Source organism: Urocitellus parryii, chromosome 9, assembly GCF_045843805.1.
Source record: "Urocitellus parryii isolate mUroPar1 chromosome 9, mUroPar1.hap1, whole genome shotgun sequence".
NCBI classification, from domain to species: Eukaryota; Metazoa; Chordata; class Mammalia; order Rodentia; family Sciuridae; genus Urocitellus; species Urocitellus parryii.
In genome coordinates, this window is record NC_135539.1 from 17,114,055 (window position 1) to 17,236,344 (window position 122,290).

Sequence of the window (122,290 nt, forward strand, 5' to 3'; positions counted from 1 at the left end):
CTAGAAGGATCTGGAATACCTTTTGCTTTCATATGAAAAGGGCACCCTCAGAACTGGCTCACGCCTTTACCCATTCCCCTTCTTTCTGCCTTGGGTCATGGACTTGATAGCTGGAGCTGAAGCATTCATTTGGGGGCCAAAAGAATCACAGAGATGTACGCCCTGACAGCATCAAAATACAGAAACAACGACAGACACCTACCTACATCTGGTTACCTTTGGACTTCTTTCTAATCTTCTTTGAATTGTTCAAGTACACTTTTGTTTCTCTCTTTGCCTCAGGATACAGATTTGTGGGAAAAGCAAATCCTAATTGTTTAGGTTCTTTGTAAGCGGCGTGTCATCCATGCCATCCGTAGACCTCCAACATTGGCGTCGCTTGGAAGCTTGTTGGAAATGCAGACTCTCAGGGCTTTCCCAGATTTCAAATCAGAATGCACAGGATCCGCAGTGAACTCAAGGCACATTTAAGTATGAGAAGCCACGGTTTTAGACATTGTAAGAGTGTAGTTGAACACGATCTGATAGACAGAGGTTGCGGGGAGCCCATAAGGTTAGAAGAAGTGACATTTGGGGCGTCAATATTATCAGCTGGAGTGAAAGAGAAGGAAATGGTAAAGCAGCCAGGAGTGGTGCATGCAGCATTTGTGAGATATTTGTTAGATTCTTATATGGTATTTACTGTTCCAGGCACTGTGGCCAATACCGTGCAAATAGCTTGTTTAATCTGCACCCTTATGAGTCACCCCATGGGCGAGCAAACCCAAGCATGGATGGGGTTTGTCATGGAGATCGGAACAGATCAGAACCCAGGCAGTCGGTTTCCAGAGTTGGCAGGGTCTTCCCTCAGGTTTCCCCCGAGTCTTTGGGGAGAATTTGAAGGGAGCCCAAGAGTCGGGGGAGAGGATTTAAAGTGGACAAGTATCTTTCATGTTTCTATTTTTATCCCCCAAGCCTGGGTGGTTTGGGAAACACAGGTTCAACGTTCATTATCTCATTTAACCTTTGAAAGGTCACTCCACCAACATACTTGAGCACTTGGCATGACGTGCCAGCAACCAGGGATACAGTAGCAAGCAAGATCCTACTCCTGACCGGGCGTGGTGGCGCAGGAGGATCGTGAGTTCAAAACCAACCTCGGCAACTCAGCAAGACCCTAAGTAATTCAGAGAGACTGGGTCTCTAAATAAAATATAAAAAGGGCTGGGGACAGGGCTGGGGTTGTGGCTCAGTTATGGAGCACTTGCCTAGCATGTGTGGGGCACGGGGTTTGATCCCTGGCACCACATAAATATAAAATAAAGGTATTGTGTCCATCTACAACTAAAGAAATTTTTTAAAAAGGGCTGGGGGTGTGGCTCAGTGGTTAAGCACCCCTGGGTTTAATCTCTGGTACCAAAAAAACAAACAAAAAAAATAGATCCTACTTCTGTCTCCACAGACTTAGTTGGGAGACAGGTGAAGAATTCTAATGTAGTGCATGAGTCTGATGAAGGAGAAGTGGGAAGTATTATGGGAGCACAGAAGAGGGTTACCTAATCCAGGAAGGCTTCTGGGAGGAAGAAAAAAGTCAAATGATATCTAAAGCAAAAAAAAATTATTTTCCAGTCCTGGGTTGGAACCCAGGGCTGTGTGCCTGCTAGGCAAGCACTCTATCACTGAGCAATATGTCCAGCCCTGAGAGATAGCACTACATTAGCTGGCCGTTGATACCATTTCTCCAACAGCCAGCCTTGAAGGGTGGGTTTGATTCATTGCCATTTTGCAGATTTGGAAACTGAGGCTCCAAGAAGCTAAGCCGTGATCCAGATGCGCACGTGGCGACCCGGCCATTCGTGAATAGGTTCAAAATCTAGATCCGAGGCCCAAGGCTGTCTTCCTGCGACTGCCTGTCACCCCTACCTCTTCAGAACCAGGATCCCCAGGCTGCAGGGACTTGGAGTGGCCGCCACCTCAGCGTCTGGAGAGAGCAGGGGTCCAAAGGTGCCTCAGAGATTCCCTCCCACTCTCCTCTTTCTCTTGCCACACTCTGGGATCCTGACGGGCTGCAGATCTTCAGGGCCGAGGTGCTGCCCTGGCCATGCTCAGTAACTAGGGTCCGGGGTGGCCGAGCTGTGCCTGGCTGGCCGGCCTTGGCCAGTGAGCGGTTTTCTCAGGAAATGTCCTACAGATGTTTTTCCACCCCTGATCCCTGACCTCATACCTCTGGACACGCTCCACTAACCAACAGGCTCAACATCTTTTTCGAGTTTCTCCCGTGGCTAACAAGGAGAGGGATGCACGATCAGACAGATTTCTCTCTCTTTTTTTGGACCGGCCACCGACCCAATGCCGTGAAAGCTACCCAACGCGCTGTGGTCATCCGAGGCCCAATTAATGAAAGCCTATGGCGCAGAACCAGGGAGGTGGACTTGGGCCGCCCTGACCATGGAAGAACATTCAGTTCTGGGAAGAATGTTGCCAAAAGGTTCGGGGGAGTTCAGGGGAGGCTGTCCAGAGAGAGAAGGAGGCTCAAAGCCAAAGTACATGAGTAACATTGAGAGAACTGGGGCTGTCTGGCCGGGAGCAGAGATGACTCAGGAGGAGACTGCTCCCAAATGCAGCCACTTGGGACTGCGAGGGGAGACTTGCTCACGGCCACTCCAGGATTAGTCCTCTGCTGGAGGCTGGGGCCTCCAGGGCTCTGAGTCCCTCTGAGTTCCCTTCCTTGGCCTCTTACCAACTCTTCCCACTTGCCCCTCTTCTCAACCCATGGCCCACGATCTCTGCTCTCAGCTGCACACATGATTTTGCTTTCTTTCTAGAGAAAATTGAAGCCGGTAAGAAGAAAAAAAAAAAAAAAAACTTCTTTGTGTCATGAATTAATTAGTATCTGAGACCTATCATCTCCTCTTTCCTTCTGGTCAGATGGAATAGAGACTGGACTCTCTTTGTTTAGTTGTTTGTTTTTGTACTAGGGATTGAAGCCAGGATCAATTGACCACGGAGTTACATCCCCAGCCCTTTTTATTATTTGTTTTGAGACAGGGGGTCTCGCTAAGTTGCTTAGGTTCTTGCTAATTGGCTGAGGCTGGCCTCCAACTTGCAATCCTCCCACCTCAGCCTCGAGAGTCACTGGGATGACACAGTAGGCACCACCGTGCCTGGCTGATACTGGGCTCCTCCCTCCTGTGCTTTGGAACCCATCCATCACCTTTGTTCCTAGTTCTTCCGCATTTCTTCCACACTGCTAATTCTTTCTCCTCATCCTAGAAGGAAGCTCAAATATTTTCCATCCTCATTAACAAGCCTCCCACAGCCCCCACTGATTTCTTCCTTATAGTCTAATGCTAGTGATTGTTATTATGTCTCTCCTCTTCCCAGTTTCCTATGTAAACTCCACCAAATCTATCAAACCCTATCAGACTACTACTTAAACGACTTCAGAAAATTCTATTGAACAATACTAAATATTTAATGATACTAAATCGCCAATTTTAGTAACAGCTTTATTGAGACATGATTTACACATCCTAAAAACTCACACCTAGGAAGTGTGTTACAATTCAGTGGGTTTTAGTATATTCACAGAGTTCTACAACCAGTCACCGCCATTAGTTTTAGAACATTTTTGTCACCCCCCACCCCCCAAGAAGCCCCATATCCTTTAAATATTGCCAATGAATCTTCCAATATGCTACCATAGCCCTAAACAATGATTAATTTGCCAGGTGCCATGGACTAGTCGCTAATCCCAGAGACTTGGGAGGCTGAGGCAGGAGGATCGTAAGTTTAAAGCCAGTCTTAGCGACTTAGCAAGGCCCTAAACAACTCAGTGAGAATCTGTCTCAAAATAAAATACAAAAAAAAAAAAAAAAAAAAAAGACTAGGGATGTGGCTCAGTGGTTAAGCACCTCTAGGTTCAATTCCCAGTACCAAAAAAAAAAGACTTCTTGCCTCAATGAATTTGCTCTTCTGGACATTTCATATCAATGGAATCAACTAAGAATAATATGTGATCTTTTGTGTCTGGATTCTTTCACGTGGCATGATGTGTTCAAGGCACATTTATGTTATAACATGTATTAATCCTTCCTTCCTTTTAATGCCATATAGTAACATCTCATCGAATGAATAGGAGTGGGCATATGTTGTCACATCTCTGAGTGTGGACCTAGAAGCAGAATTGGTAGGCCATGTGGGAAATACATTTTCTGACTTTTGGAGGAACTTCCAGACTGTTTTCCAGAGTGATGACACCCCTCTGCCTTCCCATTGGCAGTGCACGAGGGTCCCAATTTGTCTTGTGTTCTCACCAGCACTTGTTGATAGCTGCTCTGTTTGGTTACAACTATCCTGGTGGCCGTGAAGCAAGATCTCGTATGGCTTTGATTTGCATTCCTGTGATGACCAATGCCTTGAGCGTCTTTTTTTAAGTATTTATTTTTTAGCTATAGGTGGACACAATATGTTTATTGTATTTTTATGTGGTACCGAGGATCGAACCCAGTGTTTCACGCATGCGAGGCGAGCGCTCTCCCTCTGAGCCACAACCTCAGCCCATCTGAGCATCTTTTCATGTGCCTGTTGGGTACTTGTGCATCTTCCTTGGAGACGTGGTCATGTAGATCCTTTGTACTATTTTTTTTTTTTTTTTGGAATCTATGTCTCTTTATTATTGCATTGTAGAGTTTATTTTTATTTTCTAGATACAGATTGGAGATTTGCAAATGTTTTCACCTGTTAAATGGGTTGCTTTTTCACCTTAGTTGGATTTCCTTTGAATGCCCCAAATTGATTTGGATGATACCCAGTTTATCTTCTTGTCATGATTGTTTGAACTTTCGGTGTGCTGTCTGCGAGATGATGGCCAAATCCCAGATGGTGAAGATGTACTCCTGCGTTTTCTTCTAAGAGCTTTGTGGTTTCAGCTCTACCCCTTAGGTCTTGATCCCTCTCGAGGTCAGGCATGTACGATGGCATAAGGTAGGGCCACCCTGCATTCTTTACATCCGGGTACTCTGTCGTCCCAACAGAGTTGGTTAAAAAGCCTTTTCCTTCCCCGTTGAGCTGTCTTCACATCCTTATTGCAAATCAGTTGGTCATGAATGTGAAGATTTATTTCTGGATTACCCAACTCTATTCCTTTGATCTATATGTCTACCCTTCTGCAGTATCAGACTCCTTAATTACTGTGCCTTAGAGTAATTTCTAAAATTGAAGAGTACAAACCCTCCAACTTTTTTTTTTTAACCCTTCAACTTTTCTTGTTGTTGTTGTTTGCTGTGCTGGACTTGGAACCCAAGGCTTTACACCTGCTAGCCAAGTGCCCACCCCTGTCCTCTACTCCCAGGCTCAACTTGGCTCTTTTTCAAGATGATTTTGGCAATTCTGGATTCATGGTGTTTTTATATACATTTCAAGATTACCTTGTCAATTTCTTCTTTTTTCTGTGATTTTAAAAAAATTATTCTTTTGGGGGGGAGGGTTGGGGGGTACCAGGGATTGAACTCAGGGGCACTCGGTCACTGAGCCACACTCCCAGCCTTATTTTGTATTCGACTTAGAGACAGGGTCTCACTGAGTTGCTTAGTGCCTTACCGTTGGCTGAAGCTGGCTTTGAAGTCCAGATCATCCTGCCTCAGCCTCCTGGGCCCCTGGGATTACAGATATACGCCAGCCACTGTGCCCGGCTTAAAAATTTGTTCTTTTTAGCTATACATGACCGAAGAGTGTATTTTGACATATTAGACATACATGGAGTGTAAGGTATTCTCATCTAGCTTTGTCAATTTCGACAAGGAATCCAGTTGGGATTCCAATATAGATTGAGTTGAACCTCTCCATCAACTTGGGGGAACCTGCCGTCTTAACAATATGAAGTTTGGGGATCCCTGGGCACAGATGTCCTTCCATTTATTTATAACTTCTGTAATGAAACTGCCATTTTTTGGTAATGCCTAAACACCAGACTCTTGGCATGATGTGGACTGATTCAACCTGCAAGTCAGCAGAATGTTGACGCACCAACTAGCACCTTCAAACCATGGTCCACACAACCTGTTAAGCAGAAGCTTGGTAGTTTTCCTTGGGGAAGAAGTGCAGGATGTACTCTGGTAGGGGTCTGTGGGGGTGCTTCTGGGGTGGGGTTGCATTTTGTAGCATTCCATTCAGCTATGCACATTTCTGGATGCAAGCTATGTTTCAAAAAATAAACTTATTGAGTTGGGCATGGTGGCGCATGCCTGAAATTGCAGAGTCTTGGGAGGCTGAGGCAGGAGGATCATGAGTTCAAAGCCAACCTCAGCAACTTAACAAGGCCTTAAGTCACTGAGCAAGACCCTGTCTCTAAATAAAATATAGAAAGGGGCTGGGGATGTGGCTCAGTGGTTAAGTGGCCCTGGATTCAATCCCTGGTACCAAAATAAATAAGTAAATAAATACATTTGTCGAAAACATTGAGAACAAAAAAATGCTCAGCACACGTAAGCTTCTTCCAGGAATGCAATACTGATGAATAATACTTAAACAAGATTTGCTATGCACCAGGCATTGTTCAAAGCACCTTGTATCTACTTATTCATTTAAATCCCAGAACATTCTCTGAGGTAGGAACTACTATCAACTCTCGTTTTACAGAAGAGATAACCAAGGATCAGAAAGCCAAAAAATCTTCCCATAGTCACACACATAACAAATGGCACGTCTAGAATTGAAACCAGCCAGTTTGATCTCTAGAATTCTGTTATACAGATTCTGTGTTGATATTAGAGGAACTCTTTATTTTTATTTTTTAATTTTTAGGCAGTTTTTTACTAAATTCCTGAGGTTGGCCTCAAACTTATAACCCTACTGCCTCGGCCTCCACGTGGCGAGGATTATAAGCAGGTACCACTACCTCCAGCTAGGAGGACTCTTAATGCTGGTTAAAGGAGAATAACTATATGGCTTCCCTTGGACACAAAGAGGGTATTTAATAAAATTTAAAATCCATTATTCACACAATAAAAACACATTTAATTTTAAATACAGCATCAAGGTCTGAGGGTATCGTTCTGTGGGAGAGCACTTGCCTAGCATGCATAGGACCCTGGGTTGGATCCCAGCACTGAAAAACAGAAAGATAAATATACCAACATGTTTAATATGGATCACCAGAAGCATTTTCCATTAAAACCTGGAAAGACAAGAGAAATAAGATACCGTCATTATTGAATACTGTTTTATGTGTGCCAAGATAAAAATTCAGAATTTTAAGAATTACAAAGTAGAGACAAGATGTTGATAGTTGTAAGTAATGCGATTGTGTACACAATCCAACCGTGCCTCTGGAAAATCTCTTATAAACAATGAGTTAAGTCGGGAAGGTAGTTGCTTAAAACATCAACAGCCCAAATCTACATTCCACATTTGTAAAAAAAAAAAAAAAAAAATCCTAAAAACCAAAATGGTGCTACTTAAAATAGCACCAATACCCACTATTGCAACATCAGCAACCAGAAGGAAGGAAAATGAAAGAAGAAACAAATGAAAATATATAGCCTATTCACCAGTGAGGAGATTTAACGGCGTCTCATCTTCCTATGTTGACCTTGACCTTAAGTTTTATAGCAATAAAAATTATGAAGTTTTTAGAAGTAGAATCGCTGGGTTTAAAGTTCAGATGGAAAAATAAACAAGTGAGGCTCGCCAGGAAAAATTCTGAAGAAGGAAAGTAATAAAGAAGGATTAACCCTAGCAAGTATTAGAGCATATGATAAAGCCGTGCTTATGAAAAGAGTTCGGTATGGCACATAAGGGGAAGGGCAGATTCATGAAACAGATTAAATCTAGAAATAAACCAGGGGCCTCGAGGAACTAGAATACAGTAAAGTTGTATTCCAAATCAGAGGGAAAAAAATAAAATAAAATTACACAGTGCAGTACTTGGTGTTGGGATGACTGGCCTGGCCATTTGGAAAAATGTAAGCTAAAGATGGATGCCCTGATTCCTTATGTTAAAAAAAAAATATTCCAGAATGATTATGTTAGTACGGTCAGCTTGTCGTTACTGTAACAAAACACCTGAAATAATCAACGTATAAAGAGAAAAGGTATCTTTTGGCTCACAGTTTTAGAGGTTTCAGTCCATGGTGGGTTGGCCTTGTTGTTTTGGGGCCTGCTCATCTCAAGGCTGGAACACACAAAACAGGGAGGAAGAGGAGGGGACTGCAGTACCACTATTCCTTCAAGGGCACAGTCCCTGTGACCAAAAGATTGCCCACAGGTCTCATCTCCTGAAGTTTCTGCCATCTCCTAATAGGGTCTATATGGGGAGAAACCCTTTAAAACACTAGGCCTATGGGGGACACTGAGATCTAAACTCTAGCAATAACAAACCATTTAAATACAAATAAATGAAATAGGAGTAAAAAAAAAAACCCACGTAAACACCAAATCTGTAATTGAAGAATTTTTTTCTTTTTGTTTTTCTTTCCCCCTCCCCCTCCTCCTCCCCTCCTCCTCCTCCTCCTCCTCTTCCTCCCCTCCCCCTCCTCCTCCCCCCATCCCCCTCCTCCTCCTCCCCCCCTCCTCCTTCTTTTCTTTGTTAATCTTTTATTTTGCTGTACTGGGGATTGAACCCAGGGACTCCACCACTGAACTACATTCCCCAGCCTTTTTTTATTCTGAGACAGGTTCTCACTAAGTTCCCAAACCTGGACTCCAACATGTGCTCCTCCTAAAGCATGTGCCACCATGCCCAGCTCAGAAAATCTTTTAAAGCATAACACCCAAAAATTAAACTCTAAAAAGAAAAAAAAAAAAACGTAAAAGAGCTACATACATTTAAAATAGCTACTCAGTATTTTTAAAAATGCCCCCAGAATAAGTTAAAAGATAGGTAACAGAAAAGTAGGAGTTGTTATTATTATTATTATTATTATTATTATTATTATTATTATTATTTCAACTAGATGGTGGACCAAGAACTAACTGCTTTAATATACAAAGAGCATTATAATTAAAAAGAAGAAACATTTAATAGCTTTAACATTGGGCAAACAGTGGGGAATTACAACTCACAGAGAAGTACAAATTGCTTATAAACACAGTCTCTCAACCTCCTGAGTGATTAAAGAAAGACAAATCAAAGTGAGATGAGAGGCGGGCAAAGCTTCAAGTGTTTACTCATGCCCCAAGTGATAAGTCCACCCAAGCGCCTTCAGCCCTGGCGGGGATGGGAACTGGAAGATGAGAACCAGGAGAAGATTGTAATCTTCTCCTTGGAAGACTAATTGAAAGCGCTTACCGCATTTTAAAATGTTTAGATCCTTTAACCACCCCTCTGTGACTCCATTTCTAGGAAGCTCGGCTACCAAGGCTTCAAATGTATGAACAAAAGTGCAAATTGAAGTTTTAGAATAATTACAAACTAACAGGAAAGTTCAAAGTACAGAAAAAAAGAACTTTATATTTTCCTAAACTGGTTGTGACTAAATTGAGGGCAATCTAGAAAGAGATCCAAGTACATGCCACAGCACCCCAGAGTAAATTAATGAGCATTTCCTGTGAGCTGGGAAGTTCTCCTTGGTAATCTCGATAAGACCGCTGAAATCAAGAAATTAAAATTGCTGCCACCTCTTTCTGCCCCATTGTTTTATTAATGTCTTTTTAGCAAAGGGATCCAGTTCAGAATAAAGCCTTGCTTTTACTTGCCCATCTCTTTGGTACCCTTTGTACAGGAAAAGTTTCGTCTTTTTTTTTTGGTACTGGTGACTGAACCCAGGGGGACTTCACCACTGAGTCACCTCCCCAGTCCTTTTTATTTTTTATTTTGAGACAGGGTCTTGATAAGTTGCATAGGGCTTACCAACCTTACTGAGGTTGGCCTTCAATTTGAGATCCTCTTGCCTCAGCCTCCCGTGCTGCCGGAATTACAAACATGCACCACCACGCCTGGCTTGCTTCCTTCATTTTTTTTTTTTTTCTGTACATTTATAACTTTAAGAAATCATAGCAACTTGGGAGGCTGAGGCAGGAGGATCACGAGTTCAAAGCCAGCCTCAGCAACTTAGCGAGGTGCTAAGCAACTCAGTGAGACCCTGTCTCTAAATAAAATTCAAAATAGGGCTGGGGATGGGGCTCAGTGGTCGAGTGCCCCTGAGTTCAATCCTCAGTACCAAAAAAAAAAAAAAAAGAAAGAAAGAAAAAAAAGAAATCCTAGGCTCACTATTTTGAAGAATGTTTCACAATTTAGTTTGAGTTTGTCTGAGGTTTTCTCCTGATCAGGTTCAAGTTGTGTATCTTTGACAGCAATCGTACGTTTTGCTCCCTGCATCCCACCAGGAATACCAGATCTTGGTTCACTCCATTCTAATGATTTTAACTTGAATCATTGGGTTGAAATGGTGTCTCTTTTTCCCTTTCTAATATATAAGCATTGTTGTGGGAGGTGTTTTGAAATTATGTAAATAGCCCATTTCTCATCGAACTCTTTTTGAGACAGCTTTATTGACTCACATATTTAAAGCGCATGATCTGATAAGTTTTGACATGTGTATACAGCTGTGAAACCGTCACCGCAACCGAGATAACAACACATCGATCACCTCCAACAGTTTTCTTCTTCATCTTTTTATAATCTTTCTCTCTCGTCTGTTCCTGCACTTTTTCTATCCCCAGGTAACCACAGACTTTCTTCCTACTGCTATAGAATAATTTGCATTTTTCTAAAGCTTTATATAAATTAAATCATACAATTTGTTTCCATCACCACCAACACCCTTTTTTTAAAGTTTTTTTTTAACATTTATTTTTTTTAGTTATAGGTGGACACTGTATCTTTATTTTATTTTTTTGTGGTGCTGAGGATCGAACCCAGTGCCTCATGCATGGTAGGTGAGCGCGCTACCTCTGAGCCACAACCCCAGCCTCATCCACCACCACCTTTTTTAAATGGTGGGGATCTGGATTCTTTTGAATCTAACATAATTATTTTTGAAATTCAAACATGCTGTGAATGTCAATTGCTTGTTTGTTTTTATTGCTAAATAATATGCTTTGATGTGGAACTCGTTTGTGTCTTGGTTGACATTAAATTTATGTCTTGGAAATTTGTTTTCTATGCATCTCATTTATTCTTCATTTCCATTTTTCCTTTCTTTCTTTCTTTCTTTCTTTTGTTTTTGCATACTTTAAGTTGAATAACTTTTATATTTTATTTTACTCCTTTGAAGAATGCCAAGACCATCCACAGAGGGAAAGAACAGTCTTTTTTGTTAAATGTGGAAAACCAGTTATCCACTTGGGAAACAATGACATTGGACTCTTACTCAACAATGATGTTGGCTTATTAACCATAACTATTTATCATGTTACTTTACTGGGTTGGTTTACATGTATGCTCATGATCTACCACGGTCTGCTTTTAGACAATATTACGTGTCTATTTTATTTTATTCATTCATTTATATGCGGTGCTAAGGATCGAACCCAGTGCCTCAACATATGCTACGCAAGTGCTCTACCACTGAACCGCAACCCCAGCCCATGGGATGTGTCTTGATGAATTAAACAGCACGACAATACTTCGGTTTGCCTTTTCCCAATTTTTGTGCTATTATTGGTTTTCAATTTATTTCTATAAATGTTGTAAACCCCTTAGGAATATTCATCATTTTAAACAGGCAATTTCATTTGTTTATTTTGGTACTGAGGATTAAATCCAAGGGCATTCTACCACTGAGTTACATCCCCAGCCATTTATTTATTTATTTATGTTGGTGCTGGGAATTGAACCCAAGGATGCTCTACCATCATTAAGCTACATCCCCAGTACACTTTTAGTTTTCGTTTTTGAGAGAGGATCTTGCCTAAATTGCTCAGACTAACTTCAAATTTATGATCCTCCTGTCTCAGCCTCTCAAGTAGTTAGGATTACAGGTACGCTCCACTGTGCCTGGCAAGAAAATTACTATTATTATTTTATATTTTTTGGTACCAGGGATTGAACTTAGGGGCACTTAACCACTGAGCCACATCCCCAGCCCTTTTTTTCCAAGTTTTTAAATTTTTCAGCAGGGTCTCACTAAGTTGCTTAGGGCCTTGCTCAGTTACTGAGGCTGACTTTGAACTTGAGATCCTCCTACCTCAGGCTCCTGAGCCACTGGGATTATAGGTGTGCGCCATCATGCCCAGCTGATAGTTACCTTTTTTTTTTTTAATTATTTTTTAGTTTTAGGTGGACACAATATCGTTATTTTACATTTATGTGGTATTGAAGATCAAACCCAGTGTCCAATGCATGCTATATGAGCACTCCATCACTGAGCCAAAACCCCAGCCTACCAATTATCTTTTAATGACACCTAAATAATAAAAATATTTTTCATATTTTTCTAGTTGGTACCATTTATAGTGTTCATTTTTTCGTATATCTAGATTTTAATTTTTTGTCATTTTCTTTCCATCTAAAGCACTTTTTATAATAAAGGTCTGCTGGTGGTAATTCCTTCATATTTTCTCTGCCTAAAATGTCTTTATTTAATCTTTAATTTTAAGAGTATTTTTTTGAGTAATAGAAGTCTATGTCAATCACCTTTTTCCTTTTAACGCTCAAAGTATGTTTCTTCATTGTCTTCTCTCTTGCACTGTCTCTGATGAAAAGTCTGCTGTCATTCTTACCTATACTGCTTGGTCTATAACATGTCTTTTTCTCTGGCTGCTTTTAAAATTTTCTCTTAAATCATAGTTTTAAAATTATAAGATTATAGCCAGGCACGATGGTGCATGCCTGTAATCCCAGGGTCTGGGGAGGCTGGGGCAGGAGGATCACAAATTCAAAGCCAGCCTCAGCAAAAGTGAGGTACTAAGCAACTCGGTGAGACCCTGTCTCTAAATAAAATATAAAATAGGGCTGGGGATGGAGCTCAGGGGTCAGGTGCCCCTGAGTTCAATCCCTGGTACCTGCCCCCCACCAAAAAATTATAAGATTATGATATGCCTTGGGGTATGTGTGTGTATGTGTGTTTGAGACTTTTTGACATTGCAGGATGTGTGGTGATATTTTCCATCATATTTGGAAAAAAATACTATTATTTCTACAAATATTTAATCTATTTCTTTGTCCCTTCAGGAACTCCAAAACAAAATATGTTAGGGTTTTTAAGTTGTTCTATAGAGCACTGATGATTCTTTTCATTTTTTTTAAGTTTTTCCTTATCAGTTTTAAATAGTTTCTCTTACTCTCTTCAAGTCCACTAATCTTTTCTTCTTCAATGTCTAATATTCTGTTAATTCAATCCAGTATGTTTTTTTTTCTCAAACATTATAGTTCTCATCTCCAGAAGTTTGATTCAGTCTTCAAACAAAACAAAACAAAACAAATCTTCCAGGTTGCTATTTAATTTTTGCAACATATGGAATACAATTATTGCTATTTTAATATCAGTTTCTCTTAATATGAGCACCAGGGTCAATTCCAACTGATAAATTTTTCTCCTTGTCTTAATCATATTTTTCTACTTTTTTTTCCTTATCTGGTAATTATTGTTTGTTCATTTACTTATTTTTGCCATGCTGTGGATCAAACCCAGAGTTTTGTACGTGCTAGTTAAGCATTCAACTATACTCCCAAACAACTATCTGATTTTTTGTTTGTTTGCTTTCTGGTTTTTGTTTGTTTGTTTGTTTGTTTTTTGCTGTGCTGGTGAAACTCAGTCCTTGCATATGCTAGGCAAATACTCAACCCCAGAGCTATACACCCCACCATGGTAAGTTTTTATTAACTGCCAGACATTGCTAATTTTACCTTATTGAATACTGAATATTTTTGCATTCAAATAAATGCTCCTGAGATTTGTCCTGGGATATTGTTAAGTCACATGAAAACAGTTTGAACCTTTGAGGGATTTCTTTTAAAGTCTGCTAGTATATTCCTGCTTTCCATCACTGTGACAACATACTTGAGATAAACAACTTAAAAAGAAAAAAAGTTTATTTTGGCTTTGGGCCTTTGAGATTTTAGTCCATGGTTGCTTGGTCCTGATGCCTTTGGATCTGTGTTGAGGCAGAAAATTACGGCAGGAGCACATGGTGTAGGAGGCTGCTCCCCTGATGGCAGCTACGAATCAGAAAGAGAAGCAGACCAGAACCCCAATATGCCCTTCAAGGGCATGTCCCAAAGGACCCAATGAGCCCCCCACCCAAGCTTCCAGCACTCCCCCAATTGCAACGTGGGACCAGACTTTTAACATTTGAGCTTTTAGGGAACATTTAAGAGTCAAACTAACTTTGTCCCATTATGGATGCAAAAATCCTCCCAAGTACTCCACTTAATACCCTGCAGATAATAAAGCTATTTTCCTCTGGCAAATGGGGACAGAAACTATGACAAGTTCTCTGTGAGCCCCCAGATAGCATTCCTTCTACTCCTTCTGGGCGGTTCTTTCCAGTGCTGAGTGGTTTTTATGACATGCATAAACAGCTCAGTCCTTAGCGAAAGTGGCCAGTTCTGAGCATCTCAGAACCCACAATCCATGTGCGTCTCTCCTCTCTAGCTCTCTAACCCAGGAACTCCACTCACTCTTGTCTTTAAAGACTTTTGCTACTTGTCCCATCTAAGGAAGACCACTCTTTGGGGGTACCACTTCCTGTACCCCTGAGCCACTGCCTGGGAATTAACTGTCCTCAAGCAGAGATCTGAGGTCATCATAGAATGCATGTCACTTGCTTCCTGTCTCTCAGGGGTCCCCGTCCTCCATTGCTTTAATGTCTCATGTTTTGAAAACTGTCATTTCATGAATTTCAGCTGTATTTTTGAGTTGTTTCAGGAGGAAGGGTAAATGTCATTCTAGTTACTCGTCTTGGTTGGAAGCAGAAGTCCTTGTTCCTCATCACACTTTGAATGAAGGAATGAATGAATTAAATGAATGAATACATTTGTTTGTAGATGTGTAGTTTTCGGTTGTATCGAGTGTTACAATCCTTTACTCTCATTATGTGTTTGAATGCTCAATTCATCCTCAACTTAATCAGTAAGTAGAAGAATCTTAAACATAGCAATGCTTTAAACATCATTTCTCTACCAAAATTTGTAGACTGAAATTGAAGGGAGATAGCCTGTAAGGAAAAGCATGACATCATTTTCAGAAAAGTGGAGGTGGGTGGGAGAAACAACTGATTAATTTTAACAGGGAATATTTGAGAGACCAGTAAAAGTGGAGATACCCACTTTATCCTTAATTAAATAACGAAGGTGCCTGACCGATCTGGTGGCAAGCCAGAGCATCACAGAAAGAATGTTGTTGGCATTGACAACCTAAAGCAAAACCCAGCAGCACCAAAAAGAGCAGGCAGGAGTCTCAGAGAATCCAGTTCTTGCTGTCAGTTATGAGGGTGATAAACCTGATCCTGGGAGAACAAGGATGTGCCTTGACAGACGTTATGAAACGGCTTGGGAGAAAGGCAACATTCAATTTTCATCATTGAGTAGATATCAATGCCATGCTTAGTAGCTCCCAGGCACTGTTCTTGGTATCATGAATACAACACTGAACACAATAGACAAGTTCCTACTCTCAGGGGCCTTACGTGTTGGCAGTGCCTGGATAAAATGAGTTCCCTCATAAAAAGATGTGAGATTTTAGCCCCAAGATATTCCAATGGCTGTTTTTCAGAGAGTTGGGTCTCTACTTGGATAATTGGGGTGAGGGGGGGAAGAGGGATGCTGCATTTAGTATCCTATGAGATATGCACATCCTTATTCCTATGAGGTCCAAAGAGTCTCAGGCAAGTGTTACCAAAAGAGGCGACACAGCTGGGCATGGTGGTGCACACCTATAATCCCAGCAGCTTGGGAGGCTGAGGTAGGAGGATGGCAAGTTCAAAGCCAGCCTCAGAAACTTAGTGAGGCCCTAAGCAACTTAGCAAGACTCTGTCTAAAAACTAAAAATAAAAAGGGCTGAGGATGTGGCTCTGTGGTTAAGCACCCCTGGCTTCTATCCCTGGTACCAAAAACAAGCAAAACCACGAGGGGTGACAATAATCACATAAATGGAGGCAGAATTGTTTTCTATTTGCTCAGAACTTGACTGAGAGTTGCTCTCCATTCCAGAAAAAATGATTCATCTGACAGAGCTACAGTTCGTAGAGTGCGAGTAATCCATCAGACCCAGCCGTGTCACTCTCAGTGTGGGGCTGATATGAAACATAGGTGCCAGTACTCCGGCTACCCTGAGTCTTCTCAAGCATTTACATAGCCAAAGACGTTTATTAGATGTACTTTTATTTCTCCCTTATTTCAGAGATATGCCATTTTATACACATTTTGAAATTATGTCTTAGGTAGATTATATTATCTATGATTATCATTTTTGGAAAGTAAGGAGTGATATTAAAAAACACTTGTTATCAAAAGCCACTGTAGGGTCTAATACAGTTTGGAAAAATAGATGTACAATGTACTGTAGTTTCTAGAAAGATCAACTTTGGAGCCAAAACACTGGGTTTTGTTTTGTTTTGGTAATGGGGATTGAATCCAGGGGCACTTTACCACTGAGCTACATCCCCAGTGTTTATTTATTTATTTATTTTAATTTTGAGACAAGGTATTGGTATGTTGCTGAGGCTGACCTCAAACTTGTGATCCTCCTGACTCAGCCTCCTGAATCACTGGGATTACAGGCCTGCACCACCATGCCCAACTCTGGAGCCAAAACACTTTTTAAGAAAGTTTAACCATTTACTATTTATGTGACTTTGGGAAGGTTAATCATCCTCATTTGCAAAATGGTTCTTACCTCATAGGGCTGTGTGAGGACAATTAATGATTTGTTAATCAATGTGTGCCTGAGTGGTACCAAAGAAAGTGTAACCAAAAGGTCACAAATACACTTTCTCCAGGAAGTCTTATCTATGTTTATGTTTTCAATGGCCATTTATTCAGGACTGTGGAAAATTTCTAGATTAAAAAATATTGGGCTGGGGCTATAGCTCAGTGGTAGAGCACTCATCGAATACTGTAAGTCCTTGGATTCAATCCCCAGCACTGCAAAATATAAAAATAAAAATATTGAGTGAGGCTTGCCTAAAAAAATACATATATATCTCATGATGGTATTTGGCAATGCCTTAGAAGAAAAAAGAAATCCCTCTTGTTCAAGTGCATAATTTCTGAAATATCAGGACGGTCGTTAATCCTCAGTAAGAGAAGGAAGAGAAGCAGGAGAACATTTATGTTCTGGCAACTGCAAGAACTGAGGAAGAGGCTCCAAGGAATGAAGACAAATGGGGAAAAGGTCCTATTTAGATCTGAATTTGTAGCTCCTGTTTTCCTGCACAGCGCCGTGTTTCTGGTTTGGTTCTGAGTGGGTTATGCAAGAGAAGTAAAAAGCAGTGGCTCAGTGAGAATCTAGCTGCAAGGCAAAGCCTGTTTTGTCCAGAATGACAACGTACACACGTAAGCTCCAGCCCCAGACCCTTCCTCCACCATTCCCTTCATCCTTCAGTCCTCGGGTGCAGTTTTATGTTGCCAAGGAAACTTTACAGCACACCATCTCTTACTATGTTCCTTTATTTTATGTCTTTTCTTCTGTGCACTTGTTGCGTTTTGTAATTAAACACTTTATTAGTTTGCTTTAAAATAAAATAAATAAATAAATTAACCTTGTCTTCCCTGCTAGACTCAATCTGCCAGAGTAGTTCTGCATGAATCACAGGGAACCTGCTATGCACCAGGTACTGTAGTAGGATCTACACATGGCACATACCTGGCACATAGCAGGTGCTTGATAAATAGTCGTTAGGTGGTTGGACTCTCATGTTGCCATTCTGGGGTGCCCGGATGAGATGTGGGCTAAGACTATGAATTTGAGTGTCATCCGCATTTAGATACTACTTAAATATAAAAGAGTGGATGATACTGCTCATGCCCAAGAGAAAGGGCAGGGAGTTTCTGGAATAGAGTCTTGGACATCTCCAACATTTGTCTGGTATAAAGCAGGAGATGCTGGCAAAGAATGCAAAAAAGGAATGCACAGAGACACACAACAACAAAAAATGATGATGATCATGGTGATGATGATGATGATGATTAAAAGGACTCCAGAAGCATCTGTTGTCAGGATAGCCAAGGAACAAGGCTCTCTTAAGAAGGAGAGAGTGGTCAGTTGTGGCAAACACAGGTAAAAAGTCAATCAAGATGAAGACAGAGATACTGTCATTGAGTTTGGCTTCAGAGTCATTTGTGACCTTGATATGAATGGTTTGCAGGAAAGAGTGAGCTTTTGGGGTAAAGTGGGCTGGGGAAAGCAGTTGACCATCTGAAAGCAGCTTGTGCAGGACGTTTCCAAAAAACTTTGCTAGGGAGAGCTGAAAAATGGAGATGGTAGGGGCTGGGGATGTGGCTCAAGCTGTAGCGCACTCGCCTGCCATGCGTGCTGCCCGGGTTCGATCCTCAGCACCACATACAAACAAAGATGTTGTGTCCGCCGAAAATTAAAAAATAAATTTAAAATTCTCTCTCTCTCTCTCTCTCTCTTAAAAAAAATGGAGATGGTAGGAATGAGGCACAAGGGAATTCTTGCAGTTGCTTTTTATTTGATGATGGAAACTATTCAGCAGAAAGACTAATTATTTTTTTTTAAAGAGAAAGGATGGGAAGAACAGATTCCTTGATGAGTCCCCAGAAAGGAATCAGTGCTGGTCTTATATTATTCTCCCTTGACCTGCTCCTATGTAGCCAGCTTAAGTACAAGATAATTAAAAACTGACTAGCAGCCAGGCATAGTGGCGCAAGCCTGTAATCCCTGGGGCTCAGGAGACTTAGACAGGAGGATTCCAAGTTCAAAGGCAGCCTCAGCAACTTAGCAGAGCCCTAAGCAAGTTAGCAAGACCCTGTCTCCAAATAAAAAATAAAAAGGGCTAGAGATGCGGAGATGTGAGTCAGAGTTTTAAGCACCTCTGGGCTGGATCCCTGGTGCAGCGGCAATAACAACTGACTAGCAGTGCCACACAGTGAACTACACGGCAGCCCAGGAAATATCTTACAAGAAAAAGCACTCCAGACAGAACTTCAAGAAACCCCTTCTAGGCTGGGTGTGGACATCCCTATAAGCCCAGTGAGCCATCCTCAGTAACTTAGGCTGTAAGCAACTTAGCAGGACCCTGACTCAAATAATAATAATAATAATAATAATAATAACAATAATAATAATAATTATTATTATTATTAAAAGGGCAGGGAATGTGGCTCAGTGGTTAAGTCCCCTGGTACCTAAAAAAAAAAAGAAAGAAAGAAACCACATTTTCTTGGCTCCTCTAGGGCTGAAAATTATTGGCATTTTGGTTGAGATACTCTTGCTTGCTTTGTAGGGGGTCTATCCTACACATTGTAGGATTTAGTAGAATCCTTAGGCTCTAACCACTAGATACTTGTAATATCCAGTGTGACAACTAAAAACTAGACATTGATAAATGTTCTCAGGAACAGAGGCAGTAAGCAATATCACCCCAATTGAGAATGGCTATTATTCAAACCTAAGAAAGTTTAATAAGAAAACCAGCTGATTTTAACAGCTGTGCAAATGTTGATAAATATTGCTATTTTCATTGCCTTATGCTATTGTGGAAAATTATTCATAAACCCGGCATGAAAACATATTGTGCCATACATATATATTCAACCTTTCAACTTCTCAAGAAATTCTGTAATATAACTTTTAACATTTTAAGTAGAAAAGATCATGAAAGAAAAAATAAATGTGTGTGTGAGCAAGTAAACTTCACGGATGAAGGCAGGAAAAGAAAAGTCACTCGTATTTATTTGATATGCCCTACATTTTACATATTGTAAGCCTCATTTGAACCCTCAAGAGTAAATATAGAAAGAAAACAAATGAGACACTGAAAGAAGAAAGATGCATGGTATCATCAGCTAACATTTTGATGAATATATTTCTGTGCATTCATTCATTTGCCTATATACTAACCTCAGAAGAGATAGGAACTGGACAGTGCAGAGAGGTGTTGCTTGTGTTTAATGAGAGCATATTTTGAAGCCAGTTGAAGGGCTTAGGTTAGGAAAAAAGGAAAATGAGATGATCCACAGATTGGGATTTTGAGAAGGTAAAAAGGAATGGATTTTAAGTACAGAGGAGGTATCCTCTTTAGATGAGAAGCATTGAGAGAAGGGAATGCAGGCACATGAACATATGAATCTTATTATAAAATCTATTGTATCTATATGTATCATATTAACAGTGCTGCATCCACCTGTAGGTAGGCGCGTATCTTTTGTATCCACACGAAGGTGTCCATATATGACTCCATCTACACATAGTATCTTCCTGGGTCTGCAAACATAAGTATCTTAGTGTGTCTACATATTTGCTACGGATCCTGCCTATTGTAACCATTTCCCCTCGACATCATTTTCATGCTATTCTTATACATGCCACAAGTTCAATTTTTAAAGTCACCCTCCCAGGTTGGACACACTGTCCCTTTTACCACTTTTCACCACCACCAAAGCCATGACTTCAAATCTCGATGGTGCAATGTCTATAGACACTTGGGATTATTTCCTGAGCAGAGATGCGTGCAAGTGCAATTGTCCAGCCAAAGGGTTCGTAAAATCGAGTGGTTAAAAAAAAAAAAAAATCGCCTTTGCAAACCTCCCAACCCTCTCAGGTCTGCGCCCTTCACCTGAGGAGGAGTCAGGGAAGCAGAGGTTAAATATTTGGCACAAGGTCAACAATAATTAAAAGTGGCTGGATTCAAAAGCCGCGCGGCCTCATCCGGCTTCGGCAGGGGTGGAATTGGAGGTTTAGAGGAATTTTTTTTTTTTTTTTTTTTTTGCATGTTTCGGTGGGGGCAGGGCCGGCGGCGGGGAAGGAAACTTGTGTCGCAGTAACGAAGGCGGAGGAGGGGAGGGAGCCGAGTCAGACGGGGACCGGCCGCGGCGAGAAGGGCTGGGCGCGGGGCTCGTGAGGCCCCGCAGCCGCTCGCGGGGCGCCTCGGAGGCTGAGTCCTCCGGGGAGGTCCGGCCCGGATCCACGCGAGGCACCCGGACGGTTGCCAAGGGCCTGTCCCGTCAGCGGGTCTAGTTGCTAGGGCCTCCATCTTGGGGCCGGTGGCCGCGGCGCCCCCGGAAGGGGTTGCCGCGTGGGGCATTCACTTCCGGTCTGGGGCCTGCGGCGGCGGCGGCGGCGGCAGCAGCAGCGGCGGCGGCGGCGGCAGCGGGTCGGTGTAGAAAATGGCGCTGGTGCAGCGGCTCGGGCCTCTCCCCGCGGCGCTGCGGAGGGCTTGAGGCTCGCGAGCCTCATCACCGCGCCCCACTTGCTCGTGCACTTTACACACATGAGGTGAGCGGAGCGGGGACCTCCCTCCGGGCGGGAGGAGCCTCGGGTGCTGCTGCGGGGCCCGCAAGTGCGGGCGGCGGCGGCAGCGGCAGCGGCGGCGCCGGGCGTCCCCGAGATCTCGGGCCTCGCTGGGAGGGCGCGGGCTGTGCCGTGGCGGAGCCCCGGCGGGCGTCCGGGAGAGGCCTGGCAGCGCCGCTGGGCCCGGCTCCGGGGCTGCGCCTCGCCCGCGCCGCCTGACCGCAGTCTGGGCTGCAGCCCCGCAGCTTTGTGAGCCCCCTCCCCCCGCTCCCCTCCCCCCATCCGGCCGGCGCGAGCCTCTGCCGCAGCAGCAGCAGCAGCAGCAGCAGCAGCAGCAGCAGCAGCTCGGTTTTCACGCGCATCTCGGTGTTTGTTTGTGCGTGTGTGTGTGTGTTGTTTTATTTTATTTTTTTGTGTGTATGTGTGTTTGTTTTCTGTTTCAGAGAATTGGAAGCTAAAGCTACCAAAGACGTAGAAAGAAATCTTAGCAGGTAAGATGGGCGAGCTCTCCGTCTCCCGCCCCTCTCCACTCGGCTCTGGCCACTCGGGTTCGTCCTTCCTGGGTTTACAAGTTCCCCCCTGGTCATTTTTCCTTCGCACGCCAGGAGCACAGACATTCGGGAGAAAACGGCCCGAGGGAATATTGGATGGAAGGATTGCGGGGAGATGCGTAATTACGTGTGTGTGAGTGTGTGTGTGTGTGTGTGTGTGTGCGCGCGCGCGTGTGCGCGCGCGCCTTTCTTTAAAAAAAAAAAGCAATTCTTGTAAACTTAGTTAAAAGCATTCTCACCCTTTTAGGATTTAATTAGGGGACTTGTGCATTAATTACTATTGTAAATGGTTGCAGGCATTGTGTGACTCATGATTGAGGCGGCCCTTATGGCGGGCTGTCAAACTGTTTTGGCTTCCCCGTTATTACTTTGTAGCTCAAATTGTTGCCTTTATAAAAAGATACTATGTGTTCGCATTTTTTTTTTCCTCTTCCAACACATTGTAGTCAGGCGGATTCTGTTGCATTGGAAACAGTTTTGCCCTTGAACTTTACCAAGCATAAACTGCGTTTGTTTTCCTTTGACACTACGTTTTGTGTCCACGTTCCGTGTGTGTGCGCTTTTTTTTTCTTTTTCCTTTTAATCAGCTGGTAAAATAATTAAAGATCTGTTCTCAGTCAGTGGTAATCGGTCCTATTGGGCCTGAATGCTTTTGCACTGGTAACATAAAGCATCACCGCAGAGGAAGGTTTTTTCTTTCTTTTTTCTTTTTCTTTTTTTTTTAATGATTGCTTTATGGTCATGTTTGGCTTTATTGAACTGTAATTGCTTCAGCTTCAGGGAATTACACTGTGTTTAACTCTTTTTCTCATCCACATTGTCTTAACGATCTTTTCCTTTCTTATTCACCTTTTTCTTTTGCATCATATTGGGACATTGAGAGAAAATGTGAACAGCTTTCACTTGAACATAGTAAAATAAAATCTCTCAGATCTTGGGTCTTAGTGTGTGCTTTATGCTTGATTATTGTAAATTTTAGGCTTATGTTGGGATTATTTACACTCACAATTATCTGGATGTTTCACCTTATAGAATTACCCTAAATTTCCAGATTTTTGAGGTTTATAAGCATTAATCTGATCAGGTGATGGTTAAAGAATGTTCAGTTAGCAGAGGATGGGCATCATTGGTTTATCCATTAAGAGATTTTGTTACTCAAAATAATAATTTAGAGGAAATTAAGCCAGATGTCACTGATTAAATAATAGTTCTCAAACATTTAAACAAGTTTTGTGGTCAAAAAGTCATTAAATAGTAAGATACAGAATTAAAGAAAACAGGTTGAGTTGGTAAGGTATGATTTCAGCAGCAGAAAGGAGCTTGGGATATGGGTCTATTTCCCCTTCTAATTTTTGTTTTGCAAGGTAACCATATATAGGTCTAGTTCCTATAAGAGTGTCCTCGGACTTAAGTTGAACATTGTACCACAGGTATAATTTTCATATGCTGTTACAATTGGGCAGAACTTGGAGTCTTTGTATTGGCTGTCTATCTGAGTTCGAATTTGAGTTCTGCTACTTGAAATATGACCTTGACTCTTGGCAAGTCACTTGTCCTCTCTGTGGCTAATCTATAAAAATGAGAGGCTTGGGCCAGCCAGTTGTTAAGGTCTGTTAGGCCCCTTGAGTTATATAAAAAGGAGTCAAATGTTGTCCATGCCCACAGGGCATGTATAAACTAGTAGGAAAACTATAATAAGTACATAAATAACTAACACAAGACAGAAGATATAGGGATCAGGAGATACCAGTCCATTCACAGGTTTGAGGATCTTCAGTTGGTCAGAAGGTGTGAAAAGAAAAGACAAGTATCGATGAGATGTTTTAAAGGCAGTGCTTCCAATTCTTAAAAGGTTAAAGATGTTCTGAGGGCTAGGAATGCAGCTCAGTGGTGGTGTGTTTGTCTAGTATGTGCAAGGCCCTGGCTTTAATCCCCAGTATTGAAAAAGAAAAGGGGGGAAAAAAAAGATTGAGTTAAATGTGTTCCAAGTGGGGAGAGATGTTATTAGGTGGCAAATGCTTCCTTTTTCCCCAAACAAGAATACATCTGTCAGGGCTGGGGTTGTGGCTCAGCGGTAGAGCGCTTACCTAGCACGTGTGAGGCCCTGGGTTTGATCCTCAGCGTCACATAAAAATAAATAATTAAGATACTGTGCTCAACTATAAAAACATTAAAAAAAAAAAAAAAAAAAAGAATACATCTGTCTTTACCCCTTAGGGCTGTCCCCAGGAAGTCAGGTTTTTGTATTCACTTAGGGAACGATTATTGGCATCTTCTGTATTTAAAACACTGGACTGGGCATTAGATAGGGGAAGAATGTAAGTTCTAGACTTGTTGAATGCTCACCCTCTGCCTGATGTACTTGTCTAAGGACTTGACATGCATGGATTCATCTCCTTGAAAAGCCCCATGAGGTAGGTGGTAATAGTAATAATCATTATTATTATTTTTATTTATTTGTTTGCTCCTAGGGAATGGATGCAGGGGTGCTTTACCACTGAGTTATGTCCACAGTCTTTTCTATTTTGAGAAAGGGTCTTGTTAAGTTGCTGTGATCTTGCTAAGTTGCTGGTGCCAGCTGACCTCAAACTTGTGATCCTCCTGCTTCAGTCTTCTAAGTCACTGGGATCACAGGGTACACCGCTGTGCCTGGCTTTTATCCCTGTTTTACGGATGAAGAAATTGAGGTTTAAAGAGATTAAATAACTTGCAGGAGGCCAAACCACTAGTGATTGAAGAAATGGTTCTTCACTATGAAAAATTTGAAAATTTCTTTTGTGAAGCAAAACCCATAGATGCATGCAGTATGTTTAGACCAGAGTTTCTCAACCTGGACACTGTTGACCTTGTGGGTCAGATAATTCTTCGTTGTGAGGACTGTTCTGGGTGTAATAGGATGTTCAGCATTTGCTGGTAGTTCTCCCTGCTCAGTGTGTGTGATGCTCAAAGGTGTTCCAGACTTGTTTTTGGCACTGGGAATTGAACAACCAGGGGTGTTAACCACTGAGCCACATTCCCAGCCCTTTTTAAAATATTTTATTTAGAAACAGAATCTCATTGAGTTGCTTAGGGCCTTGCTGAGATATTGAGGCTGGTTTTGAATTTGTAATTCTCCTGCCTCAGCCTCCCAAGCCACTGGGATCACAAGTGTGTGCCGCTGTGCTCACCTGTTTCTAGACATTTATAAAGGTCCATGGGGTTGGGAGGTGGGCTGAAATCAAGCCTGATTGTGAATCACTGTTGTATAACTTTGTTCGGATTTTTGACATGGCAAGTCCAAACCTTTAATTATTGACTTCATTTAAACGTCTTTAATACCCAGGAACCCAAACCCTGTTATGTGAAGCTCCAGTTTGGAAACTGGTTTCTGAATGTCAAAGATATGTCACTCTTTCCTGTTCCCCTGCTAAGCAGTAAATCTTTCTCAAGACAGTATGCCAGGTATCTGATGTCAGTTAAACAAAATTAGCACAAGGGATTAATTGAATTTACTAGCTAGGTAAATTGTCTTTTAAAATTCACTGTCAGTAATTAAAATTGTCATATGTCAGCATCCTGTGCACTCAGAAGAGGGAGCTGTAATTTCTAGATGAAGATGATCACCCTTAGAGTGGACCTTAAAATAATAGAATCAATTTTGAAAAGAGAACGGGGTATAGTAAGAACAACACAGAAGTAAAAGGCACAAAATCCAGTAAATACAAAGGAATCTGATGAAGCAGAAAATAGTAGTTCAGTTGGATTTTTGGATAAGACATTCATAGCAAACTGGTTGAGATGTGGGGTTCTTGAATTCAGGTTGAGAAATTTGTTATGAATTTTCATGTATAGGGAGGCATTGCATGCTTTTTGGCAAAGTACTAATATGATAGAAAACTCTAGGCTGGGATTGGAGATCCAGGTATTTATGGGAGATAATTAGTGATCTAGGCAAGGAGTGATGAAGACTGGGATTAAGGTGATAGAAAAGAGGTGGATCCACATGAGTGGGATCCTAATTAGAATGAGATATTTCGAGTTTGTATAAGCATATCAAAATGGATTCTACTGTCCTATAACTGAAAAGAACAAGTAAGAATCAAAAAGAAAAGAGGTGAAAGAGTATGAGATTCCGAGGAGGTTGAACCTGGGATTTGGCAGCTGATTAGGTATGCGAAGAGTCAAATAGGGGTCTGCATCTTGGTAAAGGGAGATTGACCCAACCTTTAGAAAGAGTAAAGCCAAAGCAGAAATAGGAGTCTATCTGGGGAGAGAAGATGGGTTAAATTTTGCCCTTGTGAAAACAATCAGCAGCAAAAACATCTCTGCTAGTGCAGCTCAACTAGGCTAAGTTTTAAAAGTATTTTTGGAGGCCAAAGTCATAGAATATTTAGAGCTTGACCATGACCTGTGACAGATCAGCTGGTGTTCTGACTTATTTATTTTTCAGATGAGAAGGCTGCGGTGGAGAAATTTACCTAAGGTTATTGTAGTCTCTTAAAAAGTGACAGGTGGTAGGACTGGAGTTGTGGCTCAGTGGTAGAGCACTTGCCTAGCATGTGTGAGGCCGTGGGTTCGATTCTCAGCACCACATATAAATAAATGAATAAAATAAAGATCCATCAACATCTAAAAAAAAATATTTAAAAAAAAGTGACAGAGGTGGAATTCAAACAGGCCTTTTCACTCTGAACTCTAGTTTTCCCACCATGCAGCATTTTAATTGCATAATAGATAACTTTGTTTTTTTCTTTCTGAAAAGGTAACAATATATTTTATGCCCATTCTAGTGATGTATTTACTATAATATAGAGTATATTGTCTAAAGTAGGTGCTGACGTGCTTCACGTTGTACTGATCCCCCCCCCCCCCCGTAAATCAACTATTAAATGCTGCTGTATAGCAGACATTCTTTATACCCTATAATGTAGCATCTAAACTGGGACACTTGTGTGGGGCACTTATGACTGGGACAAATGCTATATCAGAAGACACTTGAGACAGAAGAGTAAACCAGGGCATTAGCTCTCTCTAGCCAAGGTGGATCCTCTTCTTGGAATCCATCTACCTTTATTTGGGAGACAATTCATCTTCTGATTTTAAGTTTTTCTGGTGCTTTGCTGTGATCTGGTTTGCAGGCTAGCAAATCCTTATTTTTTTAATTTTTTTATTTTTTTTTGTTTTTTTAACAGTATTTTTTTTAAATTTTTTTTTTTATTGCTTGTTCAAAACCTTACAAAGCTCTTGACATATCATATTTCAAACATTAGTTTCAAGTGAGTTATGAACTCCCACTTTTACCCCAAATACAGATTGCAGAATCACATCGGTTACACATTCACATTTTTACATAATGCCATACGAGTGACTGTTGTATTCTGCTACCTTTCCTATCCTCTACTATCCCCCTCCCCCCATCTTCTCTTTCTATCCCATCTACTGTAATTCATTTCTCTCCTTATTTTCTTCCAATTCCCCTCACAACCTCTTTTATATAGTTTTTTATAACAAATCCTTATTTTTTAAGCAAATTCATTTTGATAGGTTTTTCTCTAGTTTAATTTGGCAACTCTGGTAAATCAGTAGATAGAGTAAATGAGTCATAAACTGTATGCTTAATTAAAAAAATGTAACAATCCTCTGGAAAATTTGAACATAAACATAAAAAGTATCATTTTTATGATCTCTTGAATTTGGTGTATGTATTCTGTTAAATCTGGTTTATAATAAATCTCAAGATGAAGAAAAAGTTCCTCTCCTGTTTTAAGGGTTTTTGTTGTTGTTGTTGTTGTTGTTTAATCATTCTAACATTAAGTAGTGCATTGAAAATTGGTCTCTCTTTAGCTAGGTTTCTTGATTACTAATATTTTGCTACATTTGTGTTTTCCATGACATTTCACCCCCAAATATGGCACCATGGCATCTGCATATGACAATCAAAGGATCTCACTTGGCAAGTTCAGCTTTGCATACTGTTTGATCCATATCTAAAGTTTCTCAGTTGTCCTAATAATGTTTTTTCTTTTCCTCAATTCCTGAACCCAGTGTTGCATTAATTGTCTTGTCTCAGAAGTTTTTTTTTTTTTTTTTTTTTTTAAGAGAGAGTGAGAGAGGAGAGAGAGAGAGAGAGAATTTTTTTTAATATTTATTTTTTAGTTCTCGGCGGACACAACATCTTTGTTGATATGTGGTGCTGAGGATTGAACCTGAGCCGCACGCATGCCAGGCGAGCACGCTACCGCTTGAGCCACATCCCCAGCCCATCAGAAGTTTCCTTGTATCAGGAACAGTTCCTGAATCCTTTTCTGCCCCTTTCATGATGGTGCCATTTCTGTGACTAGTTGTTTCTGCAACTTGGATTTATCTGAGTTTCTGTATGATTAGATTCATATTTTTTGAAAGAAATATCCCAGAGGTGATGATGTGTGTGTTCTCAGTATACCACATTAGACACTGTCCTTGACCATTTTTAAGTAAATTAACCAGATGATTATATAGTATTTATGCTTTCACACTGGATGTTTTCTTTCATTTTAGGAAATGCCAAACAACTAAACTGAGATCATTATAAACATTTGAAGTCACAGTAATTATGTCTTCATATTTAAATCAATTACTACTTGTACTAATTGCTGCTTTTTTGAAGGTTTATTTGAATAGCTCCCTTACTGTTGGACATAAAAGTTGCTGGTTTTTAGCATTGTTCAGTGATGAACTGATAATCCTCTAAGATAAAAAATGAAATACAGGAGTTGGGCATATAAAACACACACACACACACACACACACACACACACACACACACACATTTGGGAGGTTGAACCCAGGGGCATTGTGCCACTTATCAACATTCCCATCCCTTTTCATTTTTTATTTTTGAGATGGTACTTACCGCTAAGTTGCCAAGGCTGGCCTTGAACTTGTAATCCTCTTGCTGCAGCCTCCCAAATATCTGAGATTACAGGCCTGTGCCACCATGACAGGTGTAATATGCATTCTTAATTAAAAGAAAGCCCCATTTAGGTTAGAATGGCACTGTGCCCACAGAATGAGGTTCATCCTGGGTTCTGCAGAAAAATTAGTTTGAAAAAGTGTGTGCTTAAAAAAAGCATAATACAAAACAAACCAGATGTGATTCTTAGCATTTGTCAAATTTCAAAGAGTCATCGCTTTTTAAAGATTAAGAAGCATTGCATTGTAGGGAATCTGTCAGAGGACCTGAAATGAGATTCAAAAGAGAAAAAGTAGTATTCAGCTAAGGCATAATTTTAATTTTAAAAAACATAAATATAGTTTAAATTTCTTATTTAAGATGTTGTATTTTAAAAATGATTTTCATTCTCTGTGTGTGTTTGAGTTGGCTGCTAAGCAGAATCTTAGCATTTCCACTCTTGTAACTGAGAAACGTTTTGAATTTTCAGCAGTAGTATGTTATGTGACGATGACTCAGCTGACTTCCCATTTTAAATGGAATGTTCAAAACAGATTGAAACCTGGTTGAGGAATTTTATACTTTGAACCTCACAAGATATTTTCTGCAAACAATGATTGATTGGATTCTGTATAATAACAAACAAGACTGAGCTTACTTTTTCCTGTTCTTCCTAGTGGTTTTTAGTCAGCAAGCATTTTTTGAGCAGTCTGCTGCAATGATATTGAATGTTTTTATAGTTACGACATCTGTGTCTTGTTGACTTGGGTCCAGTCTTTCTCCTGTTCTTTTGAAGTATACTCCCAAAACACGTGTATGAACCAACAGAAGGAAATGGTTCTGTGTCGTGCTTAAATATGCACTGATTTTAAATGTACTTGGCTTCACTTTTTAAAATTGACTGTATAGAGGATGTCAGAAGAATACAGTCTATTTGTAAATCCTTAGGCAATGTGAGGCATATAAATGTACATTTTAAAAGTGTAAAGATGGAAAGGGGCATAAAACGTGCATTCCCTACACTGCTGAAGGTTAGTCATCTTTAAGCCACAATTTTGAGCTTGTCAATCACTATTTCCTAGAAACCTTTGCTGGTTCTCCAGTGACTCAGGAATTTAAGCTCAGACTCCTGCACTTCAGATTTCAGCTTATCTGGTTAGTGCTGTCCTTCCGCTTCTCACCCTGACTCCATACGCCACCACCTCTGAACATTCCATTCACTTTCCAGGTTTTTAATAGCAGCTTTATTGAGGTAAAATTCACATATCATAAAACTCACTCTTTTAAAAAGTATACAAAGTGTGTGACTCGTTGGTTTCTAATATATTCACAGAATTGTGTGTTCATCACTGTCTGATTTCAGAACATTTTCATCCTGCTCCCTACAACCTCATACCTGATAGCAATCACTCGTTTGACCCTCCTTCCAAGCCCCACCACTGATCTACTTTCTGACTGTGGATTTGCCTCTTCCAGGTATTTCATATAAATGGAATCATGCATTATGATTCTTGGTATCTTTTTGTGTCTGGCCTAATATATTTAGCATAGTGTTTTCGAGGTTTTCCATTTTGTAGCATATATCAGTACTTCATTTCTTTTTATAACCCATTGTGTGGTTATACTATATTTCCTTTCTTTTTATTTCTTTGTGGTGCTGGAAATCAAATCCAGGACCTCAGAATGCCAAACTAGTACCCTGCTACTGAGCTGCATCCTCAGCCCCACATACCATATTTTATACCCATTTATCTTTTGGTGGGCATTTGTTTTCAATTTTTTTTTCCACTTTGTTGTTTTCACTTTGGGGATATCAGGAGTAATGCTACCATTAACATTTGTGTACAAGTGTTTGTGTGGACATGTTTCCAGTTCTGTTTGGTGTGTGCCTAGGGTTGCTGGATTACGAGGAAACTCTTTGAGGAACTGCAGGCGTCTTCCAAAGCATCCATGCTACTTCATATTTCTGCCAGCAATATGAGAGGGTTCCTGTTCTCCACATCTTTGCCAACACTTGTTATTGCCCTTTTTGGTTATAGCCATCCTACTGGATATAACTGGTTATTTCAATTGTGGTTTTGATTTGCGTTTCCCTTTGACTAATGATGTTGAGCATCTTTTCATGTTCTTATTTGTCATTTGTGTATCTGATTTGGAGAAATGTGTATGAGTATACTTTGCTCGTTTTAAAATTGGGTTATATTTTTTATTATTGAATTGTAAGAATTCTTAATACAGTTTGAAAACAAGTATCACATGAGATATATGATTTACTTGTATATTTTTCCCCCATTTGTATGTTCTCTTCACTTTCTGGATGAGCTGGTATTATCTCTTTGGTTGCTTGTGCCTCTGGTACTCATTCTGAGATTACTTTTTAAGTCTTCTAATACTTTTTTTAATTTTAGCTCTCACATTTATGCTTGTTATCCAATTTTAGTTAATTTTTGTATATGATGTAAGGACTCCAATCTCATTCTTTTCTTTTGACTGCAGACACTATTTGTTGAAAAGACTTTATTTTGGCACTTGTGCTGAACATGTATTCATCATATGTAATGAAGTGTCTCTGGATTCTCTGATCCATTTGTTCTGTACATCCATTCATCAGTATACCTGCTTCATGTTGTCTTGATTACTCTATCTCCTGTGGTAGTTGGATATAAGGAGTGTATGGTCTGTTTTGTTCCTTTTAGGGTTGCATTGGCTGTTCTTCTTGCATTTCTGTATGAATTTTAGGGTGAGTTAGACCCCCAGCCCATGTCATCTCTGACTGGAGATAGGTTTACATTGTCCTTGATGTTTATGTCCTTTATGTTTGCTTGTGCAGGTACACACATGCTCTGTCTCTGTCTCTCCCCTTAGGTTTCTTTCTTTCTTTTTTTTTTTTTTTTAAGAACTTCTGGCACGGGCTAGGGATGTAGCTCAAGCGGTAGCGCGCTCGCCTGGCATGTGTGCGGCCCGGGTTCGATCCTCAGCACCACATACAAACAAAAATGTCATGTCCGCCAAAAACTGAAAAATAAATATTCTCTCTCTCTATAAAAAAGAACTTCTGGCACAATGTGGAATAGCAGGTGAGAAGATACTACATCGTTATAAAATTGAGTTTCTAACCTAAAAAGCATTCAGTCTTTACCAATAAGTGTGATATAAGCTATAAGTTTTAAAAAAATTTTTTAGTTGTAGATGGACACAATACATTTATTTTTTATTGTTTTATTTTTATGTGGTGCTGCTGATCGAACCCAGTGCCTTCCACATGCGAGGTGATCACTCTACCACTGAGCCACAACCCTAGTTCTGTAGATGGGAGTTTGTCAGGTTAAGGAAGTTTTCTGTTCTAAGTTTGGTGTTTTGTTTTATTTTTTGTGAAAGAGCGCTAGATTTTGTCATGCTTTTTTTTTGTCTATTGAGATATTCTATTAGCATGTATTGTGTTGATTGTCACATGATAAACCAACCTTGCATTCTTGGGATAACCACATTTTGTGTGATCCTATATATTGCTGGATTTGATTTGTTAGGCTTGTGAGGATTTTTGTGTTCATGTTCATAAGGATTATTAATCTATATTTTTCTCTTTCTGCAATATCCTTGCCTGCTTTTATTTAGTACGTGGTGCCTGGCCTGCTCTTGGTTTGGGATCTGGGGGCTTTGAGTATTAGTTGACACCTGCCTCCTCTCATTGTGCTAATACTGTGTTCATGGGCTCAGTCCCACGTGTTCCCTCCTGTTGTTGCAGCACCTAATCTCCCACACCCACCGTTTAGTATGATCTTATCTCCATTGACTAATTTTCACAAACAACCCTTTGAGGGAGGTATAATTTTAAATCTTTCATAAGTTTATCTTTGAGAGAAATTAAACAAGTTGTTCTAAGGTTGCACAAGTAGATGGCAGAGTTGAGATTTAAGTTTACTTTTCTTTGACATTGAACCTGGAAATGCTTTTCTGCACAGAACTGCTTTTCTAGATAGACTGGAATCAAACTGGTCCTTAAAGAAGTAGCGAGTGAGTAGGTGTAAGAGTGAAAAGAGTGCAGTTTTGGTGTTAGTAAAGGCAAGGAAGCCACAATTGTCATCTGATTCAGAGTGCCCAGTGCCAGGGGTACAAATCAGATAGAAGAACTGGTTTTTGTTCCCAGACCAGTAATTAGTCATATTTGGAAGCGTGAGATTAACATCTAAAATAATTAGAAAATTGAGTGTTGTTTAATTAGAGGTCAAGGGTAAGGTTTGTCTGGGTTGGAAAGAAATGTAAAGGAACTAGTAATTAAACCTGAAAAGAGAGGTGGGCAGATTTTACAAACTGGGATTTGAGTCAGCCTTACCTTAGCCTTGTACCATCTGGACAAGTCACTTAGACATTCTGGTTCTTAGTTTTTTTAACTGTCAAATAGGAATATTAATTCTGAGTTTCAGGGTTGAGGGTTCAAAATGAATAATATCTCAGACACTGTACAGTGCTTCTGTCCTAATGTCAGGGTATCGATTATTTTCTCTGTTTCTAATCTCAAAAGTTTTTTTCATTTTGAACTTTTTGTTTTGAAATAATTTCAGATGTAGAAAAGAACTACAGTAGTAGAGCAAAAAATTCCTAAATATCCATCACCCTTATTCCTCAGATGTTAACTTTTAATTGTTTGCTTTATCAGTACCCCCCCACACTTACATGCCCACTCACACCCATATGCATGCATACACACATACTGTTTTTACCATTTGAGATTAGTTTACAGACATGGCACCCTCTTACCCCTAAAAAACATGAGTTGGTATTTCCTAAAGTCAAAGGCATTTTTCTTAATTATAATAGCATTCTTAAAGTTGGGAAAATAACATTGGCACAATTTATAGCTGATCTGTAAACGTTAAATTCTGTTAGTTGTCTCATTAATGATCTTTTAATGATTTATAAATTTTTTTTTTAGTTGTAGATAGACCCAATACCTGTATTTTATTTATTTTTATGTGGTGCTGAGGATTGAACCCAGGGCCTCACGCCTGCTAGGCAAGTGCTCTTTGTAGAATCTTTGTAGAAAAACATTTTGTTAAATTTTATTGTTCAAATTCTAGGGTTAGTGGGAGCCTTTTAAGCTCACCTCCTGCAAGATCCAGACAAGGTGTTCTTTGCATCTTCATTGCTACCTTTTGTCTATTTCCCCACTGTTCATTCTTTTTTTTTTTTTTTAAACTGGGAATTTAACCCAAGGGTGCTTTACCACTGAGCTCATCCCCAGGCCTTTTTATTTTTTATTTTGTGACAAGGTTTCACCACACTGCTAAGGGCCTTGCTAAGTTGCTAAGGCCAGCCTTGAACTTGTGATCCTTCTGCCTCAGCCTCCCGAGTCACTGGTATTATAGGTGTGCGGCACCATACCTGGCCCCTTCCTTCAGAAGAAGATACTCCAACTTGTCACTACCACTTTCACTTGTGCCTCTGAAACTAAGCATTCTGAAAATAGCATTGATGGAGCTGGCGGTGCAGCTTAGTGGTAGAGATCTTGCCTAGCATGTGCAAGGCCTTGGGTTCAATTACACACATGGTATATATAATGTATGTAATTTAATGAAAATAGCATTGCTACTACCCTGTGTGTTATTCCTCTTTCCTCTCCATACTCTTAATATAAATGTTTTTATTAGTTTGTTTGTACACACTTCTAGAATTTAATTTTTATACTACTAGAGAGTCGCATGTGGGTGTATGTTCATATTATCTATCCCCAGCCTAAAAGATAGCACACTGAACTTTAGCTTTCAGTTAACTTCATGCCTTCTCAGTCATTGCATATCAGGATGTAAACAAAGAGCTTTGTTGGTTTTGCAACTGTTAGTATTCCGTTTTATCATTTAGCTACTTCTGAATTTGCAGATATTTAACTACCTGTGGTTACAGATTCTAGCACAACTCCTCCATTGTTTGATTCTTTGATTCCTTTGTTTCTTAACTCCTTTTCTCTCCCAGATATGTACTAATGTTCTTCATTTTGAAAGCAATCTGTATAACTTTGTTTTATTCTGTTCTCTTCATTTTACTGGGAGAGTTTTTGAAAAAACTGACCCAACCCCCTGGGACTTCAAACCCCTACCTGTTTTTGCTGGAGTTGGATTTCCATCTCTATGGTCTGGTGAAGTTTACCATTGGCTTCCTTTTTTTGTATGCTGGACTGACTTTGGTCATTAATTTTCATAGAAGGACCAAAAGGAGAAAAAAATGAAAGGATAGTAATTACTATCCTTTCAGCAGGAGAAAATAGAATAAGGTAGGATCTGTAAGGGAAGAAGTAGAGCAAAGTATTTTTTGGCAGGAGAATGTGAAGTGTGCTGCTGTAACTTGCTTGTAGCATGCAGGTGACTTCTCCGTGAGGATGGACTAGCTTATGGTGAATTTTGACTGATGAACTTGTTGGGCCTCAGGAACCTTGCTTCCAGTTTTCTCTTTCTTAAAGTGAAATAGAGCCATTTAATTCAAAATCTAGAGTTGTCATTAACCTTACTCTCTCTTGTCAATCTTATTAATACTGATAATGATTCCAATTTGTTAGGGTTATCTTGGATTTATTCTTTGCTTTTCCACTGCCATAATTGTGGTTCACTCAGATTTCTACATCTGACTTCTCACCTTTATAGCCAGTTTATTGCCTATTCTTACTCAATACCTTTCCTCCCTTTGCTGTTTCAGTCAGTCTTAGTCCCAGAAATTGTCTGTTGGCTCCTTGCTGTGCTGGGTTTGCCTGAGGAGGCCCACCTGCTCCTGAGTCTTACAAGTTCTGTCTCTTCAGTGTGAAGGAAGACTTCCAGGACTCGCATGCTGTTGTGCTCGTGGCTGCCACTTAGTACCATGAAGGATACTAAGGGCAAAGCCCCAGGTGTAAGCTTCCCAGAGTCCTCTTCCCATAGAGTCTCGGAGGGCATGCTTCATTTTCCCAGCATCAAATTGTAACATTGTGAGTACAGTGTTTTCCTGGGAGCTGTTAGAGATTCAAGTCCAATGTTTCCCTTGCAGGCTGGTCCTGGACCAAAATTCCATGCTAGCAAAGAGAGTTTATGCTTAGCATAAACCATGGTGTTTGTTAATAGCTTACCTTAGGGGATGGTATGAATCCAGAAATTCCACTTCCCTCACACCCACCGAGGGCTAAGCTTGCTGTTTCCAAAGACCACGTTCTCAGATGAGCTGACTCAAGTCTGCCCTCCTGCCTGATTTGTTTAACCTTTTCCTATAGATTGGCTTTTAGACTAATATTTTGCAGTGTCCACCTTTGTATCATTCCCTTTCCAAAAGCTTAGATTGACAGCGGATCATAAAATAGGTGACATTTACAAATTCATTATGAATAGATGCTTTGAAATTGCTTATCAGAGAGTTAGCACTACCATCCCCTCAGAAGGGATTATTTTAATGATATCCACTCTAGAAACATGGAAGAAACTAGCCATCAAGCATTTGGAAGTGCAAGAGTAGAGGACAGTCCTGGCTATGAGGTGTATCATGCTGCCATAGGAAGCCTTTGCCATACCCATCCTCTTCCTGCCTCCCAGGACTCTGGTTCTCACACACGTCTACTTCAAATCTCTCATTCCCCCATTGGCCCATCTTGTTGTCTTTAGTCATTGGTGTGGAGGGGTGTGTGTGTGTGTGTGTGTGTGTTTTCTTTGTTTTGTATGGAAAATGGTCAAGTACACAGAAAAATAGAACAGACTGAGGAATATACATGAACCCATTAACCAGTTTCAGCAATTGCCAACATTCTGACAATCTTTTTTTTTTTTTAAAGAGAGAGTGAGAGAGGAGAGAGAGAGAGAATTTTTAATATTTATTTTTTAGTTCTCGGCGGACACAACATCTTTGTTGGTATGTGGTGCTGAGGATCAAACCCGGGCTGCACGCATGCCAGGCGAGCGCGCTACCGCTTGAGCCACATCCCCAGCCACATTCTGACAATCTTGTTTCATTGTTTTCTTTTCCTGTGAGGTACAGAGGGGCCTAGAGTAGTGAAAGCAAACCCTAAACTTCTGATACTTAAAAAAATTTTTTTTGGTACTAAATTACAAAAGTAATGCATGCTTATCATTAACAGAAATCAGAAATATACTTTGTAAAAAAAGTTTCTGAATTTTCTTCAGATTGAGGTGACCCTGATTTCTAAAATCAGTTAGGTATTTTCTAAATCAGTAGGGTATTTTCCCATGTCTTTGGGTTTGTACAAGTTATATGAACATATGTAGACATACAGTTTTCTTTTTTTTTTGAGAGAGAGACAGAGAGATATTAATATTTATTTTTTAGTTTTTGGCGGACACAACATCTTTGTTTGTATGTGGTGCTGAGGATCGAACCCGGGCTGCACGCATGCCAGGCGAGCGCGCTACCGCTTGAGCCACATCCCTAGCCCCGACATACAGTTTTCTTAAAGCAATATGAAATAGTACCATTCCGATTCCTGTGCCTTTTTTTTTCCTTTAACATGTTAGAGACATTCTTTCAGATCAATAAACAGATCTAGCTCCTTTTTAATATGTTTTGCTGTACCATAGCCATTTCTTTATTGATGAATATTCACATTTTCTGCTTTCAGGCCTTTAGAACCTTATTGTGAACTTTCGTATACATTTGGCCTGTGTACCATACTACAGAAAGACACTGTCAAGGGGGGCTGGATAGAATATAACTTGTTAAGACCACACTGCTGCCATCATGCTTCCCCAAAGATTTTAGTAGTTCTTATTCCCACCAATAATATAAGAATTCTCTTCATTCTTGTCAGAACTTTTACCTTGAACATTTTTTGCCAGTACTTTTTCATTATTGAAAAATAAAATTTAGCAGTTTATTTAAAAATATTGAATTGGGTTTATACTTCCAAATTCAAGCTCTGTTCAACTTTAGAAAATTTATTGACACATTCATTATGTCCACTGATCAAAAGTGAAAGGCCATATAAACATTTCAGTAGATACAGAAAAGATTTAGCAAATATATCATGTACTGGTGACACCTAGAAACAGGAGAATAGCCTTTTAGTGCTTTTGGGTTTTTTTGTTGTTGTTATTTATTGTGTGTGGGGGGATGGGTTTTTTTTTTGTTGTTGTTGTTTTGGTTTTTGTTTTTTTTTTTTGCAGTGCTGGGGATAGAACACAGGGCCTCATGCATGCTACGGAGGCACTCTACCATTAAGCTACATTCCCAGTCTTTTTTATTTTGTGACTGGGCAGGTTGCCCATGGTTGACTTTGAACTTGGGGTCCTTCTGCCTCAGCTTCCCAAGTAGCTGGACTCACAGGTATGCACCACTATGTTCAACCAGTTCTTTTGTTTTTAAAAACTAGCATTCACTCATTTAATACTTTTTGTAAAAAAATTTTTTAGTTGATTTTTTTTTTAGTTGTTATTCTGTTTATTTATATGTGGTGCTGAGAATCGAACCCAGTGCCTCATGCATGGTAGGCAAGCTCTGTACCACTGAGTGACAATCCCAGCCCTCATTTAGTACTTTTTAAAACTAAAAATACTTAACATTTCAAGAACAGAAATTTTTGCTAATTCTCCTGGCCTTCTAGTTACCTTCCTGCCCCACCCCGCTTTTAAACTATGGAAAACCTCAAATGTGGGACTTTACTACATTAGTAGAGGCCTCATTTCTTCAGATCACCCTCCCACAGGCATTCATAGATAAAATACTGTAGTTGCTTTCTTAATGATCACCAATGCCTGGGCCTCTCTTGTTAAAACCAGTGGCAATTAGTCTCTCTTCCTTGGTACATTTGCTGTTCTTGTTCCTAATTATGTACCCATGGTTTGTGGAATGCTAATACTTTGTTTTCTGCAGTGTATTTTGTTGAAAGAGTTCCTGTGAAAGTTGTAGGGAAATTAGAAGGCATTCTGTCTGTGGGAAAATTATGTCATAAATAAGATTTATTACAACCTATCAAAATGACAAAATGATGACCTTTCCCTGTGATGTGTGTGTGCACATGCAGGCACTTCTGGAGATAAAATCAGGGCCTCCTGCATACTGGGCAACCACTCTATCACTGAGCCAAACTCCCACCTCTGTGTTGTAACTCCTGAAAAAGAGATCTAGTAAGGCTGTGCTTTACTTGGGGTTAGGGAGATAGCAGAATAGTAGAAAGACAACCGAGACTTAGAAAACAGAGATGAGTCCTGACTCCACCCTGTATTAGCATATGACTTTGAACAAGTCACTTTTCTGTGCTTTCGTTTCTTCGTCTATAAAAGGGAGATTTTTTTTAACCTATCATAAAAAATGAGTAGCTAAATTAGAAAACATTAAAAAGGTCCTGTATAGTCACTGTAACATTTTAATCACTCAGGTTTGTTTTCATTCCTAGGTTCCTAGGACCAGTGAGTGGGAATTACAGGGAAGTAGATTTTGGATTAATGAAGAGAGAATTTTCTAAAATTGGCCTGCGTAATTGTTGAACAGGGTGCAGTCAATACAGATAAAACTGTCATTGCTTGTTGAGGAAATTCATTCCTAGACCTACAAATAAATGATTTTTATTGATCACTGGAAGATGAATTCAAAAATTGATGCATGCTTTACAACGACAACAGTTGAAGAATTATGTGGAGAATACCACCTTAATCTTAATATGTGTATTTTACCTAATTTAAATATTGTATCCCCCATTCTATGTATTAAAATTAACTTCAAGATATAGTTTATGTACAGCAAAGTTCACACATTTTTATTGTATAGGTGATTGACTTGAAAGATGTATACCCTCATGTAACTGCATTCCTAAAATCCAGTAAAGTTAGCAAACATTTCCTTCTTCCTAGAAAGTTCCCTCAGAGGGGTGGATTCTTATAGCTACCTCAAAGGCTTTGTACATGTGGTACAAGGTGTAAGTAAATAAGAATATCAAGTTCTAATCAAAAGGGAGTCTTAATTTTTATAAAGCAATAAGGCAGGTTTAGGGCACCTAACAGGTTTAAGGTTTCTTGCCCCTGACCTTTAAGGGGTAGACGACTGCTGGCAGGAAAGTTGTCTTTGCAGAGCGTAAGTCAGATAGGACGGATCCCTTTAGGCCTATCCTGCCAGTTCTTACTGCTGGGATTACAGGTGTACATCACCATGCCCAGCCCTTTATTCCTTTTGATCGATAGTGTAAGTGTTATAATTAAATGTCTTAACCTCTACTAGCATTTAAATTCTGGAAGCAGATGTGTTTGAGCACAACTGGTGCATTGATATATGTATTTTTCCACTTGATTTCCTCAGGTAGGAGATGGGGGGAAAGCATGGTTAATTGGCTCTGGGAACAGTGTTGAAGAACTGGATTCTGTTTCCTAGGCTTAAAATATCAGCTGCTATTGTATCTGCCTGAGAGGAAATGTGGCACGCCTTTTAAGTACCAAGAAGAATGTTTGTGGCCAGGAAAACAGTTGCTAATCTCCTCAAAAAGTCTGTAAAATAAGGTTTGAGAAAGGAGAAAACATTCCAGGTAGAGAACATCCCACAGAGTCAAAGTACTGTGGCGTAAAGTTCAGAAAAGGACCTGTCTGTAATTCACAGAACAGGAAGATTAAATGCTGAATGACGTCTTGACACAGAGGGCTAGACAGTCTTTTGGACCCCACTGAGAATCAGTGAGGCCCTTTGCGTGCTTACTAGGAACTTTGTACTAAGTAGTAGTCCTTACCTAATCTTTATTTTTAAAACCATGAAATGGACATTTATGGTTATTTATCCCCAGTTTTGATAGGAGGAAGCTGAGGCTGAAGAAGGTTAAGTACTTAGAGGTAATAGTCAGCTTTGGCTCTTGAGTTCTTCGTTGGACCTAGTTGCCTTCACTGCTTTACTCTGCCCCAGTCACAGGTAGAGGCTGCCCCGGGATTGGGGCATGAATGAGTTTGTGCGCTCTTACTGTCTCCCTCTCCCAGATCCCAGGAGTGAGTCACAGTACATTGGCGTGAGTCTGTGTTACTATCCATTAGCCACTTGACAGATCCACTCATAACAAAATGACAAGGAATTTAGCAAGTTTTCCTGCTCTTCTTTCAACTTTTAGCTGCTGTTAGCAGCCACATGGCCAACTTCACTAAATGTCATCTGTGGTGCATAATGCTACTCATCTCCTCTCTCACTATTTATATTTCCTCTTAGTTTCTTCCTTCAGAGAAGCCAACTTAATTTTGTTTGTGGTCGTTGCATGGCACCTGTGGCACCTCTTGCCTTTCTTGCGTACTTGCCTCTTTCTGATTTTATCTTCTGTTACACCCCCCACTACCTTGTGCGTCCCAGCCTTGATGATGACTTTCATACCTCCAGGTGCCTAGTTCACATCCCGAACCTTTCTCATTGTCTGCCTGATACTTGTAGTGTTCCTTCTGGAAAGCTTCCTTAGAATGGAGTTAAGTGGTATGTATGTATGGGGGCAGAGCGGGGGGATATGGTTTTCTTCAAGTGTCTGGGGATTTTTGATTGTTGGTATTATGAATGGACTTCTTAGGTTCAAGAATTCAGGACAATTAATGTAGGTATCTGAAGTGAATTTCCTCTGCCTTTACATGGATTTCTTTTTTGTTGTTGTTTGTTTAATTTTTGAGACAGGGTCTCACTAAATTGCCGAGGCTGGCCTTGAAATTGGGATCCTCCTGTCTCAGCCTCCCACAGAGATTTCTTTACCCAGTGGATTCCTACCTTGAATGAGAGGGTTCATGCCAAGCGAGCGCTGTGTGTGTGAAGAGTGCCGATTGGCAGGCTTCGGTTTCGGTGTTGTGGAGCAGGTAGCAGTACCCTCCAATAAGAGGGCTTTGTTTTGAGACAACCAAACCCATTGCAGGAGCCCACCAGCCTCCGGTGGAATGTGTTCTTCAGAGGGTTTCGTTGGCTGGATTTAAAAATGTTGCTCCCTGTAGCCGTGGAGGCACGGGGTCAGCAGTGGGGAGCGGGGCATAGCCATGGCCTTTCTATTTCCTATGTGATCTTTTTGCCCCATCCCTCTTCTGATCTTGGAGCCTGTCTAGAGCTCCACCAAAAAGGGGGCAGGTTCATCTAAGACTGCTCGTGGGTTTGTCCTCGGATGTGGTTTTCTTTGCTCTTGTCAGTCACCAGTTCTGAATAGGGTGATGACTTTTCCCCCTGAATCTCAGTGAGGTAAAGGAGGACACTAACACATTTGCCCAGTCTGTCATTTTGAAATCCTGAATGGAAGATTCTGTTCACAACTTTGAAGGTTTGAATTCAGAAATTTAAACAAACATATAAAGAGTCCATATTGATTATTTTCCAAGAATTGATAGAATAGTTTAAAATGTTTGTAGATTACAAAATTATTGTAATGCTGAAATACGTGTCACCTGTTTGTGAATTATATATACTCTAAAGTATTTATAAATATGTTTAGAGCAAGGAAAGCCAAAGCTATTCCCAGATACGTCGGCAGGAGAGGTCCCAGGTATCTCCGCTAACTATTGATTGATGACGGGGGCCAGTAGCAAGGTAACTTACCTGATGTTGTTTACAATCTAGAATTGGAGGAAATTGCTTATTTCCCAATGGAAAATTTGCTAATTTTAGATTGTGTTCCATGATGTAACGTTATGATAAAAACTCTTGATTATGGAAAAAAGGCTCTGTTATTAATTAAAGAAATGTGAATTGTACCTTATAGTTAGATTTAGGTGTTTTATTTCAGTGGGTGATAAAAGAAAAAGAAAAATTTGCCATGCCTTTATTTCTAATAAGTGAAAATGAACCTGTATGCAACGTTATTTTTATTTCTTAATATATTTTGGGAAAGTTAATTGCAACTGTGTGGTTCAGGGATTTAGTGCAAGAAGAAGAACAGTTGATGGAAGAAAAGAAAAAGAAAAAAGACGACAAGAAAAAGAAGGAAGCTGCTCAAAAGAAGGTAGTGTGTACACACTTCATGTTAAGCAGTTTATAGACGAAAAAGAAATCAATCTGATCTTTAAAAAGCATTTGATTTAATGTTTTAACTTCAATGAGATTAATCTTAATATTTAATGTCTTTGAATATGCATAGAAAGTAGCTTGCTGAGTATGCAATTTAACGCATAGTTATTTCATTTTGCCAATAGGTTTTTAAAGGTAAGTATATTACATAGGTCTTTATATTTAGCTGTTTCTAGATATTTTTTAGTACATAGTTTTATAAGTGGGCAGAGCATAGAGTTTTGTACCCATTTAGAGAGAATTCAAAACTTCACTTTCCCACCTAGCACATGGATGGTGTGGCCTTAAATTTTATTTAACCTCTCTGGGCCTTAGTTTCCGTATGTTTTATAAAATGAGGTTTGAATTTAATGAGATCATGGTGTATACACATAGTAAGAAATAAAGTAATACAAGAATACAGTACTTAAGGAAACAGACATAATAGGGAATGAAGTGTTGGTTTTTCTTTTGTATTTGGTACTTCAGCAGATTTCTAAAATTTGCAGTTTATATTAAGATACTTTAAAATTAGCCTAAAACATTATTTACTGCAAAAGAACTGTAGCCAGTAAAATCTAAGAAAATTATAACCAAAACAATAAAAGTTCAGGCAGAAATAAAAGACTATGTCTTTAATTATAAAATTATTTACAAGTTATTAATACTAATGGCTGATGATAGTTGATTAAATTCACGTATCTATCATATCGAGGTTCCAAATACTTTAGAAGATCCAGTGAAATTACTGTTCCATTTCTCTATTTTAATGAAAAATGATTTCTTTAATTTGTAATATAAATCTTTTCCATGCTGGGAACTGAGTAGATACTGTAGCAACATACTCATTTCCACATTATTTAATAAAGGAAAAGCACAGGGTACAAGACTGTGGTAGGCGAGGTGTTTATTTATGGGAAACTGTTGATTCACAGAGAGGTGGGTGTCTGACACCCTGAAACGGGGCAAAGGGGTGGGAAAGTTTCGTAGAATAGAAATTAGTCTAGTGAATAAGGAGTGGAATAGTAAGGGCCCCAAGCAGAGTAGACCAGAAGGGTCTGTAGCTGTGTGTCACAGTGAAACAGACTGGATTTGGGGGTCCTTCTAAAATGGAGAGCAACTTCCTCATGCTGAGCGTAAAGCTCCAGGGCGGCGCCCCAACCCCCCTACTGCCTACCACAGGCCTGTTGAGAGTGGAGACTGCTCCTTCCGCTTGGGTGGCATCTTTCCTTTCAACCCAGGAACCTGGTATAGTTCTTCTGAAATGACTCCCTCCCTTAGTAGATAAATCTGTTGCTGCAGTCATCAGAATTTTTGCCTGATAAGACAATGTCAGTCAGGGTAGCAAACATGTAGAACAGTTGTCTTAAAGTAGCAGGCACTTTTAGATATATAGACTACGTTGTGATCTTTTCCCAAAACAAAACCAATATTAATTGTTGGGGGAGTTTTTCCATTCTCTAAAATGCATGGTACAGACTGGTACACCCAAAGCAAATGGTGGCTTAGTCAAGCCCTAGATGGCTCACTCAGGCCATAGCTGGTGCCTAGACAGAGCTTGTTATCTCACACTGCCCAATACCACAAAACTCAAGTCCAAAACCTCAAACAACAGAGATAAAATCCTCAGTGTGCATCTGCATAGATAACCAACATGGCCCGTCCTGACCAGTGAAGGATTTTATGCAGTCAAGGCTTCAGTAGGAAGGATAGGGATAAGTTCTCTAGGATTTATTTATTTCCTGCAGCTGCTTGGAATTTTTTCCCTGAAATTTCAACTGCATGTTTGACTAGTGACAAGCATTTGAATCCTGAGCCTTATCTTCCTGAGAGATCACCACCAACTTGAGATATGTTGCTTCAGGGCAAGATGTTTGCTCCTGGTTGGAACTTGCCAAAACTGTTGGGGGTGAGACCAGGGAGAGTCACTAATACTGACATAGGAAGAGGGTAGGGTATACTGCTTATTGCGCTAGAAATATTCAGAGTCAAATTGATAGGAAAACAGGCTCTATTCAAAGCCTGCTTTGAAGAAAGATAGAAGGAACTTTTCATTTCAAAAATTCTATCTTTGGAAGCTCTGAGGGGAACAAAGATTTTAAAGAGAAGTGGCAAAGTGAAACAGAAGATAGGAAATAGATCTATGCTGGTTTAGTTAGCCTGTGCTGGACAGGCCTGGGGAGAGTAAGTCTCCATCCTCAGCTTGCTTGATGCCCTGCAGGCCATGGGTTACAGCCCTTCAGCCTTTAGGCCCAGCATGAGAAAGTTGCTCCTAATTTTAGAGGGTCCCCCAAATTCAGTCTGTTTCAAGAGGCTTGTTTATATAGGACAGTCTCTTCACAGTTATATCAGTCTTTGCTTAGAACTTATGAAAAAGTTGTGTCCTCTGTAAGCCTAAGGTTGGGGGAAGGCTAATCAGATTCTTGTTCCATGTTTGAAGGTCATTTACCCGTGGGAACTTCTTAGATAATTAAGGGTTGATGGAGGATGCTTGAGTGTGTTTCATATAAAGTCAGTAGTTTGGCCAGCACATCCAAGCGTCTTAGTAGGCCTGGTTGGTTGTAGCACCTAACAATTTCAAGATTCAGCTAGTAAATCACAATGTATGTGAAAGAGCTAGAGAAGAGGTCTAAGGCATATCCAAGTGTGTTTGTGTGGAATTTACCCAATTCATTGAAATTCCGAGAAAGGGAAAGGACACTGGAATGATTTATTAAAATATTATATTTTTGTGAATATAATGTTAAGTTGTAACATACATAAATAGTGGCTCTAATTGTTAAAATTCATCTTTATATACTTTCATAATCAAATTTATAAATCCTCAACTCAGTAAAAGTAGACCCTATGTGTGCCCAGCATACATTTTTCTGTAGCACATGAATGGTGATTAGTGTGCCATTTGACTTCTCATGAAATCTGAAGTGACAACTTTTCAACCCTTTTTCTAGTTCAACCCTGCCTTACTTTATGCCTCCAGTCTCTGAGCCCTACAGTGTCCTCTAGAACCATCATCAGAGGCTTCAGAAACAGGAAGTCTGTTTCTTTTTGTGTGTCTTCAGTATCAGTAGTATTCCTGTGAATCCTATAGACACATGGTGGTATCTACCCCACAACATAAAGGAAAGTTTAGTACCTAAAATCAATAAATGTTAAGTTCATAGCCTGAGGTGTACTGTAAATATGACTATTCTCCAAATTTTAGAAAACCAGCTTACAACGAATTGGAATACAACTTGTTGATGACGTAAGGACACTGGTATTTCCATAGACTACTACCAAATAGCTCTTTTAAAAAATGAGAAAAGAAACTCCCAAATTGGCACACTTATAGCCCATGTGAACGATTGTGAGTCACAAGAGTTTTAAGACAGCTAGTAGCAGCCAGCAGGTGTATGGAGACAGTTGTCAGACTGAGCCAGGTGGGCAGATCCATTTACATAAGTGTTGGAACACAAACTCATTACAGTATAAACAGTCTGCCTGTTTTGTTTTTTGGTATTATATATATCATATATACACATAGGCATACTTTCCTTTCTGAAAAAGACTTCAGATGTTATCTGTCTAGTCTCACTTTCAATATAAGGAACCTAAAAATTAAGTGGCTGACCTTGATTTCATAATGGTGACAGAACCAGGAATAGAATGGAAGTCCTCTGATCCCTCCAGCTGGGGCTTTTTTTCAAAACCCAGTGCCATGGCTGTATTCTTCTGATGCAGAATATTATCCTGAACTTTAAAATTGGGAAATAATATATTACAATAATTTTTATAACATTATAAAATAGGCCCTTATGCCATGAATAGAGAAAATACGTAGATTTGACTATTCCTAATAGCCACTATTGGTCTTTTAAAGAAGTTTAAATTCATACCGTGGGTTATTTTCTATTTTAAATGAAAACCAGGTAACACAACTTCTTTGATAAACAATTAGACACCTACAAGACTCACTACAGTATTTTTACCATGAGAATTTTTCTTTTTTTGTTTATTCTTTAAGTATAAATTTGATTATTTGTTTTTTCTCTAAAGAGATATTATTAACAATTGGATGATTTTTATTGTATTTCAGTCCTAATCTCTTAATTACTATGAAGATCAATGGTTGTATGACTTTGTTTTGTAATTTTTTTATATTTGAAAAACCTTTTCCTAAAAAAAAGTTATCCCTCACATCTAAGAATTAGGGCTATTTTCTTATTTTCTGATTCTTAGACTTAGACAATAATCGGCTAGAACATGGGAATGCAGTTTTCATACTTTAGGGGCCAGGGGTACAAGAACAGTCGCAGCAGGTTACCGTGCCTCTCCCTCCAAGTTCTGTCTTTAGAGAAAAATTCTTGGAGGGACCTTAAGGGAACTGTAATGTGGAAAAAGGAGGTTGAAAATAAGGTAATTACAAAGGGATAATTTAGTATAACCTTTACTTGAAGCTCGTAATTGTAGTTCCTGGAAAGCACACAATGGTTGAGGGCTGGGGGAAGCAACAGTGCAAATTGGAATCTTTTAGTGTCAGAATGTTTCACCATTCATGGGTTTTTTTGTTGTTACTGTGTTAAGATCTAAAGGGATTTTTATAGGCTTTATTGACTAATGTGGACCTAAAGTCAGGTTTAAATGAGACTTAGGTTTTAGAAAACCTCATTCCCCTTTTGGGAGGGGGGTCAATTAAGCAGTCTAATAAGTACCTTTTCTTGGTAACCTTGGTGATGACATGACCAGGCTAGAGCTGTGCACTCACTTGGGGCAGTTAAATGCTCTCTTACAGTCCTGCCCTGATTCCACATTACTCTTTTTTTCTCCCTCATTTTTAAAAACTCATTTTATTCGTTAGACCTGCGTCCTTGACTGGGTGCTGTCTGCTGAATCCCAGGGAAGCTTGCTCATCAGTCGTCATCCCATGCAGTATATGTGAATTGAACTAGATGAAGTCTTTATTCTCACACTGCTGAGACTTTGTAAAGGGTTAGAAGAATGGGAAGACAAGAGCGGGGGACTGGTAATGACTGTAGGGTCAGTTTATCCCAAATGCAGGAGGAAAGACTGAGCCTAAGAAGGGGCAGGTAGGGCTGATGACAGAAGGAGCAGCTTCTAGCAGATGTTTTCTGTAGGCCAGGCGCTGTCTGAGTCGCATGCCTTCAGCCTCAAGGCAACTCTTGAGGTGGGCCGTTTTGCCCTTGTGTGTATGAGGAAAACAAGTTTTAGAGAAGTTAACTTTAAGTTAAGGTCACATAGTATAAGCAGTAGAGCCAGGTTTCAAAGCCAGGCAATCTGGCTTCAGACATAGGCTCTTAACGACTGAAGTATGTTTAGGATTGGGGAGTTGGGAAAGCAGTGCAGAGCTGTCGGAGCACCCAGCCACTTGTCTGATGCTGCCTTTAATGAATCGGGGCAGTTGTGATAATTGATTATGGAATCAGCTCAGATTTTCTTAAGAAAAAAACATTAAAAATGGAAATCACAGTTGCTTATAGGTTTGCCAGAACCTTTTAACTTTCTTGTGCAGGAAGATCTACAATGATGCCTCCCATTTAAATAATATGTAGTGTTTTGTTTTCCAAAAAAGACCTTTCATACTTTATTGTTTAACCCTCACAGTAGCCCTGAAAGGTATTGTGACAGGACAATTATTTTTTCCATTGGAGGGACTAGGAAACTGAGACCCAGAGGTTTAAATGACAAGGTCATTTTAAAACAAAATGAAGATATTTTAACATTTTCTGGAACCCCAAAGAACCAAAATACTACCAAAGAGATATTTTATATTCTTTTAAAAATATTAAATTTTAGGGGGCTGGGGACATAGCTCAGTTGGTAGAGTGCTTGCCTTACATGCACAAGGCCCTGGGTTCGATCCTAGCACTGCAAAAAAAAAAAAAAAAAAAAAACTAAATATTCGAAATCTGGTAAGCATTTTGCATGTCTCAATTTAGACTAGCCACATTTCAGTGGTCAATAGCCACATGTGACTGGTGGTTAGTTTTGAACAGTGCAGAAAATTTCTATGAAAATCACTGAGCCCATTTGGGAAAATTCTCATTTTAATAGATCATCCCACAAAAATTTACTTCATAGAAGTAGAGCTCTTATTAGTTCTCTTTCCCCTAAACAGGTGCTGTTGGTTTCTATTACTTATATTCCTTGTTTATATTAAGCCACTGTCCGAGGGACATCTCTTCAGTGCCATTCTCCATAGATGAGAGGCTATTACATGAGGCTGACCATTGTTCTGGTGGCAACATTGAAGAGTTTTTCCAAAGGAGTTGCTGGCACATGACCTTTATGTTGTGAGACTTAGAGGAGCATCACTGTATGTCTTGGATTTTAACAATGTGGTCATGGTTTTTATGTCCTGCAATTTAGTTTCCTTTGGAAGAGACCAGTTTAGGTTTTTTTGTTTGTTTTTTAAGTTTTTGACATGCAATACAATTTTTATACTAATTCTTTAGCTTCAGAAAATTATGTATCATATTATTTGACATGATACTTCTAATACTTAAAAGTGTTCTTACTAAATTCTAAGAATATTTGTTTTTTCCTATTGTCAGGTTTTAAAAAATGACTTTTCCCAGAAATAAATCAACTGTTGTCAAGCTAGTTGACTGATCTTTTGAAATTGTCCTCTCATCAGTTTTTTTCCTTTTAATTTTTATTCATAGAGCAAAAGATGGGCCTCCATTATTTTATGAATCTGTGATGTTTTAAAACTTTATGAAGCATTTCAGTGTCTAGGGTCAGCCCCCAGGGAAAGATTAATATTTAGTGTGGCTTCAATATTAGAATAATTATTACAGTTTTTACCATATATATCTATAATTATATTAATTAAAGTGGAATTTTTGGTAATTTAATAATTTAATATGACTAAGCAAAATGAATTGCCATGCCCCATGACTAGCTTGTCTTCATTTAGAAATCATTCCTGGCTATCGAGTTACCAGTTACTCAGTCTTTCCTCATCTGCCTGCCTGTTCTTGTGTCTCCTATACAATTGGTCTTATGAAAAGGTTGATTTTTCGCCTGGGACCCTCTGTCTACAGTTCTGGAGGCCCTTGGAAGTTTGGGCTAGGCACCCCAAGGCAACCTGCTCTCCCTCCTTCGTCCTGGTGTAGGAGCAGGGTTAGAAAGTAGTGAAGCAGAGTTCATGTCAGTTCAGCTTCTGATCACAGTAATTTTAGTGAATTGTCAGATGTATCAGAAGTGACATTAGTTTTTGAAGATTTTCCCACTCACAAATAACTTAAAAGTTGACTGTGTTTAACTGTAATTGTAACTTACCCTGCAGGAATTAAATTTATTACTAGTTTGGCCAAAGTGATTATATGCAGCTTTTCTTAAAACTTAATTTGCCTTTTATCATTTGTAACAAATTTTGAAGCCATTTAAACATGCAGAGGTCTATTAAATCCATTATGTGAGAAGGTGAAAATTACATAAAAAAACATTTTTAAACTAAATGATGAGAAAAGTGCAGCTCCCATTTTAAAAATTAAATATGGTAATACAATGTTGTCTATGCTTTATGTGTAAAGAAATGTTACATTTTTTTTCCTTTTTTTTTAATGAACATAGTATCAGGGACAATGGGGCACATCTATGGGAAAAGCATGCTTGCTTTGCATATCTTTTCCCGTGCAATTCATCTAAGTGACAAATTCCCTTTTTAAATAAAAGTGTATATGTTTTATATAACAGTAATATATGAGCATTTTATCATAACAATCCATTTCTTTCAGTTTCATATTTACATTGTTTTTTGTTTGTTTGTTTTTATTTTAGGCCACTGAACAAAAAATCAAAGGTACGTTTAAAGCTATTTTTTTATTCTCCCCCCCGACCCCCACTAAAGCAAGATTGTTGATATGCATTTTTATTCACCTCCAGGATGGGAGAGAAGAGTGAAAAAAACAGGGGTGGGAACAGACTTCTTCAGTGACTTTACTGTGGAGTCATCCTTTGGATTTTTATGCTTTATCGTGGTGTATATTACCACTTTTAGAATGTACTCCCATTTAAGCTGTCTCTTAGATGAACACTGCTTTCGAACATACCCCCTTGTTCTGGGTCTTTGGCCACATGTAGTTTTCCTTAAGTCTTCCATCTAAAGGTCTTTGGGATGGAGCTACCTCTAGGATCCCTCTCCAGCCCTTGGGGTTCTGCCTGCTTTATTCCTTGTTCTCTGTTATAATGTTGCCCCCTACTCCTTCTAGAAGACACAATAGTGACATTCATCTCTACATTAACACAATAATATTGCTAACCTTATGGTCGTTGAACCAGGTCCAGCAGCACCCAGTACACCCTAAGCAGAAGACATGAGGGTGAGAAGGAAACAGGAGCCTAATTCCTCAGACCCTGAATCAGGAGTCCTCCACCCTCCCAGAAGCTGACTGCTTGGTGATGAAAGGTGTAAGGCTCACAGAGACTGAACTTGTTAGACCTCAGTGTTATCAATTGTCATCTTTAGCTGTACCAGAAATGTGGTCTCTGCATTTCATTAGTATATTCATTCACAGTATTGCCTGTCTTTATTTGAGGTCAACATTAGTTAAGGTAACATTTATTGGGTGCAATTGTATAAGAGTGAATAAAAACAAATGTAGCTTATACTTTACTGGAGAAAGGGTACAGTGTACAGTCATAGTTAAGCGTATAATATGATTTGGCTAATCAAGTTATCCAGAAGCACAGAGTAGTGATAATTAACCTAACACAAGGGTTAAAGCAGATCTCCTTGAGATTAGGAATCTCATAATATGAACTGGCTAGTCACAATAAAATGACAAAGGGATCAGCATCATTCAAACCACTGAGAAAAAAATACTATGATGTTATATGCAGTGGTAGTACTCCTGAGAATTAACTACCTAGCAGGTAGTCAGGAGAGTTGAGGGTGAAGAGGCAGATAGGGGTCAGGTCGAAGAAGGCCTCGGACACCGTTTATATTGTGTTAGCTTTTTGTCAGTGTAATAAAATACCAACTTAACGGAGGAAAGAGTTACCTTGCCTTATGGTTTCAGAGATTTCAGACCATGGTTAGCTGCTCTGATGCACTGTTGGGCAGGACATCATGATGGAAGGGTGTGACAGAGGAAGGATGCTCAACTCTGGCAACCAAGAAACATAGTTGGGTCGGGGAGAGGGAGGAGACGTGCAAGGCTGAGGGGATCAGGGACAAGATAGACTTCAAATTTGTACTTCCAGTGGCCTACTTCCTAATTGGGCCCCATCTCCAAATAGCCTGTTCAGCTGTCAGTAGGTAAGGATTTAAAAGAGAGAGCTAGAGAAGAAATGCATTCTGGGCAGAAGAGGGAGGTGGAAAAGACCATGCAGTTTGAGTCTCTAACATAGAGGTATCCAGGGCAGTGACAGTACGTAGGCCTGGAGGTGGCAGGGATCCATGGGCTTGATGCTACTCAAGGAGCAGAGAACCAGCTGAGGAGTTTCATCGAGAGTGTCGTGATCATAAGCTGTTCTTTAGGAATGTCTTTGTCAGTAGTTCCCAGTGTCACCAATAGAAATAAGAACAGATAGGGAAGACTAGGAATAGAGAGGGCAGTGTGGGCTTGAACTGGGATCTTGGCAGTGGGAGTAAAAGGAGGATGAGAGATGTGTGAAGTGTAACTGACAGAATTGGCAGCTGTTGCAAAAAGGAGAGGTATTACAGCTGAGACTGCGACTTTGAATCCAGATGTTTAAGGGAGGAACGTTGCCAAATTAATTTTCCTAAAATTCCACTTTCCTCAGCCCATCTGCCCATTTTGGAATATTAATTTGTCCTTAGTTTTTCCTGCTTCAAGACCAAACCGCCCTGCTTGGCTTTTAAGGGCTTCTTTTGATCTGAACTCCTGTGGTCTAAACCTGTTTCTCTACCACTCCTTTGTACTTTTCAGAGTATTTTTAATCTCCTTGATGTTTATTCTTGTTTTCTTTTTGATTCAGTTTCTCAAGCAAGGATGTCTTCATCATGCCTTTTAGGTTTTCTGAACCTCTAAGTTCATTTCCTAATGGGTCACTCCACCTACCGTTGATCTTTCCCTCTCCAGTTTCTTAGGGTCTTATGACACATCTTAAATTTGGGCACTTGACTGTATCCTATCTTAGACTGTTGGCTGACCCATGTGTATCTGTTTCTCCAGCATAATTTTTGAGTAGCTACTGTTTATATCTTTCCAAATATAAAGCATCCTTTTACATCCTTACATAAAATCTGAACAATATTCAGGTCTTCTTGTTTTTAGATTTTCCACAACTCTGAGAATGTTGGGCTGAGTATATGAAAGTCACTTGCAAATTCATCATGTTGTTTTGCTCCTTTCATAATTAGTCACTTTTTTTTTTAATTCATAAAAATGTGTTGTTTTATTTTTGTGCTGTGTTTGTGTCTATGTGATGTCTATGGGTTTTGGCCCACACAGTGCTGCTGTTTTTGATATAAATACACATAGAGAAATGAATACTACAGTCAAGCAAGATAACAGATTTATCATCCCACATAGTTGTCTTTATATATTTTGGGTGTTAAGAGAACCTGAAATTATGTTTTAGCAAATTTCCAGCGTATATTGTAAGATTGTTAGCACTGGTCCCTGTTCTGTACGATAGCTGCACACTTGTTTATCCAAGGAACCGCAGCTTCGTGCCCTCGGCTTGCATCTCCCCGTGCCCCCCGTCCTGCCCATGGTCACACCTGTTCTGCCCTCTATTCTAAATGTCCTTCAGGTTCATCCCTGTTGTTGCAAGTAGCAAGATCTTTTTTTTTAATGGTGAAAAAGATTCCACTGTATGAGTACGCCACAGTTTCTCTTAATTGTCAACAGACCCCAGGTTGCTCCCTACTGTGGCTCCTGGGAGAAATGCTGTGATGAGCTGGGAGCACAGGTGCTTCCATAAGGTGCCGGTTCACTTCACTTTCTTTGGTGGATGTCCAGAAGAGGGACTGCTAGGTCAGAGGGTGGTTCTATTTTTTATTTTTATTTATTTATTCAAGGGTGGTACTTGGGATTTAACCCAGGAACACTTTACCACTGAACTGTATCCTAAACTCTTTATTTTTTAAGACAGGGTCACAGTTGCTGTGACTGGCCTTGAACTTGTGATCCTGCCGTCTGTGCCTCCTAAATTGCTGGGATTACTAGTGTGTACCACTGCACCTGGCTGTTTTTTAATTTTTTGAGAGCCAGTTAGATCTTAAGTTTCTTAGTGACAAAGCCTGGTCACCTCAGACTCTGAGATGCTCCTCCCTGCAGAGCACCCATAACTTGATGTTACACAGGTGGGAGGGTCTCCTGTTATAACTGGGGTTTAGTTCAGTGTTTTTGTCTACTGTCTGCATAGTAGAAATCATGTTGTTTGTGTTGTAGGCTGGTATTCAGTGATATTAGTTAGACTAGGGTTTGATCCCTAATATGCCGTGATAGTACTTTGACTTTATGAGATAATTTAAAGACAAACTTGTATTGCTTATTTTTTTTTAAAATGGAAGCAGAGGTTATGACTAGGGCTTTACTAATAACAGATGTTTTTCTTCCTGTAGAAGTTGTCTTTGAAAGTATGAAACAAATAATATTTATAGCCCTATACTAACATGATGGGGGAAATATCCTTCTACTTCCATAGGGAATAGTCAGTGAAATTATTATTTTTAGGTATATCAAAGTCACCATTTTCCTTTCCTCTTAATTAAGAAAAGACAATACATAGATTTATACATGTAAATCTAGGTTTGTGCACTGAATAAGGTTGTGGAAAATGCTGAGGATTCTTTTTAGCTTTAGACAAAAATCTTTGTTTCTAGCAAATGTAGATGGTTTTGGTTATAATACTACTAGATTTAAAATTGGTAGAAATGAAAAATTTCATACTTCAGCTGTCTGTGATAAGACTGAGCAAGACAAAGCAGCAGGAAGTAAAAAGGAGAAAGACAAAGTAGTTAAGTCGTTAACTGTTCATAATTTTCTCCTTAGGGTTAGGGACTAAGGGGAAAGAGCCCATGGTAATTAGAAATTTGTGGGAGTCTGAGGAATTGTGTCCTGGGCTGAGATGCTACATTGGCAATCATTAGGTCTTCCCTTGTTTCAAAGAAAACAATTCGGGAGCCTTCTGGTTCCAATTTTAGTAGAGAATCCAGGATGGATTAGCAAGAGTTAGAAGTAGCCTTTTCAGTTACAATCAATTTTACAAATCCTCTAGGCTAGGACAGAATACTAAGCCATGATTTGTTTATCTGTGTTTGGTTTGTATTTTTGTATTCTTTTAATTCTAATGAAAGTATGGTCTATCTCTCAAAACGAGAAAAAGCATGCCGCGTGAGTCTTTTCCCAGTGTAGTAACCATGAGAGAATGTATTTGATGAAACACAGCCTAGAGACAGCAGATTTGGCTGGAGACATAAGACACTGAATCAACCACTAAAGATAATCCTGGAATTTTAACACAAACAAGTTATAATTGTTAGAAGTCCAGGCTTCTGAGTTAGATAGACTTGAGTTTAATTGTTACCTTTTCAGTGCTTATTTCTGTGTCTTGGGCAAGTTCCTTAACTTTTAAATTCATTTTGTCTCTCTTAAAAGGAGATGATTCAGACCATCTAAATGTTTGGGGAATGAAATGACATCTAGAAAAAATAAATCATAGGCCTGGAGTGTGTAATAGATCTCATTTTTATGTATACTGATAGAAATTCTTGAATTGCTGCTTTCAGGCAGCAGCATTTGGGGTAAAATCTACAGCTATGGCTGGCCCAGTGGAAAATGAACAACACACAGACCTTGGTTGCATTCTGTCCCACTATCTTTTCCTTTAATAACTTATTGAGCATGCATTCATGTTTTAGTCTTAATAAATCAGTTTTAATGGCTGTGAAATAATTTCCCTGTTTTTAGGGAATTTGTTTTTACTCATACAGTTAAGATGAAACTTGATATATTCTAGAAGGAACATTTGTTTGGGGGTCAGATTGGTTTTAGATTTAGTTCTGATTGCCAGATGTTTGTGCCTGGGCAGGCATCTTCTGAGCCTTAGTTGCCTGTCTATAAAAGGTTAATGTTTTAAATGCATAGAATTATGGTGAGGATGAAGAGATAAGGGATCTAACGCCTGGCACTTAGCAGATTTAATCCCCCTGTGGAGCTGCCGGGTCCTTGCTGTCTCACAGCTCTCTGCGCAGCATGCTCTCAGTTTCTCCAGCCACTTCAGGGTTCCCTCCCACCCAAATAGGATTTGCTTTTTCCTCCCATTAAAGTAGAGGGCAGGGTGGGTTGTGGCTCAGTGGTAGAGTGCTTGTCCGGCATGTGTGAGGCACTGGGTTCAACCCTCAGCACCGCATATAAATGAACAAACAAAATAAAGTAGAGTGAACGTGGGAAGAGTGAACCACAGTGCAGCATCTCCGCCTTAGTACAAGGAATACATCTTAGCATGAGAACAGGGTGGAATATCTCTATGAATCTGGTAGAGAAAAACTGGTGTTTTATCTGGTGTTTGTTCACAATTCACATGAGCTCATCGTATAACCTCATTAATGTTTCATGTAGTGTTTTTGATGCAAGGATTTTCAGCATTATAGACTATCATATGTCTGAAATCGTTTCGAGGATGAGGTATCAGGTAGGATATCTGTATTTTGCCCAGTGCCAGGCCCTATATGGAATACATTCGCAGAAGTTGCAAATACATGTTCAAAAGGAAGAAAGGAGAATTGTGTAACTTATCCTAATAGCTTGGTCTCTAGTTCTAAGCTTCAGTGACTGTGTTGAATGCTTTCCTAAGTTAGGGCTGATATTCTTAAACAGTATAGAGCTCTTCCCTTTGGTTTAGGGAAAGTGAGGTGACAAATGTGAGGGAAGAGAATGGATTCCTTTCATTTGTTCCAAAAGACAAATTTTTTCCAAAAGTTTGCATTTTAATTTGGAATACACACACATTTGAAAATATAAAATATATATCTCTTCACAGAATAATTGTATTTTGTCAATCTTGCCAATTTTTTTAGGTGTAGATGGACACAACACAATGCCTTTATTTTTTTATGTGGTGCTGAGGATCGAACCCGGGTCCCGCCCGTGCTAGGCGAGTGCTCTACCACTGAGCCACAATCCCAGCCCAATCTTGCCAATTTTTAAATTTTTATTTTCTAAACTCATTTGATGTGAATAAAATCCCACCATTTATCCAGATGTAGAAAATACTTTTGACTCGGACGTTTATTTTCTGAAAGCGTTTTTAGACAGTGTTTCAAATTTTATTTTTATATAGAATATTTATAATTTTTTGTTTTAGTTATACATGACAGTAGAATGCATTTATGCATTGATATAGAATATTTTTTATAATTAAAAAAATAACCACTTGTTTCCCCTCCCTCCCTCCCTCCCTCCCTCCCTCCCTCCCTTCCTTCCTTCCTTCCTTCCTTCCTTCCTTCCTTCCTTCCTTCCTTCCTATTGAACCCAAAGGCATTTAACCACTGAGCCACATTCCCAGTGCTTTTTATTCTCGCTTAATCGCGTTGGGCCACAATAATTTGCTGAGGTTTTGTAGAACTCAAAACCCTCCTGCTTCACTCTCCTGAGCTGCTGGGATTATAGACATGCTCGCCCAGCATCATCCTGTATTTCTTAAATAATTCAGGTCTTCAGTGATTTAAGATAATTCCTTTATTATCTCTAACTTTGGGACTTTCCTTTGAATTAAAAAAATATTTCTGTTTGAGGCTTTTTTCAGTTGGGGGGGGGGATACCAAGGATTGAACTCAGGGGCACTCGACCACTGAGCCATATCCCCAGCCTAATTTTGCATTTTATTTAGAGACAGAGTCTCACTGAGTTGCTTAGTGTCTCCCTTTTTTGCTGAGGCTGGCTTTGAACTCTTGATCTGCTGTCTCAACCTCCCCAGCTGCTGGGATTACAGGCATATGCCACCTGTCCCAGCTCTGGGTTTTTTATGGTGTTCTGCTACTAACTTCTAGCTGAATTTTTCGGTGCTATCTTTTTTTTATTTACTTGTTCACTTTTTTATTTACTTTCTTTTGAGTCTCAAATGGAAGCCAGAGCTTTCTAGATGTTTCCTTCAAACTTTTCGACAGAAATAAGATTTCCTTGTGCCTGTATTTAAAAGTTCGTTATATTTCATATAAGTTTTTAAATCTTATTTTTCAAAGAGCCATTTAATTCAAACTACTTACTTACTAAGAATTAAGGGGAGTTAGTGGATTGGCAGGCATTTAGTGTTTTTCCAGATTTTCTGTTGGTGACTTAAAATTATAGCCATTTATTCTCAGTAAAAATTTTAGTATTGCATCTTAAGCTGTATCAGCTTAAAAACCAGATTGCCCTCTGTAGCCTTATGCATTCCAGAACTGACTAGAGTTAATATATGCCAAGGAATGTATATAAGTCACTCAGTATACTTACGAATGAGCAAGAAAGTGATTTTTATAGTAGTATGTTGTTTGCGTTTAAATAAATTTTATTTACAAACTGATCTTAATTGAATAAAACTGCTTTTTGCATTGTTCAACAAGCTGGTGCTTTTCCCTTCTGACCCTCCTTAAAATAGAAGGAGATGGAATTCAAGTTATTGGGCCTCAAATACTGGAGAAATAGAGCAGTACAATGACAGTGTGCTTTCCCTGCATTTCCTACTGAAAGCTGCAGAGTGGGAAAGAAACAGAAATTGGAAACACCTTTCTTTGGAATGTCTTACCATAGAGAATTTTCTAATCTACCTTGAAGTTCTCATCAGGTTTGTGTCTTTTGAAAATCTGTGCTCCAGTAAGATAGTGTTGCTGCTGTTCATCAGAAAGCTGCAAGAATCGTTCTCACCCAAACTTGTCTGCTCTTCCTCTGTCATTAGACAGCTTTTTAAATGTGCACATTATTGAAAGCTACCTTATTATGTTAGTGGAGCAGCTAGAATAATTGATTTGCAAGTTTAGGATTAAAGAACGAACAATCAATCACATTTAGAAATGTTAACAGAGAAGACAAAGATGTGATGATGTTGCCTGATACACGGTTAAACTTGAAATATGCTAATTTGTTGCATGTTAACTTTTCTTTCGTTCTACAAGGATTTTATTTTGAGGCTCTTAAAAGCATAAAACAATAAAGATTTTAAAGAATGTTTACAGATGGACATTTATAAAAATATAATTAGAATAATTGTACTTTAAGAATTTTTTAAGCATCAAGCCTGTGGCGTTTAGCCTAGTTATTTAACAAGTAGAAATTTTGTCCTTTAATTTAAAAAAATTTTTTTTTTTTTTTTTTTTTTTTTTTTTAGTTGTAGTTGGACTCAATACCTTTATTTTATTTATTTGTTTTTATGTGGTGCTGAGGAGCAAACCCAGGCTTCGCACATGCTAGGCAAGCGCTCTTCTGCTGAGCCACAACCACAGCCCTATAATTTTTGAACATCTAAATTTCTAATTATTAGTGAATGGTTTTAATATACTTTTTATTTGGTTGATAATGCCTAATTTCATTTGCTGAGAAGACAAAATTTTTTCTGAACATAATAAAAGAGAAATACTTAGGAAAATTCTAAATAGTTGATTTTAGGTGAGAGTAACATTTTCTTAAGAGCTTTCATGCCAGTTTGTCTTCAGAGACTAACCTGATTGATTTTATTTTCCAGACAGTGACCCAAATTGAGATTAGAAATAGTACTTCTATTAAATTTAAAGTTTGCCAAAAGAAGTATTTAAAGGCACTGTATGTTCTGTAGATATATAGATGTAAACATCTTCAGCTGGTAGTCTTTTAACTTTTTCAGTTCTTTCAATAATTGAAATTCAAATCTGCATGTTGTTTTTATTTTCTGAAGTCAACTTAAGGCTTTATTCTGTTAAAGTAATCATGTGTTAAAATGGTATTTTGTATATTACGCCCATTATTTCAGTCTGTAGTTTTGAAGATTTACAGTGTAGCCAATGTGAAAATGAAGGTTTTTTTGTGTGTGTGTGTTGTTGTTTTTTCTTTTAATGTTAGGAATTGAATTCACGTATGCTCTACCACTGAGGTACATCTCTAGCCCTTTTTATTATTAATTTTGAGACAGGGTCTCCCTAAGTTGCTGGTGCTGGCTTCCAACTTACCATCCTCCTACCTCAGGCTCCCTCTTGGGAGGTATGAGCCACTGTACCCAGCTTGAAAGCTATCATATAAACCTTAAATTGTTGAGAGATAGCAGAAATGTATAGCTTAAGGTATCATCAAAGCATGATTTCTTGGAGCTGAGTTGTAATCAAAGATAATTGATGATTCATATTTAAATTTTTTGTTTCTATTAAACTTGTAGATAATCAAGGTGAAGTTCATTTATTATTTTCTGAAATAAATTAGTTAAAATGACATTTTAAAGAGTTATTTCAAAGCTTAAAGAAGTAAATATTGGTTAAAAAGTGTTTTTACAGATTTAACACTTGGTATGTTTAGAATTGGATATTGTCCTATATATGTATTCTTGATTTTTCATTTTAATATAAGACAGTTGCAAAGTATTTTTTCAATTAATGGACTGTGTATATTAGAATAATTTGGGGTTTACAGACATTTTAACAAAATATTGGAAAACCTGTAAAGAAGTAAAATTTAGCAAAAGTTAATAATTTAATTGTAGAATAGAGTTGTTTTGTTGTTTCATACAGGTCCTGAAGTTGAAGAAACGTTGGTTAAATTCTTTGAGTAGTTTTTAAATTTCTGAGCCAACTCAGATTTTGCCCAGCTCCTTTAAACTGTGAAATAAGTGAGTTGTGACATAGCATGACAAAAAAAAAAAAAAAAAAACAGTAAGAATTTAACTTTTTACTGGTATGTGTGTTTTTTACTTGAATGAAATTCCTTTAAAATGTTTTTCTGTTGTGTTTAGACAATGGAATGTTAGGACTACTTCCTTCCATGTTGGCTGAGCTTGTCTGGTACTGCACATGCTGGCGATAGATTTTCTGTGGAGCAGAGATTTATTTACAGCTACTGACTCATTCAGCGGTCTGCTGACCAGTCGCTGTCACCATCCTCTTCCTCTTGGTCATTCTTGTGTCTTCTTTTCCACCTCTTGAAGGTTGGTGCTCCACAGGTTGCCTCCTCAGTACTGCTCTCCACTGCTCTCTGGATGCCTCGTCCTGCACATGCTGACAGTTCTGCATTGCAGAGTCTTGTGCACTTGCTGTGTTTGGTGGTACTAGGGATGCCAGTGGTGAAGTGGAGGAGAAATAAGGAACCAGCACTTTACAGTGCATATCTACTGCGGTGTAAGGGATTCCTAAAGGTGTTCCCCCACACCCTCCTCTTTCTGTGTATGTCTGCCTAACACCTCCCTGCACCCCTTAAAGTCATCCAGCCCAGTGCCTCTTAGAAGGATAAATCTTGGAGGACCTTTTCAGTGTCTTATAGTGTAAAACCTTCTATTCTTCTGTGAGCCTATTTTGGTAAATTACATTTTGTAGAGCAGGGACTAGAAAACTACAGCCACACCTGGTTTTGTATATGGAATTTGATTGGAACAAAGTCGCATTTATTTATTAATCTCTTGTTCACTGCTGCTTTTGTGCTAAGATGGCAGAATGGAGTAGTTGTGACAGAGACTGTGTGGTCCACAAAGCCTAAAATGTTTGTTTACTGTCTTATTTTTTGCATAAAGCTTAGCTGGATTTTCTGCTTTATTTGTATAAATTGTACACAGTATTTCTTGTCTTTCCATGATGTCTAGATTTGAAATTTTGCCTTCCTGTTTGATTCCTAGTACTATTTTATTTCTTAATTTGTTTGTTCCGATTGCTGGGGATTACTAAAATTTCATTTGACTTACTGGTAAAATGTTACCTTGGTATCCATGTGTTTTACTGTGCTCTGTACCAGTTTAAACATGTAAAGAAAGATACATGGGTCTTAAAACTACTCTAGTAAAAAGTAAATTTAGAAGTATATTATATTGACAGAAAAGATTTTCTGGTCCTGATGAGAACTTTCATAAATCTATTTTTCTATGCTAATTAATCAGTTTAGGTTTCCTGCCTCTTCAGGAAAATCATTGTCTGCTGTGTGGCTTTTCAGACTTACAGCAGATAATGAGTTGAACATAAGGAAATTTCTTAATTTCAGATTTTTTTTTTACCATTTTTATTTTAAAATGTTAACTATTTTCCGCATAACCATGCCTCGGGCTTATAGGTTCATCTTTAAAGCAACTGATTTCTGTTTTCATCTTCACTGATTCCTTCTTTCTTCTTCTTTACTTCACTTTCTACCTTCTTGAGTTAGATGCTTTATCTTTTTTTGTCTGTTGCAAATAATTAGGCTATGAATTTTTCTCTGGGCATTGATTTAGCTGTGTCTTAAAATGTATTTAGTGTTTTACCGTTATTTTTTTTAATAACCCCGTGGTTTTCATATTTATTTTATTTTCAACTCAGATTTATTTAAGGCAGTTTTATTTGCAAATTTTGTTATTTCTGATAACATTGTATTGCAATCCAGAAATTTTACCTATATTTTAATTCTCTTGCATTATATTGATGTTTTCTTTAGTACTGTACTGTGTGTGTGTGTGTGAGAGAGAGAGTGATTTTTTTTATGATTTTCATGTGTGCTTGTCAAAAAGATACTAACTGCTGTCTGTACATGGTTTTGCTGTTTTGTCTTTTTTTGTCTCCATTTGATTTACATATTTTGATACTTTGATAAGTTCTTAATTGCTCATTTTTTTACTTATTCCTTTTGTTAATATAAAATATATCTTTTATAATGCTTTTCTCCTTGGAATTTTCTCTTGTCTGATGTTAATTCTGTTTTCATTTAGCTTTTTTTTTTTTTTTTTTTTTTTTTTTTTTTAGCATTTCTTGGTGGTATATATTTCTCTGTGCTTCCCGCCCCACTTCCTGCATTATTTTAAGAGTACTTTTTGCAAAGTATTTGCTTTAAGTATGTTTCTCTTTTCTTAACCCCAGTAAAGAAGTTTTGTCTTTTACCAAATGACTTTAACTCCTTTATGTTTATTGTGACTTAGGTATTTTGAAGCTTATTCTTAACATCTTTTGTATTTTGAATTAACCACAATTTTGAATTTTTTAAATTCCATTTTCTTTGTCTATTGAATGAAAAGTTTCTAATGTTCATTTTTTCTCCTAATGATTTAGTTGCTTATTGTTATAATTAACTTAATTTTTTAACTACACAAAATATAATAGCTAGAATTATTCACTGTTTATATGTTACCCCTATCTTTATCTACTTTTAGCTTCTCCTTTATCCATAACTATTATATCCCATTTTATATCTGGGATTCTACTTCAGAATATGTAGTTAAAATTTAGGATCAGTAGTTACATTGTCTGAATTTCTTTGCTGGTTTTAGTGAGTTTTTCAGGACTCAGAAATGAGTCCCTTTCTCAGCCTGGTTTTTCCATATGGTACTTTACTGCTGAAAAGGGCAGCGTTTATTTGAGTTTGAGGTGGGGATGGGGTGGCTGAGTGACAGATGTAGGTATTGCTCCGAGTTCCTGGTCACTTTGGATTTCGTGTTCGGGTTCTTATACATGCCTTCACAGTGCTAGCAAATAGGCTGTCTTCTCATTCCTGGAATATTTAAAGATCGTTTTCTTGTTGCCTTCTTTCCTGAGTACCACATTTTGGGGGGGTATAAATTTATTGTCACAATGTTTTGTGCTTTTGTTTTAAAGAATGCTTCATTCTCTCAGTAATAAATGTCAAACAAGGCTGTGTTGCAGTAGCAGCTGACTGTACCACCTTCAACTGACATGTAACCGCCTGGAACCAGGCCAGATCCACTGCCAAGCATGTAAAGCCTGAGTCAGCTTTTATGTTTCCCATGATTTCATAATTGCATATACTTTGTCTTCCTTTCCTTTTGAGGCACTTTAGAATATTCTAATGCCTTATTCTTTTTTAAAAAATATTTATTTAGTATCTTCACGGAGTATCTTTTATTTATTTTCATGTGGTGCTGAGGATCTAACCCAGTGCCTCACACATACGAGTCAAGCACTTTACACTGCGCTAAAGCCCCAGCCCCTAGTGCCTTATTCTTATTAAATGTGTTTTTGATAACTAATATTTGCTTATTACCATGTGTGAGATACAAAGGAGAATATGCGTCATTGCATATTGCATATATTGGGAACATTAACTTGTCTGGGTGACAATTTCCATACACAATGTTATTAGAACCAGAAAGTGCTTGGAACATTATAAGAGGCTTGTCAGTGAGCACTGGGAAGAATAGAAAGGATCCCAAGCAATAGGGAGAATGTTAGTGATTTTCTACTGTTAAAAATCTGGACTTCAGTTTGCTTATATTCCTTGAAAAATGAAAGTCACATTGAAGCAAATAAGAGGCTAAGATTATATATTTAAAAATAGTAAACTGGTTGTGGTGGCTCAGACCCATAATCTCACCTACTTGGGAGCCTGAGGCAGGGGGATGATGGTTTAAGTGCTGTCTGGGTAACTTAGCAAGACCCCATCTCAAAAAATATGTTGGTAGACTGAATCCACCAGGTATTTTGAGAAGGAAGAGGATAGAAGGTCAGGTTGTTCACGATGAAGGTGAAGGCGTAGAGCTGAGGGTGGGCAAGAGCAAATTGGTGACCATGGTAAACAACACAGGTGACCAGGGCTGACATCACAGCAACGTGTACATTATGGCATTTGTAAATAACATAGGCCACAGTAGTAGTTGTCATTAACTGAGTGGTTACAGTATACTGGATGCTTGACCAAGATTATCCCTACTTTATAGAGAAGAGACAGAGGTTATCCTGGGAGTGAGAGTAGAGCTAGTTTCCAGGACTAGAACCTTAACCTTGGAACAGAGAGTCTTCTTCAAGTATGCTCACAGTAGCACGGAGTGTTTCACTCCACTTACCTGACTGGAGTCTAGAAGATAGGTGCAGATTTCACAGAAACATTTAACTGCTGCAAATGTATAAGTGTGTATTGTGCCAGTCCTTAAAGAATAACCAGTATTTGTACAGTCTTATGTTCTGTGCTTTGTAAGCATTAACCCTTTAGCCTTTGGAGAGCTGTGTAAGGCATAGCATCCTCCCCATTGCACAGTGGGGATTAGAGACAGTCAGGTTCGTACAACTTGAACTGAAGACCCACAGCTTAGTGAAGCAGAGGTGAGACTGAAACCTGGGTTCATCTGGCACCAAAGCTCATACACGACGCTGTCTCCATAGACAAGTGTTTGTTTCTCAGATTTGCAAAACAGTATCCAAATTATTTCTCCAATTTTGATTAGTCTTACAGATTCATTCTGTTATCTTTGTATTTATGTATGTATCATGAGTTTGTCTTTGATTCAGACTTTATAGTTTATCAATAAGAAATTGTTAAATTTTCCTTTTTTTTTTTTAAGGAAACCAGCAGGTTTTCTCATAACTTTGTTCTTGTCTTCCCCAAACATTAAAAATGAAGGGACAAACATTAAAAATGAAGCAGAATAAGAATAGTTATCAGAAAAATAATGATTCTTTTCAGACACAGACTTGATTTGGCACATTTATTCTGTTTTTGTTTTTTTGTGTATTTTGTTTTTCTAGTACTGGGGATTGAACCAAGGAGTGCTCTACCACTGAGCTGAATCCCCAGCCCTTTTTATTTTGTATTTTGAGACAGGATCTCATTCAGTTTCCAAGGTTGGCCTCAAACTTGTGATCCTCCTACCTCAGTCTCCCAAGTGAGTAGCTAGGCTTATAGGTCTGTGCCTCTGGGCCCAGCAGCACATTGATTATTTTAGTCAAGATTCTACGATCATGTATGAGTACTTGCTTGCTGATCACAGAGTAATATGGGAAGGAGATGGTGAGCATGATTCGTTATCCTGGTCTGGAAGGCCAACAGTCTCCATACCTTTATTGAATAAGTAGTTAGTGGAAATAAAATTTGACTCCTGGCAGTGATGTCTTCTAAGAAAACTCAAGCATGTGAATGAGGCTATTCCTGCACACATAAAGCTTCTGTTCTGTTAGGATTGTTGTTTGTAGTGCCTTTGAATTTAGATGGCTTCATATGAAGGTGTACTTTACTGGCTAATCTTCTCCACCCCTTCTCTTTTGTTGGGATTAGTGCCAGAACAGATAAAGCCCAGTGTAAGCCAGCCTCAGCCTGCCAACTCTAATAACGGCACTTCCACAGCAACCAGCACTAATAATAATGCCAAGCGAGCTACAGCCAACAATCAGCAGCAGCAGCAGCAACAGCAGCAGCCGCAGCAGCAGCCGCAGCAGCAGCAGCCGCAGCAGCAGCAGCCACCACCACCACTGCAGCAGCAGCAGCAGCAGCAGCAGCAGCAGCCGCCGCAGCCACAGGCCTTGCCTCGGTATCCTCGAGAAGTACCTCCACGATTTCGCCACCAGGAACATAAGCAGCTTCTAAAGAGGGGTCAGCATTTTCCTGTCATAGCAGCAAACCTGGGATCTGCTGTTAAGGTGTTAAACAGCCAGTCAGAAAGCAGTGCTGTAATAAATCAGCAGCCACAAAATAACGGAGAGGTGCAGAACAGCAGAACCGAGTCAGGTGAGAGAAGGCCCTTCTTACAAGACTCAAACGTTAGCATCATTAGCAAGTTTACAGATTGACAGCTGTTTTGGTGTTTCTCAGATCTGGGCTTTAATTTTAAAGTCCTGTACAGGGAGTTACAAGTGGAGAATCTTAAAATGTTTCCCGTAAGGTACCTGCCATCCTACTTGAAAATGAATATTTTAATGACTTTCTCGCCCTTTAGGTTCTACCCACTTTAACAAGAAGCTTTTAGCTAAAGTAGACTGTAAGACTCCAGCTAAACTTGCGCTCTCTCCCCCACCCAGTCATGTGCTGTGCAGTTATGCATATTATTGCATCTAATCTTCAACAACCCTGTGAGATGTTGTTTTCTTACTACTCTGTCTCCTGATTGCCCGAGGAGAAGTTATTTACTTCAACCGCCACGCTACTTTATGTATACAATAAGTGTTGCCCTCTACATTATACTATATATTATGGCATTTCACGGATAATAAGTAGCGGTTCTGGACCCATACCGAGATGTGATTCCAGAGCTGTTGCTCATGACCACCATATCATGCTTTGGCAACATACTGGAAGTGTTAGGTAAAGAGGAAGAGGACACAGATGTGAATTTTCTAGCGCAGGTACTTACAGCAGCACATTGTCATTGGGAATGATACAAACTTATCATCCTAAATTCATCTTTAATCCCCACTCCCCTGGTCACGCAGTACCTGTGTGAGACTGGCCAGATAGCTATTGTGACCTTCTTTCTTAATCTCTAGGGTTGACAGTAGTACCCAATCTTGTGATTGCTTTGAGGTCTAAATATTACACCTAATGCCAATAAGTAGGCAGTTAGTAATTTGAATTTCATTGGGGAAATCAGGTTTAACATATTGGTCATCAGCATAAGAAAAAATGTCGTTAAAACCTTGGGAGAGATGATTCATACAATAAATGCTGGAGTGCACTTTACTGAGAGCTGGCAGATATCATAATTAAGAACACACACAGCAAGGTGGCGCAGTACATTTAGAAACTTGTCCAGTGCGCTTCTTCAGTTTGGAAAATGAAAGAGCAAAGCTGTTTTTGAAATGGAAATAACAGAAATATAAGATTATTTCTCAAAAATGAGTATGGATCCAAAAAAACCCAAAAGCATCGTAGGCATATGTTCAGATGAGAAGACCTAAGGTGTGGGTATAGGAGCAAGTCTTCAAAAAAACCCTAGAGGGAAAAACATCCTGCCCGTTTCTAAAAGAACTTTACAAGGTGGACAGCATTCATGTGGAGGTTGAGATGGAAGTCAGGAGGGTGCAGGGATGAGTTTGAAATTAAATGCTAAAGCAGTTAGAGAATGCAGATGATGAAGCCAAGGCATCCCGAAGAACCAGCTTGGCAGTTTTATCTTTAATAAAGGTCGTGGATCTCCTCCTGTCTATCAGCGCATTTCACATATTTACATTAAAATACCCTTACGTGTGCTTCTAGCGATGGTAGTGGAAACTCTGGCTGCAGAGTGGGCCAGTAGGACTCAGTGAATCTCGGAGGGGCCAGTCTGTCCTCATTCCTGAAGAGTCGTCAGTACGAATAATGGTGATCCCCTGACTAATTTTCATAGGGTGCTTACTCTAACCCAAATGCTGTGATAGCTTATTTAGTTCTCATGTCACAGGCCAGGGAGGGCCATCTTACAGACTAAGAGCAGCCAAGTGGTCCGTGGAGAAGAGTGTACAAACAGTGTAAATAGTGTGAGCCCAGAGAGGTGAGAACTCTGTGTTGACTACAGGCAGTTCAGGATTGTGAGAACACCATCTTCACTGTTTTTATCCGTTTGTATTTGGCTCTTTTTGAACAGAGATGGTTAATGGAGTGGATTTAGCATTTAAATTACTGAATGTGGTACATGGAAATTCACTTATTTCAGGTTTTCATGCTAAAAAGGAGCAGTGTTAGTTAGACCTCCTTTTCTTCCCTTAATATGTTTCTCATTTATTCAGTGTGGACAGAGCAAGTTTTGTACCTAGATGAGATTAGATAGTTTGTAAATCAGAAGTCACAAACGGATGCCTTCATGGGCTGGCAGGTAAGTGGAGTAAAAGGTGGAAAGGGTGATGGGGACGGTGGTCAGTGGGTTTTGATTTTGTACCCTTGCTAAATACTTAACACACCTTTTCATTTTTACTGTTGTTAGGACCCTGTGGTGGTCAAACAGACAGCTCTGCAGGTTGAATCCTGACCTGCCATTTTGCAACTGTGCTTGAAATACTTATTAATCGTTTTGGGTTTTTTTAAATATTTATTTTTTAGTTGTAGTTGGGCACAGTACCTTTATTTCACTTATTTTATATTTTTAAGTGGTGCCGAGGTTCGAACCCAGGGTCTCAAACGTGCAAGGCAAGCGCTCTCCCGCTGAGCCACAACCTCAGCCCCATATTGTTTTAACTTAGACTTAAGACCTCTTTTTTTTTGCAGTTGACTTCTTAGTGCCCTGAGGAGCCCAAGTAACCCTGAATTAGGGGCCATGCAATAAGGCATTTCAGGAGGACTAATATGCTCAGCCACCTGGACAGCAGCGATAGTCTTGGGCCAAAATGATCTATTTCACTTTTTGTCATCTAACATGATCCATAGAGAAATCAGTTAGACTAGAATAGTGACCGCTAGTTCACCTTCCCCCCAGATCCAGTGATTGTTAGCACAGTCCCATCTGGATCACACACACAGGGCACTCAGTGTCTCTTTTTTCTTTCATGTGTGTCATAGACACACATGTGCTGGTGTGGTGGCGCACACCTGTAATCCCAGTGATTTGTGAGGCTGAGGCAGGAGGATCATAAGTTCAAGGATAGCCTTGGTAACTTAGTGAGACCCTGTCTCAAAAATAAAAAAGGGCTGGGTGCATGTAGTTCAGGCATAGCCCCTGGGTTAAATCCCTCCCCACACAAGTTCATTATGGTTGAGTCATTGGAGGGTAAATGGCAAACATGAGGATGATTTCCTGTACAATGACAATATCATAATCACCCCTAAAGGAAAAGAATAACAGCAATTCAACAATGTCTCCTAATAGTTCATGTTCACCTTCCTGCCGGTTGTTCCAAGAATGTATTTTTGTTTGTTTGTTCACGGTATGATCCCTTTGTAAAACAAAGACTATAAAACAATATTACATGTCATTTAGGGATGAATAAAATACGGAAATTTACATGATTGATTACCACTGGGAGATCTAAAGGGAATGAAGGAGATATAAATCAGAGGAGGAGGCAGTGAGTCTTTTCCTGTAGACTAGGATTTATTTATTTAGGATGTATTTCTTCAGGGGGGATACATGAGCGTTTTATATATTATTATTATTATTTTAAAACCAGTGAAGTACATGTGTATAATTATGAGGGGGGATCTGTTGGAATGGCTTAAAAGTTTTTGGAGAATCACTAGAATACTGTCCATGCACCTGGCATTTTGTATTTTTTTTTCAGCATAGTGTAACATCTTTGCTGTCTTGTAACTTATATGTCCGGCTCTCAGTTTTCACCTTTCATTTGGTCTATAAACATGCTCATGTCTCTGTTCTCTTTAACAAAACAATCTGGTAAGTTCTGTACTCTTGAGTTCTTGCAGGATCTCTCCTTTTTCCGAGTTCTTGAAGTCTGTGCTTGCTATCTTTCATACATTTGCGTTGATCCTCTGGAATCCAACTCCTGCTCACTTGACTAAAATAGCTCTTATTAAAAAGTCACTGATCTTCTAAATTTCCAATCAAGACTTAAAAAAAAATCACAATCATAGTTCAAAAGCAGTCTTTTCTATCTTAATGTGCCCCACCCCTGCCATTTGCCTCCTCTTTGCTAAATGAAGGTCTTTCATTGTGTGGCCTCTGTCACCATGTAGCTCGTTCTCCTCACACCTTTCTGTTCCTCTTCTGTATTTTACCGTTTTTCTTTGACCAGCTCTCAGATTTTATTACTTGCCGAATCATTGTTGCATATCTTTCCAAATTTTGGCTGTCTTTCTCCTGGATGTCTTCAACTGAAGTTGGGACCCTTAGACTCAGAGTGTTCAAACTTAAACTCATTTCCTTGCCCCATACCACTTCCTCTGTCTGGATTCCCTTGCTCAAAAAAGCCAGCCTGTCCGTTCATCCAGTAACCCTTCCAAAATCCTGAAATCAGGCTCAGACTCTTCCTTTCTTAGTGTTTCATAAGCCAGTGGTTCACTGCGCTGTATAATTTTTAACCTCAAATACTGGGCTTTTTATTTTTGTTTGAACTGAACTCCTTTCCGTCTCCTGCCAGTTGCCATGGTTGAGGTACTCACCATTTGGTCTAAAGTAAAATCCCCCCAAATATCTTTTTTTCTACCATCCGCACCCCCATTTGTCAGACCAGAAGCCAGTCGTGATCCATGTGTTGCATCTGGTGTGTTGTTATCTTTGTCGTCTTTATTCCAGAACCAAACCTCCATTAGTCCAGTTTTATTGAAAGGCTGCCATGCCTGTTGGGTTACATGTTGTTTGTGGCTGCTTTCAAGCTACAGTGCCAGACTTAAGTAGTTGCCAAAGCTGTCTATCTAGCCCACAAAATATTTATTAACTAGACTTTTACATAAAATGTTTGGTGACCCAGCACCAAAGGCTGAAATAACCAAAAGAGACATCATGGACTTTGTCACTTTTAAGAGCTATTTGAAATTGTGCATTTAAGGTTCTCTCATATTCTTGGTGGTATATCTCACACTCCATGGAAACACTGTTAAACCTAAAGATTACTTATTTATTAAGCTCTTCTCTTTCTATAGAAATAAAGTCTAAGGTAGGAAAGCAAATAATTCGACTGTTTTGTTATATGTCATATATTTTCTAAGAAAAAACTTGCTCATGAACTTAGATCAGTCTAAATTCTTCCCACACATGCTGTTTATTAGCCACTTGAATTATCACCAGTCTTTGCTCCCTACATAATCTCTTTGAATAGAAGTACAGTAATGCAGTTGTGTGTGTCTGTTTGCAGTGCTGGGGATTGAATCCAGGGGTGCTTGACCAATGATATACATCCTAGTCCTTTATTTTTTGAAACAGTCTTTCACTAAGTTGCTGAGGCTGTGATCCTAGGCCTCCCAAGTTGCCAAGCGTACAGGTGTGCACCACCAGGACTGACTGTATTCTTCCTGAAGTGTAGTACTAGAGCTGCCCTCATTCTCTCTTGATGATTTTGTGTAAAAGTAGGATGCTGATGCCATTCTGAATTCTAGATGTTTCTAAGTAACATGCAACCTTCTAAATCTTAGTTTGCTTATAGCATTATGGTTTGTAAAGATTTGCATTAAATTTAAAAAAAAAACTGCTCTTTTTTTTTTTTTTTCTGCATTACCACAGAGATTTACAGCCTTAATGTTTCTATTTCCTGGGGGAATAAAGTAGTGGATAGGGCTGAGGCTATAGTTCAGTGGTAAAGTGCTTGCCTTGCATGTATGAGGCCCTGGGTTCAATCCTCAGTACCACATAAAAACAAACAAAAGCAGATACTGTGTGTTCATCTACAACTAAATAAATATTTTTTAAAAAAAAAATAGTGATAATCTACTTAATGGTATTCCTGTATGTTTATCCTCAGATATTTTGAACACCGGTGTTCCCCTTGGCTGAAAGGGGAAATATATTATTTCATTTCTTCAACTCTGAAATAGCTTCTGCACCTGTGATTTCTGAGGATGCGTTTTCTTTTCTCTCCTTTAGTTGGAATTGTGTCTGTTTCCTCTCCCTACCATTTAATTTTTCTTCCTAAACTATAACTCTTTTCATAACTAAAAATGCCTTGTGACTTATCCTTGATGTACAGTTTTTAGAATGGTCTTTAATTTAGGTTTTGTTGAAACTAAAGTAGGATCCAGGTTAAAAATGGAATTTTAGCTAAAAATTATTCATGGTACCTCTCCTTACTTTCCTAAAAGAAAATATAGCAAAAGACAGTCTTAGATCACTACCACGGTTCCAAAACCAGGACTAGACTAGAATGTGGGAACATTTTTTGCTAGCGTTAAAGGCAACAAACTCTTTTGCAGAGTGAATTCTAGTGTTTGTTTTTCTGCTTTTCTTCATTCTGATATTAAAAGGTTTCACTTTAAAAATAAGTAGTCTAACCTATCATTCCTTTTGTGGTTTCTATGATTTGTGTATAAAAAATTCTATAACTTCATGGTTTCATCATTTGACATTACACTTTTTTTTTTTTTTTAATGGTGGTCATGATTGAATCCAGGGTTTTAGGCATGACTTACTTCTAATATTAATCATTTGGTATTATTTTGAATATATTGTCTCATTCGAAAATATTTTTCAAGTACTGAATACCTCCCCCACATCCAAAACAGTAACCTTGACATATGCTTGGGACTATTCCTGGATTTTCTGTTCAGTATGTTTGCATATTCTCTCAGTGCAGTACTGCCTGATAATGTGAATTCCCTCCCTCATAAATTCTGTTTGAGATTTATTGGGGGAAGTGGAGTAGAGACTCCCATTTTTTAACATGAATCTTAAAATCACTTTTAATCATCATACATGGTTAATATGTTTAACAGTTCCTTGTAATTATGTTAAAATTGTTAGACCTTCCTGTCTAGGAACAAGTTTCTATACATAATCAAGTTGTCTTCTGTGACTTAGAATAAAATTTAAAACGAGGGCTGGGGTTGTGGCTCAGCAGTAGAGTGCACGCCTAGCACATGCGAGGTTCTGGGTTCTATCCTCAGCACCACATAAAAATAAATAACTAAAGGTATTGTGTGCAACTACATCTAGAAATTACATATATAAAAATTAAAATGAAATTTAAATATTTTTATTAGTATGTTCAAGTGATTTTATGAGTTGTACTGATTAGGATCTGTTTTCTATCACATTTTCTCATTGAAAATGGATATTGGAAAACTATTGTTTTTCACATGTTGGTCTTTTTGATCTTCATGAATTTATCTCTCATTTTGGACCCTATTTCCTGGGTTCACATGTCCAGGGTAGAGTTTAAGAGTGTTGATGACAAGTGTCCTTGTCTTTCTCCTATTGTTGTGGGAATGCTGCTGACACTTCATTGTTAAATTCTGGGTCATTCTTTTATTTTTACTTGAGTCGTTTTGTTTTAGATGCCCAATCTCTTTTTCTTACTTTATAAAAGTGACAACACACATGGAAAATAATGGCAGCAGAAATACTTTTGCAGCAATCCAGGAGAGGACAGAAGTGATGGCTGAAGGAAGTATTCTAGATTTAGAGGAAAAGTCTGGATTCAGGACTTGGTTGTGTTTGGGATTTTCTGTACACAGCAAGAAATAAAGGATAAATAAAGGATAAAGGGTTTTAGAAACTCACTGAGTTGAGGAAAGCTAGGAGAGTAGTGTCTCCCCTTCTTTGGGAGGAGACATCTCTTGGGAATAATAGTCCAGTTATTCTGTGCATGATCTCAAGGAGGAGATTTTAAGTAAGCAAGTTCTATGAGTTCTCATATTCTTCATCAGGGAGACCTGGTAGAATGAAAAATATGTTCTGGAGAATGAAAAATGATAATAATCTTTAGCATGCATTAATTAATGATAATAATGGCCTTCATTTTTTAAGTGTTACATGAATCAGATATGGCTTATAGTTGTTAATCATTTAATCCTCATAACAGTTGCATTAGATTGGTACTATGAAGAAACTAAGGCAGAGATCCTGCTTGTGATCATACAGATAGTAGATGGTAAAATGTCTCAGACTCTGTGCTTTTAATCACTACTTACCTTGCTGACAGTGTGAGCTAAACGTTTTGCATAAGATGGTACCGTCAGCAAAGCAACTGGGTTAGGAAGTACCCCTGCTTCACAGATTTTGTCACAAGTCTACTGCATAGAATCCAGACTTGAGTCAAGTTGCCTCTATAGACTCAGCCATGTAGTCACCTTGCTTCATGAAGGATTCTGACAAATCTCGCTTGGTTTCTACAAATTAACTTCTGAATGGTGATTTTCTCATCTGGAGAGCAAAGGTTATACCTATCCTGTGGGGTTATTCCAGCTATTCAATGATGAAAGTGTGTTAAAGCTCACGACATGTAGCTGAACATCTGTTGATGGGCTGGTGTGGACGTCAGTATGCTGATTTGTTTTTACTCCGTGCGATTGACTTTTTAGTATCCTTTATTTCATGAGAAATTCTTTTCATGTGCACTGAAAGATAACAAACTTTTCATCTGATAACTTAACAAAATGATTCCTAAGCAGGGAGTAGAAATTAGAGTCACCTATGAAGCTTTAATGTCTATATTTGGTAAATTACATATACATTTCTGGTCTCTGTAGTCCCTTTTCCTGCCACTCTTTCTGGCTTATCATCTGTTACTTCCTAACAGTGTATACTTTGAGAGAAAATGATACAAGCAGAATCTGATTTTCCATATTAGCAAAACTCCCTAGTAGCAATTTACATTTATTTCCTAGGCTTTATAACCATGAAGTGTGGGACATGCAGGGCATGGGGGCGCATGCCTGTAATCCCAGCAGCTTGGGGAGGCTGAGGCAGGAGGATTGCAGCCTCAGCAACTTAGTGAGACCCTAAGTAACCCAGCAAGACCTTGTCTATAAATAAAATATAAAAAAGGGCTGGGGATATGGCCCTAGTTAAGCGACCCTGGTTTTAATCCCCGGTACCTCCCCCCAAAAAAACCCAAAAAACCCCTCCATGGGACATGATGTGTGCATTTAAAAGCTCTACGTGTAATTCTGATTCTTACTCTAGTAGAGAACTACAACATAAGCAACCCCCTCAAGATGGACTGAATGCAAACATCTTTGGTAGTTAATATCCCTGAGGAATTTCTACCTACCAGAGCCTTAAACCAAATGACAATAAAGAACCTGGGAATTATCAGAAATGTTCGGATTGCCCAGCCTGTGGTGGAGTAACTAGATAATAATACATAGCAGAGAATCTCAGATTGTGGGATTGTATGGCTGGTCATTTGTGGTTCTTAATGTCAGCAGCTGACTTTTATCATAATGATTTGGTGATCTTTCATATGTCAATTTTTGTGTTTTTCTGTTGTCTCTTTTAATAAACTTGGTTTGCAGGTAAAAATCTTATTGAGTCAAGCTAAAAATAATTCTTGCTTGTGTGCAGTATTTTAGCTGAATGTAAACACTGAAGAAATGGGAAAAAAATGGATAAACTTTTGGAATTCTTATAAACTGAAAAGTATGGACAGGCTATTCTAGGAAGCAGAATGGGAAAAGGATCCCTAATACATTGCTAATATATTTTATCAAGTTCAGGTTATTAATCTTTACCTGCCTTCATCCCAGCCTCCTCTTTCCCAAGTCCAGCCTCTGAGTCTGGGTTGCTCCATTATTATAACACATCACTGCCACCAGTCCCTCTGACATCAGAATTCTTTTCTGGCTGATGTGTTAACAGTTCATTCATCCAGCATTTATTGAGGGACTGTTATGTTCTAGGGCTGTGGGATAATGTTAATGAGCAAAGCTGCAAAATCCTCTGCCTGTGTAAACTTACTGGATTACGGAAAGTTGGTGGCTGAAAGATAAGCAGTAACCATCCTGCCAGGCGCCTTATCTTGTTAAAGTTGAGGAACCACATGTAGTTATGACATACTTGCCATTTTTCTGAGACTGTTTTGTGTCATTTTGAAAATGACTAGCACTTTATAAACTGTGTCTTTCTCCTTTATTCTAGATATAAACCACAATACTTCAGGATCCCATTATGAAAATTCCCAGCGGGGACCTGTGTCTTCTACGAGTGACTCCAGCACAAACTGTAAGAATGCTGTTGTGAGTGACTTGTTGGAAAAAGAAGTATGGCCTTCAGCCCCTGGCAGTGATCCAGAATTGGCCTCAGAATGTGTGGATGCTGATTCTGCCTCCAGTTCTGAATCAGAGAGAAACATCACTATCATGGCTTCAGGGAGTACAGGTGGTGAAAAAGATAGCCTTCGGAATAGCACTGGACTTGGTTCCCAAAACAAGTTTGTGGTTGGTAGCAGCAGCAATAATGTGGGCCATGGAAGCAGTACTGGACCGTGGGGGTTTTCCCATGGAGCCATAATAAGCACATGTCAGGTCTCTGTGGATGCTCCTGAAAGCAAATCAGAAAGTAGCAACAATAGAATGAATGCTTGGGGCACTGTAAGTTCTTCATCAAATGGAGGGTTAAATCCAAGCACTTTGAATTCAGCTAGCAACCATGGTGCCTGGCCAGTATTAGAGAACAATGGACTTGCCCTAAAAGGGCCTGTAGGGAGTGGTAATTCTGGCATCAATATTCAGTGCAGTACCATAGGCCAGATGCCTAACAATCAGAGTATTAACTCTAAAGTGAGTGGTTCTTCTACCCATGGTACCTGGGGAAGCCTTCAGGAAACTTGTGAATCTGAAGTAAGTGGTACACAGAAGGTTTCATTCAGTGGTCAACCTCAAAATATTACCACTGAAATGACTGGACCAAATAACACTACTAACTTTATGACCTCTAGTTTACCAAACTCCGGTTCAGTACAGAATAATGAACTGCCTAGTAGTAATACAGGGGCCTGGCGTGTGAGCACAATGAATCATCCTCAAATACAGGCTCCATCAGTTATGAATGGCACTTCCCTTTCTCATCTTAGCAATGGAGAGTCAAAAAGTGGGGGCTCTTATGGTACTACATGGGGTGCCTATGGTTCTAATTACTCTGGAGACAAGTGTTCCGGCCCTAATGGCCAAGCTAATGGTGACACTGTGAATGCAACTCTAATGCAGCCTGGCATCAATGGGCCTGTGGGCACTAACTTTCAAGTTAACACAAATAAAGGAGGAAGCGTTTGGGAGTCTGGGGCAGCAAATTCCCAGAGTACGTCATGGGGAAGTGGAAATGGTGTGAATTCTGGAGGAAGTCGAAGAGGATGGGGAACCCCTGCACAAAACACTGGCACTAATATACCCAGCGTCGAGTGGAACAAACTGCCTAGCAATCAGCATTCCAGTGACAGTGCAAACGGCAATGGAAAGAAGTTTACAAATGGATGGAAGTCTACTGAGGAAGAGGATCAGGGTTCTGCCACATCTCAGACAAACGAGCAAAGCAGCGTGTGGGCCAAAACAGGAGGTGCAGTGGAGAGTGAGGGTAGCACAGAAAGCACTGGACGCCTAGAGGAAAAAGCAACTGGGGACAGTCAGAGTCGAGACAGAAGAAAACTTGATCAGCACACATTACTCCAAAGCATCGTGAACAGAGCTGACTTAGATCCACGTGTCCTGTCCAACTCTGGCTGGGGACAGACTCCTATTAAGCAGAATACTGCCTGGGATACCGAAACATCACCTAGAGGGGAAAGAAAGACTGACAATGGGACCGAGGCCTGGGGAAGCTCTGCAGCACAGACTCTTAACTCAGGGGCATGTATGGAGAAGACTGGCCCTAATGGTAATGATACCTCAGCTGTTTCGGGGTGGGGCGACCCCAAGCCTACTCTGAGGTGGGGAGATTCCAAAGGCTCAAACTGCCAGGGGGGGTGGGAAGATGATTCTGCTGCTACAGGAATGATCAAGAGCAATCAGTGGGGGAATTGCAAAGAAGAGAAGTCTGCGTGGAATGATTCGCAAAAGAGCAAACAGGGATGGGGTGATGGACAGAAGGCAAGCCAAGGTTGGTCTGTTTCTGCCAGTGACAACTGGGGAGAAACCTCAAGGAGTAACCATTGGGGGGAGGCTAATAAAAAGTCCAGCTCAGGAGGTAGTGACAGTGATAGGTCCGTTTCTGGTTGGAATGAACTTGGTAAAACTAGTTCTTTTACTTGGGGAAATAACATAAATCCAAATAATTCATCAGGATGGGATGAATCTGCTAAACCTAATCCTTCCCAGGGATGGGGAGACCCTCCAAAGTCTAATCAGTCTCTAGGTTGGGGAGATTCATCAAAGCCAGTCAGTTCTCCGGACTGGAACAAGCAACAAGACCTTGTTGGGTCCTGGGGAATCCCACCAGCTACAGGCAAACCTCCTGGCACAGGCTGGCTGGGGGGACCCATACCAGCCCCAGCAAAAGAAGAAGAGCCCACAGGCTGGGAGGAACCATCCCCAGAATCCATACGACGCAAAATGGAGATTGATGACGGAACTTCTGCCTGGGGAGATCCAAGCAAATACAACTACAAAAATGTGAACATGTGGAACAAAAACGTCCCAAATGGCAGCAGCCGTTCAGACCAGCAAGCACAGGTACATCAGCTGCTGCCTTCTGCAAGTACCATCTCCAGCAAAGAGGCAAGCAGCGGCTCTGGTAAGCTTCCACTGTGTGGAGTCTCCTTTACAAAGGCTCTGTATCAGCCTACTGTGTCCACAGATCGTTAACAGAGTGCCGGGTGCTGCGCACAAAGGCCTTTCCTCTAATCTGGAAAAGCTTGGCGGGGAGATGAGGGGTGATGTTCACCCAGGTAGTTGAGCTCCACCTTGGCGATATTGTTCCCTATTGGGAGTGTATTATCTGAAAAGTGGGGTCAGGTGGGAGTATGCTACACTTCTCTCATTGTTTTGAGTCAGGCCTTCATTTGGTTTTATTATTTGGCTAGAATACCTTGGAAGTAAAACAGTTTTCTGAATACTGTGCTCTCTAGACATCATTGTACTTGGCCTAAGAAAAAAGGTTTTTTGGTATGTTTTAGGGTGCTGGCGATTGACAGTCAAGTGCCCCTCAGCTGGTTTTCTTTTGTTTGGTTTTGTTTAGGTAGGTATGCAGTCCAGGTCTGTTTAGGTGCAGATGTGTATGATTGAACATTTTGGTAATACCTTTCTTGTGTATTCCTATTTCCATATAGTGGTCTAATTCTTATCTCTACAAGTTATTTTGACAACGTTGACATGCATTGTCTTTGTTAATGGAGTGTTTGTTGAATAGTCTTATCATACATAGAGATAGGGATGTTTTCATGAACTTACTTGTCAGTCAGCACCTAATTTTTTAAGTCTGAGTCTTAGGTTTAATTCTTAGAAGAAACACTTATTTATCTAAGGGAAAGCCTCTCCTTGTTGAGGTTCTTTTAACAAAATATGTTTATGGCTTTGATGTTGTTGGCTTTGGACAACTTCAGTATAATTTTTTTTTAAATATTTATTTTTTTAGGTGTAGATGGACACAACACAATGCCTTTATTTTTATGTGGTGCTGAGGATTGAACCCAGGTCCCGCCTGCGCTAGGCGAGCGCTCTACCGCTGAGCCACAATCCCAGCCCCTCAGTGTAATATTTAATAAGTATTATCAGCATATATAAAAGTAGGATACTTAGCTATTGTTAGTCATTGGTAAAAAATTATAGTCATGTAATTAATAGTATAAATTTTTACACTATTACCCAACTTAATCACCTTAAATTCACTAGGTTTGGTTTAGAAAGATTTTACTAGGAATTAAGCTAATCCATAAAGGAGGATCTTTTTTTTTTTTTTTGGTACCATGATTAAGGTTATTCAAAAGAATCTACTATAGGCCCAGAGGGCAATTTTGAAAGAAGAGGTTTAAAAAAATAAAAAACATGAAGTTAAATTTGTCATTGGGAAGTGGTTTGTCTTCTTTTTATAAAACAAATGCCTACTGCAGAATCATTATTTATATGTAAATGTGAAATTCTTCATCCTTGATTCCCAAGTATTCTTTATTGCCCCTTATTCCACTGTACTTTCTTACCATCTATGCTGATGACTTTTTTCCCATACTTTCTAAAGGCTGGGGTGAGCCCTGGGGGGAGCCTTCTACTCCAGCCACAACTGTGGATAATGGTACTTCAGCATGGGGTAAACCCATAGACAGTGGTCCCAGCTGGGGGGAACCCATTGCTCCGGCATCCAACACATCCACCTGGGGCTCCAGCTCTGTTGGTCCACAAGCGTTAAGCAAATCTGGTAAGTTACCCTTGATCCCTGGAAGCTAGTATGTAGCACTAACTACTGTTGAATAATTGGATAATGCTTGTACATTGTTGATGATATGTGGGTGTACTGTGGTATACCAGATGATACTCAGCACTTAGTTTGTAACATGATTTTTTCTTCTGTCTCCTGTCTAAATTTTTTTAATGTTCATTTTCCTCAAATTGTAATCATTAATGATTTACATACTTCTTACCAAGTTTAAATTATATTTTACCAAATTGGACAATCTATAAATAGTCTGACATCTTTCGTGCCATCCAACCTGAGAGGCTGAAAGAATATAACATGGGACACATCTCCAAACTGCCAGATGTTTCTCAAAAAGTTTATTTAATCTGAGAGACACCTGAGATTCAGATCAACCCTGTCACTGTCCCACTCACTGTGTATATCAGACCTTATTGGAATCCCAAAAGCCGTGTGTAGGGAGAAACTGCTTTCTGCTTTTGAGTTCTAAAACTCTGAAAATATTTATCAATTTGATCTTTTCAAATTTCATTTGTGTCACTATGCAGATTAATTGGGAACCCATGAAAGCCACCATTGTCTGTGTTTAGGGACCCTATAATTGGTAAAGGCATAGGGGAGGATTTAATGAAAAAAATTTAATAAAAATAAATTCTTCTTTAATTGGACTTTTAGCTCAGTATAAAATGTACATTCCTATTATGCAAACTTGGCAAAAGAAATAGTGTTTTATTTTGTTTTAGGTTCCCTCTCTCCACTCTTTAATGTATACTTTCTTCTAGAAAAAAATTGTTTTATTAAAGTCTGTTTCTATCACAAATCCACAATCAGGGCCAAAATCTATGCAAGATGGCTGGTGTGGTGATGATATGCCACTGCCTGGAAATCGCCCCACTGGCTGGGAAGAGGAAGAGGATGTAGAGATTGGAATGTGGAATAGTAACTCATCTCAAGAGCTTAACTCATCTTTAAATTGGCCACCATATACCAAGAAAATGTCATCGAAGGTAAACATTTCGAGGGCAAAGCCCTTGAAACTTTCATTTCCAAAGGTAGTTTACCCACAGAAAATTAACCTCCTGCCCGCCCATTTATGGCGATCAGTGTAGTCCAGGCAGTCCCCAACTTAGGTACAGCCTCTTATGGGCAGCCACCTAGGAAAACCGAAGCCCACAGGAACTTCCTTTCTCCCCACTGCTACAGCTTGGGATCTCTCTCCGACTCCCCTCCACTAGCGCTGCCCGGGGCGACCCCGCCTCCCAGGGTGGTGCCTACAGTGGTGAGGATGGAGAGAAGGCAGATCTCCATGGTGACGCTTGGCATCCCACTGCCAGTCCTCCCATTCCACCTCCTCACCAGAGCCCCTAACATCCCCCTTACCCAAGTCACCATTCTCCTATTCATCTGCCACCTTTGGCCCTTCTCATCCCAGAAGGTCCTATGACAAAAATCCCTAGATATGGGCTGAGTTTGATTTTGTTTTAATATGTGGACAGATTGTATTCCCAAACCTGGTTTTTATCAGAATCATCTGGCATTTGTTAACAGTATCTTTTCCTGTACCCCAGGTCTCTTGAAGTTTTGGAAATGGGGTGTCCTGTCCTAAACGTTCCCCAGATGTCTCTGATACAGATCCAGGTTTAGGAACCTCTGATTTAGAGCACTGGTTCTCTAAGAGATGATATTGGGGCTGGTGTCAGATTCTCCTGGGGACATCTTTCAAAATACGTGCCTAGTCTCCCAGGTGGTTCTAACATGTCCTTCCCACCCTATTTGACTTCTGGGTGACCTTAGAAGTCAGATATCCAGTGGGTCGCTGGACTGGCTGGCTGCCAGAGTTCCCCTTTTCATCCTGGGATTCGCAGTCTAGGACCTGCCATTTTTACCTCATACTTTCTTCATTTGGCTGAGTTTGCCTATTGCCTTGCCATATGGCTTATGAAACGCTTCTACATGAATCATTTGATCCTCACAACCTTCTAAGATAGGATACTGATGAGGAATTTGAGGCTGCAAAAGGTGGTGACTTGCCCAAATTTGCATAACTAGTGACAGAGCAAGGACTTAAGTTTAGGTCCTCCAATTCCAAACCCTGTGTTCTTCCCACTGGACCGTGCTGTTTTGTGACTTTGTCTTTCCTTACAGGGTCTGAGTGGCAAAAAAAGGAGAAGGGAAAGGGTGTGTAGCCTTTTTACTCTTTCTCCTTTGTTTCTACTAGTAAAATTCTTTAGAAAGCAACTGCAAACATTTATTTAGCTTCTGCTGTGTGCCAGGTACTGTGCTTGGTGCTGGGGATTGAAATTCACTTAAGAGATGAGCTGTGCATTCAAGGAGCTCATGATTTCCTATGGGGCATTAGGAGAGCTTCCTAAGAGTGTCAGCTGGAATTTGGAAGATGCCTGGGGTGGGATGTATTAAGGAGAATGGAAGCCTGACATTACTAAAAGGCAACTTTCTAGAAAGAAGTGGTAGGAGATCTGGCTCTGTAGTTAAATTAGAGAGATTATTAAGGTATTCTCAGTTCATGCCAAGGAATTTGAACTTTATTTTACATAAAATATGGAGCCAATGAAAAAGAATAGAAGAGAACATCAGTGAATTTTTTAAAAACTTTTTAAAACTAGCCAATGATAGTATGAAATATAAATTGGAACAGGAGAGACCAGATTTAGGAATCTCAGGAAGCTTTTCCATTAATTCAAGTTGGAAAAGAGAGTTTGATTTGGGAAATTAGAATAAATGTGTAGTTGAAGGGACTAATTTGAAAGACATTTTAGAATTCAAGGGACAGAAAACTTGGCACCTAGTTAGAGGGGGCGGGAGTGAAAGGAAAAGGAATCAAAGACGACTTGAGAGCCTTGGAGAGGGTTAGGTGCTTGCTTCAGAGACCTGCATTTAGGGGGTTAATTATGAAGCTGGGTTCTGTTTCACAGTCAGAAGGAACAGGTAGTAGCAATGGGAAAGGGAAATTCAGGCCACAGACTTGAGGATGGTCTGCAGGCTTCACATGGACGGGAGACCTCGGTTTCTGAGACTCCGGCCTCTCTGTCTACCAGGCTGCTGCTGATCATGTGCCTTCATTGTTTCAGGCCGGGTGTCAGGGTGGTGTCTGTACCTTCCATACCCCAACCAGCCTCAGAGAGCCAGCACGAAGCGGGAGGGATCCAGCTTCAACTGCTGCTGGAGATGCTGTGTTCTTGGCAACACAAATAGAAAGTTTAAATATCTTTTCATGGGGAAACACATGGTGTTTCTTCAGTATAGTACACATAGCATAATTAAAGGTTAAATTATTTTTTTTGGACTAACTTGAGAAGAGAATCACTATTTTTCACTTTGGTATGAGAATTCTAAAAATCCAAATTATAATAAATCTTTCAGAACAGAGTCCATTTGTAGATTGAGAACTGCCCAGTGGACAGGTCCTCATTGTTCAGAGGCCCCTTTTTCATTTAGGGGGTCCTCGGGGCCTTTGCTTCTGTCTTTTCCTTCTGACTGCCTGCCTTTAGAGATTTCTCTGTACATTACAGCTATATCAGAGGACTGGAGCAAAGGAAGTTGAAAATCAAATAAGTTGATTTTTATAATGTCAACAACTCTTATGATAAGAGTTGGTTGGAGGAGAAATTATTGGCTAAAAATGAGAGTTGGGAATTGTCTTAAAGTTTTATTAATCCATCACTATACCCAGATAAATAGAGATGGCCATGGCATCTTTTCTACTCTTTTATTTTACAAAGGGAATGATGAAAGGTGGAAACAAACAAGAAGAAGCATGGATAAATCCATTTGTTAAACAGTTTTCAAATATCAGTTTTTCGGTAAGTGTGTTTTCCAGTAGCCCCTCCCCTTTCGGTAGTGGTCCATAATTTATCCCAATTTCATATTTTTGTTTTCTAAAAGTCATTCTTCATCCTTGGGTCCTTAAAATATCATTGCAGTTAGAGTAAAATTGACCTTCAAACCTTAATTTTTATAGTTTAAGCTAAAAACCCAGATCACATCTCATTGAAAATTTTTTACATTAAAATATAATGAAAAATGAAGCTTTTGTGAAATACACTAAAAATTCACTTTTATTTGTTTTCATTAACAAATTAAGGTCTGCTAACATGTTAATTTTTCTTATTTCAGAGAGACTCACCAGAAGAAAATGTACAGAGCAATAAGATGGACCTTTCTGGAGGTGAGAGAAAATTAAATCCGTTTGAGTTCATGTTGATCTCTGATGAACAAGTGTATCTAAAATGCGGCCTTCCTCAGGGAGCCCTCACCCATCCCAGGAGAGACCCCTGGGCGTGGTTCAGTGAGTGCACGCACGTCAGTGGGGGCCTAAGGTAGTGGCGATGGTAGTCTGTTATTAGAGTCCTATCAGCAGTGGGTTTTCCCCAAAGAGGGAGTTGATTTTCTCAATCAGGGAACCACGTGTATGGAGGCCTAGATGTGACCGGGGTGTCTTCAACCTTACTGGAGAAATGGCAAGTAGGTCCCTATAATGAGGCCAGAAATACAAAAGTGATGGTCAGAAGAGGGTGGTGTGAGTGGAGATAATGCAGCTCTTCTTGGGTAGAGATGCCATAGAGCCAGGCACTAAATCAGGGGGAACTTGGGGGCCTGAGCTTTCTTCTGAAAATATGAGATTAAGAGTTTGAAGCAGAGGAATTGCATGATTTAGGTTTATGTTTTAGAAAAAATAACCCTGGGCACAGATTGAAAATAGCTCAGGACAGAAAACAACAGCAGCAAAGGGTGCACCGAAGACCCTCGAGATGGCGCACTGGGCAGAGTCCTGCTGCGGTAGCTGTGTTGCCTTCCAAGCTCCAAACTGAGAAAGTGCCTGGAAAGAACGTACTCCCGTGGCGATATAGGACTGGAATCACCAGAAATTGATGATCAGCTGTCGCCGATGTTGTTGCAGAGGTTGAGGGGAGTTGTAACGAAAGCTGCCTCAGCTTCCCTCACCTGCGCAGTGCCGTGGGTGGTCTGGGCAGAAGAGGGGAACTTTAAGAATTATTAACTCTAGCAAGGAATTAGGATAGCAAGGAATTGGTCAGAAAACGGTGAAAGAACTCTAAAGATTCTATGAGTAGCACACAGAAGAAGTCACCGACCTTGAGATGGAGATGGCATGCATCCTGCCCCCTGCTGAACTCCCGTCTCCTGGGCACAGCCATGGCTTACTGCTGAGCAGAGAGTAGTCATTGTGATGCCACCCCAGAGGAATTGTGGGAAGTGTACCCTTCAGGATAGCAAGCAGAGAGTGACAACCTAGGAGAGGCATCTCACTAGTGGCACTCCACTATAAAACTGCCAGAGGGGTGCCTGGTGGAAGCTGCGGGCTCCTGGCAAGGTGAGCTTGGGAGAGATGCCTGTGTGGCTGGAGAGAGCACACCAGGCCCGGGAGCCAGGTCTTTTTACAGTGTCTCTTCTGCACACTCTGACATGGCTTCAGTGCCTGCTAGCAAAGGAACAAATATGTAACAGGCTGAATCCATTACTTTCACAAAGCAGCCAGAAAGGTCGAGTGATCAGTACAGGTCACCCCCGCTCTGACCACTCACCTTCCACGTGCATCCTTCTGCTCACAGTGGCAGACTGCTCTTTCTGAATGCAGCTTTCTTTCTTAAACATGAGGAAGATGAGAAGCTGTGCAGTCCCAATTGTCATTGTACCAGTGTTGGCCCTATTAATTTCCCCTTGAGTTCAGCCACAGTTTCTTACCCAAAACACTAAATTATAAAGTACTTCTATTAACTTTTGAGTAAGGTAAAAATGAGAAAGAGAAGGAAGGTAACACTCGACCCAAACAAGTCACCACCAACCTGGAACAAGCAGTGGAAACCACGTCGGGCCACTCCAGGGCTGAGGTCCCTTCCTCTGATGGAAGTGTTTTGGATTTTAGAATATTTACATAAACTACTGGTTTATGTAATCCCTAATCCAAAATGCTTCAAAATCCAAAATTTCTTGAGTATCACATACACAAAAAGTTTCAGATTTGGGGTTTTCAGATTGGGGTGACTTACCCCGTGCCATCCTTATTCAGTAGCTGGTCACAACCCGCCGTTAGTGTCAGTGTCTTCCTTCTTTCATTGTTATCCTTTATTTACTGCTTTCAAGTTGAACCTTGGCTGTTCTAGGCCCCTTAACGGGTTGGATGATCCAAACCTTTATTTTCAATGGATTGAGCTGCATTTCTCCCTGTCCCTTTTAGCTGCTTCTAATGTTGGGTAAGGGACTGTGCAAAGCGCCCAGAGAAACCTCTGGGTTCCGCAGTCTTCGTGCTTTCATTCTGAGTCAGAAAACCACTCTCCCCTTGGTAGTCAGAACCAGCCTGTTCCTGCCTGTCATAGGAGTCCCCATGTCCAGGCGGCCATCGCCGTCCTCCGTTGTGTGGAACCATTTTTGTGTCTTTTGGAGGAAGCATTTTCTCTCTCAAGGACTAAGTTCTCTAAATGGAGCTATCAGACAGGAAGCAAGAATTCTGTAAGTGGCCTCGTATGTATGATTGTGAGGGAGACCACTCCCGCTTTCATCTTTTTGTTTGTGGATTCTGGCCGTGGGAGAGATTCATACTTGTTTCCTGCAAGACAGAAGCCCTCCTCTGAACATGTTGTCCCCTAACTTGCTTTGTATTGCGTCTTCAGTGGCCACCCTGCCCATCACTTGGCTAGCCACCTTCAGATGATGGTATAGGTAGTAAGGCCAGTTAATTCCCCTATTGTACTTCCTTTGCTATGGGGAAAAAAAAAAAATTCTTTTTGTTTGTGGGGTTGGTTTTTTGTTTTGTTTTTGGTTTTTGAACTCAGGGGTACTTGCCCACTGAGCCACATCCCCAGCCCTATTTTATTCATTTAGAGACAGGGTCTCACTGAATTAATGCCTCGCTTTTACTGAGGCTGGCATATAAACTTGAAATCCTCCTGCCTCGGCCTCCCTAGCTGCTGGGATTACAGGTGTGCACCACCACACCCAGCTGAAAAGAATTCTTGACCTGAAATGTGGCTTGACTTGACACTGTTCTCTGACAAGGGACAAGGTATTCTGTGAGACCATAGATGGCAGAAGCTTTATAGACTAGAAAAATCCACATCCAGAAGATGCATGTAGTCCTGTGAGGACAAATTTCTGCTTCTTCCACGGCTCACTGAATGACAGAAGTAGCTCAGATGTCATGCTAATGGAACTTGCTGGAAATCTGTCCTCTGAGGTGCTGGGGGAAGCTGTTCATGGAGAGACAGCTCACCAGAGACACTGCTCTGAGACTGGAGATTTGGAAGAGTGCTGGGAGAAGCTGAAGCCTGCCAAGAGAGCGCTGGGCCAAAGAGGCCACACTTTTCCCTGCACTCTCTCCAGCGCCCTCTACTGACCAAACCTCAGTGCCAGATGGCAAAGGAAAAAAAAACGATTCCAAGGGGTCTGTCTTTTCATAGAAGAGGCGAAAAGGGTGAATCTGGAACTGAGAGACAACAGACCAATAGCTGGAAATTATTTGAGATAAGAATATAATAGAAATAGCAGGTTCAGTAAGACATTGAGTTTGAAGTTACTGTGAAGACCGTGTTTAGTAAGCAGAAGTCTGGATGCCCAGCCAGAATAGACAGGACATGTAATTACCTGGGCATAGAGTCTTGAAAAGAAAATGGCTGTCATGGAGTAAGTTTGACAGTGGGGTAAATCATTGGTTTCTAAAGGGCCTTATTAACGGAGTGATGCACTGAGGGGAAATCACCACGTTTGGCACCGAGTTGATTCTGAAAAGATGTGGAAGTGTTGGGGAATGGTTTGTGGAGAATCTTTTAATAAGCTTTTGAAAGATAATTTGCACAGAATAATGTTGATTATCAGGAAGGAAGAACTTGGGAAGACCTTTAAAAAAAAAAAGAGTTGGTTGAATTTGGTTGTAGGAGTAGATGTGGAGAGTTAGGCCAAGAATTCAGAATGACTGGGCTGGGTGTGTGAGTGAATAGTGGTGCCATTCATGGGGAAAGGAAACAGAGGAGTTGCTTATTGCGAAGGATTATTGACACTCCGAGGAGCCCTGACGGTGGGTTGCTGAGGTATCTGACCCACAGCTGGAACAGTACTTCAAGAAACCAGAAGCATTTTCAGTGACTCAAGGGATGGAGTCAGGAGGATCACAAGTTCAAGACCAGCCTCAGCAACTTAGTGATGCAGTGTGTAACTTAGCTAGACCCTGTCTCAAAAAAGTGGGGAGGGCTGGGGAGATGGTTCAGTGATTAAGTGCCCCGGGTTCATTTCCCAGTACCAAAAAAAGAAAGAAAAGACACTAACGGCATTTTCAAAATGTACCTATTTTAAGAATTTTTTCCTTTCTTCAAATTTTTGTCTTTTCCACTTGCCAGGAATAAGGGTAAGTATTCTGATGGTGGAAGACATCTCAAAAAGTAGCAACTGCAAAGAATGGATGGTTTGTGGATTGAGAAAATGTGCAGAATGAAGTAGAGGGAAATAGAAATCTGTTGGAGGGGACTGGGGCCCTGAGCAGGCCGTGAAAGGCTGGGGCTGAGCCGCAGCATGGAGTCACGGGGTCACTTACATCGGGTGACTTGATGCCTTGGTAGTGAGAAAAGTCTAAAGGCAGCAAGTAGGTAGTGAAAAGGCAGACAGCAGGTCTTAGTGTGTTCCCATGCTGAAGAGTCTTGAGGTGGAGAGAAGTGGAGAAGTGCCAGTCCAGCCTGGCATAGCGAGGGCATTGTCCACTTTTCAAAAGATTGGTTGAAATAGGATGGTAGCCTAGGCACTGGCTGTTTCCAGCCAAGATTTTGCAGAAGTTTTCATTAGAAAAGATTGCAGGAACAGTCATAACGAGGAGATGATCGACAGAGAAGGCTTTAGGGAAGGCAGAATGTTGCCCTGGCCGGTCTCCAGTTTCACCATCTGCCAAAAAGGGGCAATAATAACAAAGAGTTAAGATCATTTAAATCAGTGCACACACCGAGTGGGACCCAATGTGAAGTGAGCACTTACTAAGTGGTGGCTTGTCAATGTGGGTAGTTTTTATTGTCATTGTTTGTTAATGGACAGTACGTTTTTATTGTAAGATTAAGCAGGGGCTGAGGCTGTAGCTCAGTGGTAGAGCACTTGTTTGATCCTTAGTACCGCATAAAAGTAAATAAGTAAAATAAAGATATTCTGTCCATCTCCAACTAAAATAAATCTTAAAAAAATAAGATTAAGCAGATAAATGAAGGTGTCTTAAAGTATGTTTCTTAAGAATTCTTTTTAAAATGAGGTTATTAGCCACCTTCTGTTGACTAATTTAATTTTACTTTTAAGTTAATTAGTTCATAAAAATAATAGTATCTGGTCTGGGGATATAGCTTACTTGGTAGAGTGCTTGCCTTGCAGGCACAAGGCCCTGGGTTTGGTCCCTAGCACCAAAATAATAATAATAATAATAATAATAATAATAGTATCTGCTAAAACTCAGCTTCACCTGTGAGGATTACAATATTTAGGAAATGCATAAATACTGCATTTCTCACATCTTTATCAAGATAGAAGTCATTTCAGTTTGGAAAGTGTTTTGTTTTCTGTTGTAAATTTATCTGAAATCAGTTAGGTTGTCTGTCCTCCTATGGATAACATAGTGTCCTGCATTTATTAGGAATGTTACAAGACAAACGAATGGAGATAGATAAACATAGCCTGAATATTGGTGATTACAATCGAACGGTCGGGAAAGGCCCTGGTTCTCGGCCTCAGATTTCCAAAGAGTCTTCCATGGAACGCAATCCTTATTTTGATAAGGTAGGATTGTTTTTGATTTTATCTCTGTGACTAATAACCAATATACTGACTAGCCTAATATTTTATGTTACTATTTTAGAACATTCAATGTGATATGAAATGTTATAATTTAGTGCCAAATCTGTTAGTAGATTTATAGTTCATTGTCCCAGTTATGCCTCAGTTTAGCATAGGGTTGTGTTTATATTTCCTTCTTAATCCCATAAAATTGTTTGGCTCTTTTTATGTCCTCTAGAACCAACACTAATCTGATCTCTTCTGTTTTCTACCTGTTTCCTGTTGGTGCTGGGATGTCATGTGACTTCTCTTCTGTTCCTGCAATGATTTCTCCCTTCCACTTGTTTGCTTGGCTGGTGTGCACATCTTTCTGTCTGTCCAATCAGGATGGCATTGTAGCAGATGAATCCCAAAACATGCAGTTTATGTCCAGTCAAAGCATGAAGCTTCCCCCTTCAAATAGTGCACTACCTAACCAGGCCCTTGGCTCCATAGCAGGGCTGGGTATGCAAAACTTGAATTCTGTTAGACAGGTAAGTCCAGATGTGTATTTTAGGCTCTCTGTTGTATGATTTGTATTAGTGATAAGATCTCTCTTACATGTAGTTACTGTTTAAATCAGTAGTACAATATGGTCCTGTGACGCCTGTCCCTAAAGAGTCCCACTGTCGCTTTGCCCTTTGTGTTCGTAGAATGGCAATCCTAGTATGTTTGGTGTTGGAAACACAGCAGCACAACCCCGAGGCTTGCAGCAGCCTCCAGCACAACCTCTTAGTTCATCTCAGCCTAATCTCCGTGCTCAAGTGCCTCCTCCATTACTCTCCCCTCAGGTAAGTAGACTTCTATTATAGTCTCCCCCACTTACACCTGGAGAAGAACCTTGAATAATTTGATATTGAATGAGGTGACTAGTCAAGCATCAAAATATTTATTGGCATCTTTGACATGCTGTAAATTCTGATTAGCTATTACTACAAGAATGAAGAAAAAGAGTCAAAGATTTGTTTAAATCCAGAATACCATTTTTCCATAGAACACCTTGGGAGCAGGATAGCAACAAAGTAAAGTTGACTGATTTAAAGTTCATCTCTCATCTTTACTTACCCCAAGAAAAAGTATGTGTTAGAAATACCAGCGTGTCACAAGAAATCAGATACATGCTCAAAAGCTACTGGGCAGGGCAAAGTTGACTTCTGCGGAAGATTGCGCTACCAAAAAGAAGCCCTCGGGCCGCCCCTGGACAGGATGCCCGCCCAGGGTTTATCCCTAAGGCAGCACTGCCCTTGCTCTGCCAGGAGGAGTTCAGGGTTTCCGTCTCCACATGTGACTAATTTAAAATTGGGGAGGGCAAGGGAAAGGGCTGTAGTTATGACTGGATCCCCTCCCACACTGTGAGCATTATGAATGGAAGACAGAGGACAAAGGGGGGGGGGTGCTCAAAATGGCTGCTTCAACTGCATGGTTTTGTGACTTAAAATCAGCTCCACCCACCTACCCACTATGAAATTTAAGTTTCAGATTACAGCAAACACATTGCTTTTACATATTAGGAAACTCAAACTACAGGAAAGAGAACATAAATTTTATACATAATGTGAATGATAAATTAGACAAATAAAGGGAGAAAGCTATCACCCCCCTCCGTGAATAATTCACTAATTTAATTGTTATAATTAAAACATAAGGTACCTTTAGCTAGTCTGAGTTATGTTATCAACATTATTAATTTACCGTTGTGATCCTAAGGTTCCAGTTTCATTGCTGAAGTATGCACCAAACAACGGTGGCCTGAATCCGCTCTTCGGCCCTCAGCAGGTAGCCATGCTGAACCAGCTATCCCAACTAAACCAGCTTTCTCAGATCTCCCAGTTACAGGTAAGCAGAATAATAGCCACACATCTATTGAGTGTCTGCCGTGCTGCCAACCACTGGGCTCCTTGTGGGGAGTCCTGCAGTAATAAGGTGGGCTGAGTTGTAAGCTTGCATGGAGATGAACACCAGAGAGGAGTATTTTGCACAGATGCTTTGAGAGGAGACCTGGCCACGTCTAAGATGGTAGGGGGTAGGATCAGACAGTTCCTTCTGAGTTGAAAGCTTAGCTTGAGCAGTGCAGCTGGAAGCCAGAGTCTAAGGAAGAGGTTGTACTAGATGAGGGGGTGTGGGGCCCATCAGCATTGGCATGTCAAGGGTCGTGGGTCTATTGTAGAGTGGTGTGGTAGTGACAACTTTTTTGCCGTTTTTCCCCCAGCGATTGTTAGCGCAGCAGCAAAGGGCGCAGAGTCAGAGAAGCGTGCCTTCTGGTAACCGGCAGCAGCAAGACCAGCAGGTAGGTCCGATTCTTCCACGTGCTGTGCTGTCCTGTGTTTCAGTGAACTCCTATCACTTCCATTATGACGAGATCTGAAAATTCTTTTATTAAAATATAATGAAGTATATTGTCAAGTCTGCAATTTGCCCATGAGTCGTATTAATTATTATACATGATGCTTCCCTTTCCTGCTGAGAAGGAAGTGAATTAAAAAATGGAAGGAATATGGATATATCTGCAAAGGCTTCCCCCCCACACATTGTTTCCCAATTGTTTTGCTATTTTCAGGGTCGACCTCTTAGTGTACAGCAGCAAATGATGCAGCAATCTCGTCAACTTGATCCAAACGTGTTGGTGAAGCAGCCGACTCCACCGTCTCAGCAGCAGTCACTCCATCAGCCAGCCATGAAGTCTTTCCTTGACAATGTCATGCCTCACACTACACCGGAGCTGCAAAAAGGGCCATCACCAATAAATGCTTTCAGCAACTTTCCTATAGGTGGGTCTCTCCTGGGCCAGTGTGCGCTGGTGCCTGGGTGCCACAGCATGCGTCCTTCTCCTCCACCTTTACAGCCTCCCTTCACAGAAGCTGGCTGTGTCTCGTAGGTGCCTCTCCCAGGACTGCCGGGCCCTCTTCAAGGTTCAGCCCATCTGGGTGCTTCAGGGAAGGTCTCTCTCCATTCAAGAAAATCACCTGTTTGAAAGGTTGAACTCATTTAGAGTTAGAATAAAGCAAACATTTCCTTTTAGGAGTCGAGCTTTCTTAGTTGCGAGGTATGAGGAGGTGGAGAGCTGACAAGAATTGTTATTAGAAACGGCATACTAGAGAATTTTTGTGCACTTACCTGCTTTGGGGAAACAACTGAGAGTAGTGACCTGGTTTGCTAGTTGTCAGACCAGGGATTTGTAAGTACTTACTGGTGTAAATAAGAACTGGGAGTGGAGAAGGCCTTTGTCACACGCAGCAGCTTCCCCCTCGTTTTTTTCTTGTCCCGGGGATTGTGGGGGTTTTTTTGTTTGTTTTGTTTTGTTTTTTATTCCTTTGATTTTCAGCTTGTGATTGTTCGTACCATGTTTTTTCCTCTCTCTTTACCTGAACAACAGTTTCTTTTTTTTTTTTTTTAAGAGAGAGAGAGAGAAAAGAAAAAGAGGATTTTTTAATATTTATTTTTCAGTTTTCGGTGGACACAACATCTTTATTTTATTTTTATGTGGTGCTGAGGATCGAACCCAGCGCCCTGCGCATGCCAGGCGAGCGCATTACTGCTTGAGCCACATCCCCAGCCCACAACAGTTTCTTTTAAACCATCTTGGTTGGTTGCTTGCCAACTCTGTTGAAAACCTAATTGTTAGTTCATCAGTGTGGTCTGGGCTGTGGACAAAGGTTAGGGCACGCTGTTGCCCCGCCTCTGCTTCTCTTTGGCTGGACTGATGTTGCCATGGGCTCCCTGGTGTTGCCGTGGGCTCTCAGGGAACAAATTGCACCGAGTCCTTAAGATCATTAGCAGTTTGCATTTCTAGGAACCGTTCCTCTGTCCATTACCTCTGTGGTTGGGTACTTTTGATGGTGACTAGGTGACTAACATCTCTGGCACCTTTTGGGCTATAATAGCAGAGTTACATTGAAGTGTAGGTACCGTGTGGCCTATAAAACCCACGAACTATATGAACCTTTATTCTCAAAAAATTGCCGATTCTTGATCTAATCACGGGTATAAGAGCATAAATTTGGTCATTGCAAAAATGGGGATGATTTTAAAGAATTCAGAATGATTTAAAAGAATTTTTTAATAAAAGAACCAATACCACAAGAATACTCATCAAACCAAAGAATTAAAAGACATTTGATTTGAAACTTTAGAATAAGAGCCACTTGGGGTAGTGTATTAAATAAGGATTTTGGCTCTCGCTGGAAAGTCTTCAGTTTTTAACAAGCATTTTAGATGTTTCTGATGTTAATGGTCCCTGGGTCACATCTTTAAAAGCACTGCTTACTGGTCAGTGTCTAAGTGAACTTCCGGCCTTATTCCAAGAGAATGTCTGAGTTGGCCTGGCCTCAACAGCAAGTTGCAAGTAAATTGTGTCTCGGCCTGAGAGTCTCCCCCTAGATGTTAGAGGAGGACATTTTACTTTTAAATGACAGCATCCTTTGACTGGTTAGCCAGCTGAAAATGGTTTAGTTTTCGAGTTAGAAGATAGCAACTGAAAGTGATGACATGTTCTTCATGCATGATCCTCCTGGGGAATCACTGAATAGCTACCTCCTATCAATGGTAAACTTACAAACTTTATAATTCAACTCCCTGAGACTTTTTTCTCTCTTATTTTGCCGAGATTTAAACATCATCGAAGTTATGTGGAAAATAGTTATTCCATAGATGACATGGTGTGAGCATTTTCATGGGTTGAAAACATTGAACTGTGCGGTTGGAAGGGCTACTCCACAGTTACTTGCGTGTGCTTTCTGTTGACCTAGCTGATCTCTTGCGCCCAGCCTTGTGTATGCTTGACCTTGGCCAAGAGTCCTGAGCGTCTCTTCTGCCTGTGGGGCCTTTAGTATTTGACTCCCACATTTATATAATGCTATTTATTAAGGAGCATTAAACAGGATTGAAATATTAGATTAGTTATGTGTGTTTTTCTAGAAAAATAGTGTCTTGCCAGAAGGAAAATATGCTGTGTTTTATAAGATTTTTTTTAATTTTTAAGGCTTGAACTCGAACTTGAATGTAAATATGGATATGAACAGTATTAAAGAGCCACAGTCAAGACTAAGGAAGTGGACTACAGTGGACAGCATTTCTGTGAACACATCTTTGGATCAAAATTCCAGCAAACATGGTATATATTATGTTCTTATACTTTTATTTAAAAACACACACACACACATATATATTTGTAAACCAGCTAAATTTAGACCTTTATTTAATTTTTCTGTACATTTCAAAGCCAAATTATCTTAGATTTTTTTTAAAACTTAAAACCAAAAAAGACTGTGCTTTATTAAGTCTTAGTAAAAAATAAGAGCATTTAAAATGAAAAGTAAAATTTACCTCTACTATGCTGTTTTGTAAAGGAGAGAGATTATGGGTGCTTTGTCAAAAAAAAAAAAAAAACTACTTCCCTTCTGATGATCATTTAGGGTTTTTTTCTACGTGATTTATTGTTCTACATTTTTTCTTTTTTCTTTTTTTAAACATCTACTGGGTTTACCCTGATATGTTCACAGTAGGGTATAAGAACTAGTTTATTTTCTTTTGACACATTTTCTTTATATATGTTGCTATGGGAATAAAGTAATAGGTTTCGTATTATTGTCTTTTCAGTGGTTAATTTTTCGTATGGGGGATTGAACCCAGGGGCATTTAACCACTGAGCCCCATCCCCAGCCCTTTTTATTTTTCATTTTGAGAGAGGTGTCCCCAAGTTGCTTAGGGTCTTGCCAAGTTACTGAGGCAGGCTTTGCAGTTCTCCTGCCTCAGCCTTCCAAAGCACTGGGATCACAGGTGTGTGCCATGGAGCCCAGCTATCTTCCCTTTTCTTTTAGGATGCAGTAATTTTTGTTTGTCTCACTGCTTAGTAGACATTGATGCATGATGCGGCATGAATCTGGGAAATCCCTCAGGGAGACTGGGCTTCTTCGACGAGCAATTTCAACCTGCACAACCAGCGAGCAGGAAAATGGCAGCCTTCTTCCACAAGTGTTGATTTTACTTACATTTGAACAAAACTATTATTTTTTTACTAGAGTAAGGTACCCTAATAGAACTTGGATATTTTATTTAGTTTATTAGTTTTTTTCATGTTTTTGTTTCTTTTGCATAAATACCAAAGAGTGAAATATCACATCCATAGAGTGGATGAATGTTTAACTCTTTTTTTTAATTGGCAACAGAAGTTGTATATTTTTAGTGCTGAACATTTTAACATGTATATTGTGGAATGGCCTTCACTCTTTTGTTAAAAAAAATATTAGCTTCTCACTGTATATCCAAGAGAGATCCTTAAACTACCAGCCCCGAAGTTATCTCTTATCATATTGAAAATAATTTTTTAAACCAACATCTATTAAAACATACAGAAAATGCCATGTTGAAATTGAGCTTTCTGGGCTGGGGGTGTGGCTCAAGCGGTAGCGCGCTCGCCTGGCATGCGTGCGACCCGGGTTCGATCCTCAGCACCATATACCAACAAAGATATTGTGTCCGCCGAGAACTAAAAAATAAATATTAAAAATTCTCTCTCTCTCTCTCTCTCTCTCTCCCCTCTCTCACTCTCTCTTTAAAAAAAAAAAAAAAGAAAGAAAGAAATTGAGCTTTCTGTCCTCTCTCTGAAATGTGAAGGCCTAGTGACACCAAGCCACGTCCTCAGAGGCTGAGGTGTTCCAGGCCCCTCCCTGGGCTGCTCCCTCAGTGCCACGCCTGTCTCTTGCTTTCTCTGCCACAGTCCTTTGCCATTTTGCTTTACTCTGCTTAGAAATATTCTTTTTTCCTTTTATGCCCCTTAACCTTCTTTCTCCCTCCCCTTATTGGAGAAATATTTCCGTTAATTCATATTTCTGAAGGACCATAGAATTTTTTCGGCTCTATCCTCCTGATTAATCTCATTGGCAATTCTGTGTGCCCCTGGAGTAGAAGTGGGAACACAGAATAGGCTGCTTTTCCACCCAGGAGAGTAGTGTGAGTAGTTGTAAGAAGGGGTGACCTGGTAGCCTTGAGGAGGCTCACGTCAGAGAACAGCTGGTCACAGGCAGCAGTCCTTGACATGCACGGGTCATACAGTGTGCAACGCCATCTTCAGTGGGTTTACTTCTTACCCCCGTTTTATTGAAGCTCAGGCAGCTAATACATTCACTGTTGATCAGAGAAGAAAGGGTAAATCCAAGAGATTCCTCTATCAGAGGTTCTTGGGAGCCACATTAGGTTCAGTGATTTGTTAGAAATCACATAATTCAGAAAAGCTTTTGTCCTCACAGTTATAGTTGATTACACAAAAGAGCACAGGTTAAAGTCAGCAGAGGAAAAGGGCACCTAGACTGGAATCCAGGAGAAAGCAAGAGCAGGCTTCCTGTCGTCCTCCCCCAAGGAGTTGCAGGAGAGCACTTCATTCTCCCGGCAAGGACGTGTGACACATGCCCAAAACACTGCTAATAAGAGATACCACCCCGCCAGCCGTGGTATCCAGAGTTTCCATCAGGGTCGCTCATATAGGCCTGCAGAGTCTTGGCTCCTATCTCTAGACCCTCAGAGGCCAGGCAAATACTGCCTGGCCCTGAGCCCCAGGCCTAACACAAGTGTTCACCAAAAGTCATATTGTCTTGCTGTGTCTGGGAGGACCAGACCTCCGGTGTACAGAGCTGCTCTTCCTTGTACAGAGCTGCTCTTCCTTCTGCGGGCTTAGAAGATCCCAGAAGCCAAATAAGGGTGCGTCCAAAAGCACATAGAAATGTGCAGTCTGGGCCTGGTGCTGACCCTTCATGTACATGACAGTGAGAAAGAGCAGATTTATTAAGGGAAGTAGAGGAAAATTGAAGCAAGGACAATTGAGAAGGAAATTCCACATCGAGGAAGGGTTGGACCAGGATGTCTGGGACACTGGATGGGTCTAAGATGGACTTCTGGTAGTTTATAAAATCCCCTTCCCTGGGCTGGGGGTAAAGTTCAGTTGGCAGGGCTGGGGCTGTCGCTCAGTGGCAGAGTGCTTGCTGCGCACGTGTGAGGCACTGGGTTCGATCCTCAGCGCCACATAAAAATAAAGAAATAAAATAAAGGCATTCTGTCCATTTACAACTACAAAAAAAATTTTTTAAACCAGAGTGCTTGCCTCTCATGCACAAGGCCCTGAGTTCAATCCCCGGCACCAAAAAAGCAAACAAACAAAAAACCCTTTCCCTTCATTTTAATCTTGGAGTTGGGGAGAAGTTAAGGAAAGATTTCCCAGAGGTCCGTGATTTCTTAAGTCAAGATGGGAAAGATAAACAGGAATTGGCCAGGCCCCAGGCAGGGAGGAGATGAAAGGAACCGAAACCGTGGCAGGTAGGAGAGGCTAGCACTTTTTAAGTACTTTCATTATAACCTGTTGAACAGTTTGAGTGTTACTCCTATATGATGGGAAACCTGAGTTGTAAGCTAGGAGGTGACATGCTCAGATTTGTGTTCTTCAAAGATTCGCCTGGCTACCGTGTGGAGACCAGTTGGGAAGTTTCTCTGGCCTAATCCAGCGCTGAGTCCCATGAAGAGAAGCCTGACCTAGCACAGGCATGGCTCGGGAGTGCCTGAGCACAGAACTGATGGCACCTGGGCACTTCCAAAGATAACAGGAGCCGCAGAGCCAGGAGGGGCACTTGTGCCCCAGCTTCGCAGCCTCAGGTCTATGTTCCTGTGCTTAGTAGCAAAAGCACGGTTTTTTTGTGGCATTTCTTCTCTTCTATTGGGTTTTATCTTCAAACTTTGGCTGAATTTGGCTTACAGGCAAGTTTCCTAGATTATAGATTTAAAAATTTTTTTTTAATATTTTTATTTATTTATTATGTGGTACTGAGGATCGAACCCAGGGCACGCGCTAGACAAGCACTCTGCTACTGAGCCACAACCCCAGCCCCTAGATGGTAGATTTTTTTATTTCTTAGGTTGATGATTATCAGAAGTTATTATATAATAGGAGAAATATTCTATTACAGACAGACCTAGATTCTAGGTTGATTTGCCACTATGGAATATCACACTGGAATTTTTCTTAAGGATGAGAATGGGGAGTTCAAACTATGGAGAAGTGAATGACAAAATAAACATAGACCCTGGTTTTAGACCTAGATCTGCTACTAATTAATTCTGCTATTAATTAGCTGCTGGCAAGTAACTTAACCTTTCTGAACTTCAGGATTCTGATATGCAAAACATGAACCATAGCAGCTCCCGTTGGGGTGTGTGGAGGGTGAATCTCAAGCCCTTGAGCACTCAAGCAGGGTTGGGCCCACGAGTGAGTATTAGGTCTTAGCGTCATTATTACTGCCTTCGCTGTCACCTCATGAGGTTCCCTGCTCAAAGACAGAAAGTTCTCCAGTAAATTCATTTCCAATGCTGAAACTAAATCTACCACGTAATTTTTCTGATGTTTTTTCTTTACATTAATTAATAGAATACTTTCTGTGTCCAGCATTCAGCCCAGGTGCTGGCACTGTTCCAGTGAGAAATGATGTGCTTTACCACTTGCAGTAAAATTTTAAGTCGTGTTCATGTTAAGATGGGTGCGAAGAATAAATCGTAAAAAACAGTCATTTCTTGGTGAGGCTGAGCTCTCCTTCCATGGGACTTCACGCTCATCGTAGCAGCATATCTTAGAAGCCGAGAGTCACAGGAGGGCGCGCAGGGTGGCATTGGAACTGTCCTGATGGCAAAGGCTGTGGCTTTGTTTTCCCTGCTTGTATGTTATCTTGTAGGCTTTCCTGACCTCCGTCCTTCATCTTTGTCAAGATTCTTATACTCCACTCTCTGTACTCCTCACCTCCAAAAACACGAGTCTCTCTGACAAAGGGTTCACTGTACTAGTTCTCATCTAGGCCTCAATGCCAGTGTTGAATGATTCTGTGCTCCGTTCTGTCGCTTACCGACGGTTGTGGGCTTCGTGCCCTTGAGATGAAACCTGCTGTGGTCATTTTCAGGCGTTCTTCAAGTGAGATGTTGCGATCTCAGTAAGTAGGAGTTAGAAGGGTCCAGCCTCTGTCAGAGCACAGAGCCGGCTTTACCTTTGCCTCCCCACAGCGTCTCCAAGACGCAGTTTGGGACCCACGTAGAACTCCAGTCGGAATTTTTCTTACCATATTTGAGAAACTCTAAGAGGTAAATTTTGTGGTATGTTTTGCTCACGTTCACTTTTGTTTTTCATTTCTTAGGTGCTATTTCAAGTGGTTTCAGGCTGGAGGAATCCCCATTTGTTCCCTATGACTTTATGAACAGCAGTTCTTCACCAGCCAGTCCTCCAGGTTCAGTAGGAGATGGCTGGCCACGTGCCAAATCGCCCAACGGCTCTAGCAGTGTTAATTGGCCACCAGGTAAAGTGCGGACGGCCCGTTCTGTGAGACACTGCTCCTGGTGGAGTTTCGTTGCACGTAGGCTTCCTAGTGGTCTAGCCCGGTGCGTGTTGGGGCCATCTCTGCAATCTGACGAGGAGCGCGGAGATGATGGAAGGAAAGGGGGACGTAGAGTCAGTCTGTGTGGTCCCAGCCCTCTGCTTCCACCAGTGACTGTGGCATGAGCCTCTGACCAGCTTGAAGAGTCCCAGAGGAAGCCTGCGGTCACTGTTCCTCGGCTGTGTCGGGGACTCTTGCCAGGGTGTTCGGTTATACTAAGAAATTGCCAAAAATGAATCCCTTCCCTGCTTGGTCCTGCTTGAGTTGTGGCTTTGCATTTTATCATGAAGCACTTTATTTTACAGCTTAAAAATATATAAACCAGAGAAATTATGTCAGTCACAAAAAATTTACAAGCTAATCATAGAGAATAACTCATATTACAATAATTATATTATCACACTCATCTTTTAAGGTGTTGGATAAATTGGAAAATATTTGACAATTGTATAGGATTTAGAAATAAGATTTGGATATTTAGTAATGTATTATAAAGTGATGATTAAGCCTTGAATTAATTTTACATTTCTGCTTTTAGAATTTCGCCCTGGTGAGCCATGGAAAGGTTATCCAAACATTGACCCCGAAACTGACCCTTACGTCACTCCTGGCAGTGTCATAAACAATCTTTCAATTAATACTGTGCGGGAAGTTGACCACCTCAGGGACAGGAACAGTGGTACGTACAGGGCACAAGTCTTGTCTTGTGATGCTCAGAGGCAGGTTCTGAGAAGGCTTTGAGTGGGTGTGAACCTTGGGGCAGCAAAAGCCCCTCTGAGCTCCCAGCCCCGACACCCACGGGGATCGTGAACATGGAACACGGTTCTCGGGTTTCCCGAGTGACCTCGGCCACTTTTGAGATGATGAGGATTTGTCAGCACTTGCTCTGCAGCAGCAGTGCCAGCAGCTGGAGGCGCATCCTCGTGGGATGTGTGTACTCCACCTACTGAAGGGCCGCCCTGGGGAACAGGCTTGGCTTGAACACAAGTCACTCAGGATCACTGTAAGCCAGGCGCAAAATCACCCGGTTACCTACCACACCTCAGGGCTTCTGCAGGTAACCCATTCATGAGGAAAGGTGAATGGAATTAATTGTTTTGGTTTTGGTCTTTGTACTGGGAATTGAATCCAGGCCTCTTCACCACCGAGCTACACCCCTGGTACCTGCCCCCCCACCACCACCCCCAGGGATTAAACCCAGGGCCTCGAACATGCTAGGCAAGCTTTACTACCAAGCTGCCTCCCCAGACCAAAAAATATTTTGTTTCTATAAAATACAGTCTCCCAGGCAGACATGGTAGCACACGCCTGTGATCCCAGCTACTCAGGAGACTGAGGCAGGAGGATTGAAATTTCGAGACTATCCTGGACAATTTAGTGAGACCCTGTCTTAAAAAATACAATTGAAAAGGGCTTGAGAGGTAGCTCAGTGGTAGAGTGTTTGGCCAGCATGTGCAAGAAGAAAAGTATGTGTGAATGCACACATACATAACACATGCATGCACGTGCACACACACACACACACACTGCTCCTTCAGTATACAAAGAAAAATACGTTCAATATATAATTTGTTAAGAATAACAAGTGTTTGTGCGTCGTAGTGGTCAGAAAAGAATCCTCATCATTCCAGAATGGCTGCATTTAAAAGACCTTCACAGGGGCTGGGGATGTGGCTCAGGCGGTAGATCGCTCGCCTGGCATGCGTGCGGCCCAGGTTCGATCCTCAGCACCACATACCAACAAAGATGTTGTGTCCACCGAAAACTAAAAAATAAATATTAAAAAAAAAAAAAAAAAAAAAAAAGACCTTCACAGAGGTAAAGTTGGTACTTTCACAAAAAATGTCAGGAGTCGCAAAACCAAGCAGAAGCCCTCGCTGCGTATGGTTAATAGAAGAAGCCCACAGCTCACAGAAACGGGCTTCTGTTTGTGTGTGTTTGCAGAGGGTTCCGGAGGTTGGGGTGGAGGAGGTGATCTGAGTGGGTTGGACGTGGGGGCCAGTTAGGGGCTGTCCTGGTGACCATGTGCTTATGAGGTCGAAGCTGAACTTGAGGAAAGGGCTTTTTTTTTCTCAAGTGGGAAGAAAGACGGGGTTTTGGAGCCTGCACCTGGGGCCTGCTAGAGAGGGTCCCACCCACTGGCTCAGGGAGCGCTAGTGTCCGGTGCTTGGGTGGGCTGGCCTGGGAGGTCACGCAGCTCAGGGCGGGAGCTGAGTAGCGGGGAATGGCCTTCCGTTCAGAGCCTGCTGGGAAGCAGAGCGGCTATTGCCTGGCCGCTGCCCACACCTCACTGCCAAGAGCATGTCCCCCGTCTGGTGGGGACGGGCAGGGGGAAACAGCCAGCAGCTCTGGGCATGCTCTCCTGAAGGCAGGCAGGAGGCGCAGTCTGGGGTCTGGCCTGCTCACCACGCCCCCTGCCCCGTTCCTGGGGCAGGCTGGGGCACCTGAACTTCTGGGTGCCTTTACTCATGTCAAACGTGTCCCTTGCTCTGGCCGCTAATGGAACTCTCCCTCTCTAGGGTCATCCTCATCCTTGAACACCACGCTGCCTTCAACTAGTGCCTGGTCATCCATTCGTGCCTCCAACTACAACGTTCCCCTCAGCAGTACAGCACAAAGCACTTCAGGTGGGCCGCACAGCCCCGCGCCCCTCTTGGGAGGAGGTGTGGTGTGGTCACAGTCTGGGGCCGTTGTGTTAATGCCTTCTTCTTTTAACCGGTCTCTTATTTTCGGGAGGGAGGAGACTATATTCATGATCCTGGGACAGTGTCTTTAGCAGTGTTTGTCCCTGTTTGACTGTACTGTGCACTGCAGTCGCCTCCTGGGACACTGGGCCTTCCCCAGGCAGCTCTCGCTTGCTGACAGCACCTGGCTCTCGGCACTCCACAGCGGCTCTTGGGCTGTCTGCAGTGGAGGACCTTTAAATTCCCAGTCCTTCACAGGCTGGTACTCGTGTAGGAGAGGGTGAACGCGGATTTCAGCTTGTCCCAGGGCTGTTGATGTACTTGAGAGTCGCGTGGAGTTGGATGCTGTCACCGCTCACAGATGCCCAGTCTGCTTCTGCTGCAGCTCAGGAAGGACCTGGGCCACTGCGGCCACTCTTCCTGCCATACTTTTAGAAGCACAAAAACTACCGAGCTACATCCCCAACCCTTTCTATTTTTTGTTTTGAGACAGGGTCTCGCTGAGTTGCTGAGGCTGGCTTTGAACTTGCAGTCCTGCCTCAGCTACCATGTGCCTGGTCCCCGCATACCCTCTTGGCACTGAGCATGCATCAGGAACCTTTTTTTTTTTTTCTAAGTGAAAACAGAGTCTTAGATTTGGATCTTGGCTCCCCATTGGACCCGAAGGCAAACACCCTCTCAGATCCTCGGAATGTGTGCCAGGGCCGGAGGTAGCATCTGAAAGCACCTCGCGGCCTGGGCTTGGCATCAAGGCGGGCAGCTGGTGATATCTGCTGGATGACTCCTTGAGTTGGGGCCACTTGTGCAGTTTTTTCCCCACGAGTTATTGGCAGAGTTGTAAAGTGTGTTTAATGGGCTGCGTGGCTGTCTTGAGGGGCTTGCCTGTGGTTGTTAAGGTGAGGAGTTCACAGTTGCCACTTTAGAGCAGTTCAGAGCGTTTCGTGTGTCAGTTTCATTTAGCACAGTTTCACACAGGGGACTCTCCTGGGTTCTCACTGTTAACAACAGATGACAGTGCGAGTGTCTTGAGAGGAGGGACAGCTTCCTTTGGGCTTTTTGTTTTTCTGTAGCAGCTGAGTTTCATTTGGACTTTGCCTTTTGTTTTGTTTTGTTCTGTTCTTCTCTGGCTCTGGGAATTGAACCCTGGGGGATGCTCTACCACTGAGCTGTATATTCCCAGTTCTTTTTTGTTTTACTTTGAGACAAGGTCTCACCAAGTTGCTGAGGTTGTCCTTAAACCTGGGATCCTCCTGCCTCAGCTGCCTGAGTCGCTGGGCTCACGGCACTGTACCACCATACCTGGCTGATTTGGGGGTTTAGATGTCTGTGTGCGTTTTTTTGATTTGCCTTTTGTGGGACAATAGATGTTATTTAAATATTCTCATTTCTCCAACATTATTCCACCCTCTCTGCTCTCCCCCACCCCCTTTGAAAGCAGCCAGAAATAGTGATTCCAAATTGACATGGTCTCCTGGTTCAGTCACAAACACCTCTCTGGCTCATGAGCTGTGGAAGGTCCCTTTGCCACCTAAGAACATCACTGCTCCGTCCCGCCCGCCTCCGGGACTGACTGGTCAGAAGCCGCCCTTGTCTACGTGGGATAATTCTCCCCTTCGTGTAGGTGGAGGATGGGGAAATTCTGACGCCAGATATACCCCAGGTAGGAGGAAGTGCAAGAGGTGGGGTCGGGGCTGTCTTTGCTGAACACTCACCAGCTTTACGGAGACCCAAACCTCCCTGACTCCCGTCTCTGGGAGCCTTGATCCAGTGTCCTTAACGTTTTCCCTGAGACCCAGAGCAGTCAGTCTCATCTCTGAGCTGAAAAATAACTAATACCACGTCATAATATTTCCTGATCTGATCTGATTTGTAATTTCTGATCCTTAGGTGAACGGCTGCAATAAAACTTTTGGCTTTTGGGGGGAAAGTGTTAATTATGTTTTAAAAAACACTGGAGGTCATTCTGTGTTACCAAATGCAAATCAACACAATGAGGGGAAATGAAAAAATGACCCCAGAGCCCACCCTGCAGGGTTCGTGGACTTGAGCAGAGTCAGGAAGCTTTGAAGGGAAGCCCAGAGAGCAGGGACAGCCTCCGGGGAGGCCAGAGGCCTGAGAGCTGCGCTCCCTGTTGGGTTGTAGAGACTCAGCAAAGGGGCCGCTGTGGGGATAGGGCAGGGTGTGTCCCGAGGCGAGAGCTCATCCCGGGATGAGCCAGAGGAGGTGGGTGGGGGTCTCGACCCTGGGGGGGAGCTCCTCTTCGGGGAGCCTGGTTGCCTGCAGTGACCCTGTCCCCTTAAAGCTTCACACCCTGGGTGGGTCCCACTTGCAAAGCCATCAGACCCAGCCTCCCAGAGGTCAGAGCCGCCAGCACCGGGAGCAGCGCCTGGACTGGGGAAGAGCTCCTGTGGGCCGAGGAGGAGGCCGTCGGCAGGGGCGGCGGCGGCTGGGTGTTCGGCTCATCTGTTGAGTGACTCTTTTGGGCTGTTTGAGGCCATGGTCTGGGAAAACTGACTTGTCCCTTTTTCCGCCCCCACCCCCCACTAGGTTCCAGCTGGGGTGAGAGCAGCTCAGGGAGAATAACAAATTGGCTTGTTCTGAAAAACCTTACACCTCAGGTAAGGCTTGGTGGAGGGCCGGCAGGGCGCAAGCAGGCGTCGGTCCTACTGGCCGCAGGGCTGTGCGAGGCAGTGAGGGCCTGGCGGAGGAGAGCCAGGCAGTCTCCAGCTCCTCTGTGGCAGGCCGTCGTGGTCCCCTGGGTTCACAGGTCTTGGGTTCAGGGAAGCCAACCACAGTCAGGGATTCCTAGGCGTCCCCTGGACGGTCCAGTGGGGCTCAGCAGAGTGTGTCCACGTGAATCGGTGCAGGCGATCCTCGTCCTGCCCTTTCGTTTCCTTGGCCCCTGGTCCACCCTGCCCAGAAGCAGTGCCCTGATGAGCCCTTCCTTGGGGTGGTTGAGAGGAGAGGAGCCTTGGCAGGGACAGTGACCACCTTAGGGGCTGGGAGCTGGGGGCGCCTCCAGGAGCTAGAGGTCACAGAGGGCAGGTCTGGGACGTCTTCCCGCTGGCCCCACAACCTCTCGTTGCCCTCCCCCTGCTTCCAGATCGATGGCTCAACTCTGCGTACCCTGTGCATGCAGCATGGCCCGCTGATCACATTCCACCTGAACCTCCCACACGGAAACGCTTTGGTCCGCTACAGTTCAAAAGAAGAGGTAGTGAAGGCACAAAAGTCTCTGCACATGTAAGTGCCCCGGGCGCCTGCCGGGGAGGGCTGGGAGTGGGGTGGAAGCACAGCCCGGTCCTGGGTGCCGCTCCCGAGGGGCTTCTCCCCAGAATTGCCTCACGGTTCTCTGGGATCCAAGGTCGGGATTCCTGAGGAGGAGAGTCCGACATGGTCAAAATGGCCCTGGAGCCAGGCACCTGCAGTGCAGCTACTCAGGAGGCCCAGGCAGGAGGCTCAGTGGAGGCCAGGAGTTTGAGAACAGCCCCAGACAACATAGTGAGACACCCTGTCTCCAAAAAGAATCAACTGGAAAGTCCCTTGTGCTGCCCACGAGAGACAGACAGGCCAGGTGTCCCCCCACAGCCTGTGCCCGGCCGTCCTCCAGGGCCCGTGCTCCTTGAAGGAAGGGCGCACCGGCGTGTGGCGTGTGCCCCCCTCCCCGGGTCTGTGACCAGGAAGGCCCCCCACGGGAGGCCCTCACGCTCTGCCTTCCGCTCTAGGTGCGTCCTGGGGAACACGACTATTCTTGCTGAGTTTGCCAGTGAAGAGGAGATCAGTCGTTTCTTTGCACAAAGTCAGTCTCTGGCCCCTTCTCCTGGCTGGCAGTCCCTCGGGTCCAGCCAGAGCCGGCTGGGCTCCCTCGACTGTTCCCACTCCTTCTCCAGCCGGACCGATCTCAATCACTGGAATGGTGCTGGGCTGTCGGGAACTAACTGTGGAGACCTTCACGGCACTTCCCTCTGGGGGACCCCACATTATTCCACAAGCCTGTGGGGTCCCCCAAGCAGCAGCGACCCCCGGGGAATTAGCAGCCCATCCCCCATTAACGCTTTCCTTTCTGTTGACCACCTGGGTGGGGGTGGGGAGTCCATGTAAGGGTGTAGTTGTAGACTCACAAACTGTGACCTCAAGATGCGAGAGATGGAGCACTAAGTTGGGCTCGCCGCCTGCAGCCAGGGGCCACCTGTGGGAACAGCTGTTCTCTGCACATTTTCCACTTTGTTTTCCCCAAAACATATCAGTTTGAATACTTGAATCATGCAGGCCAATATTATAATGTGAAAAGGTATCTATCTATTTACACTCCCAAGTAGCGCCATACATGCTAGACCATATAGAATGAGCTCACTTGTGTATATTCATCATGTTTAGCCTTGGATTCATTCTTCCTTTCTTCTTTCTGTTTTTTTCTCCTCCCTCCCCACCCGCCCTTTCCTTTTTTTGCAAAACCATTTTTTGGGCTGATAATGTATGAGCTTTTACCTTTGCACTGAATGATGTTCTCTCCGTCTAATCGGCAATATGGGGGGGCAGCTGTTCCAGTGTAAATGTTTACTCAAGGATGTTCTTAAAGGTGTGCGCTCTCTACTATGCCTTGATGTTGCCTACCTTGTTGTGGTATCGTGGAGTTTAAAAGATCAAGTTATGATACTGACTTAGGATTATTAATGAAAGTATTGCACCAGTTTTTTCATGTTGTAAAACTAAAGAATTTCGCTCTGCAGTTTGAAAAACTGTGGCCACAGCTGTGACTTGCAGCCCACCTGCCACCCAGGACGGGCCCTGCACTTTGAATAGGCTTTCCATTTTGTTTTGAAGGTTCTCACGCTGAGCCTTCTTGTTTACAGATTTTTTTGTTTGTTTTTTGAGAAAAAAAAAAATGTTTACTCTTCCATCATTTAAAAAAAAATTAAAAAACAAAAAAAAAATGGAGGATGATTTAAAAGATGCTTTCTATCTCTGGGAAAAAAGGAGCAGCATTTGGCCATGTTCTTTCGTTTTTCTATTCCTGTCCTAAATCAAAGAGCATGGTTCTCAGGAAAACCAGTTCCCCAGTTTAAAAAAAAAAAAAAAAATCCTTGTAGTTTCTTATAGGAAAAAAAGAGACCCCCCCCCCAACTTTTAGCACTGATACTACGTATTGCTCTGTTAAAGAATTTTCTCTGCCAAAAAAGAAAAAAAAGAAAAAAATGCTTAAAGCTGGAGTTGGACATTCTGCTTTCAGATGCTGTCTTTTTCTTAGTGATGATGGTTTGCTAATAATCAATAGGTGATGATTTTTGTAATCCCATCAAGTGGCTCTCTGTTTCTGCTCTCTTGTGACTGTGTTAATGTTTAACTGTTGTACCTTAAAGCCGAAATCAGTAACTATGCATACTGTAACCAAGGTATTGGGCCTACAGAGTTGTTTGTTGTATAAAGAAAATTTTAAATGTTGTTGCAAACTAACGAGTTACATCATTTTTAAATTTCTCCCCCCCTCCCTTTTTCGCCCACAAATGGTATTATAATGCTTGCTTAGTCAAAGAAGAGAGACTAAACAAGGGTAAAAATTTTAACAGTACAGAATTTGCCATCATTTCATTGCCTTGATTCTAACTGTTTGTGTCCTAAGATGCAAAAGAAGTCAGTGGCTTTTAACTGTTTACAAATAGAATGTGATTGTAAATGTACAGTTCGGTTGTGTTGAATTATGAACTTTCTTCAGATATAATAAACCATGACTTTTTGGCTGCTCAACATTAATTGTCTTTTTTGTGGATTTATTTGTAGGCTCTTTTTTATAATGAAATTTGCAGAGTTGCTGTGTGTGAGGGTTCTCACAGAGCAACTGGTTAAAAATCTAAGCAAATATTTGAACATTTTACCTGAACTTATCCACAATTTCACCCTGAAATAATGTGAGAACAATGGGAAACTGTAGCTCGCTCCTTCCTACCCTCTTTGAGCATCTTTGGGATCTTGTTGCTCAAAACCTCCTCTGTGACTTCATCTCCCCACCATTTGTGCCCATCTCAAGCCTCAGCAAGAGACCGTTTGGAACATGAAGCTTAATGACTTGACGTGTGCTAGTGTTAAACTTCCATACCTCTGTCACACAGTGAGGAACGCCGCAGCCTGGACTGGCCTTCTCTCCCCCTCCGGGCCCGCGCTCCGCCGCAGGAGCCCAGGGCAAAACCTGTGTCTGTATCTCAGTGTGTGGTTCAAATCAGCTCCGCTTGCCAGGGGGGCGCTCACGTTGGACGCGTAACCTAAGCAAATGTCGTTCAGTGCTTTCAGTGTGTGTTGACTTCCATACTGGTTTTTCCAAAAACCAAAGGTAGCTTTGAAAAACCACGTCTGGAGATGTTTGGAACTAACGTTAAGCTGATGACCTTTGGGGCTTTGAGTAGTATATAATTGACTTCATAACTGCGTTCATTGTATTGTTAAAGTGTTTGGGAGATTTTTGCGCTTGTTATGTGGAAATAAAGTGTTTGATTTAAAAAAAAAAAAAAAAAAAACCCTTTCCAGTGGTCCTGATTCTTTCTTCGTCCTTAAATAAATAACAGCGGCTCTTTTCCCCAGGCCACCCATACCTCCCACTGCCTGCACCTGGATCTGGGCCATCAGCTCCTCCAGACCCGCCTCTGGACGGGCCACTCCCCTGCCCCTGGACATCCCACGTGGCTCTGCTTGGCCCCGCTGGCCCCGCCCTGCTCCCCCAGGGGACCCACCCAGACCCACCCCACCGGAGACAACAGGGCTCTCCTGTGCACAGACCCCGTCACCAGCGGGCCCCTCTCCCAGTGCTTGCCACAGATGACCCCTGGTCACAGACCCCAAGTCCTGGCCTGGGCCAAGAGGTGAGGCGCAAGCTCTCCCTCACCCAACTGTCCCTGCTCCAGTTCTGCCAGTGGATGAGCCGGGAAAGATGTGGAGGTCACGGTCAGGTCACTGTCAGGTGCAGTGGCAGAAAGGTGGGGGTTGAGATGAAGGGGGAGTTTGCCTGGAGACTGAGGGGTGACAGGCCAAGGCTGTCCTGAGCGAGTGAGCTACCGACACTGCACACCTTGGGACCGGGCTCCAGAGCTGCTCCTGCTGATCCTTAGACTTTGGACGTGAGAGGTGGCACTTCTGAACAGGAGCCAGAATTGGAACCCCAGTGAACCTTGAGACCCCTGCAGAGACCAGGCCTTGGGTCCTGCGGGAGCTCTGGAAGGGCAACCTCCCGTGGGAGGAGAGCAGTGTGTGAGGGGCTCTCTGCAGGACAGGTGCTTTGGGTGTCTGCTTGGAGAGCACACCAGCCTGGCCACGGTTCCCAAACGGTTCACCAACATCACCCCAAAGTTGAGCAGAAAGGAGGAGGTGGATCCCCTCAGGATCTAGAAGTGGAGTTTTCAACTCTAATATTAGGTTAAGACTTGACCTAAAAATACCGGATTTTTTTTTTTTTTTCTTGTGGATCAGGGATTGAACCCAGGGGCACTTAACCACTGAGCCACATCCCTGGCTCTTTTTACTTTTTGAGACAGGATCTCAACTAAGTTGCTGAGGGTCTCGCTAAGTTGCCGAGGCTGGCCTCAAACTTGTGATCCTCCTGCCTCAGTCTCCCGAGTCTCTGGGATTACAGACGTGCTCTGCCACCACTGTGCCCGGGTCTAAAAATTCTGCTTTTAAGTCGACAGTGAAGCTGATGCCTCAGAGGTGGGCCACACCCACAGCAGGGTGCAGTCGGGACCCTGCAGGGCTGAAAAGCTTCATCAGGACTGCTGACCAGCAGGGCTTACGGAGCTCTGGCCAAGGAGCCAGAGACCTCCCTGCTGGCTGAGCCAGCCTTGTGGACCCTGCCCAAGTCCCCAGAGACCAGGACGCCCCTGTCCCACATAATGATGGTGGCCCTCTAGGTAGAGAAGCGTGCGACCTACTGATGGGGCAAGGCCCATCTCCTGGCAGAGAGGGGAGCTGAAAACAGTGACCCGGGACTGGAGCCGTCTGCAGACCTGCATCCGGTTCTCGGACCTTGTTAGCATGTGACCTTATCGCAGACCAACTGTGTTTCAATTGACTTTATCGTTTTTAAATTCAACTTCTTAGATCAATGTATTTTCCAAGGAAAGTTGATGCCATTAACCTTTACAGAAAATCAAGATCGCTTTCCACAAATACGAAAGGAACTCATGGAACATACACACCTTGCTTTCTGGATCGAGACCGAACTGTCAACGTTAAAAAGGGCAGAACGGAGCCAGGCGCGGTGGCACACACCTGTCATCCCAGCAGCTCGGGAGGCTGAGGCAGGAGGATCAAAGCCAGCCTCAGCAAAAGCGAGTCACTAAGCAACTCAGTGAGACCCTGTCTCTAAATAAAATGCAAAATAGGGCTGGGGTGTGGCTCAGGGGCCCAGTGCCCCTGAGTTCAATGTCCGGTTACCCCCTGCAAAAAATGGGGGGCCTGGGGAGAGTAGGAAGAACCCCAGGGAGGTCAGAGGCAGAGCCTTCCTGCCTGACAGGCCAGGCAGCTGCCAGGGGAGGCTTGGGCCTTGGCCGCCTGCGCTAGATGGTGCAGGTGACTAAGTGATGGCTTCCTGAGGGAGGGGACTTGGAGCAGGTGCCCTAGAACAGCCAGGGGTGGGGAAGGGCGCTGTCCTCCACCCCCACCCACACACCCCAGGGCCTTGGAGAGGTCTGTGTGCCTGGCCCCACCCCAGACAGGCACCAACATGTTTAAAACCTTTTCTGTCTTAGACCACATGTTGCCATCCACCGCCACGTGGTTTTCCTGCTTTTTGACTGTCCCCACAACCAGAGCATGGGACCCAAGCCCCGTGGGCCGGCCTCACTGTGGTGGCTCCAGCGAGTCCTGGGCCTCCAGATGGGTCGGCTCTGTGGGGATCCTTTCAGTGGAACCATTCAGTGTCTTGACGGCTGTTAGGACCACACAGAAACACACACACACACACACACACACACACACACACACCCCAGGGCAAGTCAAACCAGAGCCATCTCAACAAGGTCAGTGGATGTCAAATCCTGGTTTGTGACTTCCAACAAAGGTAGTTTTGCAAGATGTTACCTTGGAGCGGAGCTTAAGAGCATGCCCCCGAGCTCTTTGTTTTATTTCTTATAACTGCATGTGAATCTGCCTTGACCCCCAGAAAAATTCCAATCGGTGGCCCACGCCTGTCATCCCAGCAGCTCCGGAGGCTGAGGCAGGAGGATCTCGAATTCGAAGCCAGCCTCAGCCAAAGTGAGGCGCTAAGCAACTCAGTGAGACCCTGTCTCTAAATAAAATCCAAAATAGGGCTGGGGGTGGGGCTGGGGCTGGGGCTCAGTGGCAGAACACTTGCCTAGCACGTGTGAGGCCCTGGATTCGGTTCAGCACCACATATAAATAAATAAAGATCCATCAACAACTCAACAATATTTTTTAAAAGTATATTTAACAGGGCTGGGGATGTGGACCAGTTGTCAAGTGTCCCCGAGTTCCATCCCTGGTACCCACCCCCCAAAAAAGAAAGTGTAAACCAACGTCTTACTAAATAATCTCAAAGAATATCCTCAATACAGAAGCTATTTGTGAATCTTCTGTGGGCCAAATGCAGGGCTTCTGATTTCCGGGTTCCTAACAAGTAACTGAGGCTAAAAACAGATTATCTGGCTGTTTTCGAGGAATGTGAGGGTTGGCCGTGGAGTGAATAGTAAGGTGACAGTAAAAGGAAAAAGGCCCAGAGATCCCCAAGGTCCTCCTAGACCAGCTCGTGTGGTGGGGTTGCCAGGGCCGGACCCTTAGTCCCCAGGGCTTGGTAGTGACCCCTGGCTGCCATTTCCGCACATCCTAGAGTCACCGTTTCCTTCAGTCTCTGCTTCAACACTTTTTCCCACTGAAATGCAGGTAAAGGATTAAAATGAGTTTTTTCAAACATTTATCTCAAAAATTCTGAGTGCTAGCAACTCGTGGGCCCTCCATGCATAAGCATCAAAAATCCTCTTCTCTTTGGAAACTTACTTTTCAGGCATTTGGGAGGTTTAAATAAACAAATGTCTTTTAATTTAATTATTTAAGTTTATTATTTAGATTACATTAATTAATTTTGGTCCTGGGTGTTGAACCAGGGGTATTTAACTGCTGAACTACCTCCCCAGCCCCCCCCCTTTTTTTTCTTTTTCTTATTCTTTTGAGACAGGGTCTTGCTAAGTGGCTAAGCCTAGCCTCAAACTTGTGATCCTCCTGCCTCAGCCTCCAGAGCTGCTGGGGTTAACAGGTGTTTGATTTAATAACACCGTCTGGTTTTGATTGGGTTAGTGTTTCTCACCCCCTGCTACACACTACAAGCAATACTGCCTGCTGAGGTTGCCTTTTAGACAAACACATTTGAGTTCTGCTTTCTAAGCGAACCGAATTTCAAGCGGCCTGCAGGTTACGACGGTGGGCGACTCGCAGAAGCCGCAGAAGCGGTGGGTGCCCAGGGTCGGGGAGCAGGGCCAAGGAAAAGCTCCTTCCACGTGTCCGTCTTTGACCTGGGGAGCTGCTGCTGGTGACTGGTCAGTGTGGCCTTTGGAGTCAGAGCAGCCTGGCCTGACCTTCTCAGGCCGTCTGCACGTCCAGCCCCTTGCCCCGTGGCCCGCCCACCTGCCCCACGTGCTCAGCCTGGACATCCCTCCCTCTCCTTCCCCTGAAGCCATCCTCCTTAAACAAGCCTGAGCAGCCTTCAGCATTGGCCTCCCACCAACAGAGACACAGCTTGTCAGAAAGTCCCCCTGGTTCCTCGAATATCTAGAGTCCAGAGGGATACTTCACCCCCTGACTCCATCCCAACCCCCGCCCCAGAGGCTCCCTGCAGCCATTAGGGGAAACCAGATCACCCTACCTCACCCTGGAAGCTGGCAGGCCTGAGGCTGTCACCCCGTCATTTCCAGGACTCCTCCCCTCGCACCTGCCTCAGGACCCTTGCTCCTCCTCTTGCCTGAATCCCTCGCTGGGAATGTGAGGAAGAGAGTCCCCCATCCAGCACGTGGCCTGCTGGCCTTCACAGCCCCTCACCGCTCCAACCCAGCTGAGCCCGCCTTGGAGAACCACTCTTAAAGCAGACAAGCGAAGGCAGGGAAAGGAGGTGGCCTCTGTTGGAAACTGGTGACAAGGAGACACGACACCAGATAACAAGGAGATGGAGGCCCCAGCCTCCAGAACTGTGAGCTAAGTAAAACCTCTGTGCTTTATAAATCACCCGGTCTCTGATGTTTTGTTACAGCAACAGAAAATGGACTAAGACACTGAGCCAGCAGGGAAAGCGTTGGAGAGAGAGACAGGAGGCCCGTTCACACCAGGCAGGGATGGGAGGCCCACACTTCACTTCTGAGAGTGTGAAAGTCTGAACGGGTGGGGTAGCGGAAGGAAGCGGGGTCTGAGCCATCTCGCCCATCCAAGAGGGCAGCCAGCTGGGCTATGTGTGCATATGGAGGTGGGGAAGAGGGGGGGCCAGAAGTTGTGCAGTAGGGGCCCCCTAGGGGCCAGTAGGAAGCTTCCAGGCCAGAAAGGTGCCGGGCAGCCCTGGCCAGAGCCATTGCTTTCTGTCCCTTGAGGAGCTCAAGGTCAGGGCTGCGAGGTCTTTGGGGCCCCGGACTCTCTTGCCTGTAAGTAGAGGAACCGGCCACTGGGGGGCGCCCGAGATGCCTTCCTGGAGGAGGTTTCAGGAGGCCGGGATCCCCCCCACCCCCTGAGGTCTTCAACCTCTAAGATTGAAACCTGGCGAGGGGGCGCCCACCTGTGATCCCAGGGGCTCCAGGTCAAGGTCAAACCAAGGTGACAGGAGACTCAGACTTCCTGGTGCAGGGGCTGGTCTGGGCACTTTGTTAAAATGCAGGATCTGGCTTCCAAGATCTGGGGTGTGGCAGCTGACCATCCCCCAGGTGTGACCAGGGGTCTCCCATTTATCTGCCTTCTCAACTTTATTCCGGTCTGGACTGTGGCTCCGAGGACAGGAAGGGGCTGGGAACAGGAAAACAGATAGTTTTGTTGTTGTTGTTGTTGTTGTTGTTGTTGTTTCTTGTACCAGGGATTGAACTCAGGGGCATTTGACCCCTGAGCCCCATCCCCAACTCTATTTTGTATTTTATTTAGAGACAGGGTCTCACTGAGTTGCTTAGAGCCTCACTTTGGCTGAGGCTGGCTTTGAACTCGAGATCCTCCTGCCTCAGCCTCCTGAGCCGCTGGGATGACAGCTGTGCACCACTGCGCCCGGCAACCAGATGTTTTTAATCGTCAGAAGACTCCCCCCAGTTGGACAAAACACCTGCAAGATGCCCAAGGAGCAAGAATCAGAAAAACCCACAGCTGGATATATATGAGACCGTACCTACTAGAAACATTAAAAATGATCATTAAAACAATGGTACACATTTATCTAGCGCTTACAGAATACAGCTCAAGGGGCTGCAGTTGGGGCTCCGTGGTAGAGCACTTGCCTGGCAGGTGTGAGGCCCTGGGTTGGATACTCAGCACCACATATAAATAGATAAAATAAAAGATCCATTGATAACTGGAAAATATTTTTAAAAATATACAGCTCAAGAGTTTGCACGGATTCTCTCACCAAAGCCTCGCCACTACCCTGTGAGAGAGAGTGATTTTATTTCCTCCTGGTTTAACAGATGAGGAGCTTCAGGCTGATTGGGGAGGGAGAGGAGCTCTCTCAGGTCACCCACTCGCTGGGTGGTGGAGGCTACTAGCAAAGTCAAGCAGGCCGTGGGCATCTTCCTGGGCTGAAGGACTGGAGTTACCGGGTCCTTCCAGAACAAAACTGCTCCACCCTGACTGTGAATTTCACCCAGGGCTTCTGCAGGCAGATGCTCTTGCAAAGGCTTGGCACCCTGGTTTGGGGGTAAAAACCTGTGACATTGTAACAAGGATCCAGCAACCAGTAGGGAGGCTTCAAGTCGGTGGCTTCTCTGTTCCTTCAGAATCCCAGGCTTCTGGAAGCCCCACTGTCTTCCCTCCGCAGCCTCCAAGACCATGTTGGTGGTGGAAAGAGAGAGTGAGGGTCAGCAGCTCCCTTCTAAGCAAACGGGGACAGAAATCTCATAGATCACATCCCATCTTGTTGAGAGCCACAGCCGAAGGGGCCCCAGCAAACTTCCAGCTGCCAGCAAACTTCCAGCTGCCGGCTGATGATTGGCTCACAGCGGCCCCAGCAACATCTAGCTGATTGGCTCCTCTGCGGTGATGCTCATTGGGCTGTTTCCCTGCCCTTTCAGACCACGGAGCTGCTCATTGGGGGACTTCTTTGGCTCCGCCCACACGACCCAGCCAATCGGCCTCAAGAGCAGGAGGATTGTGGGAGGTGGTGAGGCTTGTGTTGGGGTGAGAGGCTTGTGGAATCCGGTGGTGGCAGTTGGGCTCTGAGGGTTTTTTCCTGAGGAGCTGTTTTGTTTGGCCTGCGTGGTTCTAAAAATAAATACGTGCATTCAAACATATAACACAGAACACAAGTGTGCACACATAATATAATACACACAACACATAATAGTAGAGGCCTTATAACTTTTTACAGGTGAAATCTCCATTGCAATGTTTAAAAACTCTATAGTCAAAAAAATAGAACTGATCAGCAAAACATTAACCTAGGTCTGTATGAGCTCAAAAAACAAAATAGAACTTCATGATATGGGAAAGGGCAATAATAAAATAGATATTGAAAAAAGCATCCTGTTTCAGCTCGATGTTGCTGGGGCCGCTGTGAGCCAATCATCAGCCGGCAGCTGGAAGTTTGCTGGGGCCCCTTGGGCTGTGGCTCTCGACACCATCTCATTCCATAGACAAGAGCTGGTCACATGGCAGAGCTGGTCAGGGATAGAACCCTGGTATCCAGGAAGAGAGAGAGAGGGAGAGAGGGAGACTTTGCCAGCCAGTCCCCATCTTTAATCCTTACAACCATCCTAATTATTTGACCAACAGGTTAAAGCACAGAGAGGTGAAGTAACTTGCCATACATCACAAAGCCAGGAGAGAGAGGACTGAAGCAAATGCTGAAAGCAGAACCCAGGTCCCTACCCATGTGCCATTCTGGAACTCATCACCTGCGCCAGTGACAGTGTGTTGTCAGTAAGCCACTTGGGCTGGTGTAAACCAGTGCTGGCACAAGTTCAGGCTGACAGGTGTATGGTGCCATTTTCTGTTGCTATAAGTGAACAACACAGACTGGGTGATTTATAAAGCATGAAGGTTTATTCAGCTCATGATTCTGGAATCTGGGAGGTCCAAGGTCGAGGGGCTGGGTCTGGCAAAGAACCACTCTTGAGATAACCCACGAATCCGTTCATTAGCCCACTCTGAGCCCTCGCCACCCCGTCACCTCTCAAAAGTCCCCCTTCCAAATACCATTAACACATGAGTTTGGGGGTGATGTTTCCAACACGTTGAGACCCAGCAACGGGCTTGCGCAGGATGCTGTCCTCCCTAGTCACCTCCACGTGTCTTCAAGTCTCACTCCAAACTCCAGCCTCTGCCACAGTGACCTGCTGTGAAAATGTTTAGTGACCAATTTAAAGGGTCCTTCCGGAGTCATTAGCAGCCTGCGAGAGGAGGTTTATGGAGATGTAAACCGCTGTCTAAGGACAGACCCTGCTGGTCTCATGGAGCTCCCGAGGAGGGTACACTTCATCCGAAGACACCTCTCGACACACATTATGTGACTTTGGGTTTAGACCGAACATTCAAAGGTGGCTGTTATTATTTTAGTTTTAGTGCTAGAATTGAACCACTGAGCTACATCCCCAGACCTTTTTATTTTTAAATTTGAGATGGGGGGGGGGTCTCACGAAGTTGCTGAGGCTGGCCTTGAACTTGCGATCCTCCTGCCTCAGCTTCCCAAGTCACTAGGATTGCAGGCGTGTGCCACCGCTCCTGATTTACAAGGGTTTTGGCAGGTGCCCAGGCTCATGCACGGTTGCAAAGAGCAGCGTTTCTCAAAAAAAAAAAAAAAAATTATTTTGCCTCAGGACCCCCCTAACCCAGAAAGACCCCAAAGAACTTTTCTTAGGTGACGTTCCTGTATTAGATATTTAAATTAAGAATCTATTTAAAATATTTATGATTTTAAAGTAGCAACACCAAACCCACTGCTCATTAAATAAATAACATTTTCCCCAAAAGATTTTTGTAAAAAAAAAAATAGTAGCAATCATTCTACATGTTTGCAGTTCTTCTCCTTCCTGCTTGGCTTAGCAGAGGACTGCAGGATTCTCCCATGTACTTCTGTAGCCACTGGAAAATTCCACTGAACAGTGATGAGCAAACAAGGGGAGAAAGAAAAACAGACTCTTAGTATTGTGGTGGGAGAATGTTATACATGTTATCTCCTTGAATCTTCCTGATAAAAGAGCTGGGCACGGCTGTTTTGCAGATGAGAATCAAGGCTCAGAGCACTGAAGTCAGTTTCACAAAGACACACAGCACGGCTAGGGGCAGAGAAGCAGCAACCAGGGCCCACCTGACTGTCATCTCCAGGTTCTCACCCCCTCTGCCGTCCCATGGCTGCGGATGAAGTTTTGTGACAACTGTGACTCTGGGAAGATGGGGTCAAACTAGAGAGAGAGAGAGAGAGAGAGAGAGAGATTTTCAAACGGGCTTCCTTGGCAGGCTGGTGGTTGGGAGGCCATCTTTGCCTCTTGGAAGCTACCACAAGCCCAGTCCTTCACCTGCCGCCTCTTAATCTTTATCTAATGTCCTGCAGAGGGCATCCTAAACACCTCTTTGCAGAGGGGGCCTATGGGAGCACCCCCTTGGCACAGCGGGGTTCCCAGCATCTGCTTGTATAGAAGAAAACGAGGTTCAGAGGAGTTGAGAGAATTGCACCAGGGCTCCTAGTTACGAAGTCAAGAAATGTATCATCTCGAGGCTGGGGTTGGGGCTCAGCGGGAGAGCCTTCCCTGAGACTGCGGGGCACTGGGTTCCATCCTCGGCACCACATATAAATAAATAAAGGGATTAGGTCCATCGACAACTAAAAAAAAATTTTTTTTAAATAAAAAAGAAATGTCAGAGGCCCTATCACTGAGCTGCACCCACAGCCCTGGGATGGTACGTCTTTAAAAAGGCATGAGACGCTCAGGCAGGAGGATCACAAGTTCAAAGCCAGCCTCAGCAACTTAGAGAGACTGTTTCAAATAAAACACAAAAAGGGTCTGGAGGTGGCTCCGTGGTAAGGTGCTCCTGGGTTCAATCCCTGATATCCAAAAAAAAAAAAAAAGGTTGGGGGGTGGGGCGCTATTGATAATCAGGAAGAAATCACAGCAGCCAGGGTCGGGTTCAGCCTGGAACTTGCAGAACGGGTTCTCTGAACAGCGACTTGCAAAACAGCAACTCAGAGATACAGGTCACAGAGAGAACCCGAAGGTGTGTACTTCTTTGGCTCTGCACGGTTCTGAAACCCACTCCGGTGTCAGGTGAGTCTGGACTTTCCTCCTTTAACCGGGTGGATTTCCCTAGGGTATGAGCCCAGGGTCAGCCCTCAGGGTCATCACCCCTCAGGGAACACCCCCTGTCCTGGGGGGCCAGGATCCCGGGCAGCCGGCTCTACTTGCAAACTCACAGACAGTCTTCAGCGTGATGAGGTGGCCTCTTGAGGAACCAGCAGCAGTAAGTGGTGACTTGTCCCCCGGGGCCGGTTTAAGAAAATGTTCAGTGCAAGTGTCCTCTATCGGTCACCTTATCGCTGGTGGCCACGGTGAGATGACATAGAAATGTCTCTAGTTCGCTGATGTCTAGATTTCTCACCTACTGTCCTCAGTGCCTCCGGCAGACCGGCGGCCACCCTGCTGAGAGCCACTCTCAGTCCTTAGGGCTTGCTCCCGCAGGCCCATCTGCCAATCAAGACAGCTCCTGTCACAAGGCATGGAAGGTGGAAGATCCAGGGTATGACCTAATCTTGAGCCCACTGTGGCATGTCATGGCCCATGACTGTCACTCTTAATCACCTGTGGTGTGTCACGCACGTGGTGTGTCACTTAATAGTTGCCTTATTGATTTGTTTATTTATTGGCACTGGGGATTGAACCCAGGGCACTTAACCACTGAGCCACCTCCCAGACCTTTTTATGTCTTATTCTGAGACAGGGTCTCGCTAAGTTGCTCAGAGCCTCACTAAGTTGCGATCCTCCTGCCTCAGCCTCCCGAGCAGCTGGGATTACAGGGGTGCACCACAGCGCACCCCCCCCCACACACACACACACACCATGGCTGCCTTTTGATTGGCTCTCTTGTGGGGAAAGCTTGCATCAAGCCGGGAACTGTCCACACAGGTCAGGGCATATTTGGCCCCTTCTGGTAGCTGGAGAGGGCCAATGGACCCATCTGTCTGCCATCCAGGAGGGACGTCTCCATCCCTTCCTTGATACGCCCCTCGGCGGCATCCCGTCATCATGGTGGGCAGCAGTTCCCAGGGTGCCACGGCTGCCCACGTAGGCTGCTGCACGCTTTGATCTACGACGCAGTCAAGTGACAGTCCCCTCCGCCAGGCCTTCCTCCCGTCCCCTCATCACCTGTTTCCCTGGTGATGGGCTCCGTGGCGGGAAGAGCAGCGTGAGTGGCACATGTTGTCCTCCCGACAGGCTAGAACATTCCTCTGCCCCCCACCTTCCTTACGGTGACCACAATCCAATGGGGGCCTATGTCCCTTAATCCACTGGCATAAGTCCCCTCCAAAGCCACCTGGATGACATGGACAGTAAGCACAGGAGGTTTCTATGCGTCTAGTGTCACAAGGACTTGTGACTGGATTACTGTCCATTTGGGCCTGAATGTCAAAGAAAGCTTCAGTCGTCCCATCCCGTCCCATTTGTCCCAGTGCCCTCCTGTCCCCCTCTTCCATGACTTATCTAAGGGTGGTGACAACGGAGCCAGGTGAGGGAGGACAGCCTTCCGGAATCCCAGGACCCACCTGCGCCGGCACCTGTGTCATTTACTGTGTCTGGAGGTGGAAACACTGGCCTTTCCCGTCACAGCCTGGGTGCGGCCTTTGTCGTACCCACAGTCGGTAACACCAAGAGCTTCCCGAGGAGCCCGGGCCCTGCCCGACTTCTCCCCAGGCCCCCCACAAGGGAGTCGGAGCATGGGTGCTGCTTCCGGGGCGCCAAAGGAGGTTCAAAAGTGAGGAGGACGTCACCCATGTCACCGACATAACGCAACAACTCTCTGTGGAGATCAGAACCATCTTTCCAAGTCTTGGCACTACTGTACCTTGTCACACAGAGTGGCCCTGGAGATGTCCTTAAAGTCAAACCTCCAATGTCCATTCCCACACGAAGCCCAGAGGCTCTTGACCCTGGGTCTGTGCTAAAGAAGGCATCGGCGAGATCCAGCACCCAGTGGTGTCTTCCAGGCTGGGTCTGAGTCCCTCTGCCTTGGGGGCCCTGCTGCCCGATGTAGGTCATCCACTTATTTTTTTCTAATGGATTTGATTTTTTAAATGCAGGACAGCAGAATGCACGGGAGGAATAGAGGATCGATTTATTTAAGTCCTGGCAGGTTCCTCCCGCTGTCTGACCGGCCACACATGGGGGAATTAAAAGGACCTTTAGCCAAGGTGCGTGAGGGCTGTTGTCTCTTGGTGGTGGCCAGGGAGCGGACACTGTTGGGTGGCAACAGTTGAGCAGGCAGCAGGTGAAGCAGCAGGAGGGGTCTAGCTGGCCCTGGGTGCTAGGCTGACCTGTGCTCGATGGCCAGGCCCTCTCCTGCGGGACCCTGCAGGCACTGGCCCCACGAGACATCGGCACCTGTTCTATGTGCAGAAACGGAGGCCATGGACACGGGTCGGGGTTCTTCAGAGTCAATGTCAAGGCTCGGACTCTCACTGTTCCCCCCACCCCGTGGGCGCCAATAGCAGTTTCTCTCTGAAGGTTTTTTGAAGACCAATGTGTCGCCAAGTCCGTACACAGTCTCGGGTCCAGAGCCAGGCTTGGACCGTGAGCCTTGGCCTTTTCCCTGGCTGTCCCACAACCCAGGGCTCAAAGACTCCTCCCAGGGGGAACCTGCCTTCAGGACATCTCCTAATGAGAGAGGCTAGTCTTGTCTCTCTCTCTCCCTCTTTTTTTTTTTTTTGGTACCAGGGATTGAACCCAGGGTGCTTAACCACTGAGCCACCTCCCCAGCCCTTTTTATTTTTTATTTTGAAACCATCTCTTACTAAGTGGCTCAGGGCCTCGCTAAGTTGCTGAGGCTGGCCTTGAGCTTGCGGTCCTCC

At 42.2% G+C, this 122,290-nt stretch overlaps 1 protein-coding gene across 3 annotated transcripts; it reads left to right on the forward strand.

Annotated features, from left to right (window-relative positions):
• Window positions 1-21,168: 21,168 nt before the first annotated feature.
• On the forward strand, window positions 21,169-108,193 carry Tnrc6a (trinucleotide repeat containing adaptor 6A). 3 transcript variants are annotated; one of them, XM_077802798.1, is made up of 25 exons: window positions 21,169-21,320; window positions 21,779-21,826; window positions 42,597-42,684; window positions 50,514-50,535; window positions 65,822-66,271; window positions 75,975-78,560; window positions 80,001-80,177; window positions 81,006-81,181; window positions 82,320-82,352; window positions 83,915-83,995; window positions 84,309-84,360; window positions 89,806-89,948; window positions 90,332-90,478; window positions 90,638-90,775; window positions 91,692-91,820; window positions 92,194-92,271; window positions 92,542-92,752; window positions 94,963-95,094; window positions 100,145-100,303; window positions 100,920-101,060; window positions 102,901-103,008; window positions 104,504-104,725; window positions 105,613-105,683; window positions 106,169-106,308; window positions 106,791-108,193. In XM_077802798.1, exons 1-25 carry the CDS (start codon window positions 21,316-21,318, stop codon window positions 107,164-107,166), a joined length of 5,913 nt encoding a protein of 1,970 aa, XP_077658924.1. In that variant the 5' UTR covers window positions 21,169-21,315; the 3' UTR covers window positions 107,167-108,193. The 3 variants fall into 3 exon arrangements, with proteins under 3 accessions (XP_077658924.1, XP_077658927.1, XP_077658926.1); XM_077802801.1 differs by lacking the exon at window positions 90,332-90,478; XM_077802800.1 differs by lacking the exon at window positions 21,779-21,826.
• The last annotated feature ends 14,097 nt before the right edge of the window (window positions 108,194-122,290 follow it).

Coding starts and splice junctions, on each gene's coding strand:
- Tnrc6a (XM_077802798.1), top strand. Junction 66,272..75,974: donor GAACAGCAGAACCGAGTCAG/GTGAGAGAAGGC, acceptor CCTTTATTCTAG/ATATAAACCACAATACTTCA. Junction 105,684..106,168: donor TGAAAAACCTTACACCTCAG/GTAAGGCTTGGT, acceptor CCCTGCTTCCAG/ATCGATGGCTCAACTCTGCG.